At 46.6% G+C, this 144,179-nt stretch overlaps 3 protein-coding genes across 5 annotated transcripts; 1 reads left to right on the top strand and 2 right to left on the bottom strand.

Moving 5' to 3' along the window:
• Positions 1 to 50,123: 50,123 nt before the first annotated feature.
• Positions 50,124 to 58,289, bottom strand: LOC135897971 (uncharacterized). The gene is made up of 3 exons (XM_065426680.1): positions 58,239 to 58,289; positions 56,731 to 56,930; positions 50,124 to 50,258 (listed from the first exon to the last, which is right to left on the bottom strand). The coding sequence occupies exons 2-3, from the start codon at positions 56,902 to 56,904 to the stop codon at positions 50,193 to 50,195; spliced, it is 240 nt and encodes a 79-aa protein (XP_065282752.1). The 5' UTR covers positions 56,905 to 56,930; positions 58,239 to 58,289; the 3' UTR covers positions 50,124 to 50,192.
• Positions 58,290 to 77,164: 18,875 nt separating this feature from the next.
• On the bottom strand, positions 77,165 to 119,817 carry Crz (Corazonin). Of its 3 annotated transcripts, none has more exons than XM_065426682.2 (5): positions 119,723 to 119,817; positions 117,366 to 117,522; positions 84,929 to 85,113; positions 81,209 to 81,287; positions 77,165 to 77,466 (listed from the first exon to the last, which is right to left on the bottom strand). In XM_065426682.2, the coding sequence occupies exons 2-5, from the start codon at positions 117,484 to 117,486 to the stop codon at positions 77,462 to 77,464; spliced, it is 390 nt and encodes a 129-aa protein (XP_065282754.1). In that variant the 5' UTR covers positions 117,487 to 117,522; positions 119,723 to 119,817; the 3' UTR covers positions 77,165 to 77,461. The 3 variants fall into 3 exon arrangements, with proteins under 3 accessions (XP_065282754.1, XP_065282753.1, XP_065282755.1); XM_065426681.2 differs by having other exon boundaries at positions 117,366 to 117,525; positions 119,723 to 119,806; XM_065426683.2 differs by lacking the exons at positions 117,366 to 117,522; positions 119,723 to 119,817 and adding an exon at positions 108,474 to 108,537 and having other exon boundaries at positions 77,243 to 77,466.
• Positions 119,818 to 123,137: 3,320 nt separating this feature from the next.
• On the top strand, positions 123,138 to 131,491 carry LOC135897973 (uncharacterized). Its single transcript, XM_065426684.1, has 5 exons — positions 123,138 to 123,295; positions 124,836 to 124,897; positions 129,217 to 129,312; positions 130,640 to 130,666; positions 131,334 to 131,491. Exons 1-5 carry the CDS (start codon positions 123,220 to 123,222, stop codon positions 131,388 to 131,390), a joined length of 318 nt encoding a protein of 105 aa, XP_065282756.1. The 5' UTR covers positions 123,138 to 123,219; the 3' UTR covers positions 131,391 to 131,491.
• The last annotated feature ends 12,688 nt before the right edge of the window (positions 131,492 to 144,179 follow it).

Raw genomic sequence — 144,179 nt, 5'->3', positions numbered from 1 at the left:
GTTACGATCGTGGCTTACGTTTCATGGCTCCTAAACCGCAGCTTAGAAATAGAGGATAATACTGCAATAAGGTCACATTAGTGATTGGAACATTCAGAAATACACAACTGAGCTCCGAGGCCGATTGTAGGCTCAACTATGCGCGCACACGTCGCGCTGCGTGTTCCGTCCACCTCAACGCCAGCAGAAATTCCGGCCGTGACGCCTTAAACCACTTCCGCACGTCTCACGGAACCGTTTACCACGTAGAAAACGCGCGTCATACAAAACAGGCCGCACGACACCGAAAACAAACGCCAGAACCTACCGCCGAGCGTATACCTGCCATGCAAAACATCGCTTTCACCCAAGCCAGTATGGCGCTGCTCATAGGCGGCGCCACTGCGTTCACAAAATGGCGGCGCCTACGAAAAAACGGTCTATAGTTGGCGCACTAGAAAGGAGGTGGCACTTCCAGTCCACCTAACCATTTCTTCCCCCAATCTCTACCTCGATGCCTCAGCGGCCGTTCGATTCCCGATCGCGGCTGCCGCCTTCCGATAGGGGTGGAGTGCAAGCACGCTCCAGCACTTAGGTTTAGGTGCTTGTCAAAGGATCCCAGGTGGTCAAAAGAAAACCGGAAACGCGCACTATACGGCGTCTTTCAAAGCCCGTGTGTTGTTTGGGAGGTAATATGCCATAATTTTGTTTGTAATATTTCCAGCCGCAAAGTAAAGTGCATCGTGTGTTGATTCGTGCAGTGACACAGTGCGATTCCCACTTAATCAATGTTCAAAAGGTCTTCCCCTTCAGCGAATCTTCTATGATTAAAAGCTAGTTTGCGTTATAATGCGCTCTCCCCTATGTCATATAACCGCAGACAACTGAAACACATGTGTAGAATAACGACGTTAGTACACCGCAAATAAATAAATAAATAAATAAATAAATAAATAAATAAATAAATAAATAAATAAATAAATAAATAAGTTAAAAATCAGCATAGAGAAGACTTGCAGCAGATCTATATGTTCGAATCCTTAGTATAGATATTAATAAAGTCCTCGCGCATAAATGTGCGAAATCTAACCTATACTCATTGTGCAGCATGTACATATTTGAGTAAGATTGCTTCCTTGTCAGTGGACTGGCAGCTGTGTCATTCTCAAATCGATATGTGTTTTGAAATCAAGAGTTCGACGAAAACTCGTCTGGTCGCGATTGCTCGTATAGTCAATGGTAAAATGGACGCCGACCAATCACATTAAAAGAAAAGAAACCAAGACGTTTAGGCTCCCACGGGGGCCTCGTTCACAATGAAAGTAAACGAAAGCGGGGAGATGATCTTGTACGTGTGAATAGATGGCGCAAACAGCATGCATAAATGGAAGGAAGGCTGCCGTCATTGCGGTTCAGCGTGGTATGAGTAGTCTGGATTAGTCCTGGCCACTGAAAGTAATCTAACCTCGCGTTTGCAGCTCGAGTCACTACTCTCGTATTATTATACTATTGCTCGTATAGTCAATGGTAAAATGGACGCCGACCAATCACATTAAAAGAAAAGAAACCAAGACGTTTAGGCTCCCACGGGGGCCTCGTTCACAATGAAAGTAAACGAAAGCGGGGAGATGATCTTGTACGTGTGAATAGATGGCGCAAACAGCATGCATAAATGGAAGGAAGGCTGCCGTCATTGCGGTTCAGCGTGGTATGAGTAGTCTGGATTAGTCCTGGCCACTGAAAGTAATCTAACCTCGCGTTTGCAGCTCGAGTCACTACTAATCCAGAATACATGATACCATGCTGAACCGCAATGACGGCAGCCTCCCTTCCGTTTATGCTAGTGTTCCTGTATATGCTCCCGCAGGGAGCAGAGTTGCGCATAGGTCCGCCGTCGTGATCCAGCTCTGCAGCAAAGCCCCTCCTCGCGCGCGCAGGAGCCAAATGCCGCGCGGTGTTCCGCCTTATTATCTAGTGGTCGCGAGCTACAAGCGCCAATTGTTCGCAGGCGCTTAGCAAAGGGCACCTCTTAATACAGGCTACGCTCGAATGAGTCATTCGTGCAGTCGGAGGGGGTGAGCTTCCAACCAACCGAAACTTTGCATGTACCTATGTAAACACGCATATACAAACACACACATGAACGTACAAATAGGGGGTAGGACCGCCTTCAATTCCCCAAAATAAAATACTCTCATGGCTGGAACAGCTCCAAAGTTCGCTCGTAAACGCGCAGTACGTTGCCACAAAAGGCGGTGCAATGATTTTCAGCATGCATATGAAGTTGTCTTATTGTCAGAAAGCAAGAAATGTTTTAAAGAGTTATTAAAACTTCGCACACATAAGCTGGAGAGTTAGTGCATTTTGGCTGCCGAAACCAGCCGATTAATGACCGTCGCCAAGAGAGCTATCGTGCCTGCAGTTATGTCAGTGACCGTTAATAGAGCGTCATTTATCACTAACCATCGTTCACAACAGCTGCACGTTTTCGATACATGTGGTGCAGACACAGATTTAAGCGCATTTCAAATGTTTACATGTGCACATCTTAAGCAAAGCTTACTTTTATGATCCATTCATACCGCAGACTAATCACCCATATAGTAGCAGCAAATCTGCAAGCAGAAAAAGATTTAAGATGCAAGAGCTTCTAGATCAAATTTATTTCATAGAAGGGAATGCATGAACGGCTGCTGGCAGCAGGCCAAGTGTGCTGGTTCTTGGAACCTTGGGGGCAGAATTCAAAGAAAATGGAAAGGCAACAAGCTATTAAGAGTAACAACAGGTTATTTTTATTGCACTAATCACATCAAGATGGCAAACTTGCAGAGTAATTATTCACATAGTGCAGACTGTAATCTGACAACACATTTTTGGCATCGTACTGGCACAATACAAGTGCCAGTACGATGTGTTTCGTATCACTTCACTAAGGTCCTTGACTTCACATCGTCGAATACCGTACCTGAAAGCCGCAGCTGCTCCTCTCAACGCACGACCGACGGTCCGCTGATTGCAATGGCGATGGCACTGACGGAAACGATGAGTTCGCATGAGTTGGCGATGCGCCCGTAAAGTTGGCTTCGCAGCGGCGCGGATCATTTGACGTCATTTTTCGCGCTCGGCCAATAGCTGTGCGAGCGGCGCCGGAAAAGGTATGCGCAACTCTGCTCCCTGCGGGAGCATATACAGGAACACTAGTTTATGCCCGCTGTTTGCGCCATCTATTCACGCGTACAAAATCATCTCCCCGCTTTCGTTTAATTTCATTGTGAACAAGGCCTCCGCATGGGAGCCGAAACGTCTTGGTTTCTTTTCTTTTAATGTTATTGGTCAGCGTCCACTTTACCCTTGACTACGATATTTGTTTTAAAAGCTGATTAGCTCGCAGTGTTTTGCTAGGGCAATGGAGAAGCATTGAATAAAGATGTGCCACTTGTAACCATGCTGAAGGACGTTTTGCTAACTCTGCTTTAGTGTAGCTTCTGTCTTGTTATCGCGAATAAATAGGCCGAACGCCCTTGCTTTCAATACAATGCATGTAGGCCTAAACATGACGTGACAAAGGTACTACTGTGCGCTTCGAGAGCTATAAAAAGCGCAAGTAAGCGATTTTGTCATTTCTTTCCCGCCTTAACTCCAGAAACTCCAGAATAAAAGATCGAACCACCGTCCATACCTCAAATCATGGTTTTTCTGCAGCGGTACATTTTTTTGCATCTTTTTTTCTTAATGAAAGGCAACGTTCCAAGGAAACTATGGTGGCCAGATACCTCGAAGAATTATTCGGCTTTCAGTGATGCTCGTAAATATATTTTTCCCTCTCTCTTTTTCGGGCACCCACTAACATCCACTCGCAATCTCTCAAGCTATACCCAAACTCACTCGCGCCCACGCATGAGTGAAGCTCACTAGTGAATATGGCGACCAAGGGTAGTTTACATCGGTTACACGCATACACACATTAGCAGATGAACAGCGTAAACGAGTGACGAACGATATTACGTTTTTTTTCTATAATTTCTATAGAAAGCTTCAAAACAATCATGTTCTAAGCCGGGAGGGTGGCAAAAACAAATAAATCATAACTGAACATACTCGCAAGAGTTTCTCCAGGAAATAACCAGATGACATTCCATCAAAAAAAAATTACTGACACAAAAAACTATCACGCTGTCGCTACAAAACGATCGTCAAATAAAGAGGACAGAAACGAAGAACTAAGGACAGTGACGCTTCGTTTGATTCAGGGTCGGAAACTGTGTCCTGGAATCCCTGCCTTTTAGCGCACGCTCCGTCAGCGGTGCTTGCAAGGCGTAAAGAGCTTCAAACGATTGACATGCGTCTTTTACACGTGCTCTGAAGTTTTCTCCAAAGGTTCGTGTTATTCGCGCAGTCGGCAACAACCACCAAACCAGTGGTTTAATGCGCCTCACCGGGCGCGACGCGCTGCCGTCGTGGACAGGGCTGACCATACACAAATGTGGCCTTCATCTGATGTGACATTTCATGATGCTGCTGGCAGTCCTCCTGAAAAACAATGAAGCCTTTTCACGCCAGTGATGTTGATACAGTGAAAGAAGAGTGTCTCCCACCATGCCTCTAGCGCTTCGTCAAGGATGAAATCGGCTGGTCCATTTTTAAGATTGACACCGGGGATCGCAATATTGTCTTGACACATCTTATCCCTTTTTCTGTTGTAAGGACACGTCTGTTGGCAGTGTGATCTTTCCACTGCCGTATGCCGCAGCCACTTGACATCCCCATTATAAATCAGACGATGTAATATATATTCCTGTGGTATTGCTAGTTAGTGCGCCGACTGCAAAAATTAGATGCTGATGCGCCACATTTACGATCAGCGCGCATTCTTTTCGGCAAGAGCAAGAAGTCATACCCCTTTCGCCATTACGCACATACTTTTGTTCCCGCAAGGAGTTGCGTCAAAAATCACAATTTCGCCGCAGAAAGGAAATTAAACGTGATTAAGGGTGTTCGCATATGACAATTTTCGAATCTACTGGGATATAAATATTGGAGAAAAAAGAACCTTCAAGTATTGAAGGCTGGGACCTGGCTGGCTTATATAAATGATTTGGCCTCCTTTGTTGATCAGAACATCAAAATTAACCTTTTTGCCGATGATTGCATGTTGTTTAAAGAATAACGTTCTGTCTGAGATCAAAGCCTGCTGAATGCTGCTTTGAATGATGTTTTGTCTTGGTGTGACAAATGGGGGATGTCAATGAACTTTGAGAAAACAGTATTTATGAGCATCACCGGGAAGAAGACGCCTCTTACGTTTAACTACACCCTCAACACTACATCTGTGACTCAGGTCACGAAATACAAATATTTAGGCGTATAAATTAACAACTAGCTTACTAGGAGTGATCACATTTGCTTTATAACCTCATCGGCTATGAAAAACCTCCGGTTGTTAAAATAGAAGTTAAGGGGAAGCACCTGCCAGTGTGAAGAAATCAGCTTATGAATCCATTGTTAGGCCAAAACTTGAGTATGCCGCCATGGTGTGGGATCCTCACACGAAAAAAGACATCGCACAGATTGAGAAGGTTCAGAGGTGCGCCGTGCGATTCATCTACAACAAATACACAAATTGTAACTCTCCATATCTAATCATGAAAACTAATCAAATAAAGCCTCTCTGTACCAGAAGAAAAATAGCGAGGATAGAATGCACTCCTTGTTATATGGAAAGCTCGGCATCCCGGCCACATTATACTGTAGCGTTCCTATTTAAAGGACACAGTAGACGCAAAGCATTGCTGTGGAACTGGCGTCCATCTTGTCTACATTTTTATTTCCACTTCATTCTTCTCTTCTCCTGTCTCCCGGTTCTCGCGCTTCTTCATCTTCTATTCGAAGGCTCATACCGCTTCACCCTTCCAGCTTTCTTTTGCTAACCCCTCCTGGGGTAATACTTGAAAACGTTTCCAATCGAAGCACATTCAACTGCGCCCCGTTCACCAATGTACCACACAGTCTTCAATATTCCTTTCTGAGTGGCTGTCTTTGTCACAGAGTAAGGACCATAAAATTTGGCACTGGTTTCTCTTACTCCTTTCCTAACTAGAATGAGGTCGGTGACTTGAATGTCTGGGATATCTAAGCAATGTCTCTTGTCAAAATTTTGTTTCATTCGTTTACGGTACCTCTCCTCCTGCGATTTTTGTTTCCTCTCCTCGACGATCTTGAGATTTTCTAACAGCCCCAATTCACGGTCCGCCTGAAGAATAGGGGTCTCTCCTGAAGAAGCGAACTGCGGGCTACATCCCAAGCCACTGGTGTAGGAGCGATTGTGATGTCGTACAGCTGCTTCTAAAGAGCATTTCCAACCACCAGGGAAACTATCGTACATCCTGATGTATTGTTTTACATCTCGTATAGCACGCTCTGCAAGCCCATTCGCTGCGGGATGGTATGGCGCACAGAATTTGATTGATATATTATGGTCTCGAGCCCATCTTGCTAGCTTTTCACTCTTGAACGCTGGACCGTTGTCACATACAATCGTCCTGGTTGTCCTAAACATTTCCCGCTCGAGAAGGGCGATGACACTATTCGCATCTTCTTTTCCTGCCCGTGCCGCGACCATCCTGGTGCATTCATCTATGGCCAGAAGAAAAGCTTGCGTTTTTCGGACTCCTTCTCGTTTCTTATTCAGCTCGGCAAAATCAAGGTGTATAACTTCAAAAGGCACGTTCGAGTGGCAAGGTAATATCATGGCGTCCGTAGGCTGCTTATATTTCACTTTGTTGACTTGACAAAGGTGGCATGAACGAACGTATTGCTTGACGTCTTCTTTCATGTGAGGCCACGTAAATCTCTTGACTAGCTTGTTGTAGGTGCGCCAAAATCCGTCGTGTCCTCCAGATTCTGGGCTATCGTGGTACAAATAAAGAACCTTTGAAATCAGCGTTGGCGGGACTTGATAGCGACCTTCCATAAACATCAATTGTTCAGTGCCTTCCCACAATTTTACTTCATTGATTTCTTCAGATTGTTCGGCCTGTATCATCAGTCTAGACAATGCATCTGCATCAGTCAAAAGGGGTCCAGGTCTGTGGGAGATGGTGAAATCAAATTGCTGCAAATAGTTCACCCATCTGGCGATACGTCCCTTAGGTTGGGTCATATTTAAGAGATGAGTGAGGGCCTGGTGATCGGTGAACAAAGTAAACTTCGCACCTTCTAGGTACGTACGGAAGTACTGAATTGCTTTAAGGACTGCAAGCGCTTCCTTTTCAGTAGTGGTGTAGTTGACTTCAGGTGGCTTGAGGGTGTAGCTGTAGTAGCCTACCACGTGTCGCTTTTCTCGGCCGGATGCTTCTGGACATTTCTGGTACAAGACTGCACCTGTTCCATAATGTGAGGCGTCGGTATTCAGTTCAAAGGGTAAAGTGAAATCTGGTATGCGTAGAATAGGGTCAGCAGAGATTCTGTGCACCAGATCACGGTAGACTCTCTCACATTCCTCATCCCACTCAAATGGAACTGCTTTCTGCGTTAGGCGCGTGAGGCATCTTGTTTTTATGGCAAAGTCTTTTATGAAAGGTCTGAAATGTCCTGCTAATCCCAAAAACACACGCAATGAGTGGACGTCATATGGTTTTACCAGTTGGGATATCCTCTCAACGGACTCTTGTTTCGTGCTTTTGGTAGTCCCATCAAAGACTCTTCCAAGAAACACAACTTTTCTTTGAAAGAACGCACTTTTCATAAAATTAACCTTGAGGTGTGCCAAGCTCAAGGCATTTAATACCTGGGACAGGTGTTCCTGATGATCTGCCTCTGTTTTGGAGAAGACGATAATATCGTCGATGTACACGTTACAAAAGACACCTAGGAAAGGCTTCAGGACTTCGTTCATTATCTTCTGGAACCATGCTGGTGAGTTTTTCCAGTCGAAAGGAAGCCGGTTATACTCGTACAGGTCGAAGGGCGTGATAAAAGCAGTGTACATTTTTGTTTCTTCGGTTAGCGGGATCTGCCAGAAACCTTTGCACAAGTCAATACGTGAAAAACATCGGCAACCACCTGTCTCATCTATAATCGTGTCTATCTTCGGCATGGGAAATGGTATAAGCTCTGTCTGGCGGTTGAGAACCCTGTAATCTGTGCACAGTCTGAAAGTTCCATCTTCTTTCGGCGCAATAGTTATGGGAGAGGCGAAGGGTGACACCGAAGGCCGGATTATATTCGCGTCTAGCATCTCCTGCAATTCCTTCTTCAACCATATCTTGCGCTCTCTTGACATGTTATAAGGCGATTTTCGGATGACAGTCTTGTCGGTTAGTTCGAAAGGCACCTTGTGTGACGTCATCGCTGGTGGGTAGCTTCCTATGCATACCAGTTCAGGATAGGTCGTTGCAATATCCCTCGCGCACTTGACAACTCGCAGGTTATCTTTTCTATCAGGCTGTGTCTCTTGCCTTGATAGTCCTTCCACTAAAACAGCATCGTCCCAGTAAACGTTGATTTTTAGTTTCTTTATATCTGGTCTGGATAGCAGAAAGTCATACATCACCCCCTCAATCACCAGTACTTCACTCTCTATTTGATGACCTTGGAACTCGATGTTTACTGAGGCCCATTGATTATGCATTGTCACTTTTCCGTCGTAGCCTTGCACCCGTAGTACTCTTCCACTATGCAGGTGACTTGCATCTACCAGCTTGGCATTAATTATAGACACAGAGGCACCGCTGTCAACCAAAGCCATCATATGTCTGTTTCCCACTTTGACAGGGATGTGAAGTAGGCTAGAGCAAGTTAAATAAACAGTCTCAGTTGTCGTCATCGGGTCGGACTCATCACCCTTGTTTATCAGTTTTGTTGTCGTCGGAGCCTCTTCAGCGTCCGAAAGGAGGGGAACGGGGTCGCTGTCGACGTTATGCACCCGACCTCTGGGAGCGCGCCAACCCAAGTTCTCTGTGCCGCCTGCAAGGCGGCGCGGTTCTCGCTGATTACGGCTTGACCAATCCGCGCCGGACCGTGTGAAGCGACCGCTTGAGCTAGCGTTTATATTTTCTTCTGAAGTAAATGATATGTCGTGAAGGCACTCCAGGAGCCCGTCCATAGTTTTAGGTGACCGTATTTGCACTTGCTTCAGGACTTGCGCGTGCAGTCCGTGCATTATTAGTGCTACTACGGCAGACGGAGGAAGCAGAGGCTCGGCCAGCTTTAAAAGGCGGCATTTGTCAAAGAAATACTCGACGAGGGAGCCTTGCTTGAATTTGAAATTAAGCGCGGCGTCCCACCTTTGCACTGGGTTGCTTCGGAATGTCGTCAAGAATTTTTCTTTCCACTGATTCCAAGAGTTGCCAGCCTCCTCAATAATGTGCAAATCATACCACTTCCGTGCAACACCGCTTAAGTAACTACGCATGTTAGTAATCTTGTCCTCATTAGAGTGCCAGTTGTTCTTCCCAGCAGCATAGTCATAGAATTCAAGCCAACCTTCTGGACTTGATGACATGCCGTCGAATGCATCGGGTTCTACAAATTTAGTCACTGGCTTCTCAGCGTTTAAAGAGCTTATAAGCGATGTCACCAGCTGGTTTTGTTGCGAAATCTGTTCTTGTTGTATCCGAAGTGCTTTCAAAACGAGGCTCACCTCTTCCGTCGACGACTGTGATCCAGAGTCCTGTCGACGCATCGGTTGAAGAACTAATTCGTCGAAGATCACCAGAGGCAAGTTCACGTTCACAGCACCCTTCCGACGTAGTTCATCAGGGTCCATGGAAGCCTTCTCTAAAACCAGGTTCATGAGTTCTGCCGAGTTGAGTTCGCGAGGTAGTTCCACCGCTGGTTCATCTTCAGCTTGGTATCTCGAAAAGATGATCTTGTCCGCGGAGGTCTCCTCAAGGAAAAATCTCACCCACATGTTGGAGTTCGCTGTCGACTGCGCCAAAATAATGTAGCGTTCCTATTTAAAGGACACAGTAGACGCAAAGCATTGCTGTGGAACTGGCGTCCATCTTGTCTACATTTTTATTTCCACTTCATTCTTCTCTTCTCCTGTCTCCCGGTTCTCGCGCTTCTTCATCTTCTATTCGAAGGCTCATACCGCTTCATATACGTCACGCCCTCTTTAACCCGCGAAACACGGCTCATGTAACTATCCCCATTTTTGTCAGGAATAAACTGATTCTGATTCTAATTCACGTGTGGAAACTTTAAAAATGCCATTAACGTTATTTTTAACCTCTAATAGAGAGTTCTTTGCCACTTGCATTGTGATGTTTTTGGAGGTGCCAGATACGTATATGTCTTCGGAAGTGTTTTATATCTACATGCATATATCTTAAGATATATGTACATTGCTGTTTGTACAGTGCATTGTATTCCTTCTTTGAATTTGCCCTTCCTAATTAGCGAAAGCCAATCATCTCTGGCGGGAATAATTGATTCTCTTCCGTGTATTTATTTAAGCGATTAAGCATGACATGTTCGAGCGTTTTGCCCAAGCATGACGTGAGGGAAATATGTCTAAGATTAGAGATGTCAAAAGGTTTGTTGGGTTTGGGAATAAAGATTTCTGTGAGGGCAGAGATAAATTTGTCGTCCAGATTACGGAGTAATTTATTATTTACATTATCTATACTCGGAGCAGATGTAGTTTTAAGGGAAGCTAAGGCATGTGGGACTTCTTTCTCCGTTATGGGAGCTTCGAGAAGTTCATTAACCTCGCCTGTATAGTCTGAATTCTCGTGAATTGTGGTAGGAGGGAGGTGTAATCCTGCAAGCTCCTGAAAAAGATGGGGAATATTATATATCCGCGTGTTTGTGCAATAATTAAGTGATGTAGTGACTGTGATGCGCGCGCGAGGTTGAGGGATCAAGCAAATGTCTCAGCAGTTGCCAAGTCTTTTTAGAACTGAGATTACCATGCATGCTCTCACATACTTGGCCCAATTGTTGATTAACTAGTTGGGTCGCATATGGTTGGATGCCATGCATCGTCAAGTCTAGCACACGGAAGCGAAGCCTGCGGTTATGGCGGCGTCTTTACCACCGCTTTAATAGTGATTCCTTCGTTTGCCACATGTGTAGTAGTTTGGCATCAGCTGTTTGAAAGGGAGCATCAGGTGGCATAGTTGTAGTATGATTGTCAACGCCCGTTTGGAGTTGACTGATCCATTGCTGTAGATCACGTATGGAATTTGGTTATTATTTGCGCGAGTTTTACGAAATTTGTCCCAATCCGTAAGTTTGGGAGGCAGAGTGTGAAAGGGCTTGTGAGAGAAAGTAACAGAAATCTTAATGACGATGTGATCGCTAACAAAATTGATTTGAAGGTTTTCCCATTTAGTTAAGTTAACCCGAGAGGTGAGGGTGAGATCTCGCGATGTATCTTTGGATTTCCTAAGCGAGTAGGTGTGTCGAAGTCATTGTGGAGGGCGAGTTGATGATCCTGAATGTGGGTCCATAAAGCTCGTCCTTTAGGAGTGGAAGTAGCGTGACCCCATAGCTGATTTAATGAGTTAAAATCACCAACAATGAGGAGCCGGTTTCTCCGAGCTTCCTGTTTAGCACGATCAAAAACGGTAGTAAAACGGTGGTGTTTAGAGCTGGGACTGCTGTAAACGTTAAAGATCTAAATAGGAGCCGACCTGGTCTTTTTAGGAAGTATTTCTACGAAGTCGTGATCAATGTCGATACCCTCGAAATGGGAGCAAGTAACAGCCAAATGCTTTTGTGCTAGGATCGCGGTATTGGGACGTTCGCATCTACTGCATTGGAATGTGTTGTATCCGGTGGATTTAACGTAACCATGCATTCGTTTCTTGTAAAGCAATGACTGCGGGCGGCTGTGTGAGATTGGCTGTGTATTGTTGCAGACTGGCCTTCTTTTTCGAAAAGCCCCTACAGTTCCACTGCCACATAACTAAGTTGGAGCGCTTAGGGGATGCGGCCATGCAGTCGATCGAGTCTTTCGATAATCTGATTGTATCGCTTATCAATTTCGGTAAGTCACGCGTCATGCTGGCTAAATTTAGCATTTATATGGGTACTGAGGTTATGAACGTTAGTAGTGAGGGACTCAAGCTTGGCTTCTACGGCATCCATGCGTTTTTCAATGGCCTCAAAGAGATTCTTAGAATTTCTAATGTGTGCGGCGAGTTTACGACTTAGCCTATCGTGTTCCTCCCAAGTATCTCTCCCATCATCAAAAGATTTGCGCTTTGTGGCGGTTAGGGTAGGAGAAGTGTCCATGGTTAGAGTATGATCGCCATTCTCACTGAGAGAGGAAGGAGTTATAGTGGGTTGTTCATCAGTAGAGGGTTGAGAACGAGTGGTAGTATAGTTGTACATGGAGAAGGGGTTTGGAGGTCGAGAAGTTGTTTACGCAGAAGACGAGTTTATTCCTGAAACTGCCGTAGGAGTGCATAGTTGGAGGCATCAGGATGCTTAGGTTTAGGTATGCTGTGGGAAGCTACCGATGCACAGCTTACCTGAGGAAAGCTTGATTTGTTATTAGAGGGAGCAGCGGATAGAACAAGCCAATCTTCATCTTGTTTTTTCCATAGGAAGACGTCGCTGCTTCTCGGGCGAAGGAGAAGACTTGGTCTTGGATGGAAGAGGAGTCATGTCAGCCTTGTGGAGTGAGATTTTGGGCTTATATCGTAGTGCACACTGAATGGATCCAGTCTCATGACTTCCACTACATAGTACACACTTGGGAATGCACACATGATCAGTCGGAAAATTCACAGTTCCGCATTTATGGGAAGTATCCTCAGTGTACCTAGGGCACGCGTCCGGTCGATGTCCAACTTTCCAACAACGTGTGCAGGCCTCCATTTTTTGTCGAAAAGGCTTGCACCGGAGCATCGCTATTTCATATTTGACCCAAAAAGGAACTTTCGTTCCCAAAAAAGTCACGAGAACAGCGTCGGAAGTTTTTCCCATTCGTCTGGCTTCTAAAATGTGCATTTGTGGGTTGCACTCATGAAGCACGGGTAGAATGTCTTTTTCGCAGAAAACTTCTCCCATGCATACTCTGTCGATGTAGATAATGCCTTTGCACGTCTCGGATTTTGGAATGCTATAGGAGGTGACTTCGTGCGCTTGGCCGTCGGCCGTGAGCGACTTGATGGCGAGATATTTTTTCAAGCGATCGAAGCTTTCCGTGCTCAGGGTAACTGTGTAGGTGGTAGGGTTGATGGTAACGACGTCTTGGCGCCGCTCCACAGTGGCTGGAAAGCCGGCTGCCGTAGAGAGAAGCTTGGTGAGTTAGAAGTGGCTGAAGCAAGAGGCGTCGGAACCTCCACGAATGCGAAAAATAGCCTTGTATGAGCCTTCGGGTAACTTGGGAGGCCTCACTTTGTCCGGAGATCATCTGTTTCCATATAGCAGCCTTGGCCGTAGCAACGATGGTGTCCTTGCGGAGTGAGCCTTGATATGCAGCGTCGTATATGTGCGTTTGCCGCCACTCGAGCACCTCACCCGGGGGAAGATCTTCCCCTTCTACTACCTCAACCTGGTTCATGACGCCTGCACGAGGCGTGTCAGCGCCCACGGCGTCGGAGAGCCACCAAGCTCTCGTAGGCGAGGAACCACAAAAGTCACAATAAAAGGCGTTCTAACGCACAGACATCTTCAGAAATAGTCTCAAAACGTCGCGGAAATCTTCACACATGTCGCGTGAGAGAGCCACTAGGATATAGCAAAAAGAACGGGCGCCACACCCAAAAACTCACGGAGCCGATGGGACACGTCCACACGCGGCGACGCCACCTCGCGTTCCCTTAAGATCAGAGATTCGAGACAAGAACGGTATTTCGACTTCGAGAAGGCATCTGTGTGAAAGAAGACGCACGCCCCAATCAATAAGAATGAAAATACAATAAATGTAATAACACACACACGCACACACGCACACGCACAGGTGCTCGTTATCGTATTCACTCCTCTCTAGCGCCCAGATTACTCCTCCGCAACAACGTCGTGCTCGCGACCACGGGACAAAAAAGCCCATTACCCTGTCGAGCAAGCACAAACGATGCAACCCATGTTCCGGCACTTGCGGCGGCTGCGGCAGCAGCATCTCGTTCCCATAGCAGGGCGGTGGAACGCGCGGGGTCGTTTTATTGGCTCCCGTGTGCAAACCCACGCCTGTGCACGTGCCACGACGAGCCGCGCTTAGGTTGCGTTAGCCTTTTCCTCGCCATGGTATGTCGCATTCAGAGGCGGCGGTGCTTTTTGGTAGTAAGATGCCGCGCAGGATGCGTGCATACTTTGGGACAAAATGATGCTAGCCAGGTATATATGAGCGAGCGCGTTCACGGCTTCGACACCTATACAACTTGTAATAAAGGAATTATTTATGATTCTCTCAGCACATAAACACTTTTTATTTATTGATAATAAATTATTATTTATTATTTACAAAATATTTTGTAAGTGATTTTTAGCTGCTTAGCTAACTAAGACCGTCGGTCATATCTCCCTATCAGTTACAACTTTCATTATTTTTTCTGCTTAGTAAGACGCGTATAAGCGTCCGATTTCAAGCATTTGTTGTTGTTTTCAAGTCGTTTTAGTTACTTTTTGCCCAATATTATAGTCACGTTTACATTACTATCTTTATCATCTGAATTTTTACATAACTTTTGTAATTTCCTTCACACTTGCATGCTTATTATTGATCTTCCTCTTCTAAGTTTTGTAATGTGAGGAAAAATTAGGGATATTAGTGAAAAACCAGGAGTGATATTGCAACAAAGGTGTGTACGCGAACACTATGACCATGATACTTCGGTTGTTTCTTCTTTATTTCTGTTTGAAGAAAAAAAACTGAGAAAATCTTAAAGACGCATATTTTGATAAATTAAACGTTAGTCGATGCCTACACAGAAAAATAAAGCTGAAGGACAGGCTAATGTTTTTAACAGACACTGCGCACATAAGATTTAGTAAGTTCACCATGAAAAAGGGCTTTCCTACTTCAAGAAACGTTGAAGTTTTGCTAATTCAAAAGCGACGTAAGCTACAGCTGTTATGTTGCAAATAAAGCAAATGCTATATACTGACACATGATATCAACTAGCAATGCATAGGCCACGGTGACAAATCGTAGGAATGGATTCCTTAACTTGCGTTTCTTTCTTTCTTTCTTTCTTTCTTTCTTTCTTTCTTTCTTTCTTTCTTTCTTTCTTTCTTTCTTTCTTTCTTTCTTTCTTTCTTTCTTTCTTTCTTTTCTTTCTTTCTTTCTATATTTATTTATTTATTTTAGGGGGCGAGGTATAATACTTATGCATGTTTTCGTTTGAATTTCTTTCTTTTCGTCTTTTTTTTGTCTTAGGGTAGCGGTCCTCACTATAGGGTCGCCACAAGTGTTCTCCGACAGCAGTCAATGCTCACCGCCTCGCACTAACTAAATCTATAGCGCACCCGTACCTCCAATTTTTTCACATATCGTCTCAATGAGTACGTCCTCTTTTTCTTGTTCTACTTTTGAGGAGGGAGTGGCGCCTACCAGCGAATACTTTTTCGTCACTTTTCCATGGTGCGTCTTCAAACGCCAACTTTATCAGATATACAAGGAAGCCCTTTTTTGTTCCCGAACGTTCGCCTCTCCATCAGGGAAGATACCTCGTTAGCTCGCAACTCCGGCCGCAGATGAGGAAACTTACGCGAGGTGCCCGCCAAGATGACGCGTTCCAGGAAAGCAACGAAAACAGAGTCGCCCGGCTATTTCTTTTTCTCCCCGGTAGCCCCTTCGAGAAAAGACGAGTAAGAAAATAGCGAGAGCGGGTGAAGAGAGCCCGTGGAAGGGACGCACGACACAGCCGTGCCAGCATCGCGCACTAAGGCTCGCACAGGGTGCGATATTAGATGTCTCTCAGACGCCCAGGCAATACAGCCGCAGCGGCCTTCTGCCGCCGAATTGGCTCGGCCGAAACATAAGCTTTTGGTTCTAAAATAACACCCTCGTTGGGGAACTACTCCCGAGAGGGGGATTCCGGCCGCCCAGCGACGCGCGCCAGCCAGCCAGCACAGTCATAGCGCAGCGGTATTGCCGGCGCGCGAGCGGACACGCACGCACGAATCTGCAGATGCACTGCGTTCGGGTGGAAGAGGGAACAAAGAAGACGCACACTACACGGACACGTCGGTCCCGATAAGAAACAATGGGAGGGGGAGACGAATAGGAACCACTGTGTCCTCCAGCGCGCGGGTGGAAAGAACATCGTAGTGCGGCTACATCACCCACAGACCGGCCTCTCAACGTAACCGAGAAAAAAACGAACTCCTCATACGCACGCACGCACGGCGTTCAGCCGTCGCCCCACACGAGCGAGAAGAGGCTGATTTTGGCGGCCCAGCGTCGACCATCGCCGTAAGTTATGATCGGGTGGTCCTCGGAGGGCCGACGAGAAACAACGCCGCGCAGCCGTATAAATCCACATCGACAAGTGTGGAGCCGGGATGTGTGGAGAGGCCCTCCCGGCTGGCTCCTCCGCGGCAAGTTATGGCTGCTCTTGGGAGAAACACAGCGACCGCTCCTCCCCGGCCGGAGCTCGCCCTCTGTCGCGGCCGCATGGGTTACGGCGCCGGCGTATGTAAGTACGCGACGCGAGCTTTATATGGCTAGCCTCGCTGGTGATACACAATTCGGTGACAGCGGCCTTCTCTCGGAACTGCCGTGCGCCATTTCCCTACGGCAAATACAACGAAGCACAACCTTTGGTCGAAGGTATATGCGCACGTGCGTTACTGCCGGCGCAAATCACCGAGAGGAGGGCGTATACGCCGTGCGGGTCTAAGGTTCCCTGTATCCTTCTCCGTTGTGTCAGCACTCTGATTTTCAGCGCTTTCGCAACATTCCACGCGTTACGCTTGGGGCATTCGGGATGAATTTAACAGCACAAGTAAAGCTTGCCTAATGTAACATTGCTCTCCTGGGCCCAAATTCACAATACCTTCTTACGCTAAAAGTGTTCGTAGGATAAAACTTTAGCCAAACTCGATGCAGGGCATATTATTAGCGAAGGAGGCCGGCGAATGGTACGGAGCCCTTGCGAAAGAAATGTTTTATGAATTCGGCCCCGTGGATGAGTATGACCGCAACATTTTGGGCCCAGCAGTTACTTGCGCTTCTTTGTTTTGCTACTCACTCTGGGGCTGATTTTTCACCTCGCAAATAGTACATGCTGCAATGATTGTAAGAACATATCATTGTTGTGCGCGGCGGCCGCATACCTATAGGGACGCAATGTAAAAACGTCGGTTAACGCGCATTTCGAGCACGCTAATGCTTCCCGGGTGGTCAAAATTAATCCGAAGTCGCCCACAACGGCGTGCCGCATAATCGTATCGTGGTTTTGGCACGAGAAACTGCAGGCTACTTTAAATATCGCTATTGTGCTTCCACTAAAGGTTAAAAACTATTGTCGAAACTTCCTTGCGGAAACTGAACGCCGATTTTGTCCTCTCTCTTGCATCGTCCAATTCGGATTTGGTAGTTTAAACATTATTTTGAGATTTTCCGATACTGACGTTAGTGCTTAGCGGCTACAGTGCAATGTTTTTCTGGCACGTCTGTCTTCTGCATTGTTCCATTGAAATAACGACATTTTTTTCTCGCGTGAAGCTTGAAGCTTTCGAGAAGACAGGATTGACCCGTTCACTTTTGTCTTTTTCTGCGAACAGCTGTTAATGCCGCAGTATGCGCCAAGCATGGAAGAAGGAAAGCGTAGGAGCTAGAGGCCCCGGCCAGCACGGACTTGTTGGAGAAAATGGGGCGGAAGTCACGTGCTATTTTTCACAAAAAAGCACTGGGACTGGTACCTCAAATATCAACGTTGCTATAGCAGCCGCGATCCTGATGAAACTATTGCTGCTGCTATATGGGCCTCTGAAAAGGGAGATAAGTTTTTTGTCTACCAATGTCTTTCTCGCAGCAGATTCTGAGCTGACTATGGGGTGTAATGTGTAAGCTTGAAAGATGTCTTTAGTGTATATGAGTGTGAGTGTCAGCCAGCAACAGAAACACTTAAGTAATCACGGCGCAGGCCTTCATCGCCTTCTGCAACGTGCCATGGAAGAGCACAGGAGCGCGTCTGTTTCACTAAAACTGTTACAGAAGTTTCGTAGGTTTTGTTCGGACGTGCTTCGGCAGCACACACTTCTGGCGGCTCGTAGCAAGGCAAGTCCATGGCTGCGCTTCTGGCTTCAGAAACGTTTGTTTCTTTCCTCCACGGCGCCAAAGCTATCTAGCCGTGTCCTATCGGCAACAAGAAATTGTGATCTCCTGTCGTCATGACGACCATAAAATGAAATATAAAATCTCGAATTATCGCATCGCAAATAATGTCGAATCTGGAACCTTGCCCTCTGAATACTTTTGATATAATCATTGATTGATTGATTGATTTGGAACACTCCAGCCAACTGCGGCACGACAACGTTTTTATTTGTTTGCTTGTTTGCTTGTTACGGGCAGCACACATGCACAACACTTTCACTAACACTAACATAGGATGAAGTCAATGGCTAGGTAAATTTATACACCAATCGTAAACGAAAAAAAAAAGATATGCAGGTTCAACCCACATGACATGGATGCCTATGAGCCGACATTATATTACAGGTGCGACATTGGGATTTACTGTTTAGTTACATACAACGCAAAGGCGCTCACTGACACTACTTTGTCGATCAACATTCAGTGATATAAGTCGTCTATACGGCGCGAAACTTGCACGAAAACGCCGGGTTGTAGGCAAAGATAGTAGCAGTAGTAAAATTTATTTAAACGAATGCAGAGAGGTCGGTCCGAGCTTGTGCACTCTAACCCGCCATCCGGCACATAGAAGAAGGAGGAGGAGGAGATAACTTTATTGAAAATTATTCGGTTGGTCTTCCGGCTTGAGCCTGGGACGGGCCCTTAACATAGGGCTCCTGCGGCTTTCGCTGCCTCCCGGGCCTCCCACACAGGCTGCTGCTGATCCCACGGGTCCCAGCTGCACAGCACAGGGAAGGGAAATGAAAGAGGGATGGAAGGTGGTGATGACAAGGATAGCGGTGTGGTGACGCCAGTCGTCAACGCAGCGCCGTACTTGAAATCTTGAGTAACTCGTGTAACAAGTTCTAGCATGTCCCGTAAAGTTATAATATATCTCGGGTGAGGCCAGGAACCCCAAATTAACTCCTCCGACAATGGCCTGACGTCGGAAGAGACTAAAGACCATCGCTCCAGTCTGCATGTCAGGAAGACGCCAAATACATGCATTGGCATCTCTGGTACATGGCAGCAGTCGCAATCAGGGCTGTTCTCAAGGCAGATGAGGTGTAGATTCGGTTTAAGGCCGATCACGAGCATCGCTAAGACGCTTATATACAGCGTGTGTCTGAAATATTAGTTCATCGAAAAGATTCTTGGTTGTTCGCTCTGTTCCATCTTTCTATCGATCGTTATTGCTCTACAAAGGCTATGTGTAGTAGAAAAATAGGTAAAAAAAAACATGTCGTACAGCAAGGTTCTGTTTCTGGATGGTACCTGATATTGAATGGGTTAATGCCGAAGTTTCAGTTTTTTTTTTAATTTTAACTGTAGAACATACCGGAAAAAAGTTTTGCCTTCCAGCAATCGTCCAATGAATGATCAACATTCTTTGACATTCTACACATTCTACAATTTGGGTACCAGAAAATTAAAAATTTCTTGGTCCTTTCACCGTTCTTCAGAGGAAGCGCCGATGTATGAAGTTTAAAGAAGAAATTATTTGCTGCTGGAGGGTATACACGTTTTCCGAACATGATTCAGAACACAAGACAATTGACAAATTCAAAGTGTGACGCAGTATACTGCATTGGAAGAACTGCACCGGGAGATTCCTAATCAACGCCTCAGACTTCCGCTAAATAAATTATTTTGCCTAGAACCTGGTTTGGTGAAACGAAACAGGATATCACCTTATTTTCTTTCCTACGTTCTTTCTTTTTTTTTGAGGTCTGTACAAAGTACACATTCAGTATCAGATGACACATCCAGACAAAGCAAACTGAATGAGAGAGCACTGAATACTTCGCCCAGGGATGTGTGCATGACATCGCCATAGAAGAGGCAATGTGGAGCTAATTGCTTTATAGACAAATGCACAAGGCCAACACCGCCCCTGTCAAACGGAAGAAACAACTTATCACTTGGCATTGGCTCCCATTCCAAGCATCAAATAAACCATCGAGGGTAGTGTGGTTGAGTTGGATATTTCTGCGCCCACAGTGGAGCACTTGACGCATAACAACAAATTTGGCAGCTAAAATGATAGCTCAGAGTGCTGCTCTTGCAAAAAGGCACAGCTGTATATCTCAGCTGCTTGCCGAAGTTTTGCACCACAATAAGAGTAATGTGGTCTTCTGGTGTGAAACTCATGAAGATGAATGCCAATGTTGCACACGTTGCGAAGTATCCCCGCAAATACCAGAAAACCATGCATGAGGAAGTTACCACACAGTGACCAAGCCAGAATCCTCGGGACTTATAAAATTTAACAGATGCGCAAATGGCTGAAGAAGAAGTCTGCGTGGAACGCATTACTTATTCGACGCTGTTTTGTCAGAGCATAAAAACACAGCATCATGCGCATAAGCGAATACTTTAGCAGAGGAACTGTTGTATATATAAAGTCTGCTACTATACTGTTAATATACTGAACTACTCAAGGTAAAGGAATAGATTAAACAATAGATGAACGCTTTCCGTGATTCCCTTGAAAGGGATATGCGGAATGAAATCCTCGACCAAAAAAAAAGCAAATTAGCGAAATATTACGCAAAGTTTTCAGTTTATATTCAGTTCAATCGAGGAGCACAAGAAGGAACCGGACGATGCAGTTGCAAGGAGCAGGAATCTTGAAAGTGAGAACGCGGCGCTTCGTGCCAAATGCGCGCCTTGAAAGGGAAAGCTTGAATCTCGAAACACGGCTTGTTCTCGCAGAACAGTACTCGACGAAGGTAAACCTAGAAATACAAATACAAGGAGTACTAAAAGAAGACGATGAATCTGTTATAAACATTGTGCCTAAGATTGACGGTGCCGTAAGTGAGGCAATAATTGAAGGCGACACTGAGGCCTGTCGTCGAGTGCCGAGTAGAGATAGCAGCAAAAGTAACATCATCATCCAGTTTAACTCACAAGCAAAGTGAGACAGCATTCTAAAGAAGACAGAGAGAGCTCGCCTCACAAATCAAGATGTCGGACTGACCACTTGAAATGCTACCTATGTGAACGAGCATCTTTGATCAGGATTAAAGAAACTTTGAGTTCTTGCCGTCAAGAAGAAATATGAATACAAATGGCAATGTCTGGTCAATTAACGGGAAAAATCTATGCGAAGCGAACTGATGATACGCCCGCCTTGCTCGTTCTGAATGAGTATGACATTGATAAGGTATTTTTGAGGCGAACAATCGCAACCGCGCAAGCGCAGGTGACAGAGTGAGCTGAACCTTTCATCATATCCGTCATAATGGATAATGATTGCGTATACTTAAAGTTAGTGTCACCTTCCGCTCTTAAATCTAGTTACCCGTCTTGCAGAACAGTTGTACATGTTAACACGACTCTGAAGTGAATAAAGAAGATGCTATTTCACTTTATTTCGACCAATTCTCATTTAAAATATAGATGTTATTAGGTTATCCGAAGCCTGGTGTACAACGTGTAGTAGCAAGTTGGAGCTACATGGATACGACAATTTCTTTTTAAATCGGTCAGGAAACGTGGAGGAAGTGTTGCGCTTTTTGTGAATAAACAGAATAAATGTGTTTTGGTACATGAGTATACTCCGTACGTGTCAACAGAAGAATATGAACTACTGAGAATGCTAAACAATAATGGAGTATTTGCTGCTGTCTATCGCCCACCAGGTGGAAACTGCAGGCGTTTCATAGAATTTTACGAATGTTTCTTGGACTTTACCTCCAAGAATAACATTCACCTGACATGTGGTGGCGATTTCAGCATCGATATTCTGGAAGACAGCAACGCCTCCAGGGAATTTGATACATTTTTTCGGTGTATGGTTTCAAAAATGTAATTACCACACCTACTCGCGTTACATGTTCCACATTGTCATGCCTTGACCTTCTAGTAAAAAAAAAACGTCGAAACTAATATTTACACCATTGGTACTGCTGTTGCGGACGTGAATGATCACTGTCCTGTTTATGCACTGTATAAAAACAAAAAAAGGCATTAGAAACGATGATATACCAACTTTCACTGTTCAGTATATTATGGAGAGTGGGCTCGTCGCCTTTAAGGATGAAATAATGGAGCACGACTGGTCTTCTCCCTTGGAAATAACAGACGTCAATGAGGCTTACAATGAACTCATTAAAAAAATTTATATACATAAAAAGCATTTTCCTATTGAACAAATAAAACCGCAGAAAAAAGCGAGGAAAACGTGGAGGATGAAAGAACCTTTGAAAATTATCAGACGTAAACATTCTATTTATCATTAATTTTTTACAGTCACGTTCTACATTGGATTTAAAATAATTTAAATTTTTTTGAAACCAATTAAGGGGTAAGGCCTTTGCAAATCCCTTTAATCAAAACGTCATTAACGCTGACATTGTTTCTGCCTACTTTGGGAACAACAACTGCAAGTATCATTACCGATAGCATCTAGTTCCAGCCTACCGACGAAAATGAAGTGTGCACTACATTTAATTCCTTAGAACTCCCCATAGCGGCCCTGCGCAATCGGATGCCGAGCGAAGCTGCTGAAAACCACCACTACAAATGCTGGGAGGGGGCGGGGGGGGGGGGTGGTATGCAATTCTTTATTGCTTTAGAGCGAGGCAGTAATAGCAATTCAGAGTAATGGTATAGTAATGGGAGTGATGGTAATTTTGGCAGCACGCCGCCACTGGTCGTATTGCCGTTTCTTTTTCCCTTTGCCGCTCCTCGTATTCACGCTGCTCCTTGGTAGTCCTAATTATACGTTGCCTACCCATAGCGATGCTGCAACAACAATGAAATTAGTTGCTTGGCTGGTTCTTTTGTATACGAAAGGCTAGTGACGTCACTCCCCACATCGCAAGCTGCCATCACCGCGGCAGATTGCGCAACAGTAATCTTTACCGGGAAACGTATGCGGGGAGCGCTGCGTGTTTCGCGTTGTTATCCGGAGCGCCGGAGCGTCTTATTATCGATTATGTGGTACCGATGCTTGTTTTGTGCTCGTTCTTTATTGAAACGAATTCTGTTCTACGTATATGAGGTATGCGTGATTCGAAAGAATGTAGGCACTTTTCGCTTCACTTTACTGAGTGCTTGAAGCCTGCTTCACCTCCGCGCCGCGGGCCAGCCTGGTATTACACTACCTCTGGGATCCGCCCACATTTTTGTCCAAGGACACAGACACGAAAAATGCTAGCCAACGAGAGGTTAACAACTTCGTTCTAATACAGTCAGGCCTTAGACATCAATAACCAACAATTAAGACGCACTAAACACTGCATAACTTTCAATTGCCGTGCGACTGGCCTTGTACACTTTGCGTGTATTCACTTTGCGTGTATTCACTTTGCGTGTATTCACTTTGCGTGTATACACTTTGCGTGTATTCACTTTGCGTGTATACACTTTGCGTGTATACACTTTTTTGCCAGCCTGCTCCTCGCTTTCCCTTTCCTGTTACCTGTGTATATGTGTATATGTGTGCAAAACAAATAATAATAATACACTTTCTGTGTATAAGCGGGCTTCTTTCACGCTCGGAAAAACGTTTTTATGCAGCACGTATTGAGTAACACAAGGCTATCGGGAGTTTTTCATTTTGCTCTACAATTTTCTCAGTGACACTTTTGATCTAACTATAATATCTGAGAAGCTGATTAATTAATGCAGACTATTTATGTAAGTAGACAGAATGCAAGAAACAGTCTGAGTATCTCCAAGCGATGGCAAACAACATTACATTGGTCCTGTCCAGCAACGTGGCATTTGCATATTTTTAAATCTTGGTGCATGAGAATTGGAACACCCTGTATAAACGAGAGAAGAAAGGAAAATGAGGAGCCCGATTTTGTTAATCCTGACCACATATCAAGCCGACAAACAATGAAGCCAAGGAAAGCATCGGGGGAAATAAGCTGTGGTTGAAATTGTAATGAAGTAATGAAAGAAAAGGGAAATGATAGTCAACAAAATGACAACTTGTCGCCGGTGGGAGCCGAACCCACAACCTCCGTATTACGCGTGCATTGCACTACCAATTGTGCTACGGTGAAGGATATGTATATATTATATATAAAGTGAAGGTCTGCCTAGTTGAACGGGCACTTGTCGGTTGAGGATGCACGTGCGAACAAACGATATTTTATTTCCTATGTTTTGGCCGGGGCCCGGCCTTCGTCTGGGAAGGCTCCTGTTATATATTAGGCAACTGACGTTGGTCTGCTGCGGACAGTTGCTCTTCGCTACTCAAACAGGCAGGACGTGTGCCGAGTGAGCTCCTCAAAAACTCTTTCCAGTGTGGTGAATGCGATTTCAATCATGGATCCTGGACCTCAAAGAACTGCTACGTAATGCCATAGAGCGCATTTCTCTCGCACTTACCGCTAAATCGCCACTGATATTTTTTTAAGAACCATGGCCACGCGTTTCTCATTCCCAAAACTGACCCTCTCGACGCTGGACAGGAGCTCTACGCATATATAGGCGGGAATCAATGCATATCGCTATACAAAATAGAACGCAAAAATTCTAGCTAGTAGACTTCAGGCCGTTATTTGTGCGGGGGCGCTAAACACAGCAATAGCTCACGAGGTACCCGTTGCAGTTCGAGCCAGAGCGCACAAGATAGCAATAAATGAGCAGCCAAATCACGAAAGCGAAGCGAAGGAACAAGTGCAATGTATCCGAAGTTGCCGCCTAAGAACAAGTGCATTGTAGCGTCGGGCTGAGAAGATGTCACTGCAGCATCTCGTAATCGTAGTCTATAGGCATGCGACGTAATTGTCGGCCCAGAACGTTTTGATGTCGGCGTAATTAGCGCGGTGCCGTTACTTCAGTCTGGGACATAACAGCTGTTCGCTGTCTATGATGCGTAACTACTTCAAGTTGCTCATGCAGAGCTCTCCGATTCTTCTTTTGTCCTTTCTCTGGCTTTCCTATTATTTGTTCCCCGAAAAAAAATCGGATTCCATGACAGCGGCTCGTGTTTGTGTTTTAAAGCAGCATCGATAACGACGACCGAAGGAAAGCGCGTGCTTGCGAAACAGAAAGGTGCGCCCAAAAGGAAAGCGCGGTCATTAAGCTCATTAACGCGCCCTTCGCTCTTCATTTTCAGCGAGTCCTGGCGCTTTTTTCTGCACTCTCGTCCACTCGGCTGCAATCATTATTATCCGCTGAGGAAAAAGAGAACAAGGCGTTGCTGTGAAATTAAGACCAGCGCACAAGCAGAGCGCGCCGTCGAGCGCGCATCGGGCCAGACGAGCGAGGGCCGAGTGAGGCGCGGGCCTCTCCCTCACCGGCTCCTCTCTCTGCTTCGCCCCCTCCGGAACCGAGCGGAGTACTGCTTTAAGTTTCAGATAATATATCCGAAAACTCGAGACGTCACATCTAGAGCTCGATGATGAATTCACACGCGCCAGCGTGCGTGCGCGCTAAGCTCGCCGTGCATCGATCCGCGGCTCAAAAATTTCGCGCGACCGAGCACGAGAAGGAGGGTCAAATTAAAGGAAGTGGAACGGCGGTCACGGCGCGAAACCTATACGTTCTCGAGACCGGGCGCAAAGCGGCTCCATAGAGGGTGTATAGCAGATACAGAGAGGAGACCGAGGGGGAGGCCAATGAGAGGGCCCGCAAAGAGCGGGAAGGAGAAAGAAAGGGCGGAGGAGATCAAAAAAGAAGAAGAAAGCAGAGGCGCGATACATCTTCTGCTAATGCAATTTCATCGACAGCCGAGACTCCGGCATGCAGCAGGCGACCCATCAGTCGACTTTCATTCCGCATCGACGGGAGCCCGGCCAAAGTTCTTTTGATGGGTCGCAAATCGAGTTAGGCAAGTTTTATCTCGGAACAAACTGTCTCTTCGGCAGGCATTAAAGTTGTTGTTCTATTCACTAAATCTCCCGAAATCGAGTTTTGACAAGATGGTGATCGAAAGACAGGGGAACGCTTGCCGCCGCCGCTGCCGCCGCCCGCGTGCTGCGCGGCTGAGAGCGCAGCCGCCGAGATGGGCGGTTGACGCAATCTTGGAAATTAAGAACGGTCTCATCGAATGGGGCATCGAGGGTATCTAAAGGGAGCGTTCGTTCACGCCGCCAGAGTCGGGCAACCTTCATTTCATTCATTCTTTCTTTTCGCCGGCACAAGACGAGCTGTTCTCAACGATGGACGTCAATGTCATCGCGGTAATCCTCGTGCGCAAAAGACAGGAGGATGCCGCCTATCTAGGGGTAGTCAGTCGAGGCACCGAAAGAGAGACGCGAAAAAAGCAAAAAAAGGAAACAACGGCAATCGATCCTGCTCTTATGTCGCGGCCAAGCCTACGGAGATTTTGCGTCAACATGTCGTATTAGTGGCGCTGGAGAGACCACCGGTTCTTTACGCAACTCGACAACCCGTGCTATTGAGGTGCGGTTTTCTGTCGAAGCGCACGCGAGTACAGAGCACAATCACCGTAATGCACCGTCGCAAAGGAAGCGAGAAGCTCATGCGCATGCTTCTTTTGAGACATACTCAGCTTTCAAGTATTGTAGAATGTCCAATACTGATTCTGTCACAGCTGACGCAGAACGGCACGGCACTTTCTTGCGCATTACAAGAGGTACGTAGGGTATTTTCGGGCTACTGTGTATATATAGTCAGAGTGTTATTAACAATGTCCCAGCAGCCCGGCATTGCAAAGCGCTTGATGTTGAGAACTGGGTGATTTGAAAGTCAAAAAGTTCAGTTCCCGTTGAACGCATCAGACTGCTTTCGGCCACGCAACCGGTTTGAGCTGCAGTCTGTGGCGCAGAACTCAGAATTGTCATTACGTCGCCTATACTCCGGTGCATGTCAGCTCTTGCCATTCTCCCCTTCTCGCAGCGTAAGGTTAGCCAACCAAGCTCAGTCCTGGTTAACCTCCCTACCTTTCATTTCTCCTTGTCTGTCTCTTTCCGTTATGTCCATTTTCTTTTATCATGTGTTATCTCTCCGCCGAACGTATTGTAAAATATGCTCTGTGAATTTTTTTCATACATGAGCGCCGTTATCATTTCGCAATGTTGAACAAAACATTTTCTTAAACAAAGAAAAAAAAACTGGCAATATTGGTTCCCTAGAACCTGTTTGCAAAGGTTGTTCTGGATAAGTTGTAAAAATATATTTTGGATACGTATTCACTTTACCTTATGTATTTGTTCGTTTGCAATTAAAGGAAAGCGTTCACTAACAGAGAACGCATTTCTAATTTTGTATATGGCTGTTCGGTTCTCGTTAAATAATTTTTGTAACTTTTTCTCATCACCTTCAAGGTACGTAACGACCCTGAAATGTCCCAAAAGTAAATAAGTACAAATCTACAAAAAACAAAACTTTCTTTTTTACCTCAGAGTGCATTTTGCCGTAAACTATGTCCACATGCGTTTGATCATAAGATACTGGAGGTAGTAGGCTCTATGAAAATCTGGAGTGAATATAATTAGGAAGCTTCTTCGTGTGGATTGTCACTTTATGTAAAAAAGTCAAAGCATGAAAAAGTATTTGCGCTGCTTGTCTATTCGGCTGCAAGTTTCTTATAAATGTGGTGTGTGAAAAATAAAGGATAGAGTCCGTTTTACAGCAACGTGCCGCAGAATTTACAGCAGAGAGGTTTGTTGGAGTAATTTATGTTCTGAATGATTTTAAATACGTACACGACGAAAAAAGTGGAGTCAAGCTCCCCGTAATTGGGCCGTAGTTAATTTCACTGCAATACACGTGTATTGCAGTGAATATCTTATGCGGCGTTCTCTTTCTTTCCTCTCGCTTTCTTTCGTTTCTTGCCTCTATTCTTTATATAAATTTTTCTTTTTTGCGTTGCCTATACATTGTTTGCACGTAACATAACAGAGGCACTCGAGTGCATTTTATTACGTACCCACCCGTCGTGGTTGCTTAATGGCTTTGGTGTTGATCTGCCAAGCACGACGTCGCGTTATCAAATCCCGGCCACGGCGGCCGCATTTCGTTGGGGGCGAAATGCGGAAACACCAGTCTACTTGGATTTTGCTTCACGTTAAAGAACCCCAGGTGGTCCAAATTTCCTGAGTCTCCCACTACGGCATGCCTCATAATCAAATCGTGGTTTTGGCACGTAAAACCTCATATTTAATTTTAACTTAAATAACGTTTCCAGCCACCCAACGCAAGCGAAATTGAGCCGGAAATAAGCAGTACATGTTAAGCAAGAGCCTTTCGTTGTTGTAGTACTACAACATCGCAACGGCGACGACGTCAGTGAGAAGACGTTTTTCAATGCTCCTCTTTGAGCTAAATAAACGTCCTTCTGCAAAAACACGTGCAAACATTGGTAGGCCGGAGCCGCGGAGCTAGCGAAACGGAAGCAAAGCAGCTACGTCCAACGTATGTTTAGCTACTCCTCACTACCAATTTCTGCACATGTGTTTGCAAAAGGACGTTTATTTAACTCAAAGGGGGACTGCTTTCCGTGACTTTCGAAAAGGCACGAAGAGCAGCATACGAAAAGACTGGACCGAGTGAAGACACTGTTCCAGGAGAACAGACCTGGCCTCTACTACGGCGCCTACTGCTCACCCAGGTAAATCAGTGATGTTATTTTGACGGTAGAGCGCCGTAAGGCGCAAGAAAGGTACAATCCTGCATGACTGACTCAGCAATAGCGTCGCAAGCGCGAGAAAGTGTTCATTCTTCACGTCCGACGTACCTTTAGACACAGCGTTAAGGCTATCCGATTCGTCGTCAATCTCACAGGTTTAGTGATCGCCTAAGGACTATCATATTGTTACGTAGAAAGACGCAGACGACAAGCTATGTACAAATATATTTACAAGGAAAATACGCTGCGCTTGGCCAAGAGGCAACAGCCCGCGCTAGCTTCTAAATCGTCGTCTTCGTCTTCTTCCTGCTCAGCTCTTCGTCAGTGGGAGCATACCCCGTAGCACTACCCCCGGCGGCAAAAGCGCCGTCCCGGAGCGACTAAAGGCTGGACTCTGAAGCAGTGTAGTAGCTCTTGAGCCTACTGACGTGCACGACATCACTAGACGCCAGAGTAGATGACGAGGTTGAGCTCACAGGAGCAATTTCATAAGTCACAGGCGTCACCTGGCGCAGCACGCGGTAGGGTCCTGTGTATCGCGAAAGGAGCTTTTGTGAAAGTCCGACGTGACGAGAGGGCGACCACAAGAGCACGAGCGCACCAGGCGAAAACTGCACGTCACGGTGGCGGGCGTTGTACTGACGCTGCTGAGTGGTTTGCGAGTCCGTCAGTCGAGCACGGGCAAGCTGGCGTGCATGGTCGGCGAGAGCGATGGCGTCGCGCGCATACTCGCTTGTTGAGATCGAAGCAGGAGGAAGTGCCGTGTCAAGGGGCAAGGTCGGTTCGCGACCGTAGAGCAGATAAAAGGGAGAAAATCCGGCGGTGTCGTGCCGGGAAGAATTATAAGCGAATGTGACGTAAGGAAGCGCAATGTCCCAGTCGCGGTGGTCCTTGGAAACATACTTTGACAGCATATCGGTAAGAGTACGGTTTAACCGCTCTGTCAGGCCATTGGTTTGAGGATGGTATGAGGTAGTCAGCTTGTGTTGAGTGGAGCAGGAACGTACAATGTCGGCGATAACTTTCGAGAGGAAGTTACGACCACGGTCAGTGAGCAGCTGTCGCGGGGCGCCATGAAGTAAGATAATGTCCCGCAAGAGAAAGTCTGCGACGTCAGTGGCGCAACTGGTAGGGAGAGCCCGCGTGATAGCGTATCGGGTGGCGTAGTCAGTTGCGACGGCTACCCATTTGTTCCCAGAGGATGACGTGGGAAAGGGACCGAGGAGGTCTAATCCAACACGAAAGAACGGTTCCACAGGGACAGTGATCGGCTGGAGATGACCGGCAGGTAGCACCTGAGGTGTTTTCCGACGCTGGCAGGTATCACAGGCAGCAACATAGTGTCGGACAGAGCGAGCGAGACCAGGCCAATAGAAGCGGCGGCGGACGCGGTCGTACGTGCGGGTTACGCCAAGATGTCCTACAGTAGGCGCGTCATGCATCTCAAAGAGCACAGTCTGTCGTAGATGTTTTGGCACGACAAGAAGAAGATCAGATCCGTCAGGGAGGAAGTTCCTTCGGTTCAGAATGCCGCCCTGGAGGACATATCGGCGAACGGATGCGTCGGTAGGTGTAGAGCGCAGACGCTCGATGAGTACTCGCAGCGATAGGTCTCGGTACTGCTCATCGGCGATGTTAACGAAGGCAGACACAGAGAAAATGCCGTCGGCAGTACTACTGTCGGCGTCGTCAGGCTCGTCTACCGGGTAGCGAGACAGGCAGTCAGCGTCCTTGTGTAGTCGGCCAGATTTGTAGGTGACAGAGAACGAATATTCTTGGAGGCGTAGGGCCCAGCGACCAAGTCTTCCTGAAGGGTCTTTCAATGAGCATAACCAACAAAGCGCGTGATGGTCTGTGATAACGGAAAAGGGTCGGCCATATAAGTATGGGCGGAACTTCGCAACCGCCCAAACTAGGGCCAGACACTCACGCTCAGTGATGGAATAGTTGCGCTCCGCGGGTGAGAGGAGCCTGCTGGCGTAAGCGATAACACGGTCGTTGCCGCGCTGGCGTTGTGCCAGTACTGCGCCAATTCCGTGACCGCTGGCATCAGTACGAACTTCGGTAGGCGCAGACGGATCGAAATGGGCCAGAACGGGAGGCGTTGTGAGAACGTCGATTAGATGCGAGAATGCAGAGGCCTCGTTAACGCCCCACTGGAAAGGGGCGTCTTTTTTCAAAAGCTCGGTTAGTGGTCGTGCTATGGCCGCTAAATTTTTCACGAAACGGCGGAAGTAGGAACAAAGGCCGATGAAGCTGCGCACATCCTTGACACACTTCGGAACAGGAAAGTGCGTAACAGCATGGATCTTGCCTGGGTCCGGTTGCACTCCGTTCGCGTCAACGAGATGCCCAAGGACGGTAATCTGGCGACGGCCGAATTGGCACTTCGATGCGTTCAGTTGCAGACCGGCGCGACGAAAAACGTCCAGGACTGCCGAGAGGCGCTCGAGGTGCGTAGCGAACGTTGGGGAGAATACTATGATGTCGTCCAAGTAGCACAGGCATGTGGACCATTTGAAACCGTGAAGAAGGGAGTCCATCATGCGTTCAAAAGTGGCAGGAGCGTTACATAGACCAAACGGCATTACTTTGAATTGATAAAGACCGTCCGGAGTTACAAAAGCAGTCTTCTCGCGGTCGAGATCGTCCACAGCAATCTGCCAGTAGCCGGAGCGGAGGTCAATAGAAGAGAAGTAGCGAGCACCATGGAGGCAGTCAAGGGCGTCATCGATCCGAGGTAGAGGATACACGTCCTTTTTGGTAACCCTGTTAAGGTGCCGATAATCCACGCAAAAGCGCCATGAACCATCCTTCTTTTTTACCAGTACAACCGGTGACGCCCATGGACTACATGACGGTTCTATGATGTTATTGGCAAGCATTTTGCGAACTTCAGCGTGAATAACTTGACGCTCAACCGGTGACACTCGATACGGGCGGCGATGAATAGGAGGGGCATCGCCGGTATTAATGCGATGTTTAACAGTTGTAGTTTGGGCCAAAGGACGATCGTTAAAGTCAAAAATATCGTTGTAGGAAAGCAGAACGCGGTAGAGCTCACGAGCGTGCTCGGACGGCATGTCAGGCGCAATCATTTTCTGTAAGTCGGCGATGGTGGAAGTTGTCGACTGAGATGGTAGAGGAGGATCGGCTGAATTGCTGTCTACCTCAATAGATGCTATTGAGTGATCTTCGAATGAGCAAAGTTGGGCCAGAGACATCCCGCGTGGCAGCACTTGTGTCGTCAAGCCAAAATTGACCACTGGCAGGCAGACGCAATTAGCCGTAATAGATAAAACGGTATGAGGTACCGTGATCCCGTGTGTAAGGAGGACGTCTTGTAGAGGAGCCGCGATATAGTGACCGTCGGGCACTGGTGGGGATGACACTAGGTCAACGTAAGTCAGTGCCGTAGGTGGCAAGCGAACAAAGTCGACGGAACTGAGGCGACTGGGGTGTGGTTCAGCGGGATCCAGAACAGGCAGGTCAAGGCGGAGAGTACTGGCGGAACAATCAATGAGAGCAGAATGTGCGGAGAGGAAGTCTAAGCCGAGGATGATGTCGTGGGGACAGTGGGCGATGACTGTGAATAGCACGACTGTTGAGCGATCGGCGAAGGAGACGCGGGCGGCACACATACCAATTACGGGGGCTGTTCCGCCATCGGCGACACGGACAACAAGCGTCGTGGCGGGCGTGATTATTTTTTTCAGGCGGGTACGAAAGTCCGCGCTCATTACCGACAAATGCGCCCCAGTGTCTATAAGAGCAGATACAGGAACACCGTCGACTTGCACGTCAAGAAGGTTCAGATGAGTGGGCAACGTCAGTGGAGGATTTGGCGGCGTAGGGAGCAATGCAGCGTCACCTCGAGGCGCTGCATCATTCAGTTTTCCGGCTGGGAGCGGCGTCCGAAGGGAGTCGGCGAAAAGGAGCGACGGGGCTGGGGAGAGCGAGATTGTCGTCCTTGGGGCGAAGGTGAACGAGAATAGGGGCGGTTCGGCGCAGGAGAGTCAGTGGCGGCATTATCGGAGCGTGCGGCATAAGGACGAGAAGGGCCACCCGAGGGGCGGGAATAGGCAGTATAAGCAGACCGGGTCGGGGAAGTCCAGCGACTTCGACAGTGCCGAGAAATGTGCCCGATGCGACGGCAGTGAAAACAAATGGGCTTGTCGTCAGCAGTGCGCCATTCAGCTGGGTTGCGGAAACGTGGTGGGTAAGACGATGCGGGACGGGGCGGAATCGAAGAAGCCGGATGGGTATCAGGGTGATGGGCCGAGCAGATGGTGTGAAGGCCCATGTTTTCGAACTCCTGGCGGACAACTGCCTGGATTAGGGAAACCGTGACTGCCGGTGCGTTGGTGGGGCTGGAGTCGAAGGCAGCCGGATAGGCGGCCTCAATCTCACGCCGAACGATCTTGGTAATATCGCCGGTGGTGTTGGGACGAGGAGCGTCGGCACAGGAAGAAGTCGCTGGGGTGTTGGGCAGACGGGCAAACTGCTGATCGATACGTCTGCTTTTAGCGAGTTCCAGGCGGCGGCACTCTTTGAGAACAGCATCCACCGTCGCGACGTTGTTGAATACGAGCAAGTTGAAGGCGTCATCGGCAATGCCTTTGAGGATGTGGGATACCTTGTCCGACTCAGGCATGTGTGCATCAACTTTGCGGCACAGAGCCAGGACGTCCTGAATGTACGTGACATAGGGCTCTGTTGACGTCTGCACACGGCCGGAAAGCGCCTTCTGCGCGGCAAGTTTGTGACCGTAGGGGTTGCCGAACAAGTCTCGGAGCTTTTGCTTGAACGAATCCCAACTGGTGAGCTCCTCTTCGTGCGTCCGAAACCAAACTCGAGGTGTGCCACCGAGGTAAAAGACTACGTTGGCGAGCATGATAGTGGGGTCCCACCGGTTATTGCGGCTGACGTGTTCGTAAAGGCTGAGCCAGTCCTCGACGTCTTCCCCATCTTTTGCCGAGAATACGCCAGGATCACGGGGAGCGGAGAGGGTGATGTAGGTCGTCGAAGTGGCAGCAGGTGTCGGAGCCGGTGGAGTCGGGTTGGCGTCGCCGGGAGCCATGAAGGTAGGCTCGACGTACCGGCCACTGCGAAGCTCCGTGACGAGGTACAGGGAACGTCCACCTCCACCAAATATGTTACGTAGAAAGACGCAGACGACAAGCTATGTACAAATATATTTACAAGGAAAATACGCTGCGCTTGGCCAAGAGGCAACAGCCCGCGCTAGCTTCTAAATCGTCGTCTTCGTCTTCTTCCTGCTCAGCTCTTCGTCAGTGGGAGCATACCCCGTAGCAATATGATTTTCTATGTTATGGTCGCGACAAGAGAACTCACACGATATCAAACCGCAATGCTGGCCCGCTTTTCTCGTGGGGCCACGGCATCTGTAGCAGCATGGGCGATCTCATATGTGCTTCCAGGGGAGGGTGGCATGAGGTGGGTAGGACTACGTTCGTCCGCGGCGTCAGCATGGAACACCTATATAAACAGGCGTCAGCTGCTGAGGTCAGTTCACGGTACCAGCGTGTGTGACGCTGCAATCACTGCTCATCTAAGGGGCGATGACGAGGGGCTACGAGTAAGGCTCTATGGGACGCTTCCTTGGGTGTTGCCGTCGGTGACACTGGCGGCCCGATTTCGCCGCGACGGAGGGCCGCGCTCGTCGTTGATGGAACCAAAACTTGCGAAGAAAAGCGTAGTGCCGCGCAAGACGGGCTGTGTGGCGACGATGGCTGCGATATGGCGCCAGTGTTGGGCGCATCATCTGTATGAAAACATAGCGTTGCATGAGCTGCATGGCGGCTCAAGTGAATCGTGCCCACGCGTCACCCTCGCGCTGCCTCTCGCTATCTCCCCATTAGCGAGGCATTAGCTCCACACTGCACTACGTTCACAAAGTGCCGCAGGAGACAGATTGTCCGCGCCAGCTGCGCTACTCACACCGTTCTCTTCCTAATATAAATCGTGTACTTATATAATCATAACACAAAATATTGACACGTGATATGAAAACACGTATAGAGCTGCGATCAATTAGGGAGTATCGTAATAGTCGGTGAATTTGTTTTTCTACAAGCTCACTACCTCTATTTTTTCTTCTGTTAAGTTTTCTGTTGCCCTGTAAAAAGTGAGGTGGGGGAGAGGGGGTTGTAGCCTCTCTTTAGGGAGGGTGAACCTGTACATTGGTTTTCTTGTACACCAACAAGCTCAAGAACGGACCCGCGCATCTCTACCACTCGAAGCCAGTAATTCAGTAACTATCTCTTGGTGCGCCTCTAAACAAGTTTTGTTGTGAGTCACTAGCTTCACTTAAAGAAATCGCCAAAAAGGGACCAAGATAAGGTTTCAGTTGATGTCTTCGCATGGTGGGTTTCCCGGGCAACGAAAGAACAATGCGTTTCTCAGCGTTCGACCACACCGGCGCGCCATGCATTTCGGAAGCCATGCGCAGGCTTCGCAGCGGCAGTTCTAGATAACGCCGAGCGTTCTCAGAGAAGCACGAAAGAGGAATCCCGCTGCAGTACACGCCTCATACATAACTCGTTTCCACGGTGGAAATACATTGTGTCGCTATATTGATTCAATGCGAACTCAATGCCGTTGACAGTCATCGTAAGATTGTGTTCTGCTGCAGTTTCCTTTTCTTTTTTTTTGTAGTTACCGAAAAAATAGTGGTACACATGTGTACCACTATCTCCATGCTTGAATATCAGAAGTGGTACCAATTTGTGTCCCTGACTGATAGAGCCGCCCAAAGAAACGGCGGCAAAACCCATCTCACGATGGCTGTCAAAGGTAAAGCGTTAGCACGAATCAATATAGCGATGGATGGATGGATGGATGGATGGATGGATGGATGGATGGATGGATGGATGGATGGATGGATGGACGGATGGACGGATGGATGGATGGATGGATGGATGGATGGATGGATGGATGGATGGATGGATGGATGGACGGATGGACGGATGGACGGATGGATGGATGGACGGATGGATGGGTGGATGGATGGATGGATGGATGGATGGATGGATGGATGGATGGATGGATGGATGGATGGATGGATGGGTGGGTGGGTGGGTGGGTGGGTGGATGGATGGATGGATGGATGGATGGATGGATGGATGGATGGATGGGTGGGTGGGTGGGTGGGTGGGTGGGTGGGTGGGTGGATGGATGGATGGATGGATGGATGGATGGATGGATGGACGGACGGACGGACGGACGGACGGACGGACGGACGGACGGATGGACGGACGGACGGATGGATGGATGGATGGATGGATGGATGGATGGATGGATGGATGGATGGATGGATGGATGGGTGGGTGGGTGGGTGGGTGGGTGGATGGGTGGATGGATGGATGGATGGATGGATGGATGGATGGATGGATGGATGGATGGATGAGTGGGTGGGTGGGTGGGTGGGTGGGTGGGTGGGTGGGTGGGTGGGTGGGTGGGTGGATGGATGGGTGGATGGGTGGATGGATGGATGGATGGATGGATGTTATGAGCGTCCCCTTTGGAACGGGGCGGTGGCTTGCGCCACAAAGCTCCTGCTATTATACTGCCTAATGTCCTACCTAGATAAAACAATAAAAAAACACTATGAACTACCACACCCAAACTTTCTGATCCCCTATTGCGAACTGTGCTTTTGTACGTCTCCGTCTTCTGTCGTTTCCCTACTTTTCTTCCACCAGTCCTCCAATCGGCTCTTACTAATGCCTATTGCGGATATGTTTGCTTTACAACTGCTCCCGCTGAAACCAAGGGCTTCAAGGAGGCCAGTGGTGCCTAAATCGACCACTGGGTAGACGTCTTCACGTTCTAATAAAACATGCTCCATAGTTTCCCTAGCTTTACCGCAGCAAGCACATGTTTCTTCTTCCTTCTTTTATCTCGCTTTATAGGTGCGTGTTCAAAGCCATACCGATCTCGCTTCGAAAAGTAATGAGCTTCCCTTTAAGTTATCATAAATGCTTTCTTTCCTGATTTCGTTTTTTCCTCTTAAGTAGTTACTCATGGCAGGTTTCTTTTCCATTGCCGCCACCCATGAGATTATTTCAGCCTCTCTGACTTTCCGCTTGGCGCTCTTTGTTGCTGTGTTGCCCACCCTACAGGCCAACGTTACTAGACTAGCTAGTCTAGTAACGTTGCTACAGGCCGCATACTTGCTGGTAAACTTCCTAGTTCTTTTCCTCCACTGTGAATCAATGTTTACTGTACAGATACCTGAACACTCTCCCAGCCCATTTACTTTCTTCCATATTCATCAGCCGTTCTTCATACTGAATTTTATTGCGAGCTTTCCTCACTTCAAAATTAGCCCAGCCCATATCCCCCTGCACAGCTTCATTTGTAGTCTTCCCGTGAGCGCCCAACGCGAGGCGACCCACTGACCTTTGGTTCCCGTCGAGTCCTGATTGTACCCCTGATTTAAAGCAAACAACCGCATTTCCAAAAGTAAGTCCTGAAACCATTACACCTTTCCACATACCTCGGAGGACCTCGTACCTATTGTATCCCCATAGCGCTCTGTGCTTCATTATGGCTGAATTTCTCTTCCCCTTTACTGTTATTGTTTTTTTTTCTGTGTTTCCATATATCTATTGCCTTCGTTTATCCATATACCAAGGTATTTATATTATGTTACCCGAGGTATTTCCTGGCCCTGTATCTCCACTGTCTGTTCACTGTTTTATTGAATACAATAACAACTGATTTTCTAACACTAAATTTCAAACCTAAATTGTTGCCTTCCTGTCCACAGATATTAGCCAGACGTTGCAAAATCACTTTGCTTGTTAGCTAGCAACACAATGTCGTCCGCATAAAATAAACCTGGGAGCTGCTGCTCTACTACTGTACCCGCCTGTTTGTATGAGAGATTAAACCCGGTATTACTTCCTTCTAGCGCCCTCTCCATCCTCACCATGTACATCACAAACAGCAGCCGGGATAAAGAGCACCCCTGCCTCAGTCCCTTGTTGATAGGACCTTTCTCTTCGCTCCTCATCCCTTCCCATTCAACACAAATGGTATTTTCTAGGTAAATCTCTCTCAAAAGCTGTAGACAATCGTCACCTAAGCCTTCCCTTTCCAGAATATCCCACCCATAAAAAGTTGCGGTCTACGTTGTCATAGGCTCCTGTAACGTCTAAAAAGGCCACATACAACGGTCTGCTTTCTGCTTTTGATATTTCAATACACTGAGTAAGAACAAACAAGTTATTATCCAAACGCCTACCTATTCTTAAGCCCTTCTGAAGCTCTCCCAAATGCCATTATTCTCTGCCCATGCTTGAAGTTTTAATTCGATTGCCTGCATTGCTAGCCTGTATGTTACGGATGTGATGGTCAACGGTCTATACTAGTGAATTCTGTCTTTCTCCCCCTTACCTTTATAAATTAATTTCATTCTACTTTGTCGCCAACTGTCTGGCATTCGTCTATGTTTTACAGTTTTTTCCACTGCTTTCACCAGAGCTTCCTTACTTTTTGGTCCTAGTTCATTTATTAGCCTAACGGGAACCTCGTCTAGCCCTGTGGCTGTGCGCTTAGGAATTTTCTCTTCCGCTTTCTTCCAGTTGAAATTTGTTAGCACCAGCTCCTTTTCCACTTGGGTCTCTTTCATATTCTTTTTTTCTTCAAATACAACCTCGTCATTGCCTTGGAAAGATTCGGCTGTTACTTTTCGGATGTAATTTATTGCCGCTTCACCTTGCAGTCTGTTTTCATCTTCGTCTAGGATATGTTGTTGTATTGTTGTTTACTTCCTGCCTAATACTTCCTAAGAACACTCGGCGCCACCTAGCGCCGCCCCCGCGAAGCCTGCGCGTGGTCTCCGAAATGCGTGACGCGGCGGGGCAAGTGAACGCTGAGAAATGCCTCAAGCGACCACTGGCCTCCTCTCCCGCGCTTTTTTTTTTGACGCTCTGCGCCATCTAGTGGCACTGTCGAGAAGTCCGCACGTGGGCTCTGAGACTATTAGCGTGGCGCGCCGGTGCTTGCGAACGCTCAGGATCGTTCCCTCGCTTGCCGCACACTCACTGGCTCCAACTAAGTGATCCATGTTGGCAGGATATTCAATGAAGAGCGGCACTTACCCAGCGCTTACATGACGCAGCTCTCTAAAGCGTTGGCGAAAGATACATTCATTGAAAGCGACACATACAAAGTCCATTTGTGGTGCACCCTGCTGATGCGTCGGGTTGCTGTCCTCGAGGAACCCTTGTGGCGTGGGCTTGTTTCCACTCAGTATCAGAGAAATTTAAGGGATATCGTTCGTTATTGTAGAGCGCTGCATTCGCAGTGGCCCATACCTAGTTACCCAAACTGGCGTCAATGATGTCCATTGAAGAGCGGCACACACGTACCGGCACACACCTACTGGCAGATACCCAGTGACGCAAGTTGGCATCAAAGAGGTTCATTGGCGACAAGCACAGACCAAATAGCACATACACAGTACTCCAAGTCGTCGTCAAAGATTTTATTCGAACAACGGTACCTGCCCAGTCCCGCGTCTACGGTGACTCAAGTCGGCGTGAAAGAGGTTCGTTGAAGAGCGGCACGTATGTAAACGTTGCCACATGCTCAGTGACTAGTTGGCACAATGGTTGATTTCGAACCCTGCTACCTCAGCTTAGTAGTCCGGTACCCAGTGACCCAGGTAGGCGGGAAAATGGTTAGATACAAATATAAATAGATACATACAATCAAACAAACATACATAGATAGCCACCGGAAAGAGCGTGAAGTACCCAAAGAATGCTAACGCATTAAAAAAATCTTTTTTTTAGATGAATTGATGGCTCCTATATTCTGGAACAAATAATAAGTTCACTTGTGCAATATTTAGAGATATCCCACAAGAGCGGGACTTGACATTTACAGTATATAAACATAGTTTTCTCTGATAACCATCTGCATCGCCTCATTTAGCGAAGTGCTGGGAATCGTGGTCGTAACCGTCTGTTGGCCCAATGGAAGTTTTTCCTCCTGCCGTATGTGCAGTCAGTTCCTCTTGATTTTGTTTGTCCTCTGCTTGTAGATCTCACATTCACGGTTCATCAACAAGCAGCTCCCATATGTCTTGAAGTAAATACATGGGACTTCAGTAAAAGAAAAAAAAAAGCAATCGTGTGAATTTGCCGGGCATCTAGGTTTGCTGTTCTGACTCCGAAGATTTAGCTTGAAAATGACCTTGATGCAGCAAAGCATACGCAGCAAGAAAAAAATGTTTGCTGCCAGCGACACCTGCCAGAAAAGCACAAAAACAGCTCAATAGTTTATTGAGAGTGCGGCAGATAGCACTGGCCAATGTGGTGCAGTTTAGTGCCATTATTCCATTAAATGCTCTTGATATAAAGCATAAAACTGAGACAAAAGTTAGCCACTCTCCTATGAAGGGTAACGTAGCGCTCAATAGCCCTCCCCGCAGGACGTCACGAGAGGTGTAAGGGAGGACAGTTGAACAATCCTCGGTTAGCGCAAAGTAGCTGCGCTTGCTCACGTAATCCAAGATTCACTTGAACATTTGTCAGCTGATTCCAATGGTTTTTAGCGAACGGAAGACGGACTTCATGGGCGCAATTGTCACAAGCACCTTTAACATTAATGAAAAACATCACCGCGAGGGGATAGAGGCTTCTTTGCTCGTGCATCGTGAACGTAAGACATAAATTTGATGGTATTGTCGATTCAAGAGTTCGCGTCTCCGCAAGTCCATCGATGAATCACGGTAAACATTATAGAGCTCTGAGCACCACTCTAGACGTGGAGAATCATCTCTTCCATCATCTGGCACAGTTTACCAGTGCGGTTCGGCAATATAATGTCAGATAAAGCGGAGCTTTTCCAGGTTTAAGAAGAGGAACCAACATACTAGAACTCTACACAGTTGAGTTACGATGCCACCAATTGCTTGTAGTAGGCCAGAAGCTTCCTCTGAGCCTTCCGCTCCAGATTTCTTAAAGCTACGTAGGCAGTTTCGTCTGGACTTAGTAATTACGTATGCCTGTAGGTGCAGCCAGTACGACTCATTCGTAGAAAACTAAGCATGTATTTCTGAGATAAGAGAGATGAGAACAACGCTATGGGCAGCACTCCTGGCTAACTGTGTTCTTTGGTAAGGGCCAGAACGGTGAAAGGGTGCTAAGGCGTAGTAAAAATTGCTTTAAGTTGAAGAAAAAAATCTCGCGACGCTCCTGCTGCCCGTTTATCTATCTTGTATTTGACAACTGCTATGGAGGCATGAAAAAATTATCGATGTGGCCCTGCTGCTGTTCAATGAAGCAGCGCAGGAAGGCGCATGTCTCTGTAACGCACTCAAGAATAACTGCTCGAACTTGAGTTCGGCTATCAGCACCAGACAGATCCCACTCGCTAAAGCCTAACTTCATGGAACAACAAGTCTCGCCAAAACAATCCCGCTTGAAAGAAAGTGTGGGCTCTGATTTTTTTACATGGCCCTCGATAAAGCGCACGTGCAAATTTGCAGCCTTACCCCTAATTTAGACCTGATTCTGCATCCGCCTATAAATAGATGCATAAACACGTGCTAGAGCAGATAAAATATAATCACGAATTGTTATTTATATTACACGCGATATTCAACTGCCAAAAACGTAAGAGAAGAGTGGAGCGCGAATCCGGCCATTAAATTCTCCTGTCTTGGCGCTGAAGCCAAATGCACTAGCCCTACTTCATTCTCCAGACTAAAGAAACCCGCCGTGGTTGCTTAGTGCCTTTGGTAATGCGCTGCTAAGCACGAGGTCGTGGGATCGAATTCCGGCCACGGCGGCCGCATTTCGATGGGGGCGAAATGCAAGAGCAACCGCGTACTTATATTTAGGTGCACGTTAGAGAATCCCAGGTGGTCACAATCAATATGGAGTCCCCCTCTACGGCGTGCCGCATAATCAGATCGTGGTTTTGACACGTAAAACCCATAATTTAATTTTTTCACCAGACTAAAAGTGTATTATTTCGTCACCATGATCAATATTAATTCATGCCGCAGACCACAAATCATCTTGTTAAGTGCAAGCTTTTGAACGCCCACTGCATTTTTTCCGCGCATGCTTTTTGAAGTCATTTGATCAACTATATTTCTAAGTATGTGTGATAACTGCGTCAACTGGCTGGATAACTCATACACTGCACATGTCTCTTTTTAAGCTTATCACACATGTGGCGATAAGCGATCCACCGTGCCTACATAAACACACATATTTCGTGAAACAAATGTTGTCTTGCAAGAACTGCTGCTGCGTCCACATCGGTTAATAATATGTTTGTAAGTTTAAGTGCAATAATCAGCTTTAATCACGTGCACACTTGCCAAGTGTCAAATGTTATATCGTAAGTCCCGTTTTAGGTTTCTGCCGCGCACAGCAAAAAAGCCTTCAAATGTGACATAACGCACGCACGCACACAGGCACTCACGCACGCACACGGACATCGAGTGTGTCGATTCATTTAACTCATTTAGTGTGAACAGCTGCTACGAGCCTCTGAGCAGAAATATATGAGAGTTTGAGGAATGATGTCTCAAAGACCAGTAAGGCAGTAAGGGAGTAACGTGACGTCTCTGTGAGGCACGTCGTTGAACATTATTTCGTTCCTGCGACACGCGATATACTCACGTGATCACTGCTATGCCGCCGCCGTCGCCATCACTCTCAAGAACGTCCTTAATTAAACGCCTGCGACTTCTTCAAGTTATTTTCAATGCAAGCATTGCCATATCTGTATAAAATTCCGGCTCAAATAATTTATTCCCCTTTTTACATGGACTAAGACTGTCAACCGTAATACCTGCTAACATAGAGAATTTCAAGATTATATTCACTTTTATGAGACGTTTTAGTAGCCCCCGCAGTACTTTCAATTTTTTGTATATCCACTAATAACGCATGCACTAAATTTTTCCACATAGATGCACTATCCACATTCTATCTATCTATTGGTGTGTACATGTATTAAGCGTCCTTGCAAAGTTTAGTCTCGCTTTGGGTTTTACTTTTTACACCGCTATTGTTTTAATCGGTACATGAACTCTGCAGCGCGCCTAAATTAGGGTGAATTTATTCCCGAATAAAAAAATGAGCATTTGATTATTTTTTGTTTATTACACAATCACACCTCATTCTTGTGAATCTTATCCGATATATTATTCAACGTACTCACTCTATTCCAGAAAACTTAACTCTGGTCTGATAGTCAGCTGTGTTAGAGGAAGCTTCTAAGCGTCCCGATAACTCATCCAGTATATTCTACGAAGTACGCACTATATACCTCCAAAGGCTCGCGCTTGTAGTTCTCTTGCAGAAATTTTTCAAACGTCCCGCTAAGCATGACGCTACTTTAGTTCACAAGGACTAAAAATGAGTTAATTTACCAGCCAGCGAAGCGCAACCGCTTTGGAACGAACGAAGGAACGAACGAAGAACAAACCAACCAACGAACTAGGTCGGTCCATTTCCCAGTTCATAACTTATTTGTGCAGCAAAAGTTTTAAGTGTCTAATAGCTGTTTGCAAAAGCTAACGCAGTGGCAGAGAACGGCTTCACGTGGACTGCAGCTGGCGTTGAGCTAGCACTTCTACTGCGGCGCCTCCCTGCTGTTGCTGCTCGAAGCGTTTGCCGCAAGAGTTCCCACCCACGCCGTTAGATGGCAGCATTTACAAACTAGACTGGTTATATGGAGAGCGCGAGGTTCCAAGTGTCGGCTTACCACAGCGATTATTGTTCGCTTGTAAGTGAGTGAGTGAGTGTGTGAACTGTGCATACACAATAGCCTTTGAAGGTGAATAACGGCTTGCGCTTCGTGGTTTACTCAGTTTACTGAATTATATTCAGTGCCCTCGTTCTCTCCACCTTGTTCAAGAAACGTGCGCAGGACATTCTGCTTTTTATGCTACACTTCATTTACACACGCACAGTTTCGGCGTAGATTTTATTTGCGCACGAAGAAAAGCATCACTGCCTTCGGATAGCGTTGTTAATTGCAATGCGCTGTTGCTACTGTTTCAAAAGAAAACGTTGGAGAAAAAGAAAGCTGAAAGTATCGTTGCCTAGGTGCTGAAAACAATTAAAAAAAGATAGCGAGAAGTAGACTCACAGAAAAAAGAAAAAGAAAATCAATAACGCATCAATTTAGGCTTGTCCGAATGTGTTTGTTGGTTTGAATCTATGGGCTAGCACAACAGAACAATCGAGGACATCCTCAAAAGCGATTTTGAAATCACATGACATTCCTGCCCAACAACAAGACACAGCAACGCGCGTTTTTCGCTTGGTGGCATAGGGTAATGCCCGTGCAGTACCAGGAATTAAGCATCCACATTCAGGGAAAGGCATTCTCCAACTATTTCCTGCAGAGAACTTGTGAACACGGAACATGTAGTACTCGATCTCCACGAATATATTACAAAGGGATCGCAGACTTCTGCCTGTGCCTGTGGCTATGGCGTTCTATGGCTGCGGCGCGCCTCAAGGAAATGTCCCAAACCCCGAAGAGCTAGCTTTGCCGCATAATGACCCATACTGCGGAGAAAGCATCGCTTCGCACAGTCACATCTTTAAAAGTGGCATCCGAAGAAGCTTGAGCCCTCTACCGTTTCCGGCACTTACATCTCGCTAAAATTAGGCTCCAAAGGCACCAACTCTTTCATACCATTTCTAGGTCCTATATTAATTGTTAGGTTTAGCGTGTTAGTGTTGACAACTGAAGTATTAACAGGTTAGTAATTCTTGAATACATTGATTTGCTACCATTGGCATGTTTAGATAATTTGACGCGTAAAGGATCTAACGGCACAGAATTCATTGTCATCATAGCCCAATTAGCAAAGAACCATACACGTTATGCGGAGGTCGTGGGTTCGGCTCCCATCGGCAGTAAAGTTTGTCATGCACTTTCATTTTCCCGTATCGTTATTAAGAATGTTAAGGTCACCGTAAATCTAACCCTCACTTGTGAATAGTTATACAGTCCAGTTTTGAAAATGTCTTATCCCTTGTCTTCACTGTCTGTTCCCTTAATATGGTTGTTATTAAAAATCGAGCACCTAAGTTCTTACTTTATTCTTCTTGCTCATTGCTGTGACGCAAGCATCGCTTTTTAAGGTCACACTGTGAAACTGGTTTCTTGGCACAAACACGTACATTGCGATTAAAGCATCGCCCCAACATATCCTGACCCCTTGCTTTAATACTCCAAGAAGGCATGGTAACCACTGCGTTTTAATGTAGACTGTTCATGTAGAGAAATACCCGCACAGTAAGGCCCAGTTGCATGTTTACGCAACGTTCTTCCTGCCGTTTTGCTCCTGCATTTTTGTCCTCTCCAGTGCAACTTAATGTGATGTCCTTGCTCTGTGAAAAGCAGTATCGAACATTTCCTCGTTATGTAAAATCACATTTATATCACATGACCACATAAAGCCAACAAACAATGAAGCCAAAGAAAGTATCGGGATAACGAACCACGGTTAAAATCTAAATGTAGAAAATAATGAAGGAAAGGGAAATGGAAGTGGACGAAAAGACAACTTGTTGCCGGGGGGAGCCGAAACCCCAACATACACATTACGCGTGCAATGCACTACTACTTGTGTTACGGCGACGGCCATAAATTCGCCCACTAACTTGGGTATTTATCCTTACTATATATATCCCTAGGAGTGCTACCAGCGCCACTCAGAGCCATGGTGGGCGGATGTGGAACATCATTTTTGCCCAACGGCGTCACATAACACGTGATCTTAAGAAAGAAGGCACGGGGCTGATAAACCCTCACATGCTACCTAATGACATAAAGGTTGCCAGATTCGAGACGCTCGCAATAAATAAACGAGAGAAGAAGAACGAGTGGCTCGATTTTTTAAATCATGACCACATAAAGCCAACAGACAATGAAGCTAAGGAATGCTTCGGGGAAATTAAGTGTTGTTGAAATTGGAATGTAGAAAATAATGGAAAAAAAAAGGGACACGTGTTACGTGACGGCATCAGGCCAAAAGGATGTTCCACATCCGCCCACCATGGCTCTGAGTGGCCCTGGCTAACACTTCTAGGGCTAGATCTAGTAAACATAAACACCCAATTTAGTCGACGAATTGATGGCCGTCGCCGTCGCACAATTGGAAGTGCAAGGCACGCGTAAAGAGGAGGTTGTAGGTTCGGCTCCCAGCGGCGACAAATTATGTTTTCGTCCATTTTCCTTTCCATTTTCTTCATAATTTTCTACATCCCAATTTCAACCACAGTTAATTTCCCCGATGCATTCCTTGGTTTTCCGCAGGAGTTTTACACTCACTATTGTAAAAAGAGTTTTCAGAAGTGAAAATCTTCACAGGTTTCTCACTGCCGTAATTTGCCCTTCTTTCGCTATTCCTGGTGTTCACTCTTACCTTCGTTCTTCGTGTTTTTGCTGTTCGGGTAATTCAAGGGCCGAATTCAAAAAGGTAGTCGTTTGTAAGTGCAGCCCGCCATTAGCCGGCCGCCTTCGCAAGTACTATGTCCAACATTTCCACTGGCTGGCATTTCACTTTACGAACGATTCTAGCTTACAACCTTTTTGCGAATGCGGGCCCAAGTTAGCAATGTGGTGGTCGTGCGACGTAGTATCCAATGCACTTTCCGATTCGATTCCAGGGAGAATGTATTGGACGCAACGAGAATCTCTCTCTAGTTTTTTATTTTTATTTTTTAGTGATAGCCGTCTTTAGCCACTTCGCCCATTTTGGATAGGCGTTGGCCGATCTCCCACAGTAAAAACCTGGATGAGAGTCAACTTAGGTCTCTAGGTATGTGCTGGCTGCTGTCAGGCCTTGTAGACAACTTGGGTTACTCGGTATGTGCCCGAACATACGACTTTGGCACTTTGTATGTGATATCGGTATGTGCCCATTCTCGGCCAATCCTCCCAGATTATATGTGCCAAACTAAAACAAGCAAAGCGATCGCTTTCTTTAGCCACTTCGTCCAGTTCGGATGGACGTTGGCCGATCTCCCACAGTAAAATCCGGGAGGAGAGCAAGGAGCGAAGAGCAAGGCAACTGTTTGGCGCTCGTGCGAGTGACGTCACGCACTAGGGGAGGAGGAGGGGAGGAGGGCGAGCGCCAGTTGCAGGAGCCCCACCCGCAACATACACCTCCCCGTTGGTGGTTGATGTATAGACATTGCAACGAAGCGGCCAGGATACTAAGGATAGTCGGGGTGGCTACGGAAATTCAACTGGGGTGCTGTATTACAAGATATACTGTGTCGTGGTATCATTTGGAGTTGTGGCTGGCAGCGAGATTGCCACTTCCGGTACCTGCTGACGTGCCCATAAGGCTTTCTGACTCACAAGTGGCATCTTACACGAGAAAGCTATCGCTGACTGTGACGATAATCTTCCATGGTTCCTGCTAATATTCTGAGTATTTCTCCCCCGCAAACATTTGTGGTTGCGGGTGCGCTACGTGATTCGCTCATAAAAGGGAGGCTCGGTTACCGTGCTTCCTTTTTTTTTTTACAATATCAGATATGCTTATTATTTACTTTCAAAGAAGTTACGACTTTCGACTGTTTACGACGAAAGAAGAAGAGAAAGCAAGCAAGGTTGCCACATTGTGCATGAGAGCAGGCTGCAAAACAAATTCCTCTTGCGTAGTTACGTCAGCCACTGTGCATTCAACACAACAATAAAAATCTTCTCTCGCAGCTTTCGTCCCGAAGAAAAAAATCATTCTATGTTTCAGCTTATATTCGCGCGAGAATAAATGCTCCTTCAGTTGTTCTTGTTGTTTCATAGAAATGAAAATCAAAGAAAGAGACGTAGTCACCCTATAATGGCAACGATTACTCCTTTTCACATAATAATAACAACAATAATAAAGATACATTGTGTGATAAGAACCAACAACGTCATAGCATCGAAAGATATATACACAGAGAAAAAAAGTGAAAACAATTTGCACCCCACTAAGTGTAGGTACACATTTAAATAATGCACGCACAGAGATACTACAGTCGTCGTCGTTGTGGTTGTCATTGTTGTTGTGTTTTTCCATAGTGTCAACCGTTTGCAGGGGTTATAACAGGAGTGGGGTTCTGAAAATAAAACAATAAAAACAATAATTGGCACGAGCTAAAATAAATTCGCCCTAAAGTGACAAAAAAGAGGGGGGGGGGGCACAGAAGGCATGTGCAAGACATAGTGCTAGTGTAGGCGTAGAAGTTCACATAATATAGACATAAACAAGTTACCGAATTAGAGAAATAAAGCAAATATTCAAATAGAATAATTAACAACGCGCCAGAAAAACAGAACACATATGCAAAGATGGGGGAATATGAACATGATGCAATTACAACGTGACCAGGACGTAGGAAATAAACGACAGGTATAACTGCCTTTTGTACCAGCTTTAAAAATTTATCGACTGTGCACTGTTGTATTATAAGCCACTTGAGATCATTCCGTTCTTGTATGCATAATAGAATAATAAAATGTGCTGTTGTTGCACGAATATTCTTTAATTCTGAAATCATGTGTGTGACGTCCTTGTCTCACTTTCTTAGTTTCGATGTATCTTGTGTGATCTATATTAAAGCAATTGCAGCTGTGCAGTAGTATGCCTGGTGCCCCACGTAGCTTGAGCCAAACCTTAAAAATATTCAAAGGCCACGTAGCTGGACAAAACCAAAGTAATGTTGTTTGCCGTCGCTTGCAGATGCTGAGGTTGCTTGTTGTATTCCGCCTAATTATATGATGAGTGTTAATTCATTAATTAACTTCTCAAATATTATAATTAGCTGGAAAGTGTAGATGAGAAAATTGTAGCGCAACATGAAAAATTCCCGATAAAGTTTTCTGTTGCTTAATACGTACTACAAGAAAGTTTTCCCAAGCATGAGAGAAGCCCGCAAATACACGCAAAGTGCCTCGAGCGCCCAGTCGCGCGGAAATCTTTCATGTACTACAAGAAAAATTACGACTAATGATACAACTACAGGGAATGCAAAAAATAATCTGAGCATCTCCAAGCGACGGCAAACAACGTTACTTTGGTTCTGTCTAGCTACGTGGCATCTGCATATTTTAAAAGTTTGGCTCAAGTTACGTGGGACACACTATATAGAAAAGGTCGCAGTTTCGCCCGACAGGCGAAGCCTTGATTGGTATAGCAAGCTTTTGGACAGCTATACGAAATAAGGTTAGTCATTTTATGAGCTGCATAAACTGCTGTGAACATTCGCTGACTAACTGAATTAACAAGCACGTTGTCACGCGCACATAGCCAAACAAGAACACATCTCACTTAATGACCGCGGGCATTCGCTCTCCGAACGCTGACGTCATGAAGACCAGCAGCAGCGGCGAGTGAATGATCCGTCGCGCTGCCCCTCGCTTTAACGCGAAATAAACGCGGCAGAAGCGAAAACACAACGCACACGAAGCCATCGGCTATATCCGGTCGGCTATAGCCTTAGAACCCAGCGCAGACTGCCTTCAAGATAGGACGCGCGGACGCGAACAGCCGCCACAGCTGCAATAGAAGAGCAAATGCGCACTAACCTGCCCTCTCTCCACTCAAACGCGCGCACGCCTCCCTGCTGCCCCCAGCCCCCACCTTGCGCACGCGAGAAGACGGAGCGCTCCCTCCCCACCTTCCTCCCTTTCAAGCTCGAGAAGACACTGCCGCAACAAGCCACCATACTTCTCGGCTTACTTTCGCAAGCCTTCGCTCGCATCTACAGCATACAGCGCACGGCCGCGATGTTATCGCACTTGGACTTTATACGTAACATCACGGTGACGACGACAGTGGAAATTTGCCTGGGGTGTTTATATGTTTGCTACTGCAATAAAACCTTATACAATGAAGTTTAGCTCAAATTTGGAGTGCATAGGTAATCCTGCACACCATAACAATTCTATCTAGGAATCGTGCATAGTGTTTTTTTTTATTATTTATTGATATGTAGAAGCATGGGAATGCAGACAGCGTAATAGCAGGCTATCCCAAAGTCTCAGCTTCGTTGCTCAATAAAAAAAAAGAAAACAAGAAACTATCAAAAAGCCCGTACACACACGCACACAAGTGCACAAAGATTGTATCATCTACAGCCACCAGCGCCGAAAGCAGTCCAGTAACTACAGTGTCGTCGTCGTCGTCGTCGTCGTCGTCGTTGTTGTTGTTGTTGTTCGCCATACTACGTGCAAGGAACTATAAAAATAAGGACAGTCGTACACGCAAGAAATATTGTGGGATGTGATTTCCTGCATTTATTGTTTACACCTCAAATACATGCGTGAGCTCTGAGGATCAGTGATGAACGTGAATAATAAACGTGGTACGAGGGCATTCTGTCAGTCCTCATTGGCACCTTCGCTCCCATAAAAAAGGCGGCATTCTTCGAGTTGTTTGGCCTCCTCCTGAAATGACGAGAGAAATTTCCCGCTGTGATCAGCACAGTACGCATAACGCACGCATCGACGTAACAGTGTGACTTTAGATTCCAATGCAAAACCCCAGCGATGACGACAAAGTGCAACAACTTCAAAGACTCTGTTGCGAATAGTCTTGGACTGCATGCAGATTTTGTGGATTTGTGCGAAAGCAAATATTTCCGGTTCTGGTCGATCGTATAATTTAACAAACACAAGAAATAATGCGATGAACAGTCTGAAAGTTGTTTCTTACAGCAATAGCACGTGTGGAATATAAAAGCCAGTGGGAGCGTTCCATCGAGAAACGCCGGTTGTTAGACGGAGGTACACTACTATGCCCGTTGTTCCGAGCCCGTCGTTGCAGAAAACGACCAATAGGTCGCTTTATGCAGCAGTTGCTCTCTGAACTGCCAACTGATGACCCATTCCTTCTAAGAAATCTAGCTGTGGTTTCAACCTTCCTGGCGGAGGAGTGTCCTGTGGCAGTCAGAACATTTTCGGTAGATGTAAAGAACTTGTAACGTTCCCTGTCAGTTCCTGGCGTGAGTGGCGAGGTCGTAAAGGAAATCGACGCGTTTGGAGGCGTCCGCTTTCAGAATTCACGCGGCATAAGTACTAGCGGCCTCATGGACCTGTTAACCATCTACCGGCACTCCACCTTCATGATGCGCCAGTATCAGTGTAACAGGTCGTGCCAGCACCAAGTGGAACTAAGTTTTGAGACCCAACTCCAACGTTTACTTCCATCGGCATACGCGCGCCGGCTTCTGGCAGGCATCATTGACAAGCTTTTAGTGCAGTTGTGCGCGCATGGTGCCTCAGGACTGAGAACCACAAGCAAGCCGAGTGCCACCACCGTCATCCTGTAAGTACACGCAGTCTGCCGTTGCTTCAAAATAACAGCTAGAAGCGCTGAACTTGGCGTAGTATTTTCCGCGTCGAACAAGCTGGGTGCTTTGTGCGGAAAGGTCAACTGGACCAAGCCGAGAAACAAAGTTTGCGTCAAGAAGCACGCGCAATAGTTTGTGGCTGTGGGGTTGGTGTTGAATCCCGCTGGCCTGCAGCCGGAGCTACGTAAGAGAGACGGGACGATACCTCAACGGGCGCCTTAGGGAACATGCTCGATCTTTAGACAGTACGTGGTAGCCGCCTACCTGTTTATGCAGCCTTCTGCGATTGTACCCGTGATTTCGAGAAGTACCAAATTATGAGGCGATAAAAGGACAAAAGAACGCGCGAAATCATCAAAGCGTTCATAGGAAAGGCCCCAGTTGCGTCAGTGTGCCATCACTTAGTCTGATTGATGAAGAGTTAAGTATCTAGATAGTTTGGTCGTCTGACAGGGTGACTTAACTCTGTGCTCCGGCTTTTACGTTGCTATTTGATGTCCCACTGTACTTATTTTAACTTTCTGCCCATCTTCACCTAGTATATATTATTACGATATTATCGGTAGATACCCGAGAGACGAGCCGCAGTGAGAACGACGACGAAGTGGGTCTGTGCCCTGGGCGCGATTGAATGTCGGCCTGGCGCTCTGGCTCCAGTCTAGTGTAAATAGTCTGTAATTAGCCTCTTTTGTCTGTGTCTTTCTACACGTAACATTGTGGTGGAGGTGCGGGGTGGCGGCACCCCATGCGTGTGGTACCAGACGCATGACGAAGAGATCAGCAGTTGGGACTCTTTCAAAGAACAGCTACGGGAACTGTTCGGCGACCCCATTGGCCGCAAGGTTGCCGCGAGAAAGGCTCTTGCGTCTCGCGTTCAGACACCTACAGAGCCATACGTTTCCTACATCTTCGACGTCTTGGCTCTATGCCGCAAAGCTGGCGATGCTATGTCTGAATCAGATAAAGTGTCACATGTCCTAAAAGGCATCGCCGACGACGCTTTCAATTTGCTTGTTTTCGGCAATGTCCTGACAATCGACGCCATCATTAAAGAATGCCGTCGCCTTGAACAAGCCAAGAGCCTTCGTATTACACACCACATCACGCGGCTACCCAACACCGCTGCTACGTCGACATGTGAGGGTCGATCGCGTCAGGCCACCACATGTGACGACGTCACCCGTATTGTTCGCCGCGAGCTTGAGGCCGCCTGTTCGCCAGCTTTCTCCACGACGCCTCCCGATCCAGCAGCAACCACGATTGCCATGCTTCAGGCCGTAGTCCGACAAGAATTTGAGAACATGGGTCTGAACTCCGTGTGTTCAACATCTCAACCCAGCGTTCCCCAGTTCTCCACCGGCCCTCCTCGTCCCCGACAGTCCTTTTGCGCCACATCTCGCCGCAACCCGTCCGATTGGCGTACCCCTGATGACAGACCAATCTGCTTTCACTGCTGCCGCATCGTCCACGTCGCTCGTCACTGCCGCAACCGATGGCCTCCGCCTCCTCGGACACACGCCGCCACTTACTCCCGCACCTTTGGACCTTCTCTTCCCTATGCCACCCGCCGTGAACCCACTGCTGCTGATGCTCATGCTCCGAAACTTCGCTACATCCGCTCGCCCTCACCTCGACGCCGTCAGTCCCGTTCGCCCCAACCCCGCCGCTTCTCTTCGCCGCCTATCACCTCCCGGGCCCAGCCGGAAAACTAGGCACTGCAGCTTCTGGAGGTGAAGCTGCGTTGTCGACACTGCCCTCAAATCCTCTGCTCGCGTTAAACACGAACCTAAACCTTCTTGACGTTGACGTTGATCGATATCCTGTCATGGCACTCATCGACACAGGGGCACATCTTTCCATTATGAGTGCTGCCTTCCGACGACGACTGAACAAGCTCCTCACCCCAGCGTCGGCACGCGTCGTCCGCGTTGCAGATGGCGGTACTGTGCCTATCATCGGCTTGTGTACGGCACGTGTTAGCATCGCCGGCCGCCACACTCCTGTACTCTTCACCGTGATTGCTCATTGCCCCCACGACCTCATTCTCGGCCTCGATTTTCTCTCCGCGCATTCTGCTCTTATTTACTCTTCTGCCAGTACCCTTCGCCTTGAGTTACCGATTCTCGCAGAACCTTCTGACGCACACCAGTGCCGCCTACGCCCCACTGGCTTTATTTGCCTGCCGCCAAAATCAATAGCCTATATTGAACTCTTGTCTTCCCCACCAGTCCCTTATGGCGAGTACCTCGTCACTCCTTTGCGCGACATTCCACTACAGTATGACGTTACCGTGCCTCAGTATACTTACTATTACTGCGAACCGCACTTTCATGCCTATCTTTAACTTTGGATTGGCGAAGCAAATTTTACCACAAGGTATTTGCCTTGTCAACGTTGATTCTCTCGGCGACCATCACGTGGCAAGTTTATCAACCGATCCTTCTTGCGAGCTTAGCAGGCCTCTCGTGCCAGCCTCGGCCGCCGATCCCAAGATACAGAAAATGGTTGCGACGGACCTGTCTTCTGCGCAGGCTGAAGACCTTTATCGAGTATTAACGGCCTACAGAGATATTTTCGACTTCGACGATCGCCCTTTAGGCCAGGCGCTCGCGGTCAAGCATCGGATTCTTACTGGCGATGCTACTCCTATTCACCGACAACCGTACCGAGTTTCTGCGTCGGAACGCCAAGTTATTCAAAGCGAAGTGAGCAAAATGCCAGAAAAAACATCATTGAACGTTCTTCGAGTCCCCGGGCGTCACCTGTAGTGTTGGTTAAGAAGAAGGATGGCACGTGGCGCTTCTGTGTAGACGACCGTCATCTGAACATTACTAAGAAGGACGTCTACCCGCTCCCACGTATAGACGACGCCCTTGACTGCCTCCACGGTTCCAGCTATTTATCTTCTATTGATCTTCGTTCTGGATACTGGCAGATTGCTGTTGACGATATGGACAGAGAAAAAACCGCATTCATCTCACCTGATGGCCTATACAAATTTAAAGTAATGCCGTTTAGAATATGCAACGCCCCTGCCACCTTTGAGCGTATGATGGACTCCTTGCTCCGAGGTTTCAAATGGTCCACATGTCTCTGCTACCTCGACGACCTCATCGTCTTCTCACCCACGTTCGACACTCACCTTGAGCGTCTCACAGCTATACTTGATGTATTTCGAAAGGCGAAGCTGCAACTTAACTCATCCAAATGTCGTTTCTGCCGCCGCCAAATTACTGTTCTGGGCCATCTCGTTGACGCTTCCGGAGTACAGCCTGATCCTGACAAAACTCGCGCTGTCCGAGACTTTCCGGTTCCGAAGACAGTCGCCAACGTTCAAAGTTTTGTAGGCCTATGCTCGTACTTTCGTCGTTTTATTCAAGATTTTGCGGCAATTGCTAGACCCCTCACTAATCTTTTGAAGAAAGGCGTACAATTCTCGTGGGGTACTCCAGAAGCCGCCGCCTCCTCTGGTCTCGTTACTCTTCTCTCCTCACCACCCATTCTCGCCCACTTCGACCCTGATGCCCCTACAGAATTGCGTACAGATGCCAGCGGTCATAGCGTAGGTGCCGTCTTAGCCCAGCGTCAACGTGGCCAGGATCGCGTTATTGCTTATGCGAGCCGCCTCCTCACACCACCGGAGCGCAACTATTCCATTACGGAACGAGAATGCCTTGCTGTAGTCTGGGCGGTAGCGAAGTTCCGTCCTTACCTTTACGGTCGCCCTTTTTTCCGTAGTCACTGACCATCATGCTCTCTGCTGGCTCTCATCGCTAAGTGATCCTACAGGCCGGCTTGGTCGATGGGCTTTGAGGCTACAAGAATTTTCATATTCTGTGGTGTACAAGTCTGGCCGCCTGCACCAAGACGCTGACAGCTTGTCGTGTTACCCTGTTGACGACCCTGACTCCTCCAATATTACCAGTGCTGCTTGCGTATTCTCTGTGTCGCAGCTGCTTCATTTCGCCGACGAGCAACGTCGTGACGCCTACATCAGAGCACTCATCGACCGTTTTGAACGCTCTCCGGCCGGCGCCACACTACGCCTCTTCGTCCTCCGCGATGGTACTCTGTACCGTCGTAACCTTCATCCGGAAGGCTCTGAGTTCCTACTTGTCATACCTAAACACCCCCGCTCAACCGTTTTAGAAGAGCTTCACGACGCACCAACGGCAGGACACCTCGGCGTATCTCGAACCTATGACAGTGTACGTCGCCGTTTTTTCTGGCCGGGCCTTGTCCGTTCCGTACGACGTTACGTCGCCGCCTGTGAACTTTGCCAACGACGCAAGAAGCCTTCCCAGCTCCCCCTACATCAGGAAACAAGTGGGTTGCAGTCGCGGCGGACTACGCGACCCGCTATGCCGTAACCCGCGCTCTTCCGACCAGTTGCGCAACTGATGTTGCGGACTTCCTCCTGCATGATTTTGATTCATGGTGCTCCGCGTCAATTGCTAACAGACCGTGGCCGTACGTTCTTAGCCAATGTCATTGACGACATCATGCGTGCCTGCTCAATACAGCATAAGTTTACCACCTCCTCCCACCCTCAAATGAACGGCTTCACTGAGCGTTTGAACCGCACCCTTACAGACATGCTATCCAAATACGCTTCAGACGACCACCGTGACTGGGACCAGGCTCTACCTTACGTCACCTTTGCGTATAACTCTTCCCGTCTCGACACTGCTGGCTTTTCTCCTTTTTACCTATTGTATGGCCGTGAACCGACGCTACCACTGGACACTGTGTTTCCGTCCACCACAGCATCAACTAGCGCTTATGCCCGTGATGCTATCGCCCATGCTGACCATGCTCGCCAACTTGCGCGCGCTCGTCTACAAGTGTCTCAAGACAAACAAAAGCAGTGCTACGACCTCCGTCACCGTGATGTCAATTTTGTCCCCGGCTCCCTGGTGTTGCTTTGGCCACCATCGCGTAAAGTTGGCCTTTGTGAAAAACTGCTTTCCTGCTACACGGGCCCATATCGCGTGCTTCGCCAAGTGACAGATGTCACCTACGAAATCGTTCTCGCCACGCCCACTACGTCCTCTGCTGTGACAACCAGTGACATTGTCCACGTCGCCCGAATCAAGCCCTACAACTCTCCACGTGCCTTGGATATTTAACAGCACCGTGACGGCGCTTTTGCCGCCGGGGGGTAGTATTACGATATTATCGGTAGATACCCGAGATACGAGCCGCTGTGAGAACGACGACGAAGTGGGTCTGCGCCCTTGGCGCGAGTGAATGTCGGCCTGGTGCTCTGGCTCCAGTCTAGTGTAAATAGTCTGTAATTAGCCTCTTTTGTCTGTGTCTTTCTACACGTAACAATATGTTCTTTCAAATAAAAGTTAGTCTGCGCTCATGTTGACTACTCTTGTCCAGTATTTTCGCTCGACTTAGAAATTCGGCAAATCTTGTTAAACTAAAACACTGCGAACGCGCACGATAAGTTCCACCACGCGCCAACTCTAGACACCCCGAGTCTACGGAATAAAACTGCACCTGCGCGCTGGCCTTTCCGATCGACAAAACAAGAAATATGTGAAGTGAGGTCCACGTACCAGTAGGAAATGCCGTAGCTTGATGATGGCTTGGGCCTCCTTCTGAGAGCACATCTCGGAGCGCTTGCCTGGTTGCCAGTTTTTTGAGAATGTGATCTGGGAAGAGGCCTCTTGCATCACCAGCAGCGCTGCCAGAAGCAAGACCAGGGAGAGCTTGACGGACACCGATGCCATGCCGACGGCAGACGCCGCTCGATCACCTACCGAGTAAATGAAGTTTCGGCATTGTGCTGTCAGTCTCGACATCAAAACGGTTATCCAGAACACGATTGCAAGGTTACGTGCCTTCGTGTTCATTATACAATGGATGCAGGCAGCTACGCACACACGAGAAAAGACAGGACTCTACGTATTTTTTCAAGTGAAGTTCTATTTGAAGAAAAAACCAGTTTTGTTATTCAGTTGTAATAGCGGCGAACCATAACGACAAAAAGCGAGAAATATGTTTTTGAGACCTTACATGTGACACAGACTTACGAGGTACCCTCTTCCTCGGCTCGTGAGTTAAGGCACACTCGCTTCCAGCAGTTAGTTGTCAAGAAATTGTCAGAAAAATGGCGGATAGGGTAATCCCTCGAATAATGTAAAAAGACAGGTATGAACTCACAAAGAAAATGGCATGTTCCTTAGGTATCGTCTAGATGAAGGATGTCAGAGCTGCAGGTTTCGGCAACAGAGCTTGAGTGTGATTTATTGCATGTGACCCACGAATAAAGTTTTTGCCTACATTCCGCTAATGCAAGTTCATTGCTATCTTATGGAACATGATCAGCACAGGCGTAAAATATGACATGTTTGTTTGTTGAGAGCAAGAAAAAGGATGAAAGTCTTCTCAATCCTGTGCCAATGTTCTGAAAAGTGAAGTTGTCTTCGTCAAGGCCTTGGCGAATCCAGCTTCGCTTGCCAAAGCAGTGGCACCACTCGGCGGCTACTCATCCGTTCACCTCTAGTCCTTACATTGTCTCCATTTCTCAGCGTCATTGTGGCCTGCTGAGCCATTATCAAATTACAATTCAGCTGCAAGGAGTGTCGCCTGGCTTAACCGCCAGTATAGGTGAACGACTAACAATGCGATAACACGTTTTCATGCTCTTCACAAATAACTATGGCTGAAAACTTTCACAAATTATATAAGCGCCACATTCAAACGCATTCTTTCACGGTTTGTCAAAGAAGCACGACAAAACAGGTATTTTTTACGTATATGCATACAAGAAAAACAATAATGAAACAGACAAAACACGACGCCGTTTCAATGTGTTTTGGCATATTTAAGTAATGCGTTTTTGTGATTCATCAGCCTCATTGTAACACTCGACTTGGATTTCATGCTCAAAGCCGTCGCTCACACGTCTAACGTTCACGATAGCCCGAGGACCCGCACTCAGCGTCGCCTGAATAATATCGATTCATGAAGCTGTAATGGTTTTAATGTGGCGCATGAAATATTAACAGAGGGTGAAGCATTCGACCGCCAAACATGCAGCATGCCATTCGTAGATGCTTACCTTAGATCCACGTGTACGGTCAGTGCAGCCTGCAAGAGCACCGGAGAAAAATGGGAAAGATGTAGATTCTCAGCGCTCGATGGCGCTTTAAATACGGTTCTCATGGAGACGTCCAGCATCCTCATTGGACGTTGGTAGGGCTGGCGCTCTTCAAAAGATGACGTCACGAGCCTAGAAAGCGTCGGCTTCGACGGGGGCGGAATGTCCGTATGAAGTATGAGCCGCCAAGGCGACAAAGAAGCGAAACAGTATAGATAAAGATCACAGGAATCCGAGAAATGCCTCCGAGGGAGAACAGACACGGTCAAAGAACTCCCAAACGTCCTCAATACATCCGGGGAAGATTTCATTAAGAAGTTTCTCACTTATTCAGGAGACGAGGCGACTGCCACTTGGGCTTCAGTGCTCTCGATTTGATTTGTACTGGTGCACATCTGAAGAATCTGGGGAAGTGGCGCTACGAAAGTTTGCACCTAGAGCCCAAAAAAAAAGAAAGAACTACAAGCGGTGAAACGCCTTAGACCAAAGCCGAAGCTTTGAACTCTGCTCAGCAAACTCCGTGGTTCCTATTAATGAGCGCTAACATGATGATCGCCTCTCTCTCCGTCCTAGCGGGGGTCATAGCTTTTGAGGGATGGGAAAAGTTACGTTGGCGCCTTATGCATTTGCGTTCCAGCCTTTTTCCGTCTTAATTACCAGACTCTATTCTACAACAAGCGATGATTCTTGCAAATAAAAAAAGAAAGCCAGCGTCTTATTTCTTCACACCGACATCAAGTTTATATACAAACCTCTCACACCCTATAACTTACGCAAAGCAAAAGCATAGACAAATGCAGCAGCCGCCTTTGTGACCCGGCGATGCCAAGATGCCAGTCTTCTTTGAACTTAGCCAGTTAGAATTTTCTCTTCTTTATACATACATCAGCGACGGAAGTTTAGGTTGCGAGAAATATTTCCCCATATGAAAAATATCCCTGAAAGCTGTACCTACCAGCACAGAAAAAGAAGAGAAGAGGAAGGACATAGACCTTAAAATAGAAAGCGGTGACTCCACTTTCTTTGAAGAAGCGCCTGGCCGGACACTTGCATGAAAAGCGCCAACGCAGCCTTTTTTGAAATGTTTGGGACATGGCACAAAGACGCCGACAGAAGTGACGCATTCCGAGAGCGTATTCGCTCACGCACCGATTTCCGGTTTTATATCTGCGTTTCTGTATTTATTTTCCTCTTTTTCAGAGTTTCAGTCTTTGTGAATTACTTCATCGACGCACACGCGCGCTGTCCCTCGCGGGACAGCAGGGTTGCGCGGCGTGGGGGCGCGTGCTTGGCGTGCCCAAAGACGCCGCCGCTACCACGCTGTCGAGTACGGGCACCGCCGTGGGCCCATTGCCGGCAGACTAAGTGGAGATGCCTTTTGACAGCAGATTCGCCACTTACAGAAATTCTCCTCTCAGACGAGCGAAGACAGCTCCTGGCGACACGGCGACCTTGGCTATGGTTGGGCACGGAACAATACTTTTGCTCGCTAAAACCGTGCAGTAGCTGATGAGTCAGTGAACGCACAAAGCTGTTCAGAAGAAATTGCGATTTTCGGTTGACCTGAGCCGGTACTGTTGCTAAGAATTATCGGCAGGTAATATGAAGTCAGCCAACTAAATACCACTCTTAGGGAACTGTGGCTTCGTAAATTCAGCCTTTGATTAGACGCGGGCGAGATGGAGTTCCCGCAACGCTGCACTCATTTATTGAGGCTTAGAGCTCGTATTTATAAAAGGCACCTTACTCTAGGATTGTTTGTAAAAGCAGATGCTTGCCAATAGCGATGGTGGGCATATTACTGAAGAATACAGGCCAGTGGCAACCACAGCATACAAAGAAAAAGCTATGTGAATACAGCCCGGACATTTTGCTGGTGTAGGCACACAATCTTTGATGGGTTGCCGACGAGTGCTCCACACGACGCCATCTGCCGCATATGTATAACTTTTCGCGAGGCACTAACCACCATTGTTTAAGTACATGCCTGCTTGAAATTGTTGTCATAACTCATTGTATCTTGCTCTTCTATTTATGATTGTATTTCTCCCACTCACCTCTGTAATGTTCTTGGCCTTGGGAGTAAATAAATAAATAAATAAATAAATAAATACCATGATCAATCGATGGATCCAGTTCGCATCATCGTAAACAGAGAAAGAATACGCGAAAGCGAGCCGACTTGGAAAGTCTGCTCACCGTTGAGTCCATCAAGCAAGCACTCAAAACTCTCGATGGTGAGCCACCACTCAGTCAGATATTCAGCATCACCCACTAAAATAATTCAACAAGAGCCTTGACATTTCCACCTGAATGAACAGTGGCCTCTGCTAGAACATTACGTTATCTATGTTAGCTTGCGTAGCCGTCTACGTTTTAGAGTGCCAGCTAGACCTATTCACCCTTCAGCAACATCAGGGTGATCTAACAAATAATTATGATAAATAATGCTGTTCGTCAGCTTATGCATAGAACAGAATGCGTACAATGACGAAGCGGACGCTCTATCTTGTAACACCGCACTAAAGTTTTAACCCCGTACAGACTAAAGAGAGAGAGAGAGAAACGAAGTGGCAAAGGTAGGGAGGTTAACCAAAGGCATGCCCGGTTGGCTACCCTAGACTTGGCGAGGGGGAAAGGGAAGAATAGCGAATAAGACTCACCAGTTCGCTGTCCATCCTGCTGAGAGCCCTGGTCATATAAAACTGGCGTGACGGGGACCAATTTAATAAAGAATGGCCCATGATCACTTACTTTAGAAGTAGCCCGACTGTGCGGAGTTTTCACCCTATAGATCCGAACACCAAAGTTTCTAAAGCAATCCCGCGAAGAGATTCGTGGCTCAATTTGAGGACTACGCGTGAGAAAGTGCACTGAACCTTTACAATCAAAGATCGGCTCTGTAACTGCTTGACACTGCGCAATGCAACACACCAGGTGACGTAAGGGGGGGGGGGGGGAATTCTACTGCAATGCTGGCGGTGCTGACTTTCAGTCTGAAAGCAGGACGCCTGGCTCCCTCTAGAAACATTTGAGTTTGCGTTAGGCCGGTTTGATGGGTTTCGTCTTCATTCACATTTAATCAACGCAATCCAATTTGACAACGCAAGCAGTTTAATCGCTGCGCTGTGCTGGCCTCCCCACTTCTTATCTACCATTCTATCGGAGGCATGTACAATGTGTACATCATGACCAAGTAAACGACCGCAGGCAACGGCCCTGCTGCATAGATATATCTCGTCGGATGTTCATGCACGAGATGCTCAAGCGGAATTCAATGCACACTCTCGTGGGTCCATGGTGGCTCCAATCGTTGTTTTCTTTTCGGGTATTAATAAAGATGTAGAAGAATGCGGTGCGTGGTTAAAGCTCCAGACTAGTTCCACCTTTGAAAATAATGTGGTAGAGTTCTACCGGATTAAGTGACTCGTAGTAACTTAGTAACATGATCAGCTTTTGAAGAAGATATCAGGCGGAAAGAGGGCGATTGGCATTTGTCCAAAAACTTGTCGTTTGCAGTTGTTTGCCATATGCCAAGTGCTTTTCATTCGATTAGCATTCTTTGGGAACTTCACTGGCAACTTCTTTGGGAACTTCTTCGGGAACTTCGGTTACGGGGTACGTGCCACTCTTCAATGAACCTCTTTCACCTCAACTTGGGTCACTGCGTATGTGCCACTGAGTATGTGCTGCTTTTCAATAATAAAAAATCATTAATAATTTCTATGGTGCTGGGCCGAATCGAACCAGCGTCATATATACTCAGTTAACCTTGTCGGAATATATATTCACACACATTACACGCGTGGACTTCGCGGCACCGCCGCTACATGTCGCGGCGTGTTCGGTGGAAAACGCGAGAGGGGAATCCGGCTGCATACACGCTTCGTACATAACGCGTCTCTACGGCGGCAATCTGCAGGGTCGCTACAAGGCTTCAATGCTAATCGCATTAATGTGGGCATGCCTCGTGAGATGTGTTCTGTGGAATTTTTTTCGACATTGTAAATCCAGCTGTCATACTGTGACTCATATGGTACAAGTATAGAGGCAACCGGAAAAGCACTCTTCTTACAACCACTGAGTGCAGCTTGATCATGGAAGGTGGATAGCGTCCCCGCTGTAACCGATTCTCCTGATCACATTCAGACGTGATGTGAGTACCGAAACAAAGAAATCCACAGCACATCTTTATTGCATTAATCTGCGGCACATCTCACGAAGTGGTCCGTTATTTATTTGATGTCACCCCTAGTTTGATCAACACACGTTTCTTGCCGCAATTGAACACTCACAAAAGGAAGACACATAAAGACAACACGGGCGGCACTTCCAACTGATTTATTTTGGGCTGTAACCCAAAAATACATATATACATACACGCATGCGCTGGCTGTTCACAGATCTACGTTACCCAGCGGTCAAACAATCTAGTTTACGATTTATAGAGCATGATAGATGTATCACTAATGCAACTTGTTCCTTTCTTTTTTATATAGTAGGCTTCCATCAGCTCACGTGCTGTTTGAAATCTACTTCTGCCAAGAATCCTAATCTCAGAAAACCGTGGTTTGCACATGCAGGCCTTGCAGTGCGCAGGCAAATGTGCCACGCCATCTTTCATTAGATTTAGTTCGTGTTCCCTGGCTCGTTCATTTATGCAGCGTCCAGTCTGTCCTATATAGGACTTGCCGCACTCAAGGGGAATTTGAGGACTTTTTAACATTATTGGAAGCCTATCTTAGTAGTACCTTTATTTCCTTTGACAAACACCTTTTCTTGCAAAAACACGGCATTTGCATTGGTTCGTGTATTGCGCCGCTGCTGTGCAACACATTCTTATCTAGTGTTGACCGCCTGCTCGAAGAGGCTTTTAAACGGGACAGCACTTCAAACATTTTAAAAGTTTTTAGATACATGGACGACATTTTAATCTTTTTTAACAGACAAAGCTCACTGAAGCGTTGCGATGATATTTTAAACATTTTTAGGGACAATGGTAAAGGGCTTTCGTTTACACATGAAGTCCCACAGCCTAACACCCTGCAGTTTTTAGATTTACGATTAACCTTTCATGATGGACAAGCTTGTTGGCAATATTTCCCACGTGCCAAGAAAGGGTCGCTGCCGTATAATTCATGCCATTCCAAAATTGGGAAGCGTGGAATTCCTATGCTCTGCCTGGAGTCTGCCCTCGAAAAATCGTGTACACACACGATGCAGGCCTCGTTCAATAATACGATTAAGCGACAGAAGGAAGCACGGTTCCCTGACTCGTTGGTGACCTCGGTCACCGAACGCCTTTTACAGAAAGTTAAAGGTACCAGAGCCACAAGGGAGTAAGAAAGAGCCAGAACCGTAAGACCTGCAGTGATTCCTTATGTTCATAAGGTTTCCCATAACCTCAAGAAGGTGGCAGGCCGGTATGGTGTACCCATTGCCTTTTCTGCCCCCGTCAAACTGGGTCGACTCTGTTTGAAAACTACACGCGAGGAGACCGGTTCGCAAGGCTGTGGCAAGAAGCATAGCACGTCCTACGGTAGATGCGCTACGGCGTGGTGTACGAAATTCCCCTTGAGTGCGGCAAGTCCTATATAGGACAGACTGGACGCTGCATAAATTAACGAGCCAGGGAACAGGAACTAAATCTAATGAAAGATGGCGTGGCACATTTGCCTGCGCACTGCAAGGCCTGCATGTGCAAACCACGGTTTTCTGAGATTAGGATTCTTGGCAGAAGTATATTTCAAACAGCACGTGAGCTGATGGAAGTCTACTATATCAAAAAGAAAGGAACAAATTGCATTAGTGATACATCTATTGTGCTCTATAAATCGGCAAATAGATTGTTTGACCGCTGGGTAACGTATATAGATCTGTGAACAGACAGTGCATGCATATATATATATATATATATATATATATATATATATATATTAGTTATATAATGAAAAGCCCGCAAACACTGACACCAAGTACAACATAGGGGAAATTGCATGTGCTTAATAAATGAAATAAAGTAATGATAAATTAATGGAAATTAAAGTGGATGAAAAAACAACTTGCCGCAGGTGGGAACCGAACCCACAACCTTCGCATGTCGCGTGCGATGCTCTACCAATTGAGCTACCGCGGCGGCGTTTCCCCATCCACTTTCTTGGGTATTTATGTGTACTAGTAGAACCCTGGGAGTGTTAGCCAGCGCCCCCACTCACAGACCTTGGCGGCGGACGTGGAACGTCTTTTTTGCCGCAGGCGTCACGAGAATGTGATCTTTTCGGGTGAAGGCAACTGGTCAATAAACCCACATATGCTACCTGAAGGCATCAATGTTGCCGGATTCGAGACCCTCGTTATGTAATAAACGAGAACGAGGGTCTCGTTCCGGCAACATTGATGCCTTCAGATAGCATATGTGGGTTTATTAACCAGTTGCCTTCACCCGAAACGATCACATTCTCGTGACGCCTGCGGCAAAAAAGACGTTCCACGTCCGCCGCCAAGGTCTGTGAGTGGGGGCGCTGGCTAACACTCCCAGGGTTCTACTAGTACACATAGAGAGAGAGAGAGACAAAGAGGAGGAAAGACAGGGAGGTTAGCCAGTGTAAGTACCGGCTGGCTACCCTGTGCCGGGGAAAGGGGTAAAGGGAATAAAAGGAGAAAGAAGAAGAAGAGGAGAAAAAAAGGAGAAAATAAAATTAAGGAAATTCACGCGGTACCGCGATACTACGCGATACAACACTCAAAGGCGATCGCACAATTCGCATGTCCTTAAATACTTCAAGTACAAGTACAACATAGGGGAAATTGCATGTGCTTAATAAATGAAATAAAGTAATGATAAATTAATGGAAATTAAAGTGGATGAAAAAACAACTTGCCGCAGGTGGGAACCGAACCCACTAGTAAACTAGTGTACTATTGTACTAGTAAATACCCACGAAAGTGGATGGGGAAACGCCGCCGCGGTAGCTCAATTGGTAGAACATCGCACGCGACATGCCAAGGTTGTGGGTTCGGTTCCCACCTGTGTCAAGTTGTTTTTTCATCCACTTTAATTTCCATTAATTTATCATTACTTTATTTCATTTATTAAGCACATGCAATTTCCCCTATGTTGTACTTGGTGTCAGTGTTTGTTGGCTTTTCATTATATGACTAATAAATATCGGGTCCCTCGGTTAACCCCCTTTCTTCTCGTTTATATATATATATATATATATATATATATTCTTGGGTCACAGCCCGAAATAAATCAGTTGGAAGTGCCGCCCGTGTTGTCTTTATGTGTCTTCCTTTTGTGAGTGTTCAATTGCGGCAAGAAGCAGGTCTTTTAGCAAGCACCAACTAGGCCAACAAGCAGTTCTGTTGAACAACACAATGAGGAACACTGAGGAACGCGTATATGAAGAGCTATCAGACAGTTTTCAAACCTAACCGTGTAGGCTATCGATAAGAGCACTCTGGAGCACGTAGTCGTAGGTGCCAGGAGACACGTCGAGAATGTCCAAGGGAACGGATGTTCGAAGAGTGAGAATGAGTCGGTGAGGGTAGCTAGCAGTCCTTGTGGTCTAATCAGGTTCCACTTCACACAAGTCATTGAACATGAGAGGCAACGTCCAGTGTACTGTCGTACCTTCACAGGAGATCAGCTTACTCTATAGGTATCAGAAAGTATTATTACGATATCATCGAGCGATGCTCAAGGGACGAGCCGCCGCCGCGACGACGAGGACGAAGTGGGTCTGTGCCCTTGGCGCGAGCGAGTGTCGGCCTGGCGGTCTGGCTCCAGTGCAAATAGCCTGTAAATAGCCTCTTTCGTCTGTGTATTTCCACACGTAACATTCTGGTGGAGGTTACCGATCCCCGTCCTCACCATAGAACTCCGGAGTGGTCGGTACATCGAGCTTGTCACCATGCCTCCCGGTGACGAGACCGCCTCTGCAACGGCTTCGGCTAGTCCGACTGCTCCAATCATCACGGTTGCCCAACATCGCGACCCTGGTGTGTTCTCTGGCCTGGAGCGAGAGGACGTTGACGAATGGATCAAGCTCTATAAACACGTCAGTGCTAATAACAGGTGGGACCCAACGATCGTGCTCGCCAATGTCATCTTTTATCTCGGCGGCACCCCACGCGTGTGGCACCAAACGCATGATGACGAGATAACGAGTTGGGACAGTTTCAAAGAAAACCTCAGGGAACTGTTCGGCGACCCCATCGGGCGCAAGGTTGCCGCGAGAAAGGCTCTTGTGTCTCGTGTTCAGACATCTACAGAGCCGTACGTTACACACATCCTCGACGTCTTGGCTCTATGCCTCAAATCTGACGATACTACGTCTGAAGCAGATAAAGTGTCGCATGTGCTAAAAGGCATCGCCAACGATGCTTTCAATTTGCTTGTTTTCGGCAACGTCTCGACTATCGACGCCATCATCAAAGAATGACGTCGCCTTGAACAAGCTAAGAGCCGCCGTATCACACACCACATCACGCGGCTACCCAACACTGCTGCTACGTCGATATGTGAGGGTCGACCGCATCAGACCACCCCCGGTGACGACATAACCCGTATTGTTTGCCGTAAGCTCGAGGCCGTTCGCCAGCTTTCTCCGCGACGCCTCCCGACCCGCCAGCAACCACGATTGCGATGATTCAGGCCGTCGTCAGACAGGAATTTGAGAACATGGGTCTGAACTCCGTGTGTTCAACGTCTCTACCCACGGTTCCCCAGTTCTCTAGCAGCCCTCTTCGTCCCCGGCAGTCCTTTTCTGCCACATCTCGCCGCAACCCGTCCGAATGGCGTACCCCTGATGACAGGCCGATCTCCTTCCACTGCTGTCGCATCGGCCACGTCGCTCGTCACTGCCGCAACCGATGGCCACCACCTCCTCGGATATACACCGCCGTTTATTCCCGCACCTTTGGACCTTCTGTTCCCTATGCCACCCGCCATGAACCCGCTGCCGCTGATGCTCCTGCCCCGAACCTTCGCTACAGCCGCTCGTACAGTCTCGTTCAGTCTCTTTCGCCCCAACCCGGTCGCTTCTCTCCGCCGCCTATCACCTCCCGGATCCATCCGGAAACCTAGACACTTCAGCTTCTGGAGGTGAAGCTGCGTTGTCCACCCTGCCCTCAAATCCTCTGCTCACATTACCTACGAACCAAAACCTTCTTGACGTTTACGTTGACGGCTATCCTGTCACGGCACTCATCGATACAGGAGAACATCTTTCTATTATGAGTGCTGCCTTCCAACGACGACTGAACACGTTCCTCACTCCAGCGTCGGCACGCGTCGTCGGCGTTGCGGATGGCGGTACTGTGCCTATCATCGGCATGTGTACGGCACGTGTTAGCGTCGCCAGCCGCCACACTTTTGTCCCTTTCACCGTGATTGCTCATTGCCCCCACGACCTCATTCTCGGCCTCGATTTTATCTCCGCGCATTCTGCTCATATTGACTGCCTTCGCCTTGAGTTGCCGATTCTCGCAGAACCTTCTGACGAACCCCAGTTCCGCCTACGCCCCACCGGCTTTCTTCGCCTGCCGCCAAAGTCAATAGCCTATATTGAACTCTTGTCTTCCCCACCGGTCCCTGATGGCGAGTACCTCGTCACTCCTCTGCCCGACATTCCACTACAGTATGACGTTACCGTGCCTCACACTATACTTACTATTACTGCGAACTGCACTCGCATACCTATCTTTAACTTTGGATTGGCAAAGCAAATTCTACCGCAAGGTATTTGCCTTGCCAACGTTGATTGTCTCGGCGACCATCACGTGGCAACTTTATCGACCGATGCTTCTTGCGAGCTTAGCAGGCCCATCATGCCAGCCTCGGCCGCCGATTCCAAGATGAAGAAAATGGTTGTGACGGACTTGTCCTCTGCGCAGGCTGAAGACCTTTGCCAAGTATTATCGTCCTACCGAGATGTTTTCGACTTCGACGATCACCCTTGAGGCCAGACGCTCCCGGTCAAGCATCGGATTCTTAACTGGCGATGCTACGCCTATTCACCGACGACCGTATCGAGTTTCTGCGTCAGAACGCCAAGTAATTCAAAGTGAAGTGAACAAAAGGCTAGATAAAAACATCATTGAGCCTTCTTCGAGTCCCTGGGCGTCACCTGTGGTGTTGGTTAAGAAGAAGGATGGCACGTGGCGCTTCTGTGTAAACTACCGTCATCTGAACAACATTACTAAGAAGGACGTATACCCGTTCCCACGTATAGACGACGCCCTTGACTGCCTCCACGGTTTCGGCTATTTCTCTTCTATTGATCTTCGCTCTGGATACTGGCAGATTGCTGTTGACGATATGGACAGAAAAAAAAACCGCGTTCATCACACCTGATGGCCTATACCAATTTAAAATAATGCCGTTTGGATTATGCAACGTCCCTGCCAGCTTTGAGCGTATGGTGGACTCCTTGCTCCGAAGTTTCAAATGGTCCACATGTCTCTGCTACCTCGACGACGTCATCGTCTTCTCGCCCACGTTCGACATTCACCTTGAGCGCCTAACAGCTACACTTGATGTATTTCGAAAGGCGAAGCTGCAACTTAACTTGTCCAAATGTCGTTTCGGCCGCCGCCAAATTACTGTTCTGGGCCACCTCGTTGACGCTTCCGGAGTACAGCCTGATCCCGACAAAACTCACGCTGTCTGAGACTTTCCAGTTCCAAAGACAGCCGCAGACGTTCGAAGTTTTGTAGGGCTATGCTCGTACTTTCGTCGTTTTGTTCAAGATTTTGCGGCAATTGCTAGACCCCTCACTAATCTTTTGGAGAAAGGCGTACAATTCTCGTAGGGCACTTCAGAGGCCGCCGCCTCCTCTCGGCTCGTCAGCCTTCCATCCTCACCAGCCATCCTCACCCACTTCGACCCTGATGCCCTTACAGAATTGCGTACATATGCCAGCGGTCATGGCGTAGGTGCCGTCTTAGCCCAGCGTCAGCGTGGCCAGGATCGCGTTATTGCTTATGCGAGCCGCCTCCTCGCACCATCGGAGCGCAACTATTCCATTACGGAACGAGAATGCCTTGCTGTTGTCTGGGCGGTTGCGAAGTTCCGTCCTTATCTTTACGGTCGCCCTTTTTCCGTAGTCACTGACCATCATGCTCTCTGCTGCTGGCTCTCATCGCTAAAAGATCCTACAGGCCGGCTTGGTCGATGGGCTTTGAGGCTACAAGAATTTTCATATTCCATGGTGTACAAGTCTGGCCGCCTGCACAAAGACGCTGACAGCTTGTCGCGTTACCCTGTTGACAAGTCTGACTCCTCCAATATTGCCAGTGCTGCTTGCGTATCCTCTGTATCACAGCTGCTTCATTTCGCCGACGAGGAACGTCGTGACGCCTACATCAGAGCACTCATCGACCATTTTGAACACTCTCCGGCCGATACTGCTCTACGCCTCTTCGTCCTCCGCGACGGTACTCTGTACCGTCGTAACCTTCTCCCAGACGGCTCTGAGTTCCTACTTCTAATACCTAAACACCTCCGCTCAACCGTTCTAGAAGAGCTTCACGACGCACCAACGGCAGGACACCTCGGCGTATCTCGAACCTATGAGCGTGTATGTCGCCATTTTTTCTGGCCGGGCCTTGCCCGTTCCGTACAACGTTACGTCGCCGCTTGTGAACTTTGCCAACGATGCAAGAAGCCTCCCCAGCTCCCCGCTGGTTACCTGTAGCCGCTCAACATCCCTGCCGAGCCCTTCCATCGTGTCGGCTTAGACCTTCTCGGCCCATTTCCGGAATCTACATCAGGAAACAAGTGGGTTGAAGTCGCGGCGGACTACGCGACCCGCTACGTCGTAACCCGTGCTCTTCCGACAAGTTGCGCAACTGATGTTGCGGACTTCCTTCTTTATGATATCATTTTGATTCATGGTGCTCCGCGTCAATTGGTAACAGACCGTGGCCGTACGTTCTTGGCCAAAGTCATTGACTTCGTCATGCGTGCCTGCTCAATACAGCATAAGTTTACCACCTCCTACAACCCTCAAACGAACGGCCTCACAGAGCGTTTGAACAGCACCCTCACAGACATGCAATCCAAATACGTTTCAGACGACCTCCGTCACTGGGACCTGGCTCTACCTTACATTACCTTTGCGTACAACTCTTCCCGTCTCGAAACTGCTGGCTTTTCGCCGTTTTACCTCTTGTATTGCCGTGAACCGACGCTACCACTGGACATTGTGCTTCCGTCCACCACAGCTTCAACAAGCGCTTATGCCCGTGATGTTATCGCCCATGCTGACCATGCTCGCCAACTTGCGCGCGCTCGTCTACAAGTGTCTGAAGACAAACAGAAGCAACGCTACGACCTCCGTGACCGTGATGTCTATTTTGTGCCCGGCACCCTCATGTTGCTTTGGTCACCATCGCGTAAAGTTGGCCTTTGTGAAAAACCGCTTTCCTGTTACACAGGCCCATATCGCATGCTCCGCCAAGTGACCGATGTCACCTATGAAATCGTTCTAGCCACGCCCACTACGTCCTCAGCTGTGACAACCAGTGACATTGTCCACGTCGCCCGACTCAAACCCTACAACTCTCCACGCGCCTTGGATATTTAACAGCACCGTGACGGCGCTTTTGCCGCCGGGGGGTAGTATTACGATATCATCGAGGGATGCTCAAGGGACAAGCCGCCGCGAGAACGACGACGAAGTGGGTCTGTGCCCTTGGCGCTAGCGAGCGTCGCCCTGGTGGTCTGGCTCCAGTGTAAATAGCCTGTAAATAGCCTCTTTCGTCTGTGTGTTTCCACACGTAACAGTATATTCCGATACATAACTTCGATCTACGACCCAAAACAATAAGGTCACGCACCCCGCATACACGGCGATTGCACAACTTTTCATGCCATTAAATCCTGATAACACTTCAACGGCAGAAAACATTTATGCGAGAGCAATTAGAAACTTCAAATTACGTTTGATCTGTGCGTCCGTCCCTCTTCTCCATTACGTCATCGCCGTCATGCCATCTTCTCACTTAAGCAGCTATTCACTATTACCAGGTGGCAGAAAAAATCGTTTCGTCTACACTAGCCAATGAAGATGGAACTCATGCCATTGTGGCAAAGATCAGCTGAAGCTGCATACGTTAACAACCAATGTAGCGTGCGTGCGTTTGTTTATTACATGGGAGTAAACACCAATCTAAGAAAAGAATAGCGGTGCTAGAAGTGAAGGTAACTCGAAAAATGCATACTCAAAACCCAGGCAAGCAATTATAAGCGTCCGATAAGGTTATTCAGTCCAGTGGATCTTCTTGAGCTGCGTACTGCGAACAAAAGCAGCTGGGCCCGTATTCACAAACAAGATCATAGGCTAAAATTGTTCGTAAGAGCAGATGCCAGCCACTCGCGATGTTGGACATATCATTAATGAAGGCGGCCGGCCAATGACGTAAAGAATTTACGAACAAAAAGATTCGTGCATTCTGCTTCTGGGCTCGCATTCACAAAACGCTCTTACGCTATAATTGTTCCTAAGAACATATTCCATCCAATCCTGATGCTGGATATATTATTATCGAAGGTTACTATCCAACGGCACAGGGCACTTACGAAGGAAGAGCTTTATGAAGTCGACACCTGATTCCCACAAGAGTGACCTAGCGCTTCGCGGGAGTCTTTCCCCCCTCTCTCTATCTGGAGAAGAATTCACAACCATTTTCGTCCGCAAAAGCTATTTGTCATTGGCCGGCTGCCTTGCCCGATAAGGCCAGCAGCTCTTCTTACAAACAGTTGTAGCGTACGAACTTCTTTGGGAATAATGACCATGGCGCGAATTCCGGGTGTTTCATTTTTACTTAGTGATTTATGTTTGTCTACTTGTTTGTTTGCTTGTTTGTTTTTGTTCATTCGTCTTCGCCAGTTCCTAGGATGTTCCAGGAGGAAGTTTTCCTTCTTACAGTTTGGCGCCTGCATCTAAATACCCCAGAAACGAATAAATTGTTTTTCTCGGCAATCACAGTACTGATTTTGATTATGTTCACCTTCCTTTAAAAAAATAAATCTAAAGTGCAGTGACTGACGGTAGCAGGTTTTTGATTTATACCGTCATTTTTTTAATTGTTTAAAATTTCGAAAAAAATAACTCGAGTATAAAATATACATTTCTCTGTCTCAGCAATAAAGAACTATATCACAATTTTATAAATTACACTTAATGATGGAAATAAAGTGGAGAACATTGATGTATCATTAACTGCTCTGAAATATACCAGTAACGCGTGAGTAATACATTTGCAAAACCCTTGTAAACATAGTACCAATTCCACGTAAGCTGTAACTTTATATATCAAGTTTGTTCGATGTAGATTTCCTACCAGATACAGTTTACAGAACTGATATAGATGTTCTTGTTGCAGTTAACTTCGCGTAACTTTGTAAACTTCATGCTCCAATTTTTAGAACGTACCGATTTCCGGGATTTTTTTTACAAAATTCCAGGCTATCGATAAAAATTTTGCTTGCTACAGTGATCACTGTAATTTTTCCCCTGTCAAGTGAAAACAGTTCATTCAAACCAGTCCAGCGGTTGTCTCATAAAAACATTTCTGCGTTTCGCATGTATCTGAATAGGGAAATTGGAGTTGGCCTCGAGCTAAAACTTCCTCTTCTAATACAAAAGAAACAATGGTGGCAGCATAGAGGAGCACAGGAAGGCTGCTGCAGTCGCTGCCAGCTTCAATAATGCAGAAGCAGAAATTTAGACCTAATGTATACGAAAGTTCTACCACGAATCGTCATAAGAAGACGCAGATACTGCCGCAGCCAAAAGTTGGTTCTTTCAGAATGTGACCAAGTTTATGACTACGGTACCGGTAAGAACAGCTACAAGATAACAGAGGAACATATAAACTGATAGTTTGGCTAAACAAACACTGACGAACATGGTTGGAAGTAGAGAACCCGCCAAGCAATAGTGTACGTATAGCTTCAAAAACTTACGCTTTATCTCATCATACACATATGCCTTAGTTATACTAACTATACCTTCGCTTGACTTCGTGGACTTATTTCACAGCAGGCAGAAACATAATTTTCTATGTGTGCACCTATCAACGGGGTCATTAGCGCTAGTAAACTGTAATCGATAGCTTTAAACAGTCACGTGACCTATGAACGCCTCAATTCTCGCAAAAAGTGAGTGACCTTAATCGTTTGTGTTTGGAAGTACAAATGGTGCCATCACAAATACCACTAAAGCACAATACCTTTACGGCCTTAAGGGTACACTAAAGGTAAGTATCAGGTCAACGTGGCCTGTTAAAAAACTTTTCCACAAGCCTCGAAGCGCTTCTTTCGTGCCATGAAAAAAGTTACTTTAAGAGAAAATTGCGTATGAAGGTACCGCATACCTTTAGCGCAGTGCGAATCACCCGCCCTCGAGAGGGAGGTGGTGGGGGTGGTGACGTTGCACATGCCATCACCGTTCTTTACAGCTGTCGGTGAATAAAACGGCGTACTACAGACTGCGCTATAGTTTTCTGCTCAATATGCAAACGCGCGACCATGGAGAAACCGAGCCAAGACAGAGCGATGGATTCGCCGTTGCAGCTGCTTTGAGCCAAGTGGCGTGCACCGTTTAGGCATCCCGTAACATCACATGAACGTGGAATTCTCCGCTACTTGCAGTTTGCGTGAGTTTCGCGAGCAAGAAAAACCAGCGCAGCACTACGCGATAACGCAACTACTGAAACGCGAAAGCGCGGGCGGCGTATAGTCGAGCGAGAACAAAACCTCTCGACCACACACGTCGTTGTCAAGGGTAACGTCAATGAGTTCTTTTTCCTAAACATCGAATAGAACTGGACAAGTAGCATTTTCTTCCGTCTTAGAATGCAATGCAATGACCTTTTTTTTTATTACGAGAGGTTGAGTACTAGTGACATAATTGCGAGTGCATACGTCATCTGGCTAGTACTTGAATGTCCCGGATGAGTCGCAAATCGTGTCCTGCATCTACCTGAATTTTGTCGATTGCTAAAACTTTGTTCGCCATAATATTGACGCCTAAAGCTATGTTCACACTACGGTCGTAATGCGCGTAACAGCTCTTTCGGCGTATCGAACGTAACGGCTGTAAAAAACGTTACGGCAGTTAAGCCGGCACTTTTGTTCACATTTACTGCTGCTTAAATTACGGCTTTTACAACAGGCCAATCAAATTTGGAGCTGCAGAATCGACGTCACCAGCGGTCCGATATGACTCCTGTCAACATGCGAGCGCTGGCCGAGATCGAAGAAATTCACGCTCAAAACAAACTTATAGTCATGTGTTCAATCGCACAAAGACGACGAAGGCGACGCAGAAGGGTTTGGGAGCGGCAAGTATTTCTCGACAGGGCCGTGGACGGCGATTTTCACAACCTTTTCGCCAAGCTCCGAGTTGGTGACGCTGTGATGTTTCATAACTTCATGCGCATGTCACCCCAGCAGTTCCGCTTCCTTGAAAACCTAGTGAGACCACTCATCGAAGTTCGGAGCACGCATCTGCGGCCATCGATTTCCTCGGCGGATAAACCAGATGAACTGAAAACAGTCTCGCAAGGCGCACTGCATAAATTTTCACGAACACAGCCAACCTAATCGTGCGCACGGAACGGCAGCTGTCTGCAGACGGGAGGACGGAAGTGTAAAAAAAATTAAATTATGGGGTTTTACGTGCCAAAACCACTTTCTGATTATGAGGCACGCCGTAGTGGAGGACTCCGGAAATTTCGACCACCTGGGGTTCTTTAACGTGCACCTAAATCTAAGTACACGGGTGTTTTCGCATTTCGCCCCCATCGAAATGCGGCCGCCGTGGCCGGGATTCGATCCCGCGACCTCGTGCTCAGCAGCCCAACACCATAGCCACTGAGCAACCGCGGCGGGTGACGGAAGTGTCGTCACCGGTTGTTGAAAACTGAAAGCTTATCGGTGATTGGCTGTGTCGCAATGGTCGTAATATCACAGTCGTAAATGTTGCCGACCCTTTAACACTCTCACCCACGATATTTGCGTGAATTGCGCACGTTGGTACCTTTACGTTCGCAGTCTGAACTAGACGCAAACGCTTGTTGCGCTTCCGCTTACGCATGTTACGAAAAAAATCGGCGCCTTACGAACGTAGTCTGAACATAGCATTAGACGTTCTCGCCCCCGCATTATTCTATCACTTTAGCTTGACTTAACATTTGCCTTGTGTGTCAGTTTAAGCAGCACGTTGAGACGTTTCGATCAACCGATGTGGTATAACTGATAAAGTGTGTTTAGCATGAATGCTGTGATCGGGATTCATTCTTCCTCGACATGGTATGAAAAAAAAAAAAACGTTATGCCACCTAAATCTTTTGCAATCTGTGCGCAAAGAGCATTGGTGTTCAGACAGCAGAACGTGGAATCGTTTCATACGAACAGTTAATTGAGGGATTATTTTCAGCCTAAATAATTTTTCACTAGGATGCTTTTCTTAAACCTAAGGCCTGTAAAGTTTCAGTGTGCGATGAGTTTTTGGAAGCTTTAAGATCCGCAGCCTCGAAAAGAAAAACACTGTAGCCCAGGCCTCAAGACACTTGTCTAGAACGTGCTCCTGGCAGACAAAACAGCTGCCAAAGCATTAGGCGTCCAGCAGGGATACAGAAGGCAAGGCATCACGTAAAAGTAGCCGTGTATTGCCACATCCAGCCAGTTTCGTGCCATATGTTATATTTACAATGTCGCCAGCGCAGTTTGAAGAACGCGCCTCGCACATTCTAAAGAAGTGTCTTGACTTCCTTACTAAATTGAAAAGTGAAAGATCAACTGCAAAATCCTAGGCAAACTCACTAGCACTGAGCATATCCCACCTGTACGCGCGACGGGCAGTCCTCCATATTATGCACACGTCATTCCGTTACTTAGTTCGACGCAGGCGCTCTAAATCCACCAAAAGCGTTGTTGCTGTGCGGGCGCCTGGTAGTGTGAGACCTTTCTGTGTCGCGTGCCACATTTTTAGGATCTCCATACTGCAGAGCGGGCGAACTGAACAATTCTTATCGCTCAGTTTTATTTCAACCTTGTCATCCACCGTGGTCGCTGGCGATGGCGGTAAAAATTTGGGTGGGGCGCCGAGGAAAAAAAAAAGAATTTTGACGGCTGTTTTATTGCAGCGAATACCTACTTGGCAATATGCTTGTCACTTTACAGCTGAACACTGTACGGCTAATGTGCTGCACGGTATACGCATCTACCTGGGCGAAGCAGATTTAGTAGAGCGCCCTCTCGGGCATGGAAAGGTATCAAAGTACAAAATCAAGTCGGGAGGGCCACGGTACCGTGGCCGTGAATGGAGGTTCGGTGATAGAACCCACACAAATTTTATTCCCTATGAGTACCTGTGAAAAAAAAAAAGCTATAGCAGCGAATGAGCCCCCACGGAAATGAAAATATTTAATGATTCGGAAGTGCACTTCTCTGCACTGCATATTTGTTCAAGTAATGGCAGCACCGATCATCACTCAAATGAAAACGAAGTGCTACTGTAGATTCTAAGACTTGTCTCTTGCGCATGGGTTCATCAAGAAAGACGCGTCTACATTTTTAATGTCATGATGCAAGCAAACTGTTTGTACGCGCTGTTTGCGCAAAAACAACTGCGTCACCAGTAGTTCGACAAACCAGCTCTCAGAAAAGCTAGCTTTACAATGGTGAAAAGTGTCTACACCACTGCAAGGCCACAAACCACATATCTGTCACCGGAACGGGCTGTCGACAGTGACGCATGCTCGTGCTTGCGGCGAGTGAAGGTCTCATAAATTCGTCCGAAGCACAGCCCGTCGCTGAAAATGACGTCCTAAAAACTTCATAACGGTCACATACAGTTGTTCGTTTCAATGGCCATCGCTTACCACTAGAGCTGCCGAAGCAGCAACATTTTAGAGCGACCAGTAAACAGATAGAGATACAGAGAAAGAAGCAACTGGAGAGGCAAATGATGAGAAGGTCGCTACTCCTGATTTTTGGCATTTTTCAAGCAGACTTCTGCGACCATCAGTCGGTATTCGGTCGCGAGCGTTTATTACGCGTGAATAATGCGACAGGCAAGGCAAGTGTAAGCAGCGAATCATCAAAGTACAAAGTTGTAATCCCCGTTTCGCTTATCTCCTCAAGGAACTTGTGCTGCTGGCTCTTCTCAGTCTGGGGAGAAGAAAGAAAGAAACACAGATCAGTGGGCTCAATAAAGAAGTACAAAGGGATATCTGATAAAACTGACATTTATGAGATGCCTAATACAAAGCCAAATTACAAATCCCTTCATTCGTGACAGCTGCTTGTAATAGCCCCCCCCCCCCTCCCACCCAGTTAAAAATATGTTGGCAAAAAATTAGCTTTAAGGCATGTTCTTATAAACCGCTTTAGCGTTTGAATTGCTTTCAGAACACGGACTCAGTCTTCGTATTCATGAAGCAACTCTACGGCTAGAGTGGTTAGCAAGAAGATATGCCAGGCGATCTTGCTGCGGGCGAGTGTGCACAGCCAACCATCACCAGTTTTACGTACAAGGAGGGTGTTGATTTTTTTTCCCAGCCAAGTCAAATTTATTTATTGTAGTTTTATGGTAAAAAAAATATTACTGCAGGAGTCCCAGGGTTTAAGAAAAACTGACCTATGGTTACACAAATACGGTAACTATGCAAAGCGAGCAAGGACTGTGAGCAATATAAATAATAATAACCAGGTAAGTTGACTATACCTAACAAAATAATTAGGTAGATACGATAATGGTAACACTAAGTAATCAAATAGAAGCATGTGAAGAAGCAGATTAACAACAAACAGTAATAAGAGTAATAAACTTGACACAAAAACATAACTCAATTCATTGTCTAAAACATCAATTAGTTATACAAAAAGAACAATAATAAAAAGTAAAAAAGATACGTAATGACAGTTTATTAGAAGATTCGAGTGAATCGGTCAATTTCCCGACAAAATAGTTTTTGGTGTGAGCGAAAAATGAATAAATATTGTGCGATCATTTTATTTCGAAGTGTAATGAATTCTATGTTATTCTTCATATATGGCTGTAAACTTCCATTAATTAGTTCTACGGCAGGCAAAAGAAGATTACTCCGCTGGGAAAACCTGCTATAATTGGTGTTAGTAATGTGTTCAGGATTATTACATTCAATGTAAACACCATGCGTGATGGGCCTATATGCAATTATAGATCGCTTCTGACGAAATGTTTGTCGCAGCGGAAGAACAGTTTTGAAAACAGCGATCTACACGACAAATCAAGTGGGCAGAAAGTCAGTAGTCTGATGGCTTGGCTCTGAAGGCGCTTCAAGTGTTCAGTATGCGTAAAATACGTGCTGGCCCAAGAGGATACCACCACAAAGGACGGCATACCACAAAGGACGGCTATGAATGTAAGCAAAATATCCCCAGATCGTCAAAATTAATCCGGAGTCCTCCTCTACGGCGTGCCTCATAATAAAATCATGCTTTTGGTGCGTAAAACCCCAGAATTCAATTCGAATGTTAGCAAAATACAAAGATGGTACGATGTGAGGTCAGAAATGAGTTATTGTCTTGATAATAATGTGGATGCCAATTAATTGGAATCTTTTTGGTAAGTGAACGAGTATGTGCATGGAATTTTAGTCCAATATCTAATATGATGCCAAGAAACCATGCTTCACTCGAAATAAGCACGACGTAACCAACAATTTTAACAGAAGATAGGACGTCGACTGAAATTCGCGGGGAATGGAACATCGTGATTGTTGTTTTAGTGCGATAGATGAGCAGCTGGTTATTTTTTTCACCACAGAATATTATCAAGTCGGTGTTAAGTTTAGACTGGAACGTGGCAACTGTTTTACTGATGCAAAGATTGTTGTGTCATCAGCATATGCTATACATTTGTTCTTGCTATAAGAACATTAGATAAGCCATTAAAAAGCAGCGAAAGTAAGTGTACCTAAAATTGATGCCTGGGAGACTTTTACGTTAATGTGCTTGGATAATGAGATATTATCTTTAATATGTACCATCTGATACCGGTTACTCATGCTGGTTTCTAATAAAGTTTAATGGAGGACCAGATATGCCATATAATTCAAATTTAACAAGCACTATGTGGTGGTTTATGATATCAAATGCTTTTGTCAGATCGGCAGATACAGTTACCAAAATTATGAATCTGTCAATAGCTTGCTTAATTTCTTCAGTTAGAGTATAAGCGTCAATTATGTAGAATATCCTTGAGAAAATCCGAATTGTAGAGGAGACAAAAGCATCTATTTTATCAAGGCACGCATCAAACGAGTGTAGAATAGCTTTTCAATCACTTTACCACAAAAACGAAGGATGCAAATTGGTCTAGTATTTCAGATCGAAGTATGATCACACTCCTTAAAAACAAGAACTATTTTGACATCTTTAGGACAGCTTGGAAACACCAAGCCAGAGAGCTGTTTGTTAATAAGTAGAGATAAAACCGACAACATTTCTCTAGAAATTAACTTTACTCTAGAATGATCAATATGGTCTATACCAGCGCTTGTAGTCTTCAGTAATGTGGGAAGTTGGGCGAGTTGGAGATTAATCATCCTACCTTGTAGGCGAAGCAGCGGACTGACAAGGACAAGGCGAAAGCACACAAGGATACACAACACTCGCTGCACTCGCAACTACTCTATTTCAGACGAAACATTTCATATTTATATACCTGCGCACCCTCAGACGTAAAGGATAAGCAAGGCAAGGTTAAAAGCATTTTCAAATTCATTTCCCCGCGCATACTCGGGCGTCAAAGATAGGCAACATATCTATCATGGTCTGCAATCCTATCCTATTTGTTGCATCCCTAACAAAATCCTTTATTACACATTTTTTCTAGTGTCTTCCGAAGAGGCAACCTCACGAAGGCTCAGAAAAACCGATGGTTTACTGATACAACCCTCTCCTCTCTTGTAAATGGTGAAAAGCTTCCCGTATTTCCCTGGTCAGCTTATCTTTATGGTGCGATAGAACTGTAGTGTCATTGTGAAGCGGCCAGCACCCATGTGCACCTAACAAACTCGGTAAAATGTGTGCCGGACTGGATCTAGAGTTTCAACAAAAATAAATGTAAATGGTTATAGGTGCACGTTCAAGCAAAGGAAATAATTTGTCAAGTGCAGGTTGTCCGTTGTATACTGTTTGCCCATATATTGTGGAAAAGTATAAATCGGCCAAACGGGTCGGTGTTTAAACAGAAGACTTTTGGAGCACAAAAGGTCACTGGGGGGAAACAGTCATTCCTACATTAAAAGGCATTGCTCACGCATGGGAGCTGGCCACTTTACACTGACACTACAGGAAAGGGTTGTATCAGTCAACCATCTGTTCTTCTGAGCCATCGTGAGGGTGCCTTTTTGGAAGGACACTAGAAGAAATCTGTAATAAAGGATTTTGTTAGGGGTGCAACAAATAGGATAGGATTGTACATCATGATAGATATGTTGCCTGTCTTTGACGCCCGAGTATGCCCGAGGAAATGATTGAAAATGCTTGTAATCTTGTGTTGCTTATCTTTGACGTCTGAGGGTGCGCAGGTATATAAATATGAAGTGTTTGTTCTGAAATAGAGTAGTTGCGAGTGCAGCGAGTGTCGTGTATCCTTGTGTGCCTTCGCCTTGTCCTTGTCAGTGCGCTGCTTCACCAACACGGTATGATGCTTGTAGTGTTCAAAGATGTGATGACTTAAACTTAGTCTGAATTCGTCGGATTTTACCCCCAAAAACAGTGGTGCGCACGACAGCAACATCGAGCCAAAATGAAATCGTGCATTGCAATCTGGGAACTTCATATGAAACACAGAGTGACAACGGCCACCTTATTCAAAATATACAACGACTGGATGCAGTATGTAACACCGTAACACACGTACATTCTTGATCGTCCTCACTGCGGTCCAGGGTTCTAAACAGGTGGCCCAGTCGCTCCAGAACCACTCGATCCTTAGGGGCCTGCGAGCATGAGAAGCAGCAAGCAGATACCATGATGCTATGTACAGATGTTATCGCGCAGTTTTCGCTAACTACTTGTTACCAGCTAAATAACCAGTACACACATTCATAAGGCGCTTCATATGCAAGAGCGATTCGTAAGAACAGGCAGCGGCCAATCGCGTCCTGTGAAGTCAGCAAGCCGGTCGCACGAAGATGTTACGAAATAAAAGGTTTTTTATTGTGGTAGCAATTACACGGACTCTCGAGGCGCATTCGTGCCGTCGCCATTGGCGCCGCCGTACTATCCTGCAACCGACGGCGCATGTGTGGCCCGAGCATGTGGCTTAGAAGGCCCCGGAGACGCGCAGTGCATTCGGCCCCAGCGCCTGTGTTCACAGAACTTGTCTTTCGTAAGTGCCCTCTGCGATTCGCCATCCCCGCGACGATCATCTACAACATGATAGTCTCCCTATCACGATTGACGGACGCAGAAACGCAGACCAATAAGGAAGCGCCGTTACATAAGAGATTATTTAGTGATATACGGGTCAAGGCTCGTATAAAAAATTACTGAAATATTATTTTTACTCAATGAAAATTCATCGAGTGCGCGCTGTAACATTCTCATAAAGAATTAATTGAAGCCTGCGCTTTGACTAAGAGAAAAGTCTTGTGATGAATTTAAAATGTGAACGAAGTGTACATTACATAGGTATACATTAACAAAATCCGTGGTGAGGCATCGTGCGCTCGCTACTTCTCTACGTTTCATAAGCATTGCACAACTCAACTTCTTGGTGTCAGTAAGGATACGCGATGTTTGTTTGGCGTTCTTCAATTTATTCTTGAATAAAAACCCGTGTTCACGAAGCAGTTCGACCACCAGAGCGATTCGTAAGGAAACCCACGAGCCAATTGTGATAACGAACATAAAATTACCGAAGAGTACCTGGCCAATACCACAAGGTTCTTGCGAACTTAAAACCACTGTGAGTTCTGCTGCATGGGGCCCAATTTGCAAAACCTTTCTTTCGTAAGAATTGTTTGCCATTCGTCCGTTCTCATTGGCCGACAGTTCTTTTAGAAACACCAACCTATCATCTAAACTGCTTTGTGAATATGGGCCCAAAAGTTTATCTGTATCTGAAACTCTTGCTATATGTTTTTCATGTGTCTCGATATTTACAAACAGCATTGGCTCTACCCTCAGGTATACTCTATTGTTTGAAAAGTAGTTATATCTGAACGAATCAGGAGCAATAACTAAAGATGAAAGGGCACGCTGCTATAGCTACTCGCTTAGCAGCGTAACATATTTCTTCGTGTTTCGCATCGCTCTAGCACGCACTTGTGTCATGGTTGTGTTCGCGGCCTCAAACATGACACTATCGATTGGGATGGGCCACGTCCGAGCGTCCGAAGTTATATTTTGCAAACAGGCACACACTCCAAGCAAACACACATGCAGACGCACGCGCGCAATAGCACGAAAGGCCACACAAATGCACACAAAGGGTCTATTGAGACTATTGAGTCTACTTTGAGTCTATTGTTCTAGCGTACTTTGCCACGAATCCAGACATGCGTCTGGTTATTTCTGCTCAGCCCTGCCGTTGATTAAAAGTCAGCTTAGTTGTTGCCTCAAACACTTCTACTTTTGTGCCAGCTCAAAACGGGACACCAAACTTGGTTAAGCGCCGCAGGACGGGCAGACGTGACCGCGAACACGCGGTCGGCACACGTTGACTTGCGGTTTCAAGCGCGGTGAGCCCGCGAACAATATTATTTTCTCTCCGACCACTTTCTGGTCACAAAAATTGCCAGAAAGTGGAAAGAAGTTTTGTGGCCAAAAGGCAGACATACCATATGGCATGGGCTTGTCAACACAATAACAGTATTGGCATAATAAATAAGACAACGTGGCTGGGCTGGATCAAAGCTGGTCCAGCTTTGATCTTGAGCAGCAACGAGCCCTCATCAAAGAGGACGGCCAGCAGCTTTTGCCAACAGTCTTCCAGACTAGGGACATGACCAGTCTGCCCATAACCCTAAGCTTTTTTTTTTGGTTTTCAATAAAAGTTTTTATCATCATCATCATCTCCGACCACTGATGGCGCCAAAAACGACAATTTTTCGGAAGTGTTTATGCTTGAATAAAGAGGCCGTTTAACTCATTATTCTCTTTAACTCAATGCTAAAGGTGTTTTCCACTGGTCGATCTGGAGCAGGCTCGCGCTTTAAACTGCTCGCTTTCGAGCAATTCACTCTGCGCCTCTTCCTCCCTCTTCACAATCACTCACTCACGCCGGATCGCCCTCACTTGCTCTGCCACCAAGGCGCGCATCCGTGCGGAAATAGGACGAGAAACATACGTGACTTCCGTCTTCTTGTAAAAATCGGTACGCAACATTGTGCCCGCTGTGATGCGGCGACTTTGGTTGCCATGTAAACGTACAGAGCGGAAGTTAGGCACCATTTTCGTAACCAGTTTGTGTGAGATGTGCGCAACAACTTCTGGCATGATCCCCCGCAGAGCATTTTTGTTCTCCGCTAGCCGATTAGGAGTGACGAAATCCGAGTGCTCGCTCAAGAATTTTGTCGGCCAGTCCAGATCGACCAACATAAAACGCCATAAGAGGGAAGTGCTTGGTATTTATTTTACATAACCAGTATCACTGCCAACTACGATAGCCTACGATATAATTTTTTTTACACTACAGCCAAAATTTTAAGGTCATACGTGAACTTGCAGTGCAGCAAAGCTTGGCGACAAAGACAAGACAAACTCAAACGCATTCTTTTCCTATTACGTTACTGCGAATAAGCTCCACAATTGGAGAAGCAAATGAACCATTCTGACAGCGTAAATACACGCCGCCCGAAATCAAGCACAGGTGCGGCCACTACTAGCGGCAGCATGGGGGCTTGTGGCATCGCTCAGTGTGATGCCCAACCACCGGCGCCTCATGAAGTCTTACGGCGCAGGCACAATCAAAGCGATTGGCGAAAATCCAGGCGAGTCGTCTGTTATTGTGAGTCGTCTGCCAAGACTCCAGGAGGCGCCGGTGGTGGCGCTCTGCGGAGCACTGTCACGGGCTCCCGTGTTCCCGCTAGCAGTGACTGCACATGTACATCTCCAATGAAGCAATTAGGATTTGCTTTTACATCGCAGTGCAAAGCGTTAAGCTTCCTATTTAGCGCGTACCTTGCGCCGTTTGCCCCACAATGCGTTTCAGATTATTTTAAATTGTAATGTTGTCGTTTTTTGTCATCTTTATGAACGCTTTGTAACACCTGGATTCCAGTTTCAGTACTGTCCGATTTTTATATTTGGGACCGCATAGGATAACTATTCTTTTAATTTTTAATTATTTTTGCCCGTCATAATTAGCTCGCACGAAGTCTATAATCATAAATAGAAAAGAAGGGAAGAACCCTCACATACCACGGCCCCTGGCCACCTTGTCAATACAGTCGGTGAGTCAACATGAAGTGATTGTTGAAGCTTCGTCCACCTAACAATCGCCCGCCAAAGCGTGCTGTAACTGCAGTATTGATAACTTCCACGAACCCATGTGTACACCACCCATCTTAGGTTAAAACAAAACATTTCATTGTCGCGGATACTATATGTGCATGTCTGCACGATGTACACTCACAAATTTGGAAAGGAACTCTTCCAGCAAGCGGTGCTCGACCGTGACTCGGCTAGGGCCGGCCACGATGGCTCCATCCCTTCGCTTGCCGTTGGTCCAGCCTCGGCTGTACTGGAACGTCTGGCAGGAGGCGATCATCACCAGGCAGACAAGCAGCACTCCGCAAGTCGCAACGGTGCGGCTCATGACTGCAGTTGCCCAGGCAATCAGTGAAACTCGCCGCGAAAGACACTGCCCGAGTGTTGCATGTGACGTGATATCTCTTCATAAAAACTGGCGCCTTGTTGTCATTAGACAAAAAAAAAAGGCAGGTCCAAAGCTGAACATGAACTTCAAGTGGCGGTTCGAGCATTACGTTCGAGTGTGACAAGAGAGCTTGAAAGCGTTTGCCGCACCCGTTCGGTACCTACACTTTTGAAGTCGAGAGAACCTGAAGAGCCATTCCAAACAAGAATAACTTAAAGAAAGCCTGTGTGTCGGCCACGCTAGTCACGATGTCATAAAGGCCAGGGGTCAAATTCACGAAGGTTTCCATTTGTAAGAGTGCTTTGTCACTGACCTGCCGCTTCGATGAAGTACATTTTTATCAGCAACATCGCCCGACACCTTTTCTAAAGAACTGCTCTAGTGTACGAGCTTCTTTGTGAATACGGAACCAAAACCAGGCAATAAGCAAACGCTCCAAATCAAAAGTTTTGTCATATATGGACACTGGGGCCAAATTCACAAAGCTTTTATTCTGTAAAAATATGGTTTGCCATCAGCCTACCGGGTTTGTTGTTCGCGATCAGAACTGGCCGGCGGCTGTTCTTTTGAACCGCTCTGGAGGACGAACTGCTTTGTGAATCCGGACCCAGATTCCATGAGCTTGCAGAACATTGAGAATGAAATAGAACATCGCAGTCGCGACATTTCTCAGATTCCCGTCATACGTAGTTAGTAGCTTCAAAGGCTGCTGAAGAGAATTACAGTCACCACAGTAGTAGTATTGTAGGAGTCATATGCAACCCACCAGTACTACGACGTCAGTGCGACCTTCCTGTGGGCGTTTCACACGCGTTGTACAACAAAAGCCGCGGTGCTTTGTGCAACGAAATGTCACAAACGCGGTTTTTTTTGAAGCTCCACAACTACTCGTACCTCTTTGCGACAAGCACAAAAGCGAAAGGCGCTCGCTTTTTTCCTTCTTCGTACAGCACACACAAATAAAGAACACGAAAGAATGGCACGCGCACGCAACGTTGACTCAGAAGTAAACTATTCATTGCCACTATGCGTGACAAAATAACATGTGCAGTTAAATATCGGAAGCAAAAGAAACAAAGGAAACAAACGAGAATTGGCATTTTCAATAGTGATCTATAATTATGTCGGTTAGCAGAGACGGCGCTGGACGGTAAAAACAAGGATGGGGAGGCAAAAATGCGGAAGGTTACCAAGGCCTGCCAGCACATTGCGATTGCATTCTACGAAGCAGCACAAAATATACATAAAAATGGCACAACAGGTACAGAAAAAATATTTGATGGCCCAACGCCAGGAAAGATCATAAAAGGATCGTGCAGCGAGAAAATCAGTTCTTTTTTGCAAGAGAGAAATTGAGGGTGTGCTAGTACGTAAGTCTCCAGTGCGCGAAGTTTCTATGGCTAAAAAAAATTTTCTCGCCAACTGGTAATCTTTTTCTTCTAATGACAGAACACTGTACGGACATCGGCTCGCAACCACAATCGTGACAATGTATACCAATATATCAGCTAACAGCATGGGAAACATCACAATCGTGTTTTCTTAGCGATCATTCAAGCATCACCCCAGTCGTCTCGCTAATATTTTCCCGCATGAAAATGGTAAAGAGTACTCAACACCTTCTGCACAGGCGACAAACATTTTGCGATACTTCTCGTCACAACCTGCTTTACCCGCGCAGACCAGACTTACCTGACTATACAAATGCGTGGCAACTTTTGCTGGGCTGGAAAAACTCCCTTTATATTTCCTCGCCTCCCTATCATTATTCCATGAGTAATCCTATGCATGCATGGCCCCATGGCACTCTCTTCATGCTTCCTTTAGCCTTTAGCAATCTCATTTTGGAATGAGTAGCCAGTCCTTAAATCCCTGAGCAGAGATTCCGCCACTGAGACTAGCACGTGGGCCGGAAAACCAGCAGCCACGAGGCGAACAGTTCATTCCTGGAAACATGGAAAGGGTGGCGTTGTGCGGCAGGGCTTGTGCAGTTCATGCTTACAGCAAGACTTCACAATAGCCCTTGTAAGTACATTCGAAGGCGTGGAATCAAAGTGTATTGAAGGCTTCTTCCCACGCGGTTCTTATACATACCTTGCGTTTGTAAGCACTGTATGTTTGCAAGTAAATTGGCTTTAGGGTAACCCAACTTCCATAAAGTTGGTTTAGCCCTTCCGTATTTTAATAACTGTGGTGGCGTGGAGTGAAGATAGCAGACCGGGCCCCTAACCTGAAGGTCGCACGTTCGAATCCTTCTCCAGTCCACTACACCTTGAGGCTTGGGGTGCTGCCTGACACCGGCAAAAAAAAAATTCCTAGAGCCAGTGGGGCTATGCTAGTCCAGGTGCAACCAAATTAGGAAAGCCACGTTCAAAAGACATTCCCTCACAAGATCAGGAATTGGCCATGCCGGTGCAGTATTCGACCACTACCTCCCTCATGACTTCTGCTTTTAACCCATGGTCCTCAGTCCCCAGCGCGTGTGGAGCACCTCACCGAGGCGGCAGTCAGACCTTCGATGCGGCAGAGGGTGCTAATAATCTCTGGATCCAGACAGGCCACCCCTGGAGTCTGAAGCTGACAACGTTCAACGCGCGAACCCTCTCGAATGAGGCTAGCTTAGCAGGGCTATCTGAGGAATTATCAGGCGTTGCCTGGAATTTTATTGGCCTTAGTAAAGTTAGAAGTACTTGTGATCGAGGCTTATACAGTGCTGACTAACAGCCACGTCCTCTGCTACAGAGGTCTTCCAGATAAGATAGAATACGGGGCAGGGACTTTAATCCGGAGTGGCCAGGTAAGTAATGCTTTTCTTCACTACGTATCCCTTGCTTGGACAGCGAGCACTGTCTTGCGTGCCGCCTCGGGACGCCCAGCCACGGATGTGTGGGACTCGCCATACACGCTCGCGTTGCGGAGAAGGGCTGGCGCTGGGTAGTTCCCGCCCTAACAAATGTCAGCTTGCGCTAATTGCATCATCCTCAGTCCTTTGGGACCACTATGTCAGCATCTGAAAACACAATCAGCATTCTATATTTAACCTGCGGGCGAGGGGAAGGTCCTTATAAAGTACTAGTTATAATCAGCTGCGTCCAACGACTGGTGTGCCTTGCGGCATGAAATCATTGGATTATCGAATACCAGAACTAATGAATATCCGCCCAGAGATAGACTACATAGCGTTGCAGTGTCAGTATCTTAAACTCATTGAACATCTAATCAAACCACTTATAAGTATAACTGTCGACTTTCATTGTGTAATGACACCTTATCAAAATCATAATTTATTATTAAATGTTCGGTCATATTACAGCTATTTAATATACAGAAAGCTGTCCCATGGTCAAAAACAGTATCGGGACCTCCTGTATAAGAGCAATTATGATAGCTAACGACTGAAAGCAACAGTCGCACATAACAAGGTAGTACACAAACAAGAAGAATAGAACGTTAACAGAACAATATATAGAATTGATTACACAGAATAACAAGGTTTTAGCATATGTCATGGTAGCAAGAAAAATTGTATGAAAAAAAGAAACAGTTTATTCGCATTGTTACAAGAACACTGAGCAAAAATAACGGATAGAATAAATCTTCTCGTTAGTCTGTCAAAATAAGTGATTTTTCGTTCTCTTTTAAATTCATGTAAAGATCTTGCGCTTTTGATTATGAATGGAAGAGTGTTCCATATATACATGGTAGTGAATTCTACAGCCTGTTTACCATAGTTAGTGCGGATTCTTGGTGAATGAAAATTGTTATTAAACGCATATCCGGTGGTACAATAAATCATCAGGTTAGATGGTGAAAAGGTGGTCGCTGGTAGCTCATTATTCACAAATCTGTAAAAAAAATATTCCTAGGTTGTATTTCGTGAGTCCATAAATGGTAAGTTATTCGCGTATAGTAGGGATTTGGCGTTAGAAAAGCATGAATTTAAGTAATTATACTTATGGCTTGGTTCTGAACTACCTGGAGAGACGCATTATGAGTATCATAAATTAAGCGTTTCCTCAACATATTATACCAGGAGTAATATGAGAGTGGACAAAAGTGTGGTAAAGTGAGAGTAACGTGGTATGTGTAAAGTTAGGGGGTGCTTTAAATAATATGCGTATACCGTAAGATGTTTTCTTTTTTATGTGAGCAATCAAGTAGAATGCAAAGGAGAGATGAGCATGAACTTGGAGGAAGACAGTGGGGACCAAAAGTGAAGGTGGAATGGATGCTAAGTTTCGCTGATGTGAAGAGAATAGAACAAATTTAGTCTTAGTTGCAATAATTGATAACATGTTGGCATTCTACCCCCTTAGGACTAAACATGGTGGTATCATCAGTGCACAGAATGCATCTTGTGGAAGACAGTTCGATAAATTATTAAGATAAGTCAAAAACAGAAGTGGCACCAGCATAGAGCCTTGGGGCACACTGATCTTAGTGATTCGCTGTAGAGAATACACATTTGAAATAGAAACAACTTTAACTCTGTTATATAAGTAGGTGTTTAGTAGTGAAAAGGCAGAACCTCAAAGGCTAATTGCCTGGAACTTAGTGAATAGGACATTATGATCTATGCTATCAACTGCTTGCGTTAGATCAACAAAAACTGAGGCCGCGAGAAATTTACTGACCAAATAAAATTTTTAGTTGGTCAGTAAGATTGATGAGTGCCAGTCCTGTAGAATATCCATGGCGAAAACCAAACTGGCATGAAGAGAGGATATTAAATTCAGAAAGGTATTTCGTTAGCCATATTTCAACTAGTTTCTCAATAAATTTCCCGAAGAACGGTAGAATGCAGATATGTTGGAAGTGATGTAATAATAACCTGTCGCTTTTTTTAGAACTGGGATGACTTTGCCACATTTAGGTTCACATAGAAATATACCAGCCCTGAATAATAAATTAACATTAAATGAAAGTATATCTGAAATTAAGTTCGCAATTTAATGTTAGCAAGGAGGACTTCATCAAGTCCAGCGCTTGTCACTTTTAGGTTTTTTATAACAATAGTTATTTCTTCCGGCCTTACACGAAATAAAAGGAATGCCTTAGGTAGACTGTTCATATTGAAGATCTGTGTAGGAGAAGGTAAACTGTTATGAAAGAAAAACTACTGAAAGACTCAGCTATATCAGGAGTCTGGTCTTGTCGCGTGTTCCTGTTTAAAAAGGAGTTGACAACCTGCCATTTTTTCAGTATTGTTAGCCGCCTGTAGAATTTTCTGCTCGATATACAATCATTTAGCTGATTTTAGTTTACAGTTCAGAGTGTTACAGGATCATTTATATAGGGCACGTAAGTTCATGTTAAATGATTGCTGTTTAGTTTGCCTATACAGAATGTTTCACGTAACTTGAACAAAAGATTTTAAGAAAGTGGTTAGCCGCAGCCGAATGAAACCAAAGGCGTATGGTTTGCAGCCATGTGGCGTTTTGTTGCGTTGTAGAGGGGATTGAGAAACAACCGATCCAATTTAGGGGGGCTGAGTACATGCTGCCTAGATATATTGTCACGAGAGGAAAAGCCAGTCAGTCAGTTCTAAGCGAACGGCCGTTTACAGTTCGTTTTTTGCAGAAGCTGCCACGCACACTTCTTCTTCCTCGACTTCTAGCGTAACTAGCGCGTGCCATTACCCCTCCCTCCAAAAAAAAATAATAATAATAGAACAAAATAAATAAAGTTGGGGAGAGGTTAAATGCCACAAGGAAAAAATAAAAGAAATGAGAAAGACAACGGACGTGACGACGGGGGCCGCATCACAAAGTTTGTGGATGAGAGTCAGCGCGAATGGTAGGGCTTCATTCTGGTAACGTGAACAATATCAGAGGAACGTGGTCGACGGGAGTGGTGCGAACTGTCGGCTGGAATAACTTCGTAGTTCACAGGACTTAGACGACGCAAAACTATGTAGGGTCCAAAGTATCGGCGCAATAATTTTTCTGACCGGCCTCTCTGACGTATAGGGGTCCAAACCCATACAAGATCTCCCGGGTTGTATGTGACGTCTCGGTGGCATATGTTGTATCGACGAGCATCTTGACTTTGTCGGGATAGAATTCGTTGCCGCGCAAGGTGCCGCGCTGCCTCGGCACGCTGAACAAAGACGTCTGTATCTGGTGCGGTAGGTTGCGACGAAGTTGGTAGGAGCATCACGTCGAGCATAGTGGTGACGTCGCGTCCGTAGACCAGACGAAAAGGAGGAAACCCGGTGGTTTCTTGTAGGGCAGTGTTGTACGCGAAGGTCACATACGGGAGCAGTTCATCCCAATTTTTATGGTCCGTGGCAACATACATGGAAAGCATATCCGCAATCGTTTTGTTGAGACGCTCAGTTAAACCGTTAGTCTGCGGGTGATACGCAGTTGACGTACGGTGCGTTGTCCCGCTCAGCTGCAGGATATCTCGGACCAACTGGGCAGTGAAGGCCATACCACGGTCTGTGATGACGACAGCGGGAGCACCATGTCGAAGGACGATATTTTTGATGAAGAAGTTAGCAACATCTGAAGCAGTAGCTCGCTGAACGGCTTGTGTTTCGCAGTATCGAGTGAGGTAATCGGTGGCGACGACGATCCAGCGGTTATCAGCCGAAGACTTGGGAAATGGGCCGAGTAAATCAATCCCGACTTGTTCAAAAGGTGAGCAAGGAGGTCGGATAGGCTGAAGCAGACCGGCTGGTTTCAGTGGTGGAATTTTGCGACGCTGGCAATCTCGACAGCTTCTGACGTACTGCTTCACGGTTTTTGTGAGTTGTCGCCAATAGTACCTCTGCTTGATCCTCGCGAGAGTACGCGTGAAACCAAGATGCCCGGACGTTGGTTCGTCGTGGCATGCACGCATAACGTCGTCGCGAAGAGTAGCGGGAACAACGAGCAGGAAAGCGGTTGCCGTAGGGTGAAAGTTCCGCTTGTATAGGATGTCGCCACGTAGGCAGAAAGATGACAAGTGACGCGCGAACTGCCGTGGGGGTTGTGGGCGGCTTCCTTCAAGGTATTCAATCAAGGGCTGGAGCTCGGAATCTTGGCGTTGCTGTTGAGCAAGGTTTAAAGACGGACGAGTACAAAGAAAACCCGAATCGTCGTCAGTATCTAGTGGTGCGGGTTCGACGGGGGCGCGGGAGAGACAGTCGGCGTCAGTGTGTTTCTGGCCAGACTTATAGACGATGGTCACATCAAATTCCTGCAACCGAAGGCTGCATCTTGCGAGACGGCCTGAAGGATCTTTGAGATTCGCCAGCCAGCAGAGAGAGTGGTGGTCGCTGACGACACGGAAGGGGCGTCCGTACAGGTATGGGCGGAACTTCTGGATAGCCCATATGACTGCCAGACATTCTTTTTCAGTTGCTGAGTAGTTTTTTTCAGCAGCAGACAAGGTTCGGCTGGCATACGCAATAACGCGCTCAACACCAGCTTGAAACTGTACGAGTGTCGCTCCGAGACCAACGTTACTAGCATCAGTATGCACTTCTGTGTCAGCCTCGGTGTCAAAGTGACCAAGGATCGGTGGTGTAGACGTTGCTGAAGGTCGTGGAAGGCGTCGGATTGTGCCGGGCCCCAAACAAATGTGACGTCGTTCTTGATGAGTCGTTGCAATGGTTCGGCAATTTCACAAAAATTGGGTACAAAACGGCGCTAATACGCGCAAAGCCCTAAAAATCGGCGGACATCGTGTTTTGTCTTCGGTATCGGGAACAGAGCGACTGCCATGGCTTTGTCAGGGTCAGGGCGCACACCGGTGCTGCTGACAATATGACCTAGAAATTTGAGCTCCTCGTAGCCAAAGTGACATTTTTCGGGCTTCAGGGAGAGGCCGGCGGTGCGGATAGCTTGAAGAACCGCCGCAAGCCGCTGGATGTGTTGTTTAAACGTGGTGGAAAAAACAACTACATCGTCTAAGTAGACTAAACACGAGTTCCACTTGAGGTCAGATAAAACTGTGTCCATCATGCGTTGGAATGTGGCCGGAGCGGAACACAATCCAAAAGGGAGGACCTTAAATTGATAGAGACCGTCGGGTGTTATAAACGCCGTTTTTTCCTGGTCCCGTTCGTCAACTTCAATTTGCCAGTACCCACTACGCAGATCCATTGAAGAAAAGTAACGGGCATGTCGCAGGCGATCCAAGTAGTCGTCAATTCGAGGAAGTGGGTAAACATCTTTTTTCGTGACCTTGTTCAGTTTGCGGTAATCGACACAGAATCGTAGTGAACCGTCTTTCTTTTTAACTAATACAACAGGTGAAGACCAAGGACTTGTCGATGGTTGAATGACATCATCGTCGAGCATTTGTTTAACTTGATGACGAATAGCATCCTGTTCTCGTTGCGACACGCGATAAGCGTGTTGGCGAACAGGTTGGACGGTCGGTTCAGTGATGATTCTGTGTTTGATTAAAGGAGTCTGTTTGACCTTCGACGTGGTGGCGAAACAGTCGCTAAATGACGATAGCAAAGTGAGGAGCCTCTCCTTCTCGTTTTGGTCTAGATGTGGGTTGACGTTGATGTGACTGGTCAAGTCCACATCGCTGGGTTCCGGAATCGGGATTGTCGTTACCGAAGCACAGGCGTTGGACTCGGCCACCGTTTCAAAGTAGGCCATGGTGGTATGCCTCGCAAAGTGCTTGTATTCGCCACTGAAGTTGGTAACTAGAATCGTGGTTTGCCTATGTTGGAGCTCTACGAGACCTCGTGCGACGCCGACTTCGCGATCCAGCAATATGGCGAGGTTACCTTCGGCGATGCCTATTCCTAGTTGTTCTTGGGGGCATTTAACAAGGACGAAGATGCTACTGCGAGGCGGTAACGTCACGCAGTCATCGACCACGCGTAAAGCCGTGCGGTGATGTTCATCCTCCACACTCGAATCCGAAGATATATCGTTAGAAAAAGTCACGAACAAGTCACGAAGGTTAATGATCGCCCCATATTCCTGGAGAAAATCCATGCCCAGGATAACTAGCCGAGAACACTGGGGCAGCACAAGGAAAGACGCTACGAAAGTCGAAGTAGAAATTGCAAGTCTGGCAGTGCATCGTCCAATGGGTGACACGAGGTGTCCTCCGGCCGTAATCAGATGTGGGCCGTCCCACGCTGTCAGCACCTTGCGTAGCCGAGTGGCCAGTGAAGCACTCATAACCGAGTAGTCAGCTCCCGTATCGACCAGTGCAGTTACCGGATAACCGTCGATTGAAGCAGTAATAGCAGCAGAAGTTCTTTTTGCAGTTTCGAATGAAGGCGTCAGCGGTACGTCGCGAGGGGATGGCGTCGGCGGAGGATATTTGACGGTTCGCATGACAGCGGTCTCACCCCCGGAGGTCGCCGTTTTCAGTTTCCCCGGCGCGGGCTTCCACCGTTGACTCCAGCGGAATCAAAGGCGGGTCGAGCACGGTTTGGTGACGCGTACCGACGAGGTGAAGGCGACCGGGACTGTCTTCGCTGTTGGGCAGGAGGAAGCCGGTTACTTTCTAAGTATTGCTCGATGTCGTGCGGGCGTTCGCCATAGCGCGGGCAACGGGTGTCCGGATGGTATCCCCGCAGACCAATCCGTCGGTACTGGCAGTCGCGATACATGTGACCAGCCTCCCCGCAGTGATAGCACAACGGACTGTTGTCGGGGGCGCGCCATACTGTAGATTTGCGCGGACCAGGATGAAAAGGTGCTTGCGGATTCGTGCGGTGGATCGGACTTGGGGAGCGTCGAGAAATCCCAGCAGGCGGCTGCGAAAAACGGCCCGTGGACGACGCGGAAGCCCGAAGAGCATCCGCGTACGAGAACGTGGGAGGTTCGGGTCGTGTTGGAGGCGAGGGATGAACCACTTTGCCGATTTCTTCCCGAATGACATCCGTAAGAACCGCGGCACTGGGAGGTACCGGAGCTGATGCATAGGACTTCTGCAGTTCTTCTCGAACGATTTGTCGTATTAGCTCGGTAAGGGACTCCCTGTCATCATTTGCAGGTACGAGAGAGCATGCAGCAGTCATGGTGGTCTGGCGTTCATACTGCGAGAGCCGCTGCCGAAGAATACGTTCCATAACTGTTGCCTCACGAACGAACTGAGAGACTGTTGTAGGAGGATTGCGCACGAGGCCCGCGAAAAGCTGTTCCTTTACGCCTCGCATTAACAGACGCACCTTCTTGTCTTCTGGCATTAGTGGATCGGCCCGACGGAACAATCGCGTCATGTCTTCGACGAACATGGCGACGGTTTTGTTTGGCATTTGGAACCTCGAAGACAGTGCCTGTTCGGCTCTTTCTTTTCGTTCGGGAGTGCAGAAGGCTTCGCAAAGCAGTCGGTAAAACTCCTGCCAGCTGGTAAATGAGGCTTCGTGGTTCTCGTACCATACTCTCGCCGCGTCTAAAAGGGAAAAGTAGACGTTCTTCAACTTACGGCGATCGTCCCAGTCGTTAAAGGTGGCGACCCGGTTGAAATGGTCCAACCAGTCTTCAACGTCCTCAAAGGTGTCGCCATGGAACGGGTTAGGCGTGCGAGGCGCGTTGAGAATGCATGGTACGGCAGCATTTGGGATCCCCTCGGTTTGGCTTGCGGTAGTTGTTGACATCTTCCTCACGGAGCTTGCCAGGGGGCTGTATTGCGGTGGAAGACCTTGGAGGCGACGGCTGCTTCGATAGATTTCTGCCGTCCCCGAGGTACTGGCGTCGGTAGCTTCTGGTTGAGGACCGGTAGGCATACGATGGATGCGTACCCAGCACGTCCACCAGTTTGTCACGAGAGGAAAAGCCAGTCAGTCAGTTCTAAGCGAACGGCCGTTTACAGTTCGTTTTTTGTTGTTGTAGTTCGTTTTTTGCAGAAGCTGCCACGCACACTTCTTCTTCCTCGACTTCTAGCGTAACTAGCGCGTGCCAATATTGTCGGCGTCTAAAGAAAGCCCACGAAATATGAAATAAAACCACGTGACTGCGCTCGTGCGATATCGCACTGCAGCGGTCTCAACCGTGCACCGAGAATATCGCTTAACTGGGACGACGGCGCTTCCTTTCTATGGTGCCACCGCCAAAGATTCTGACGAATTATGAAGCCGATGCCTAGAATCGCGGCCGTTCACTTTGCCACTGTCAGCGCGCACGGTTCTTTCGCACGAAGCGCGGTTAAGAATCTGGGGAATCAGCTGAAGCAGCTGAATATGGGGAAAATTAGGGGCATGGTATGGGCAATGTGTAGGCAATGTTACAAATGTATGGGTTAAATGCGCCTTTTCCAGTAGAATATATATGCAAGTGGTCCATAGCGTTATTAGTCTGCATTACGGCTGCGCTGGTATAATTACAACTACAACTGAGATCAAATTTTGTGAACATAGGGGCGGACGCCAAGTCTATGGGTCATGGTATATGAGTGTTGATCAAATACAGCTTTAAAAGATTATAAACAAGTATTCGAAAGTATCATGATGCTGTTATTAGCTAGGTTTCCCGATGTCCCAAGAGAACTCTGCATTTCAGATATTTTATACTTTGAAGGAATAGGCAGCATGTTAAGTGCAACGTGTCGCGTTTTAATGTTTCTGGCGTATTTAGAAGCGTTACAAATAATTATTGAACCTTCGTTTTCTTTCTTTTTACTTTTTCATGGGTGATATATTAGATTCGTCTGGAGAGAGAGAGAGATAAAACATGGATAAGAATGGCAGAGAAGTCAACTAGACGAGCGTACGGTTTGCTAACTTACACTGGGGGAAGAGAAAGGGGGACTAGAAAGAGGAAAGCGGGAGAGAGTGAACACTGTGTGTGCACGCAGCAAAGCGCCTTGAAATCAGTCAAGTCCAAGCAAGTGCCCCACCGATGCATTGGGCCGCCGTCATTCTGCTGTCTGAAGCTAATACTGGTGCTTCCCCATAGCTGGTGATGCGCGTTGAAGCCACCTGGGAAGACCAAGGGACCAGCGGTCGTTATCAGTACGTGGCAGTATATCGTTAAAGTAAACCGCGGCATTTTTTTTTTTACTTCAGTACGAAAAAATTGCTGCGGGTGAGCTATGATGCTTACACTTGCAAGCACTGAATTGAGAGCATCCATCATTTGCACTACACGTCACGCTGACGGAGTATGCAGGTTATTCACAGGTATTCGAAAAGTATTCACCAGAGAGTGGGGCATCATAACCCCTTGCCGGTCTTCGGGAAATTTGTCAGGAACCCGCACTGTGCACTCTACAGCAGTGCGCTGTATCACTTGACGTGGCTCCTGCTCCAGGTGTGGCAACGGCTGTGGCTTCGGTTGCAACTTCCGCTGCGGTAAAGTGGAAAGTTGGGCGAGTTGGTATGCATTCATAATGGTAACAGCGCGAATAAAACAACGACGGAGCAAAAGGACACAGGACCATCGCTTGTCCTGTGTCATTTCATTCCATCGTGATTTTGTTCACGCTGTTACCATTATAAATTCCACTGCGGCTCTGGCTTTGGCTGTAGTGCGGACCAAGTTCTATTGTTCTCCGCCGTGACCTTGTTGTCAGATTTAGATCAGATTCCGTCAGACTTCGTGGGCAAACGAGGAGGTGCTGTCGGATGTGGCGTGCTCTTCACAGAAGCATCGGCGTTCTTTGAAGTGCGACGGCGTCGGGAGCGTCGCTTTCTAGCGGCCACAACAGCTTCCCTATGAGACGAACGGTTTCTCGTCATCTGCTTTAAGACCACCTTTTCCTTCTTCATTTTGGAGCAGTCTTTCGAGGGAGCATAATGGGACCCAAGGCAATTGGCGCATTTGAGAACCGTGGTTGCACAGGTGTCTGCAGAGTGAGCAAACTCTCGTGTTCTCGCACATGGTGCTCACGTGTCCCAGCCTCATACAATTGTGCCATTGGAGTGGCCTTGGGATAACTGGTAGCACAGGGTGCCTAAAGTGGCCCACCTTGATGTGCGAAGGGACAGACTCGCGCATGAAAATTATTTTCGCACAGCGGGATGTGCCGAGGCGAGACACCTGCGTTATGGCGATGCTATCAACGGCTGTCTTCACTAGAATCGGCAAGTCAGCGCTGGAGATGGAGACGCCCACATTGTAGATGAGACCAGTAGTAGAGTTGTGTTCGGCAGAACAGGAGCGAAGTAGTTACTTCAACTACTCTGGACAAGAAGGTGCGGCCGCAATCAGTGAGGAGCTACCGGGCTGCGCCGTCATAGAGGATGACGTCATGTAAAAGGAAATCTGCCACCTCAGTTGCACAGCTTGTGCGCAAAGCTCACTTTATCGCGTACCGGGTCGCGTAATCAGTCGCAACAACGACCCACTTATTGCTAGATTTCAACATTGAAAAGGGGCCGAAAAGACAGAGACCGACGCGAAAGAATGGTTCTAAAGGCACATCGATGAGGTGAAGGTGTCCAGCGGGCAGCACAGCATGTTTTTTTGCGGTGCTGACAGAGCGCACAGGCTGCAGCGTAGCGGTGCACAGAGCGGTACAGACCTGGCCAGCAGAAGTGGCGCCGCACGTCGTCGTAAGTACGCGATACGCTGAAGTGGCCTGCCGTAGGGACGTCATGCAACTGCTCAAAAACTGATGTCCGGAGATGGCGTGGTACAACGAGTAAAAATTCTGGTCCTTCAGGGCATAAGCTTTGACGGTAGAGAACGTCGCCGCAGAGCACGAACATGCGCAGCGTGGGCTCCGAATTTCCAGAATTGAGACAATCGATGAGAAAACGTAAGCAGACATCATGCGTTGTCAGTGTGGATGTCGTATAGATCAGAAATGGCCAGGACACAAGAGTCGGTGTCATGCGCATCATATTCAGGGAGGTCGACAGGTATGGGGAACGGCTAAATTTTTTTCAAGCAGTATGTCAGCGGTGAGACGTAGGATACATAGATGCCGTCAGGAACAGATGGGAACGACAGTAGCGTGACATACGCAGTGGCTTTAGGCGACAGGCAGATGTCTTCGAGAGAGCATAAGCGTGGTTGCGTGACTCGTGGACTATAGCCGGCGTGGGACAGTTCAAGCTGAATGACACTAGACGCGCAATCAAAGAGGGCTGAGTGGGACGATAAAAAGTTTAAGCCTAGTATACCGTCGTAAGGGCATTGTTCCAAAACGGCAAACAAAACAGTCGTTAGGCGCCCTGCGATGCCAATGCGAGCGATGCACATACCAAGCACGGTAGGCGCTCCTCCGTCGGGGATGCGGAGGGTGAGTGATCCAGCGTGCCTGAGAACTTTGTTCAGGCGTCGGCGCAATTGGGCACTCATCACGAATACGTGAGCGCCAGTGTCAATGAGTGCTGTGACACTGACTCCATCGACTAAAACGTCCATCAAGTTCTGTTTGGTAGGTAAAGTGACCAGAAGGTTTCGCAGTCGAGTCATCAATGCAGAGTCACCTCCGGGACCTATCGCTTAGTTTCACGGAGACGTGCGTCGGGGCTACATCGGGGACGGTGGGCGACAAGCCTGCGGCGATGGGGACGGTGGTCGACGACCTGGTGGCGAACGGGACTGGTGACGTCGGAATAACGACGAGGGACTGTTCCAAGGAGCACGAGCCTCATTGTTTGGCTGTTGCGGCGCCAGTGGAGGCTGTTAACGACGCTCGCTCTGTTCGGGGCGGTAGTAACTGGTTGATAGCTGTCGCAGAGGGGAGGATACAAAACGGTTGTTACAATGCCGAGCGACGTGACCGATACGCCGGCAGGCAAAACATATTGGCCAATCGTCTGCGGTTCACCACTCGGCTGCATTTTGGTAGCGTGCACAATAACGCGGACCAGTCGTTGGACCTGAAGCATGAGAAAGCTGTGAAGCGGCAACGGCACATACAGAATGAAGTCCAAGATTAGCGAGTTCTTCGCGGATTATTTCCTGCACAAATATTGCTGTAGGCAAGTTGTTCGGCTCACTGGGGCGGGAAAAAAGGGCTGCAGGAGCCATGGCTTCAAGTTCTCGCCGCACTAACCGCACCAAGTCATCTGATGATGGTCGTTGCACTACCAGCCTCTCGTCACAAGAGGATGTCGCAGCTGTGTTCGGCAGACGTGCGAACGGCGCTGCAATGCGGCGGATATTGGTCTACTCAAAAGCGTTGACACTCTTTTATGATGTCCTGTACTGTTTCACATTTTTTTGCATATGAGCAGGTTGAAAGCATCGTCAGCGATTCCCTTCAGTACATGCCCAACCTTGTCTGACTCAGCCATATCGCTGTCGGCCTTACGGCACAGATCCAGGACGTGCTGGCGTAAGAGAACTAAGAGCGGGGCCCTTCCGCCTGGCGGCACGGCCGAACAAGTCCCTTAGCGTCTGTTTGGATGTATCTCAGTCGTTAAGCTCTTCCTCGTGGTTGTCATACCACACTTTCGCCGCGCCTTGTAGGTAAAAGACCAAGTTAGCCAACTTAATCATTGGATCCCATTTGTTGTGGGCACTTATATGCTCATACGTGGCGATCCAGTCTTCCACGCCGAGGTGGTCGGTGCCGCAAAACGTTCCTGGATCCCCCGGCTGAGCCCGCACAACCGTCGGGGTTATAGGAGTACATGTAGGCCGCGCCAGGTCGGGTCCTGCTTCGTCCGTCATGTTGTCCAGTCCGAGGTGATGACCAGTGCGGAGTTCCGTCGTTGCTTCTCATGGGTACCCCGCACCTCTCTCCAATTTGTTACGCTGTAGAAGTCACATATAACGATATAATTACAATATTTACAAAAGAGACAACGATGCATAAAGAAGATGGTTGCCGAGACCGATTCCACATGATGATGATGATGATGATGATGATGATGGTGGTGGTGGTGGTGGTGGTGGTGGTGGTGGTGGTGGTGGTGGTGGTGGTGGTGGTGGTGGCGACGACCACGACGACGTCGATGACCTCATATTATGGCTCATACCAACACTGAGGGATCGGCCAAAAATTGCGTGCTGAAACGATTACCTATTCTTTTGTAGTGGTACATATTGAATGATCTATCTGACGTATCTTTGTAATTTTTGTATAAAGCGGTAATGTCACTGTCAGCCGCAAAGAAGGCAATGTCATCTGCCTACACGTAAACGTGCACGTCCTGGCAAGTGGGGATGAAACTCATTAATATATTAAATAATATTGGGGATAGGACTGCTCCTTGGGGAACACCGCAAGTCTGTCTGAATTTAGACGAGGAACATCCGTCCTTGAAGCAATAAAATTCTCTTTGTCGCAAAAATTCTGGTAACCACGCGATAATATCATTTGGGAAATTACGACGCTGCAGAATATCCAGTAAAATTGAATGTTCAATGCTGTCATAAGCTTTAGCTATATCTAATTTCACTAAAGCAGAATATTGTCTCCTCTTCCGGGCAAGTTTGATGCGGCTCTCTAAATCAGCATGGGCACACCATATTGAGCAATTAGCTCTGAAGCCTATTTGATTTGGACTTAATACTAAATACACACGTCACATCGTCTTCTTCTGACTGACGCCGCTACAATATTTTTGTGTTCATATTGAGGAAAGTAAAACAATACAATTAACCTGGCAGTCTCGTTGTTTAACTTAAAAATTAAATATGGCAAATCATACATTCCTACTGCTCTCTCCTAGTGCCGACGACCCAAGAGACAGTATCACAGGAAGCGTAATGACCAATCAAATTTGGCGAAGGGGACCTTCTAGATTCCTTTTCTGTGCGCGTCGAACCTACGACACTCTATAAAGAAATTTTCCATAGTTTCAGGTTCGTTGCGATAAAACATTGAGGGGAAGATGCCAAACCAGATCTGTGGGACTAAAGATTAAGTAAGAATTGGTATTCGGCAACGCATTCTCGTGAATGAAACTTCAAATTTTCTTGTTGAACACCATCTGCTGTGCCACGGGAATATCTAAGGTGCTGAATATCAGCGTTATTTAATAAAGATGATTTATCATGTTCTTCTTAAACATAAAATTTTTTAAATCTTGCAGCCGTGATGTATGCCGAAGGTTTTGGGATCCTCAGTACCGGGCCTTTAAGAGATGCTGCCGCTAGTGCTCCTGCTGACTCGGTTAAAGTGAGTCCCATATGTGTTCTGGTACCCATGCAAACGGATGAGGCTAGAGAAATAGCGTCCTGACTCGCAGACCATGTTCCTACCCTAGATTCGTCCGGTGTCCTCACTGAACTAAAGGGGACAGCTTATTTATGTGTAATGACTGCAAGGACAAGGTAATGAGTGATATGTAGGTAAAGTTCAATATATATAGGTAATTGGGGCTTTCCCAATTGCCAAATTGGGGGGGGGGGTGAGGAGGGAGGACACTATGGTAACTGTTATGGTGAAGTAACATGTGCGCTGATGAATTACTGCCTTCTTAAAATTCTCAACAAGAAGTGCTCCAAAGGATTATATGCGGGCAAAGTTTCAAATGGAAGTCATGTAGGGGCAACCTCATAAGGTGTGCGATGTAATTACAGTCAAGTTAAACTTTTATTGCAACTGTTCGAAAGAAGTTGTTTAGCTGGGAATTGGATTGTAATTCTCTAAGGCCGCACACATCTGCTGTTTATTTTGTTTGTGTGTGTGTGTGCGCGCGCGCGCGTGTGTGTGTGTGTGTGTGTGTGTGTGTGTGTGTGTGCGTGCGCGCGCGCGTGTGTGTGTGTGTGTGTGTGTGTGTGTGTGTGTGTGTGTGTGTGTGTGTGTGTGTGTGTGTGTGTGTGTGTGTGTGTGTGTGTGAATATTGCAACTCATTTATGTTGATTGTACTTCATTGTGTATATCCCCAATAATGATATTACCTAAACTAGAGATACGTTTTCGCTGTAGATTTAAACGCCAAGTACAATTCTTTCTTTAATTATTTAAGTTGTTCGTAGCAAATGTGCATTTTTTATGTGCGTTGTACTGCTGCTACTGGGTGGGACCAGGGACCTCTGTCAGGTACTCATTACCTTTTATACCTGTATCATCTTAAGATTTTATATAGTTACTAGAAATGAATGCAAATTCAAACAATTTGTCGGGCCTCCATGGTTCACCATGTGTGACTGATGAATAGGTCTATGTCTGTTAAATATAAAAATAACTGACAGATGCATTTCCAGGCTCTTATCGCGGGGTTTATTTATCAATCCGAAAAAAATAGTATGCAATTAGTACGCCACAGCAAATATCGTAGTTAGATGTCCCTTGGCTATGCCTACAAATGCTTCATTGACACTTTGATAATTACGACAGTACTTCTCGAGTTAGATAAATAATTACAATTACCTAACTAAACCCCAGTAACGAAAAAATAACTGCTAAATACTCCACTGTACTGGAAACAACATGCACTAGGTTTTCTTCGAGTAATGCAATTGCTCTTTTTTAAAATCCTGGTGCACCCGGTATATATAGTCTCGTTTCTGGCTAGTATATCGTGATGATGGTGGTGGTGGTGGTGATAATGATGATTATGATGATAATGATGATGACGATGATGATGGGTCATCATTCCAAACCGTGAATGATGATCTCAGATAAAGGGGGAACAATTCCACAAAAATTTACAATAGGCAGCGAGGCACTGGAAGTCGTAAGGGAATACATCTACTTAGGGCAGGTAGTGACGGCGGATCCGGATCATGAGACGGAAATAATCAGAAGAATAAGAATGGGCTGGGGTGCGTTTGGCAGGCATTCTCAGATCATGAACAGCAGGTTGCCATTATCCCTCAAGAGAAAAGTGTATAATAGCTGTGTCTTACCAGTACTCACCTACGGGGCAGAAACCTGGAGGCCTACGAAAAGGGTTCTACTCAAATTGAGGACGACGCAACGAGCTATGGAAAGAAGAATGATAGGTGTAACGTTAAGGGATAAGAAAATAGCAGATTGGGTGAGGGAACAAACTACGAGGTAATGACATCTTAGTTGAAATCAAGAAAAAGAAGTGGGCATGGGCAGGACATGTAATAAGATAACCGATGGTCATTAAGGGTTAAGGACTGGATTTCAAGGGAAGGGAAACGTAGGAGGGGGTGGCATAAAGTTAGGTGGGCGGATGAGATTAAGAAGTTTGCAGGGACGGCATGGCCACAATTAGTACATGACCGGGGTTGTTGGAGAAGTATGGGAGAGGCCTTTGCCCTGCAGTGGGCATAACCAGGCTGATGATGATGAATTCCACAAAGCCCTGAACAGACAAACCGGATTGGTTTTGAAACACTTCGTATATCGATACATTCTTCAATGCACTGCAACAGTTCTGTATACCAGAGAGAATAATATAATTTTTATTATCAAATAAATATGCCCAAAACACGTTATTTCTTTTGACTTCCAGAAAAGTAGCTACCTGTTCAGAATATTTTATTAGAAAAGGGTCCTTGACTCATAGCAACTTCAACATGCCTTCAAGGTACAAGGCTACAACCTTTTGCCATGCTTTGCTCTCAGAGACAATTACCAGTAGTGGGTAATCGAAAACAAACACAACAGGACGAGTGCTCGTCCTATTGTGTTTGCTTTCAATTACTGTCTCCGTCTTCTTCGTGCTGCTTCAAGATTTACTCAATCTGATGTGTTTTCGCTGAGAGCACCACCTATAGGTTGAGGTTGCTTTTCCTTTAAAAGGACCTACTGAGTAACGTGGGGCGCCAGTGTACCCCACACTGGCGCCCCACGTTGGGCGCCAGTGTGGGGTCTTCAGGTCTCACAGGAGTACCGACCACCGCGGGTTCGAGCTTAGCGAGCCACAGGGCCGCGTCAGCCGTCAGCCTCTAGCGCCGCTGCGCGCGAGCTCAGGCCGCAAGGGGCTACCGAGCGACGCACGCAAAAACACAGTATTGCCCTAAAATGAAGGAAACCGTTTATTGTTTCCAACGGCACCCAACACTGCACAAACGCCCGGTCCCGGGACGGCGGGGAACCAAAGGGGTCCCGCACCAAGGGCGAAAAATACAGCTAGGGGCGCCTGTAGCACGTCGCTGCGAGAGCACAGGCTCAAGCTGGGACGCGCCGCTAGGAAAAGTCCCGGCGGCTATGCTACTTGCTCTGGCGATAACCAATGGGCCAACTCGCGAGAGCTCGGGCAATCTCCTTCGGCTTGGGCCTTCGATGAGTGCGGCTCGGCGTGGTACGACCTCGCGCGAGCACTAGGCACCCGTTCTTAGGCTTAGCGTCGGGATAGGAAACAACACGAGGTACGGGCTCCCCGCACGGGCAAAGGCGCCGTGCGTGAGCTCAGTCCTAGTCACAAAGGTGTCGGCAGACGAGAGAGAGCATCGTACGTACCAGGTGCTGTCCCAAGGAGAAGAGAGCCGCTACCGTCACGGCAGTAGCCACCAGGGCCGCCCCATGACGTCACTAGCTCCGCCCTCACCACGAACCATTGCGCGAGTGGAGCGCCACCGCTAAAACCGGTTCGGAGCAAGGGCGACGTGGCTTGGATTACAGACATGGGTGAAATGCGCCCGCGCAGTGGCGCGTCGAATTCCCCAAATCCCCACAACATGTTATTTATATCGCGCGTAATGCCAATAAATGTATTAGTCGTGAGTCAGCGTGGTGTTCGTGTGCCATTTTTTCCCTTTGTGTCTTGTCTCTGTGGGCGCTGTACCAAGAAAATCATGCATCATCAACTCGCCCAAGCCACCATCGTAGCACACTTTTTTTCCACTCCAACACTCGCCACTTCGCCGGCCAAAGGGCACAAAACAACAATTTGGAGACTCCACTTCTCAGCATTTACGACGTCACCAACAGCTGCGAGGTTCCTCAAATGCCTTCAGCGTACCAAAAAGTCAGAATTTTCCAGAAAACTTGCAGTTATGAGCTGTCATTTGCAACACTATGCTTGGAAAAAATCAAAACTTGGTTGAAACGCATCTTATGTATTTGCGTAGCTCGAGAAACAAGAAATATTTCGAGTGATTTCCAACGCCCACCATTTGATGCTAAGCATCAACTGCCAAAGGAACTTGTTTGGAGAGATTAAAAAAAAAAACTCGCAAGAGAAGAAATATACTTCAAGCGAATTCTGCGTTCTAAAACGAAATAAAGAAAAGAAATATATTAACAACAAAGCGCGTCTGTCTCCACGTTCCAGTGGGACAGACATGCGTGTTAGCCTTGTTCTGGTGCTATACACAAGCCAGTTTCCTCTTTATTTTTGCTTTTACTTGAAATTGCTTTCTAATAATGCTAATTCGCGTCCACAGGTTTCAATGTGCGTTGCGTGCAAGTGCCTATTCGTATTCACAACGTGCCTGAAAAAGCTTTTTGTGACCAAAATATCTCCGGTCTACACATTCTACATTAACTTTTGTAAGATCTAGATTTCTTTAAGATTACAGCGATTATAGTCGAAATCTAGATAGTTATTTCCATTTCACACCTGGTAAGGTGCTAAAGAAACGATTGTACTGTGATCATTGCGATATATTTGCACATGGAAAAGTGCACACAACAAAAGCGTTTCGCCGTTATATCCCATACGCGTACAACACAAGTGTACTAGAAGATGCACACAAACAAATAACAGGTGTTCAATAAGCACGCAAAGCCTAGTCATCGCCTGAAGTTATATAAATGCAGTTTTGTGAATAAAATACACGTCTTTTTTCTCATGAGTGCCTCCCCATAAAGTGGTCTTGGATACCCTGCAGCACCATGAATTATTCTTCCTTTCCTGAGCACCACTCCTTCGCAACATTACGTGTCCCGCAATTAGACAAGTTTTGCACACAAGTTTTGCATACTTAGACCCGTATTCACGAAAAGCTCTTACGCTAAAATTGTTCGTAAGAGCAATTGCCAGCCAATGTGCATGCTGGGCGTCTTACTAGCGAAGGCGTCCGGCCAATGGCAAAGAGCACTTATGAACGTAAATCTTTGTGAACGCGAGCCCTGAACTAGTATTCACAAAGATTTCCGTTCGTAAGTGCTCTCTCCCACTGGCCGGACGCCTTCGCTAGTAATACGCCCAGCATACGTATTGGCTGGCAGTTGCTCTTACGAACAATTCTAGCGTAAGAGCTTCTTTGTGAATACGAGCCCAGAGGTCAAATTCACACAACTTTTTGTTTGCAAGAAGTCTTTGTAATTGGCCATTTGCCTTCGCTAATAATACGCCCAAAGTCACGATTGAGTGGCAGCTGTTGTTAAGAACTGCTCTGGTGTAAGAACATTTCTGTAAATACAGACCCAGGACCCATATTCTCCCCCAAGAAAGCTATTGTGCACTAGAATTGTTCGTTAAGAGAAATGTTCAGCCAATCCTGATGCTGGACATATTATTGGCAAAAACGGCCTGCCAATGACAAATAACACTTACGAACTAAAAGCTTTGTGAATTCAGCCCCAGGTGAGCAGAGAACATTTGCAAACGCGTCGGCGAAAAACAACACGAGCGCCTTGTGGTTGCGTTACACAGCCGACTACGTACTGTCGGCGCTATTCAATGCACTTGCAATGACTTAAGCAGAGGGGAAAAAAAAAGAAAAAGCTAGGTCTGTATTCACAAGACAAGTAGTACGCTTGAGCGGTTCGTAACAGACGCAGGCCTAACGTGACAGCACAGATAATATCAGCCAAGGAAACAAACCTATATTCACAAAAACGTTCTTACGCTAAACCTGTTCGTGTAGAAGCAGCTGCAAGACAATCAAGATGCCAGAGAGATCATTAGCAAAGGCAGTGGGCCAATAGCAGGGAACATTACAAGCGAAATCTTTTGTGAAATAGGTCTCAGAGGCGTCGTTTGGTGTTAAATGTTGCAGGAACACTAATGTCCGATGACTAACAGCACTTGGCGGCTAAAGCTAACCGTGATTGGGACGACAAACGTACTTTCTAAATCAGTCAGTAAGGTAATCTGTTTCAGCAGTACTGTAAGTATGTCGTGCAGTGCGTTGCTCATGCTAGTTAGTGAAGTGCGTTGCGCAAATCGACATCATCGCCTAGGGCCACCACCACGAGGAGATTTGTTGAAACTTTGATAAGTTATCATGCACATATGCGTGTCGAACATATGACACCTCTTTTTTCCAAGCACCAATTTTCACTGTTCTATCTTGTTCACGGCTAAATAGCGGGCCCCGTTTTCACAATAGCAGTTCGTGCGCTAGAACTGTTCGTAAGAGCAGGTGCAAGCTAATTTGATTGCTTGACGTATTGTAGGTGGCCGGTCAACGAATGGCAAACAGAACTCACAAACAAAAAGCTTTGTCAATTTACGCACAGATCTCTGACAAAGTATGTGCATTTATGGTTTAACCATTTAATTTCTGCTGCCAACGCATCGAGACTAATTCTAAGTCGCACATACAAAATAATGTATGTACGTAGACCTGCAACCGTACTTAAATCACACGTAGTAACGTAACAGCTCAAGGTGAGCCCTTACCGCAGGATTGGCGGTGTGCAAGCGATACCCAGCAGGCGACCCTTACGAAAGGCACAGTGCACGCCGTTTGTCTGCTAGTTCTGGTCTCTCGATCGCCGACGTGACTGCCTTTTATACATCTGGGCCTCGGGCCGCTGCTGGGACCTCGGTGGTCCGATGGAGCATGGGTGAGGGAAAAATCGTCCCCCGCGGCTTCGCCAAGACGACTGTGCCATAGGCGACAATCAGGGCGAAAAGCAATCCACCTAGAATCGTGCTGACGCACGCCCTCGCCCACTCGCCCTTTTCCTTACACTGCTGGCACACGAGTTCATTAGAATGCTCGATGGAAAAAGTTGGAGAAGCGTCGTCCCAGAAGCGAGACATCCTATCGCTTCCCGCGCAAAAGGGTATAAGAGGGAGGCACACTGCGTGCCTCCTGTCTAAGACTTTGAAATCCCTGCTTGATTAATTATTCAAGACGACAGCGGCCTGCGCAGGCAAACCGCCGCCGCCGTCACCGCGGCCGGACAGGCGCGAGTAACGCGCTCTGACGGCTCGCCTACTCGGCAGTCGCAGCAGTGCCATTTTCATCGCCTCTGCCTCAGGGCCGGCTCTCCCCGCGACTGCAGCGGCACTGTACGCGTCGCGCGCTCTTTCAAGATTGCCCTTGCGCGCGCTTGAAAAGGCACGTCCGAGTCTTCAAAAGGGGAGCAGAAGCTGCAGATATTCACATCGGCTGGCATTGAGCAAGTCGATCTCTTTGTGGCGTGCGCAGCGACTGTAACACCCGCAGCGCGCAAATATATTCTCTGCACGAGGTTCAAGCGACTCCTTCGCATATTTTCTCATATATGTAGCAGCGAAGAATACGACCCAATTCGCAACTCTTCACCCCTCTCTACTTTGCAAAAGATAAATCACAAACAAAGAGAGAACTATCAAAGTGACTACTAAATATCAGTAGATATCTCTAGAGCAACTCATCAGTCCAAAAAGACGTGTCTCGTCGTTCCCACACATTATGGACAAGCCACCAGCTACGTACTTCAGGTTGATGAATCATGTAAGGATCATCACAATGGCATGGGTCATCTAAATGTTTACCTCGTGTGGCGTTTTCAAATACATTGAATCTGTGACAAAAAAAAAGATGCGTACAAAACCAAACCACTTCTTGAGCGCTGATAAAGCCGAGTGCGAAATAAACCTCTTCTCTGGAAAGCTCGCCCTTTTCAGCACTCCTGAGCAAAATCTTGACGAAGGAAAGCGTGCCCATGCTTTCACTGCTGTCACGTGACCAAAAGTTGGTCTCATATTGCACTCGTCGCTCAGAAGTGACGAGAGGCGCGGCTGCACAATGCGACCCACTTAACCCTGATGAGCGAAAACTCGAGATCGCTGCGTCTAATGGAATTAGAAAAATGCTGGCAGGCAAGACGCATAGATGCGCAGTTGCCTTAGCCCCCTTGCCTCTTAGACCCTGATTCAGTGAAATGGACACGATGCAGGGAAAGTTACTCAGCTGTCGCTTTTGATGAAGACCCACTTAAGTGAGGCTCATCTGCGTTCCCACGCATATCTCCTTGCTACACATGACAGTAACATCGCCCGAGCAACTCCTTTTTACACACACAAAAGTGCACCCTTGTTGGTAGGTTGGTTATCAGAACCCCTTTCTTGTAACCTTACTAGTTCTGAAAATTTGGAAAATGGATGTATTTGTTAGCAGAACGCCCTCGCTGCATCTTTGCACTCTCAGAAAGGTATAAAAGGGTGTTATGTGTGAAACATACACCTTACGGAGTTTAGCGTACTCCGACAGTTAAACTTTTCAATCAAGTAAAAGTTTGTAAGAGCTTTCTGTTTTCAGCGGTTTTGCCAAGTCATTGTTTGAGCATGCCGTATGGTCACAGTATACGGATGTTACCCTGCCATTTACTGTGTATGGCGTCTTCGGTGGTTAAGCGGATAGAGAGGGTTTTGTCTTCATTTCCTAACCTGCCGTTCGCCCTTTACCACTGGCTTCGTTTAAATTATTTCAGCTCGCTTTATAGATCCGCTACCAAGCGTCAGCCAATCATAGCTCTCCAGGCACATGTTCTTTGTGGTGTAGCATCGGTGGAGGCGCAATATTATGCGCAGCAAGCCTTGCACGGCTTCATGCGGTATTGGTTGGAGTAACATTCGCAGGTGCTTGCGGAGCAATCTCCTATATACTAGTAAGAAGAGCACATTCATTGCGAGGTGGCGCTCCGTGGTCGTAAAGTGGGGAGACACGACCATTCTTTACTCCTTTTTCCTATCCTATACCTTTCAGTTCATACCGCCAGCTTCGCTTAAATCATTTTACCTAAATTGGTCCTGATTTATCGATAAGCTGCCGAGCGACGTGTCAACCCATCACAGCCGCCCCCCCACCCCCCTAGCGGCGCAACTTCACTCTCCAAGCGCTTTGTTCTTCTCTGCTCTCTGCCAACAGCTCTCCGCCAGCAGATAAGCCCAATATGAAAGGGCATTACAGCTTTGTGTGATCTATGCATACATAATGCGTGACATAAAATGTCGCTACCAGCATTGTTGCTGCCGTGCACTGTGTCGGGGGATCCGGTAGTGCGAAAACGGTAATACCTTTACGTACAAGATAAAACTCTACAGCGGTATTTGCGCCTTCGTGCAGAGGTTTCTTATTGACGTCCTTGTAATTATATGGCGACTTGCTAGCTGGTCGGTAAACGGATCAGCGACTCTCATCAATTACAAAAGCGACCAGCAAACCGCTGAAAGCGCAGCGTACCAACATCTTTCATGTTAAGCAGCTCAAGCAACCCCAACAAAGCGTTTCAGAATAAAAACATTATACTTTGACCAAGAAAGTCAAAAGTTTTGAGATACTAACAGACAGTTCATTCAAATGAAACAAGGTTGGTCGGGGTTAAGAAATTTCCAAGCAAATATTTTTGTGCATACGCCTTTGCTGCTGCAATATATATATATTTGAGAATGTATCGAAGTATCTTGTGTCTGTGTCTCAATTACTTGTTGCCCGAATACCTTGTATCGTATCATGATACAACTGCCAAGTATCGTTGCCCAATCCTGAACTAGACAAGCAATATTGCCAAGGGTTGTATAGAATGATCCGGTATTTAAAATACTATCGCTGAAATATGCATTAATATGTCGAATAAAACTGCATGTTCTTCTGAATAGCCGCAGGCTGCCCCGTTCCGAAAGGAATAAAAGATGGCTGACGCCGATCGCTCAGGCACTGGCGTCTCGCACCTGCCGGAGAGCACAGGTTTATTTGCATAGAATAAAGCTTTTTGCGTGGCCATGTCACGTTTTCGAGCACTTTCGCCACGTTTACGACATCGTTCTGACAACTCTTCATTGCTGGGGATTTGTTTTAGCGCCATTCTTACCTTCCGTTGCATGCCGTCGTGATTTTCGACCAGCCACCGCAAGCTAAGTAAGGGAAAGCGTACCAATCACAGACAACGGCACCACCGTCTTCATCCGGTTATCCATTTTCAGTGCACTGGCTCGGCCCAATCGGATGCGTCTCCCCATGAGCGTGCTCCTCGCCTCTTGTGAGCCAATTAGATAAGACAAGCCGCTCAGTGTAGGCAATGTTATTCGTTTTTAAAGCAAGGAAAAGTGACCTCCTATAAATGAGGAGAGCGCTTGATTGGTCTGTTCAGACAACCCTGCGGGTCACCGCCCAATGCATGCTTCGGCGATTACACAAATTGGACGTCAGGAGATTGGAATATAAACATATTGGAATAGTTCTACATTATAGGGCCCCAGGGCACATGAGCTATAGCGTTTAATCTATCAAAAAGAGAAAACACGGGGAATGCGGGAGATAGAAATTCAAGACAAGGAGTAAGACGAGAACAAGATAAAAGCAAGAGCCGTCGTTTTGACAAGTCTACTTGACTTTTTCAAGACGGCAGCCCTACGTGTAACGCTACTATAGAGAACTGTTGATGCTACAAAATATTTATTTCTTGTGTTTCTCGAAAATATGCAATATATCATGTCTAAACACGTGGTTACGAACTTCCGCAGGAGCCCCAGAAAGCGGTATCGCTCGCTGTTCGAGAAATGCTCCGATAATCTACACGAATGACTTCTTGCGCAATGTCGTCCTCGCGGCCAAGGGAGAAGAACCGTCGTCGCCTGAAGTGCGAGATTTGGCACAATCCATCGCCCAACATCAGCTAGATGGCGCCGTAACAGTCGACATCGGCTCGAACACACTTCTGCTGCCAGCGCTATACCTGACAGGTGACCTTCTGCATCCAGAGGCTAGCGAACCCTTCCTGGACTACTCGACAGTCGGAGTACGTGTCCTGGTCGAATGGGTGCACATGCTTCTGTCCCGTAGACCCGCGTCTCCTGAAGTAGTGTCGTACAGTGTTCTGGACAGCGCGCACGAATACGTGGCCGACAACGTCTATCATAGCAGTCTTCGAGAAATGCTGTTCATCCCGTGGGCGCTCGACTTGGCACTAGTGGGGGCTCTGTACCGACCCCACCACCGTTCTCTACAGCCGCTGGACAGAAAGAGGCCAGCTCTTCCGAAGGTTCTGTCAGACGATGTGTGGAGACGATGAAGGGGCCAAGGTGTGCGCCTACGCCGCGCTTCAACCGCAAGAGTTCTCCGTGGCCTTCGACTGCCCGCGCACTCTTACTATTTCGTGTAAAGTGACAGAGCGGGTTCTTCCGGTTTCGCTGGGGACATATTCATATAGTGATGCTAGAGTGAATCTTTTAGAGTGCTAAGAGTATTTGCCCGTTGCTGTACGCGCTTGCTGTTAGGTATTTCATGCGAAAAGGTCATATGTCGTTTGAGTGGTAAGATCATCTGTGCCTGCTCTTGTGCGTTGTATATGCGACTAAATTTATTGGGATTTTTCATTCTCTTTGTATAACAATCAAGTCATGTCTTCTTTCCCTAACCCATCAACAACGTCACACCTTGAAGTTTCAGTAACGTTCAACTGTTTCAATACTTTAACCGACCTAATGTTTCAATAATATATCGGATGTAATGTTGAACCTTGACCTATACTTACTTGCTTGCTTACTTACTTGCTTACCTACTTACTTACTTACTTGACCTATACTGACTTAGGAAAACGTTATTTATTATAATACCCATATCAATGACAAGTTACCACCAACCTCTAAGTAGAATCCGCTGACGCAAGTTCTGTGTTTGCGAAGAATGGTGTTCATGTTCAAAGACTATTTGCATGTAGAACACAAGACGAAGTTGGACACATTTTCATTTGGAAACGTTGTGCTTAACGCAAACGTGGAGCACTCGAGCATCACAGACACACAGGGACGACGAAACCAATCCATTGCACACAGTAAGCACACTATGAATACTAACCGCACAGAACTCGTGGTTTACAACTTGTTTCAAAGTACTTAATTTCACCTGTGAACTAGATGGTCTACTACTGCTGCTACCTCATCACTGCGTATCCACAATGCTCGACTTCCCGGTAAATGATTCATCATGGGCTTGCGTCCTAAACGGCGCTTCATTGCGTAGCGAACATGTTATTGCTTCACTCTTGCACTCTACCGCGTTCCACGTGGTGCATGGTACTGGCGAATTCAAATTGGTGATATTGAAAGCACCTGTAACCACCCACTCCTCGACTTCGCTGACGTGGTCTGCTGTAAACGAGAGCTTTCTTCTTTTTTTTTTGAGCTTAACACCGCGATGCAACAAGTCCAAGTGTGGCAGTTCCTTTAATCATGTCGTACCGATCACGGGCACGCTGTTTGTTGCCATAATGAGCATCGCGCCAACCTCGCGTGGCGATTTTCATCTTGACGGCGAAGTCGCCCTCTCTTTCTCCCAATCATCGCCTCAAAGATCGCGCGCAGCCCGATCTGCGAGGCAACTCCCCGAAAAACGCAAAAACAGCAATATTGTCACGTGGTAGCACCGGCGAAGAACACAGTAGCGAAAGTGCGAATGATGAAAATAACTCTCTATTGGGCGAACCTGCGCCAAGAAAAACAGACTACACTCAAACCACAACGATAGCGGCAAATATAGTCGGCGATCGTCGGAAATTTCATGTGCCGGTCAAATCGGAGAGCGAAATCACCTTTCTCTCAAGCGCTCTCTTTGCAACAGAAGCCTGCTCCTCACTCTTTTCGGGACGCTTTATTTCGTAATATAGCAGATTCCCGTACGCGGATGCTGTTGGCCAATAGCTGACAACCACCAAGAAGAGTGTTTGGATCAGTGCGCTTACTGTTATTGTATACATCTATTGACGCAGTTTATTAAACAGAATGAAGTAAGGGAAAATCTGCTTTGGAATTTAGATAATAATTACGTACTTCTGGTAGAAGCCGACTATCGCCTGCTCACTCTCGGACACGCCCGGCAACGTAGGAATTAAACCTTCTCTGCCCTGTTTAATGGGGTCGTATATTGTCACAGAGTGCATGCCCGCGCCCCTCTCAAGATGGCCGCCATTGCCGCAGCAGCAGCAACGCCGCTTGCACGGCGATGGAGAGGAGAGGTTCCCATTGTCCCTGATCTCGCCAGACCGGTTTGGTCACGTGTGTCGGCTGAGCGCGGCGGAGGGACGAGGCGGCTCGGCGAGCGGGAGAGCAGCTTGGAGGACGAAGGAGCGGGGTCGTGCACCGGGAGACAGCTGAAGATGTGGTCGGCAGGCTGAAACCTCCAGGCCGAAGTCTTCGCCGTTCGACCGACAGACGGTGCAAGTCCGTCAGGATCTTCGGCAGCGAGGTACCAGCAGCCCGACGCTCTTCAGATCGGGATCTCGGCAAGCACGCCCCAGATAAGCCTCGTATTCCAGGCCGCTCTCAGAACTTTCCGCCGGACTCTCTTTTCTAATCGCGTTTAATCTTCCATTTGTTTATCCGTCGCGCGCTAATTTTGTATGTTCTGTTAGTGTAATGTTTGACGTGGTTATTGTCGCGTATATTTTGTATTTGTGTCGCGTATTTTGTTTGTTATTTCGCGAGTGTTAATAGCTCCCACGTGGTGGGCTTAGTGTCGCGCGAGTGGCGTCAGGGCGGGTGTTGTGTGACCCGCACGCCTTCCGCGAGCTAGGGCCCACTACTTGTAGCTGTATGTTCTTTTTCTTTCATGATGTCTCGCGCATGATTTTATTTTATTAAATTGAATGTGTGTGTCGTACGTCGCCTCCCGTCTCATGCCTCTGGTTCACGGTCGATCAGGCGTGGACCTTATCGCCGGTCAGCAGTCGAACCCTCAATAAACGCACGCGGGGTGGGTTTGTTGTCGCCCCATCCCCTCCTGTTCGGAGAGTGCGAATTCCCTCACCACCAATCTTTGACATACATACATCGGCTGTCGCTAATTTCGACTAGTTTTGAACACTCAACTAGCCTCGAACCAAGCGAAACTTGAGGCCAGACCACACACCTGCTTGCCAGCGCACGCTCACTCATGGCTGCTCTTGGTTAGATGCATTGATAGACACGGAAAATTTAAAAGTAGATGACACAATCCTTGTTAATTTGGCTACTAATTAAATTCCTTCGACTCGTGCCCTTTCGTGTTGGTTCAGAGTTCGTGTTCTTTCGGATTTGCTTGGGACACAGCCCTTTAATGACGCTAGAGTGAATTTTTATAGAGTTAACTTTTTTCTGCAGTTCTCCAAGTTTTCTATGTATAGTTGAACATTTGATTTAGGACGACATATTGTTTAGTATTCGCAAGAGCAGAGTACCTGCACTTGTAAAACATATGCGGCCGTTCTTTCTTTTTTCATCGTCCTTGTGCAACAAACATGTGATGTTTTATTTTTTCTTGTAGCATCGTTAATGACAGATTTCACAGCTTGTATCAGTAAGCTTTGAATTATTAAAGTTTGAAGAGTTTGAACCAACTGGTTCTTCCAGCAAAAATGTGGGTGTAGCAATAATAGTTATGTGATTTGTAAAACACCTATATCACTTGAAACTAATATTGAAGGCAGAATTGGTTTAGGCGAAGATTTAACGTAAAGACAATGTGCAAGTAGAAGAGAAGACTAAGTTGAACACATGCTCCCGTGGAAACATCTTGCTCAGCGTAAACATGTGCAGCTCCGGAACCATACACGGCCGAATGAAACATGGTCTATCGTACACAATACCCATACTGGGTGCACTAACCCGTTGATGAACAAAAGTTTATTTCAATATGCAGCATGACGGAAACTTTGGCATGCTAAAGGACTGACAAAATATCCGAAAGATGTCAGAATAAAAAAAATATTTATTCATTGCTAAACAATGAGGTGTTGCTCCAGAGCAACATTAGGCACCTATGGTACAATTTTACAAGGAAGGCCTTGAAAGAATTGCGGCTTCGAAGCAGGCCTCGTTTTGAGAGAATTTTCTTTCTTTCTGCGCTGAGCCGCCACGTGAGCACCAGAAGCTCCCGGCAAAGCTACGACCGGATCGCTTCGCATTTCTGCGTCTTTCTCTTCGCATGGCTGTTCATCGCCAAGGATGCTCACAGTTTCAACTGGACAGAAATCAATCAATTTTCGATCATCTCTAGGATTATAGTGAGGGTCACCCTGGTCACTGTGGAAGTCAACATAGCACAATTCGCCATCTGGAACGAAAATTAGCTGCTGAATTTCTTCGTCAGTTAGCCACCTTCTTTCTTTCGCCGTCGCTATCCATTTATAAAAGACAAGAAATAGTACCCTATGAGTAACGTTTATTCTGTTCTGTAGAATGAACACTATGTTATTGGTCTGTGTTACCTTTTGTCCAGCGGGAAAATACTACAAGCAGTCTTCCGTCCTACGAAGAACAGCAGCGTGCCCGTGAGGATCCGCGTCCAGACAGAGGATAGGACCGTCATTTCGACGGTGTACATACCGTGAGCTACGTCCAAGAGTCCAAGAGGGACATCAAGACGTTCCTGAGCCACGTGTTCGGTTACTGGATCAGTCCTATCCACTCTGTGTCCATCACCATTGCAGACGACTTCAACAACCATCTCATCCCACTGGACGGAAAGTGGTTAGTGTCGTTCCTGCTGGATATATTCGGCATTCAATGTTATGCATATTTCAATTTACCAACTACGCGTCATCGGTAATATATACACTTGACGTCGTTCAGCCCGTGACCGGCTACCACAGTGATCATAAAGCGGTGATTACTATGGTAACAAAATAAAATAAAGATGGTAGAGTTAAGAAGCGACATGTATGTGTCTTTATTCACTCAATCTAGCAATCACCGTATACATTACATGAATATAGTCATCACTATACACGCTATACATCACTACCGCCTGGTTAATGCGAGCGCCGCGCTTCCCTAGTCAGTTCGAGCTTGGCCATGGATGAGAGCGAGGCCAAGCTTTTTCGCAAATCGCAAATTCGATTTCGCAATTTGCAAATCGTTCGCAAGAAAGATTTTTCGGAACAGGCGAACCTTACTTTTAATGTGAACGGAATTATTAAAATAATCGATTCCTTAAAAAATTCGTCCTCGTGTGGTACTGATGGCATTAACTCCAAAGCTTTGAAAAGCACTAAGCACATTAGCAGTCTTTTTTTAACGCTAACATTTCAACAGTCTCTCACAACGGGATCAGTCCCCACTGACTGCAAAATAAGTAAAATAATTCCCATTATTAAAAAAAGGTGACCGTACAAATCCTAGCAACTGCCGTCCAATTTCCATAACTTATGTTTGCTCGAAACTGATGCAGCACGTTATACATTCCCACATTGCCACTTTCCTGTCATGTGCCAATTTATTTCATCCTAATCTGCACGGATTTCGCAAAGCTCATTCTTGCAACACACAACTTGTTCTGTTTCTACACGATTTGCATTCTCATCTCGATCGTAACATCCCCACTAACGCTCTCTTTCTGAACTTTGAAAAACCTTCGATAAAGTGTCACATATTCTTCTCCTGCATAAACTCTCGCACCTTAATCTTCACCCAGACATCTTTAATTGGATCCGTGAATTTCTAACCGAGCGCCTTCAGTTTCCTTCCGCTAACTCGCTCAATCCTACCTCCTGTACTATCTTATGTGCCCCAAGGCTAGTCCTTGGACCTCTCCTCTTTCTCATATATATTAATGACCTTCCACTTGACTTATCATCCAACATACGGCTTTTCGCGGTATGATTGCGTTTTATACCGACGAATAACAAATTCTTTAGACTCCTCCGCTCTTCAGGAAGACCTCCATATCCAGGCATAGTGCACCAAATGGTGCATGTCCCTCAATCTCAGTAAGTGTTCTCACGTGTGCTTTCACCGACGTCGTAATTATGTAGTACCTTCCTACTCCCTTAAGAACTGCACTTTAACACAGTGTGAAACATTTCAATACCTAGGAGTGCATATATCTAGTGACTTATCTTGCACCCATCGTATCGATCAGTTAACTAATTCCTGCAACCGATTACTAGGTTATCTACGCCGTAACTTGTCCTCAGCATCTCCCTCAGTCAAACTACTTGCATATAAAACGTTAATCCAAACTAAACTAGAATATGCTCGTGCTATTTATGACAACCATCAGGTTCTCCGCAGCCCTCTTCTGGCTGACCAACTCTGGGCTGCCCAGCAGGCCCACGATGCGGGCGAGAGGCTCCGCCTTCTGGTTCTCACGTGAGAGCGGCCCGCTTCGTGAAGACTCATGATCCGCAGGACTTCATTAAAGTTTTACCCTACCATACAATACCATCAGGTTAATATGATTAACACCATTGAATCGGTTCAGTACCGAGCTGCCAGATACATTTTGTTCTGACTACTCCTATAATACAAGTGTTTCAGCCTTGAAAGCCAGGTTTAGTCTTCCCTCGCTAGCCTCCCGCCTCAAATGTGCTCCTCTCCTTTTATTTTTTAGGTTCTTTCATTTACAGCCCACAGGCAACCAAATCATTCCAGCCCATCGTTTTTCCCGCCACACGCATCCTAATGCTGTGTATCTACCACGCGCCCATTCCACTACGTATCGACATTCTTTTTTTCTACACACAGCCCGTGAATGGAATACCCTTTCTTCTGACATCGCCCTTCATCACTGATATTTCTCGTTTCAAAGCTGCCATCGAAGACCAAGTCACATTACTTAACCCGACACGCCGCTTTTCTTTTTCTATATGTGCCCCCCCCCCCCCCCCCATCATTTAATGACCTTTTCATGGATCTTTGAGGTATAATAAATAAATTATAATAAATAAATAAAAAGCTCGTACTTCTCTGAGCGTTGCGCGGGAGCGGAGGACTTTGAGCCGTCGTCGTCAAGTGGCGTCTGGCCACCCCGCGGATATCACCCGGCGAACTGCTTCACTCGAGAGGGTCTGGAATGGAATACAACAGGCGTCGCACCGTCAGCGACTGCGTTGGCGCCCTCTCCGTTTGTGCTTTGACGCTGCACATGTTCGCGGCGTCTCTTTGCATGTCTAGCAGTTGCGCTTTCCCAGTGGCACAACAGGCGTCGCACCGTCGAACGATGCGTGTCTACCCAAGCGTAATCGCAGTCATGTCTAGCCACCGACCTAACAGCAGTCATACCTGGCTTAACGATGATTGTATACCTAAGTATAATAACTACAGCTAAATCAAAGGTTAACCAAGTTAAACGAAGACTTAACTAGGCTAAACCAAGCTTTCGCTTTGCATATCCAGGGTTATCTGCAGCCAATTTTTATCGTATCAGGGCAAACTTGGCTATTAAAACTTTGATTATGTATAAAGAAAGCATGTTGAGAAATCAGCGTTTTGTTTTAACGCAATTCTGCTACTCAGCATAGCATTCTTTTGCCCGCCATATTTATCGGGTACGTCAATGGGCAGAATGGCAAGCCGTCCTGACTCGATGTTTGTTAGCAGCGAATGAATCTACATACATTGACACGCGTACATTGTTTATCATTTGTTTATACTTCCTTCGGGAGACCGCCCTTCACCCGCTAACAGCAGTGAGGAGCACGGAGCCCACGGGCGGCCCTTAGGCAGAACGCTCCTACGAGGGGCGCGGCTTTGCCCTTGCTGCAGCCTCCCAGTTTAGGTTTCGCGCACTTTGATTGCCGAAATTCGGCGGGTAATCGCCCTTTGCCGGATGAATGAATGAATAAAGCCTTTATTTTAAGGAAGGGGATGGCTCTAGGCCGCTGTTGGCGATTAGGAGGGAAAGGAATGTGGGTTCCCGGATTGTTGGCTGAATCACATCTTCATCTCAGTCTTTCATCTTCCGCTTTATGCAGACTCAGGTGCATGTTCAATTCCGCCGCTCTCGCATGGGCTGGTCGACCCCTTCTACACTACTCGAAACAGGCTACTTTGTCTGCCATATGTCGCAATGATTTTCTGTGTTTCAGGATTAGTTTGTATTCCAATTCCTAGTGTTTTTATGTCTCCATGTAGTAAATGTCGAATGTTGGATTTCCCTTGTGAAAAGGCTGCGCAGCTCCAAATGAGGTGCTGAAAATCTGCTCTGCATGACTCCTGGCAATGTGTGCATCGAGTATAAGTGTTCGCAATCGTAGCTTCTCTGAGTTGGTGCGCCATTTCTCAAGTATGTGTGATGTGTATGCAGCGTTGGCCATAACCTTATTTAAAAAAAAAACCTCTTGAATGCGAGTAAGCCCGCCCTTGTCGAATAAAAAGATTGATATGCTTGTTCGGAGATCTTGCTTCAATTTCCCGATTACGATAAGCCCACTGTATGTAAAAGTTTACAGTGAATTTTGTTAATTAGTGATTAATCACCGCGTATAACCCGTCACGCCATGGTCGGCACCGCTGACGGCATCTCTCCGAAGGAACCGTCTTTTTATTTGAGACCGTGCACCTTTAAATTTTATCTACAGCCTTCGTGGAAACAACCGGCATATACAGGGTGTCCTACATATGCTAAAATTTGAAAATGTGCGAGTGCCACGTAGCTGGACCGAATCAAGGTAATGTTGTTTGCCGTCGCTTGGAGCAAGTCAGATATTTTTTGCAGTTTGCCTAATTACATAATCGGTTATTACTAATTATTGAACTTCTAAATAATATAATCAGACCGAAATTGTCGATCAGAAAATTGTAGGCCATCATGAAAAATTCCCGATCCATCTTTCTGTTGCTCACTAAACGCTACATAAAAGTTTTTTCCAAGCTTGAAAGAAAGCTCGATTGGTAAGATCATCACACGCTAAATGCGAAGACGTGGATTCATATCCTACCAGCGCCCAGGGGTCCTATAACGTAAAACCATTCCAATCTGTTTTTATTCCAATCTCCGGACGTCAAATTTACGTAACCATCGACGCAACCATCGGGCGGTAACCAGCAGGGTTGTTTGTGCGTGCACGGTAAGGCGCACGGTGCACGGTAAGGCGGCAAGGTGCACGGTAAGGCGTGCAACGGAAGGTAAAGAATCCCTCTAAAACGGATGTCAGCAGAGATAGAGTGGACAGATCAATGCCGTATACGCGCTGAAAAGTCTCGGTAACGTTATACGGCCACACAAAATCTTTTAATTACGCAAATAAATCCATACTCCTCGGCAGCTCCGAGTAGCCAGGGCTTCAGAAATCGCCGGACAGCCATCTTCCATTCCTTTCGGAACGGGGCAATGCGCGGCTATTCAGAAAAACTTTCAGTTTTTGTTCGGCATATTGATGCGTCTTAAACACGTTCACGTCACTTTGACGCGCTGAGTTTTCGCGGTTTTGTGACTTCGCGTGACAGACAGGCAAAGTGGGTGCAGCCCGATAAGGTTTGACCAATAGGAATTGGTCAAACAACGCCTTTTTCGCTAATGGAGAGAAAGGCGTCGAATCAGAAATTATTGTTTTTCTTCCTTTCGGTCTAATACTGCATTATCAGCGTGCGCATATCATAGCGTACGCCCACTGCAGAGCAAAGGCCTCTCCCATACTTCTCCAACAACCCCGGTCATGTACTAATTGTAGCCATGCCGTCCCTGCAAACTTCTTAATCTCATCCGCCCACCTAACTTTCTGCCGCCCCCTGCTACGCTTCCCTTCCCTTGGAATCCAGTCCGTAACCCTAAATGACCATCGGTTATCTCGCCTCCTCATTACATGTCCTGCCCATGCCCATTTCTTTTTCTTCTTTCTTCTTTCTTTTTCTATATATATATATATATATATATATCATCACCCCACAACAGACCTATCTTCTAACATTTTTTTTTTAAATTCTTGCTTCAAGGATCGAAACGCACTGTCAGTTCGCTCTTGAGCGCGATGGAAGTACATGAAAGCCGAGACTCGACATACTGTGAACTCGTTCCACGCAGAACACACGGACAGCTCCGGCAAAGATGGTGACATCAGCATCGCTTATTTTTTCGCAAACTTGCGCTGTGCAGGAGCCAAGCCGCTGACGTTGTGGCTGGTTCCGATTTCTCGAAAGACGGTCACTCAACAAGGAGTGCCTGAAGAGCATCCGGTAGACAAGTAAATAAGCCTCTCCACAGGAGTGCACACGCACTCCCGTATAGTTTTCGCTGTCTGCTATTTATTTTTGCGCATGCGAAGGTTCCAACGACGTACGTGGTTATCTGCCTCGGTTGTGGAAAAGCGTTAGTATGCATATTGTGGCTTATCGTATTGTGGCTTGCCACAGCTACAAGATTTAAAGGAGAGGCGCCTTTATAAAGAGCACGCGCTGTTCTCGAGTCACGTCTAGTCTTCCCACACTGGCTTTGCTGCACTCTCATCGGAACTCTGCCAACATGAAGGTTGTTCTTGCCCTCGCTATTGTCGCACTCGTCGGCTTCGTCAGCGCCGACCCACCATTTTCCCTCTGCGGTGAGCGAAGACTTGCATTGTAGTGATTCCGTAAAACTACAGGCTGTTATACTTTGATGGGTAAGAGTGTACTATGACGGATGAAGCAAGCAAATAACAATAGACGGCTCTTATTGTAAAGGTAAAAAAAATTAGGCTCACCCGCAGCGCTAGCCCAGTGGCCTTGACTTTGCGCTCATGAGCTCGTGGTTGCGAGATCGACTGAGGCTGCCGCGGCAGCATTTCGATCAGAGCGAAGCGCAGAACGTTTGCGTACTTAGCTTTATGTCCACGGTTATGGCATCTTGTTCGTCAAAATATTTCCGGAGTCCCCCCAGTGCGGCACGCCTCACTATCAAATCATTCTATCGGCACGTACAGCCCCAAACTTTATTTTAAGCCTTAAGACATGACTGTCTCTTCCAGAAGAGTTGATTGTTGGGCTGGTTGTTTTTTTTCATAACTGAACAAGTAAATTAGCGCAATGAAAACGTCAGACACAAGAAAGATGGACAAAGCCAAGCGCTGGTCTTTCTCCACCTTTCTTGTATATGTGGTTTTTATTGCGCTAACTTACTTGTTCAGCTGCCTTTTCTAATTTGACACAGATAGAACGACAAGAAAACGTTGTAAAGATACCACACTGCGATCTCAATAACAGCTTCTCGCAATGCCTCAGATACGTAAATAAGCTAAGCCACATGTAGAGAATGCTTCCACGGCTAGCCTCTGTGGACGAGGGTGACGTTTCCCATAGGCAGCGAAACCGGCCGCGGTAAAGTGCAACAGATTATCTGCTCAGGACGTGGTTCGGCGCCATTGAATGGCGAACCACCCGTCTTCCAACTGAATCAGGGACAGTATCCGTCCCGCGAATGCGCTTTTAGAGGCTCCCGGAGTATTGCTTTCTTTAGTACGACACGTTTAATGCTTGGTCCCCCATCAGAAATGAAGAACCTCACACCAGCACACGCGCCTTTTATTTTATGAAGGCAAACGTCAACGTAAGCACAAGCTTAATTTGTAGCTAAGTCCTTGCATCCAACTCCTGAGAAACGCTGTAAACTGGGCTTAATGCAACAGTTTCCATTCCTGGTCAGGGCCGAAGCGTTCCCATAGGTCCGAAGCGCCACGACACTCTTGTACCATGTTTTAGGTGCATGTTAAAGAGGTGGTAAAAATTAACTAGAAGCCCTGTTCTACGGCGTGACTCTAACCCATGGTGCAGATTCAGAGACCTTAAACCACAAAATTGTAGCGCCCCATACATGGAAAGACGTAGAATATAATAAGGAAACGCTGATTTGAAGCTGGCCTATGTACACGCACTTCGTACGCAAAAATATATGGCGTGTTAACGCGTACATTTAGCAATTTTGGCGGAATATTAGATAAGTTATTGTTTACACGCCCTGAACTAAACAAAATAAGATGTATAATATCTGCCACATGTGCATGTGCTATGTCGTTCCCTAAGTAATGGGAACGGACTACTAAATGGAAGCTCTATGCAGTGATAACACTGAAGTAGATGCTACATATAAACATGTCTCACTTTCAGGGGCGACAACCGAGCAAAGGCATGAGCTAGTAACCTGCGTGCGTACCAACGTCAACGAAGCGGTAAGTTGCGCTAAAGAGTTTGCTACATGACGCCTACATCCTACATTCTCTTAATCACTATGAGTGCACAATTCCAGCTCATTTTAGACTTGACCAGACAATGCTGGTAAGATAATCTTGTTTGCGTACGGAACCTTTTGTGAACAACGCTGATGAACGTTTTTTGCAAAAGATCGCTTCCGACAGTGAACTGCGGACGGTGAAATATGTTGCGTGTAGCAAACGCGTTTACAGAAGCAATTCAGATTGACTTCGTGTCTTTCGGAAAGTACGGACATCACGTTACGAAGTAAAGAAACATCTCATTCGCTTGCATTTCCTGCGACAAATGCATCGCGTTTAATATTCTTACCTCCGACTGTGTTTTCACCGCCGTGCGCAGTGTTCGAGTGCCTGCAATTTGTCGCACTAGCGCTCCTCGAAGCATGCACAAAGTGGCAAAAGTCGTCGCATCTGCCTTTTCACTGCACCGCAGAGTACTCGCATGAGTGATCCTAACATCCGGCTCGATACTCGGGGCCCTATAACGTAAAACTATTCCAATATGTTTTTATTCCAATGTCCTGACGTCAAATTTGAGTAACCGCCGACGCAAGCATCAGGCGGTCACCCGCAGGGTTGTCTGAACAAACCAATCAAACGCACTCCTCGTTCATAGGAGGTCACTTTTTTTTTGCTTAAAAACGAATAACATTGCCTACACTGAGCGGCTTGGCTTATTTAATTGGCTCACAACAGGCGAGGAGCATGCTCAAGTGAAGAGGAGTTTGATGGGGCCGAGCCACTGCATTGAAAATTGATAACCCGATAAAGAGGGTGGTGCCGGAGTCTGGGGCCCTATAACGTAAAACTATTCCAATATGTTTTTATTCCAATCTTCTGACGTCAAATTTGCGTAGCCGCTGACGCAAGCACAGGGCGGTCACCCACAGGCTTGTCTTAAGAGACCAATCAAACGCTCTCCTTGTTCATAGGAGGTCACTTTTGTTTGCTTGAAAATCGAATAACATTGCCTACACTGAGCGGCTTGTCTTATTTAATTGGCCGAAAAGAGCCGAGGAGCACGCTAAAGTGGAGAGGGATTAGATAGGGCCGGGCCACTGCATGCACTGAATATCGATGACCGGATGAAGAGTGTGGTGCCGGCGTCTGCGATTGGTCCGCTTTCTCTTACTTAGCTTGCAGTGGCTCGTCAACAATCGGGGGGGGGGGGGGGGGGGGGGGCATGCAACGGAAGCTTAAGAATGACGCTAAAACGGATCCTCAGCAAATAATAGTTGGCAGAACGAGGTCGTAAACGCGCCGAAATTTATTGGGTTACTAGGAATAAGCCATAATCAAACTGCAATTTGGACAAAATCTCAGAGGTCCCCATATAGCGCTGGTGAAGCAGCTTACAAACATTGTCCAGCTATAGTACACGTGGACGAAAGTGCAGCTATGGTGAAGTTTGCTTCCGCGTGGGGTACATGGGACTGAAGTCAGCGCGATAGGAAAGCGTTTTTCAACAGCCAAGCTTTTTTGAAGCTATTACCCTGATAGCGGCTCGTGGTAGCTCAGGCTTGGTTTCAACTCTGGACGTTTCAGACGCAGGGCCTAAGTTTTTCGCTCGTATTTGCCCATTCGGGGAACGTGTTATCTAAGGATGCTGTGGTTCACTGAATACTTGATTTCTCTGTCTGCTTGCCTCCATAGCAATGCCGGTGACCTTGTAACTCACCGCGTTTTCGTTCAACAGATTCAGTGCGCCTGAAATCCAAAGACCACTTTCCTTGAAGTACCAGCATTGCTACAGTGAAAATTTGGAGGACAAGAATAACTCGATTACTTTCAAGTAAACATGGATGCTCAGATAGAAAAAAAAAACCTAGGTAACGATGAAACATATTAGGCGGTTGCGAAAAAGGCCTAGTAGGGGACTAAGCGGCACCATGATGCACCGCGAAAGCTGTACAGAATTACTTAAGGGGGCAGTGAACAAGGGGACCACCTTTTCAGACCAGGGTTAGCTGCTTCAGCTCAAAAACGCTGCAATCAAACGTTAGCTGCTTTTTTTTATATATCACAGATTCGCTGCTCCCACATGTCAAGGAAGGAAAACGGTTGGGCATATCTTAATTTAGTGATACGCTAATGGAAAAGACGAACCTACATCTCCACAAGGCTTTGAGAATTAACAACCGCTACGCTCGTATTATAATCTCTAAACTTGAGATTTGTGCGAAGACGATGGAGAATCATTGGCGAATGTTTGTGGAGTAGATATTTGATGCGGCGAAAATAGACATGAATTTTTCTTCCGTCCGTCCGTCCGTCCGTCCGTCCGTCCGTCCGTCCGTCCGTCCGTCCGTCCGTCCGTCCGTCCGTCCGTCCGTCCGTCCGTCCGTCCGTCCGTCCGTCCGTCCGTCCGTCCGTCCGTCCGTCTGTCTGTCTGTCTGTCTGTCTGTCTGTCTGTCTGTCTGTCTGTCTGTCTGTCTGTCTGTCTGTCTGTCTGTCTGTCTGTCTGTCTGTCTGTCTGTCTGTCTGTCTGTCTGTCTGTCTGTCTGTCTGTCTGTCTGTCTGTCTGTCTGTCTGTCTGTCTGTCTGTCTGTCTGTCTGTCTGTCTGTCTGTCTGTCTGTCTGTCTGTCTGTCTGTCTGTCTGTCTGTCTGTCTGTCTGTCTGTCTGTCTGTCTGTCTGTCTGTCTGTCTGTCTGTCTGTCTGTCTGTCTGTCTGTCTGTCTGTCTGTCTGTCTGTCTGTCTGTCTGTCTGTCTGTCTGTCTGTCTGTCTGTCTGTCTGTCTGTCTGTCTGTCTGTCTGTCTGTCTGTCTGTCTGTCTGTCTGTCTGTCTGTCTGTCTGTCTGTCTGTCTGTCTGTCTGTCTGTCTGTCTGTCTGTCTGTCTGTCCGTCCGTCCGTCCGTCCGTCCGTCCGTCCGTCCGTCCGTCCGTCCGTCCGTCCGTCCGTCCGTCCGTCCGTCCGTCCGTCCGTCCGTCCGTCCGTCCGTCCGTCCGTCCGTCCGTCCGTCCGTCCGTCCGTCTGTCTGTCTGTCTGTCACCAAATTAACCTCTTGGCAGCTTTAATTATCCGTGAACCCTTCAAAAGCTTTGCAGAAATTGCAGCGCTTCCCTTTCTACTAACTTGCGAGTCCAGACGGGACATAGATAAAACTTTGGAGAGGAGGGAGGACAAGAGGCAGTTCAAATAAAATGGGGCGGGCAAGATAGGGAATACGTGACGTGAGAAGGCAAGGAAACCCGGCTACTATACGACCGTGGTTGCGGGGAAACTGGATAAGCTTAAGTTCAAGATACGGCACAGCACGTTCCTGCTATTTCTGAAACATAAACAGCCTGCAAGTATGTAAAGCAGACAACTTACGCAGGGCGTGCTGAAGCAGAGCTTTAAAGAAGAGAATTAAAGCGGTCGTACGTCAAATCAACACTTCCGTGCCCGCCACGGCAGCTTTGCGGCTATATCATTGCTCCAGGTCGCGGATTGATTCAGAGCGCGGCAGTCGCATTTCGACGGGGGCGAAATGAAATAAACGCACATGCACTTAGATTTTGGGACACGTTAAAGAACACCACGGTGCCAAAATTAATCTGGAGTCCACCACTATTGCGGGCCCCTTAACCCGATCCTGGTTTTGGCACGTACAGCCCCATAATCCAATGCAAGTTTAATACTTCTGCCACAATGCGATGATCCATGTAGGCAATGACAATGCTCAACCCTATCAGAGGTTATACACAAACACCTCTCCATTTGTTTTCTATGTACTTCGTAGACAAACAGCAGTGGTGCGCGCAAGGTAACATTTAACGTCAACTCACCACTCTGGTGTTGGATTAAACGTTGAACAAATTAAACATTCGCTGTCAACGTCGCCGGCAATTATCGGTGATCAAAGCAACGAGCACAGAAAGCTTCGCTTACATCGATTCCCACAGTGCGTGGGATCTGCGTAATATTTTGAGCTCTGGCACTTCACAGGCTGTTCAAGATGGCTTGAGAAGCACCGGCTTGATACAATTATGTCTGGCCGTGACTAAAGCAACATCACTGTCATTAACCATTGCATGTGCCGATATAGTTATTTCAAAACTTTCTTCCGTCTTGCAGGCGCCGTGCCGACTCCAAAGCCTAACCTGTTCGAAAGTTGCATTCCTAGTTGTGTAGTCATCTTAGCGCGATGTGTCAACACTAGCTGTAAAGCAACCAATGAAAAGTGCTTTTAAGAAAGTTAGTGGGGCCAATATTCGTAACAAAAGCAATACTGTGCGCTCAACGCTATGGTGCTTCTTGCAATAACTGCTGTCCGTACTCTATTTATTCCCTAGACAAATCAGAAGCTTACAGAGGTGAAGGAGCGCCTTCATTGCGAGGACCTGGACTGCGTCTTCACTAAGATTTGTGAACACAGCCATGAGACTCGCGTAAGTATGCCTCGACCACGCTCGCTAACCTGCATCTGCTTGTTCCCGCTAAACGTTTTTCCAATGTTTTGCGAGGAGCACACACGTTGTTGCAAAATTGGAGGTCCGAGTAGCCATGGTGACTCCACGGCTGTAGTGTTGAGCTTCGGTCATGTAAGTAGTTCTACCACGTGACAATATATAGTAGCTTACATGACCGAGATCAGCTCAGAAAAGCCAGCAATAGGATCGTGCTTCTCGCTTAAAAGGAATGCCTACCGTTTTTCCAGGACCTTGTGCTGTGTAGCGCAGTAGAAAACGTACCATTTGAAGTGTCTAAAGACGCATTAGTTTCTCTGTAAAGCGAGTAGAAAATTTTAAAACAGACTTTCCCATTGGCATAGTCTTTTCTTAAAACTCTGTACGGACGCCCATAACCTGATTATATACAAGCCTCGAGATTTATGCTCTGAAACGACGGTCTGGTATGGTTCCTGTGCAATCATCTGTATTAGCTTACCGCTTGTTACGTTTCCGTGACCGGTTGCTGCGAATAAAAACGGTGAGAGAGCACTACGCGCACGGGATCGTCAATACAGGGCGCTTATATTTACGTTGATCGCTGCCGGTGTCTACTTAACACCGAGAACGACTCGCTCACGAGGTACATGACGCAATGTTTGATCACTCCAATACTGCCCGCTGTGGCTTCCAGTATACGGGAACCGGCGCACTAGAACCTGCACACATTGCCCGAGCGCAAACAATGCCAAATAGTTGAGTTCTTGGTGCGTCCGGCTTGCGATCCATATTTCCGAGATTGAATTAATCCAACGTGCAATGGCGATGATGCACAAAGTTTTGCAACAATGTTATCTGTAAGCTCACATTGTATCGATGCTTAACAGTAAACTTTTATAGCTGTATAATATATTGTCCTAAATGTTATAGTGATATCAGCTCTTCCTGCTAATAATTATTTCGTTTTACTCTATCATATCATATTTGTACTATTGTATGCCTTTTTCTTATTCTATATCTCCGTCACTCAACCTCCGTAGCTTGCCTGTGATGTTCAAATAAAAAAATAGCCAATAAATAAGTTAGCAAAGGCTCAAAGATGGACGACAGAACATAGTGAAGCAAGGGTGCGCCGTGCCCGTTGTTTTATCGAAGCTAGTTGATTGCATATAATTAATGTCCCTCTGCGTTGCTTGATAGATACAGTATGGGACAATAGTACAAATTTAATGTTCTGTCCAAGAAGCAATAACTACGATGTGCACAATGTTTTCATACTGCTGTTTTGATGCGGCATACATATAATTCATTTATATTTTATTTCCAGCAAACACAGTCGAACGCCTTCCTCTCGGTAAGTGGGCTCTACTTTTGCAGTTTTTTTTGTTTTTTTTTAGAATAAAAAAATAAGTAAAGTTGTAATGTGTGGCAGACACCTATTTCCAGTCTGAGACGTCAGACGTCAAAACACTGTGTCCGGTATGGCCTGTGACCTTCTTGGTTCTTTGTCGCCATAAAATATAAATGAAACGAACCGAAACTTTGTAATATTATCAGTAAAATTTATACAGAGTTATTTAGATCGATAGCCTAATTGACTAGTGACTGGCACAATACAAAGAATGACTAGCGATATCGCACAAATGGCTGCTAATAATAAGTAATATTTACTAGTGAAAAACAACTGAATTCAGAAGCGCGCCCAATGAATACTTCTGTAATAGCTCTCTCTTTTTTTTTCGTGAAACCTTTGAGATAAAAAAGAATAAAGTTGTGAGATGTGATACTCTGCTAAGCCCATGGAGGCCCGGTTCTCCAAGACTCACTCCAACTTCTCTAAAACTCGCATATCATGTTACCTCATTTCCTCATTCTAATTCTACCACATCTAATTTTTCCGATCCGATCCGAACCACACTTGGAAAATAATCGAACTGAGTGAGTTAAGTGAGAAATGTCAAAAATACACATTCATTTTCCCTGTTATTAATATGCTTCCATTATTTTTTTTTTCCTTCTAGGACGACGTCAAGGCCCAGGTTCGTGCTGCTCTGACGACGTGCCGGCCAAGCCGCTGATACACCTCTGCAATAATTTATCGCTATGGCACATCCCGATGAACATTAGTAGCATGTACCCGTAGGAAATATTAAACAAATGTGTTAGATCCATCTCGAAACATGTTCTTGCTTAATGAATATAGACAAATGTGGAAAGCAGGCTACATTGTAGCTGGCTATCCAAAGATACAGGTAAACAATTGGAGTTCCGACTTTCTCCGTAAAACGCGCGTACGGTGTGGTCCTTTATGAAAGGGAACACGCGATCGCGCGGTCTGTGCTCTGCGAAGGCTGCTTAGAGCGCCAGCAACAGGCAGCAAAGGGATGGATGGATGGATGGCTGGATGGCTGGATGGATGGATGGATGGATGGATGGATGGATGGATGGATGGATGGATGGATGGATGGATGGATGGATGGATGGATGGATGGATGGATGGATGGATGGATGGATGGATGGATGGATGAATGGATGGATGGATGGATGAATGGATGGATGGATGGATGGATGGATGGATGGATGGATGGATGGATGGATGGATGGATGGATGGATGGATGGATGGATGGATGGATGGATGGATGGATGGATGGATGGATGGATGGATGTTATGAGCGTCCCTTTTGGAACGGGGCGGTGGGTTGCGCCAGTAAGCTCTCGCTATTATACTGCTTCATCTCCTACCCAAGTTAAAAAAGAAAAAAAAGAAAAAAAACAATATGAACTCCCACAACCACATTTTCTGACCCCCTATTGTGAACTTTGTTTCTGTACGTCACCATTTTTGTCGTTTCCCTACTTTTCTTCCACCAATCTTCCAATCGCGTCTTACTAATCTCTATTGCGGACATGTTTACTTTTCTCCTGCTCTCGCTGAACCCAAGGGCTTCAAGGAGGCCGGTGGTGCCTAAATTGACCACTGGGCAGATGTCTCACATTCTAATAAAACATGCTCCATCGTTTCCCTAACTTTACTGCCAGCAAGCACATGCTTCTTATTCCTTCTTATATCTCGCTTTGTAGGTGCGTGTTCTAAGCCATCCTGATCTCGCTTCGAAAAGTAACGAGGAAGCACGTCCGCTTGTAGCGCCATCTATTGGCGGCCAGCATAAGCACACACGACTGTTAGGCAAGCGACTGTGGACTGCCTCCCACGCCAGATGGACGCGCAATAGGCGCGCGGCCTGCAACGCAGCGTCTTCTGTTAGTAAACCGCCTTCGGTATGCTAGCACATTGGATACGTGGAAGGTCCAACATATGTCCGCTACTTAATAGGCACTCTCAGCGTATTTTAATGCGTAAGCATTCTTCGGCGAGTACCGCAGCAAGATCTGCCCGCCACGCGAGATGTGTAATGCCCTGTATCTGCACAAAAATGCGCAATGAACGAAGTCACGGCATTGAATCATTCTAATAATGTAAATGTACATGATTGGTAGCTTTATAAGCGATGAGGAGCAAATGAAAAAAAATTGATTTGAGAGAATAACCATACAGGTACATAGGGTCCACAGAAAATGCATGGGGATGCATATAGTAGGGGTGGGCCAATTTGAAATTTGGGTGTAGGCCAACATAAAATTTGGGAGTGGGCCAATTTAAATTTCGGGATGCGCCAACCTAAAATTTGAAGGTGGGTCAACTTAAAATTTTGAGAAATTTGGAAGTGGGCCAACTTAAATTTGGGGGTGGCCCAACTTGATATTTGGGGTTGGGCAACTTGAAATTAGGGTGTAGGCCAACATAAATTTGGGGGTTGGCCAATTTAACTTACAGGGTGGGCCTGCTTATGATTTGGAGGAGCGCCAACTTAAATTTGATGGTGGGCCAGCTTTATATTTGGGGTTGGGCAACTTGAAATTAGGGTGTAGGCCAACATAAATTTGGGGGTTGGCCAATTTAACTTACAGGGTGGGCCTGCTTATAATTTGGAGGAGCGCCAACTTAAATTTGATGGTGGGCCAGCTTTATATTTGGGGTTGGGCAACTTGAAATTTCGGTGTAGGGCAACATAAATTTGGGGGTTGGCCGATTTAAATTTCGAGGTGGGCCTGCTTAAAATTTGGGGGTCGGCCAACTTAAAATTTTGAGGGTGTGCCAAATTGATATTTGGAGAGAAATTTGTAGGTGGGTCAAGTTGAAATTTGAACGTGGACAAACTTAAATTTGGCAGTGGGCCAAGTTGAAATTTGAGGGTGGGCCAACTTAAATTTGGAGGTACGCTTAGGCACACTTTGACAACTCCAGTATAGCTTCTGCGTACTTTTTTGAAGTACGGAGCCCTGGCTACCCACTTCTTCTATAGCATGAATAAACCTCATCAGATTTGGAACGGTTAAGGAGAGAAGTGCACTGAAGTGAAACTTCAGCTTAGGTAAATAAACGTAATTATTTTATTTATTATTCAGGCTTAGTTATTTCTGTAATGACTACGTTTGTCTAATTACGTAATTAATTAACCTTATTTAGTTCTGGCGAAGTCATCAATATCTATAATTTATAATTAGGATTATTTAATTAGGCATAAACAATATCAAGGTACGCCTAATTCTTGATTGGGCTCCGTTGATTCCGCCTTAGTCACTTTTGATTAGTCTAATAATTTACTATAAATTGATTTTAGTTAGCCTCAGTATTCATAATTACCCTCAATTCATCGCCGTTACACTTAACTATTGTTATTGTAACTAATCTTATCAGTCTTCATTAACCTTACTTACATTTATACCTCTCAGTACTTAATATATATAGTTAAAATCCTAAGTCTCATTCATCATACGTAGTCATAAGGCAATCTCATATACACCTCCGCAAGACCTCATGCATACCTATTCATGCAGTGCATCGTGTCACGCGTTACAGACAGAAAAATGAACTGACGGACGCACGGACAAAGTACTGAGGGAAGAATCCCTAGAATTCATCCATTCATCATCATCCTGGTTACGCCCACTGCAGGGCAAAGGCCTCTCCCCTACTTCTCCACCAACCCCGGTCATGTACTAATTGTGGCCATGTCGTCCCTGCAAACTTCTTAATCTCATCCGCCCACCTAACTTTCTGCCGCCCCCTGCTACGCTTCCCTTCCCTTGGAATCCAGTCCGTAACCCTTAATGACCATCGGTTATCTTCCCTCCTCATTACATGTCCTGCCCATGCCTATTTCTTTTTCTTTATTTCAACTAAGATGTCATTAACTCGCGTTTGTTCCCTCACCCAATCTGCTCTTTTCTTATCCCTTAACGTCTCACCTATCATTCTTCTTTCCATAGCTCGTTGCGTCGTCCTCAATTTGAGTAGAACCCTTTTCGTAAGCCTCCAGGTTTCTGCCCCGTAGGCGAGTACTGGTAAGACACAGCTATTATACACTTTTCTCTTGAGGGATAATGGCAACCTGCTGTTCATGATCTGAGAATGCCTGCCAAACACAACCCAGCCCATTCTTATTCTTCTGATTATTTCCGTCTCATGATCCGGATCCGCCGTCACTACCTGCCCTAAGTAGATGTATTCCCTTACCACTTCCAATGCCTCGCTACCTATTGTAAATTGCTGTTCTCTTCCGAGACTGTTAAACATTACTTTAGTTTTCTGCAGATTAATTTTTAGACCCACTTTTCTGCTTTGCCTCTCCAGGTCATTGAGTATGCATTTCAATCGGTCCCCTGAGTTACTGAGCAAGGCAATATCATCAGCGAATCGCAAGTTACTAAGGTATTCTCCATTAACTCTTATCCCTAATTCTTCCCAATCCAGATCTCTGAATACCTCCTGTAAACACGCTGTGAATAGCATTGGAGAGATCGTATCTCCCTGCCTGACGCCTTTCTTTATTGGGATTTTGTTGCTTTCTTTATGGAGGACTACGGTGGCTGTGGAGCCGCTATAGATATCTTTCAGTATGTTTACATAAGGCTCGTCTACACCCTGATTCCGTAATGCCTCCATGACTGCTGAGGTTTCGACTGAATCAGACGCTTTCTCGTAATCAATGAAAGCTATATATAAGGGTTGGTTATATTCCGCACATATCTCTATCACTTTATTGATAGTGTGAATATGGTCTATTGTTGAGTAGCCTTTACGGATTCCTGCCTGGTCCTTTGACTGACAGAAGTCTAAGGTGTCCCTGATTCTATTTGCGATTACTTTAATACATACTTTGTAGGCAACGGACAGTAAGCTGATTGATCTATATTTCATGTCATTGGCATCCCCTTTCTTATGGATTATGCGTATGTTAGCGTTCTTCCAAGATTCCGGCACGTTCGAGGTCATGAGGCATTGCGTATACAGGGTAGCCAGTTTTTCTAGAACAGTCTGCCCACCATCCTTCAACAAATCTGCTGTTACCTGATCCTCTCCAGCTGCCTTCCCCCTTTGCATAGCTAGAGAGGGCAGCGGTGGCGTAGAGGTAGAGTATCCGCCTCGCGTTCAAGAGGTCCATGGTTCGAATCCCGGTGCCACGCAATTTTCCACCGGATTAAAAAAAAAGAAAAAAATCCCCGTGTTGATAAATTGCATAAACAGGTCTGGAGTGCGGCCTGATCCCGGTGACCAGAACCGGTAACGCACTCCCTCACCAGAGCAGGATTGGCCACCCTGGTGTAGCACTTGGCCACATTGTCATATATGAATCCACCAATCCCTAGAATGCTTACGCATTAATATAGGTACGCAAGGAGTACCTAATAACTACCGGGCGTATGTTGGCGCTTCCACGTTTCCCGTGCGCTTGCGTATCCAGCGCGGTTTGCTAACAGCAGACGTTGCGCTGCAGGCACCACGCTCTTTGCGCAACAGTCACGCGATGATGGGAGGTTCCAAATAACAGGCGCTTGCCTATCGGCCATGCCTGGTTGTTCTGGCCGCTAACAGATGACGCTACAAGCAGACGTGCCTGCCCTTGCTGCCACTTGCTGGCGGCTCTAAGCAGCCTACGCATAAAATCCCTTCATAATTTGAAAGTACCGCCACTCTTCGAACTCGACAGCGCGAGCTCCTCGCCCCTTGCGCGTCCCCCCCCTCCCCCCCCCCCGTGGCAGCCAGGCTTGCCCCCGTTTTTCTGCACGACGATTGGTCAGACACTCTAAAGCTGGTTAAGAGTCTGGTGATCAGCCGGGTTACCTACAGTCTCCCGTACTACAACCCAATCAAAAGCGAGGTTCAGCAGATGGACGCGATCATACGCAAATCATACAAAACCGGGCTCCACCTACCACAATGCACATCTACGGAGAAGCTCTTGGCACTAGTAATTCGTAACACATTCGAAGAACTCAGAGAGGCAGAACATGTTGCTCAGCTGCGCAGACTTCAACAGACTCCGTCTGGCAGGAAACTTCTGCAGAAGTTGGGATGCAGCGAACAGATACAAGAAACCCAAAGAACCGCGACTATCCCGGACAATATACGAAAAACAATCAAGGTGGCTCCCATTCCCAATAACATGGACCCCAACCTACACGAAGAACGCAGGAAGGCGAGAGCCGAATACATCCAAAAGTCCCTAGCTTCCCAGGCAACAACGGTATACGTGGACGCAGCCACATACACCAGAAGGGCGAGACAGACCAACCCCAACGCAGTAGCGGTGGTGATAAACTCGGATATGCGAGAAATCGTCAGCGCATCTCTATGGGACTGCACGGTAGTCGAGGCTGAAGAAGCGGCCGTCGCTCTAGCGGCAGCGGAGGGCTATCGGACTAGGCGGTCCTTAACAATAGTAACCGACTCCCAAACAGCATGCCGAAACTATATGTTCGGCAGAATAGGTCACAGAGCGCTCCGCATACTCCGCTCAGAAGATCCCCACACAAAAAACCCAGAAAAAGAACAACCAATTAGAAACACAATAATGTGGACGCCGGGTCACACGGACGTGGAAGGCAACCGTGAGGTCGACAGGGTAGCTCGAGGATACACTGCATACCGAGCACCCCCCGCCAACGACCTCGAGGAAACCGAGCCAGACCCCAGAGAATACTCGGCTATCCTAAACTACTATAAGGGCAGCAGGAAGCGGTACCCCTCGCCGCATAGCTCTCTCACTAGAGAGGACTCCGTAGCTTGGAGGCTGCTACAGACGGGTGCATATCCGAACTTAAACACCCTCAGCAAAATAACACCCACACAGTACACTGACAAATGGCCATGGTGCCAGGACACACCCACGCTCTACCATATAACGTGGGCCTGCCAGAAAACAAATGCGGCACCAATAATACCAAACCCGAGTGCGGAGCAATGGGAAGGAATGCTCTCCAGCGACCGTCAGGACGTCCAACTAGGGCTGATCCGACGGGCCCAGCTGGCAGCGGCATCCAGCGGAGCCCTGGACTAGGGTAAGACGGCCATTGCCAAGAAGATGGAAGACACCATCTGACTCCGCGAAATTCATAGAATTTTCTAGAGCTAAATAAACGTTTTTCCTCCTCCTCCTCCTCCCTGCCGTTGCTCTTGGAAATGCGCGGATCTTGTGTGTTTTTTTTTTCGTTCGCGCCATTTTTCTCCTCAGCTCGGCTGGTTCGGCCCTTTAAGTCGGCGTAGCGAACGTTGTACGCTGTGTTTACTGCTCTATGTGCTAGCGCTAAACCGTGCTGTTGCGCATATAACCGCAGTAAGAAGCCTGAAGGTGCACCTTATGCTTTTTTTATGATATCACAAGGAAAGCGTGACGGCTTGCGCAGGAAGCAGTGGCTGCATAACATTGGCCGGAAGAACTTTGTTCCAACAAAGAACAGCGTTGTTTGCGAGGTGAGGCGTCTTTCTTATTGCTCGTAGTAAAGCATCCCGTAATGCTGCATATTTTTCATTCTTCCGGCCTGCTCACCAGCGTTTTTGTTGCAGCAATTTGTACGTTGCATAGAAATGCGGTTGTCTTCAGTATGGTTAATATTCTGCGGCGGTTCTATCACCTGGCACGTCGCCAACTGTTGTTATTCAGTCGGAAACGCAGCACTATAGATTCTGCTTTCCGCTGTGAAAAATTACGTGCGAAGGTATAGCCTCTCGATCGCACATTTCGCGATTGTTAGGATCCGCTGCCTGTTTTACTGAAAATTGAAATAGCGGCTTGTAGAGGAGCTATTATTTCTACCTTACGTCGATCTGTGCGTCAGATACAATGAATTCAAGCCCTGGAAAAGTTAGTGGCAAGTATGCCCGTGGTATTGCAGGTGATAAGCGCTAGCTAGTCCACCTTGCGTTTAAGTTTTAAGGCGAAAGCCTTTAGATCTCTGTTTCATGGTGGTGTTGTGAACAGAAAATATCACGTTACCCAAGGAAGGCCAGAGGCGACCCAAAGCATGTCCACCCCTGTATAAGAGCATGATTAGCCAGGTTAGCTAATGATTCATTAGCGATTGAATTAAGGTGAATTAGGGAGAATTAAGGTGGATTAGAGTACATTAAGGATGATTAAGGTGGATTAAGGTGCATCATTAAGTATTAAGGTGTATGAAATAGGATTAAGGTGAATTAGGGTTGAAGAAGATGAAGAACGACTGAAGAACATAGAAGAAAGTAAATGGGCTGGGAGAATGTTCGAGTGTTTATACAGGAAAAACATTGATTCATAGTGGAGGAAGAGAACTAGGAAGCTTACGAGCAAGCACGTGTTCGATATATTAAGTATCATGGCCACAAAGAACGTCAAGCGCAAAGCCAGAGAGGTTGAGACAATCTCATGTCTGGCGGCAATGGAAAATAAACCTGCTATGAGTAGCTATTTAAGAGGGGGAAAATCGTGGGCCATTCCACTTTGTCATCATCATCATCATTTATAGATCATTAAAGGCCCCTGTCGGGGTATTACATAAGGGGGGAGCACACGTAAGAAAAAAGAAACGTAGAAGCAGTCATGACTGAAGTAAGAAACAGTAACAATACCATTCAGATGGGCAAAGAAGGTGTAATCAAAAGACTGTCAAATACAAAAAGTAATAATCAATGCATTAAAAAAAGTGTGATGTGGTAAAAATAAGTCAAATACGTTAAGCATCAATGTTCAGTAAGTTTGTTAGTATGTTTCGAAACTTGGTAGGGTTACATTTTATTACTACGCGGTCCGTTAAACTATTCCATTCTACAATAGCTTCCGGCAAGAAGGAGCTGTTGAATGATTTAGTAAAGCCGTGAAGACGTTGAAGACTGAGGTAAATTGTAATAGAGCTCTTGAAAAAGGCATCAGCGTGAGATTTTTCGGCGATGTGCTAATGATTGGATGTGGAGGAATGATTTCATGTTTCTAACACTTAGCCGATAGTCGTACTTGGACGTAATAAACCGGGCTGCGTGGTTTTGGACGGCTTCCAGTAGTTCAACAAGGTACGCCTGATGGGGATTCCATATTGCCGACGCGAATTCCAGTTTAGTACGGATAAATGTTTATATGCTAGTTGACGGATCACACGGGGTGATGATGATAGTTACCATCTTATGAATCCCAGGGATCGGTTAATGGAAGTAACCAGATTTTAGATATGTTCTGATTATGTAAGCTTGCCAGTGAAGATGATACCAAGGTACCTGTATGACTGAACCAGCTCAATAGGAAGGGAATGCAAAGAGTAAGACTATGACATGAGAAAGTGTTTCCGCGATACGCGCATGAACTTACATTTTTTGACGTTTAGCTGCATGAGCCACTCTGTGCACCATTTTTCAATTGTAGTGAGATGACGCTGTAAAAGCAACTGATCATTGTAAGAGTTTATACGGCGGTACAGCACGCAGTCATCGACAAAGAGCCGGATGGATCACGAAGTACCAGAAGTGAGGTCAATAATGAAAATTAAAAACAAAACCGGTCCAAGGACTGAACCTTGCGGTACTCCAGATACTACTTCGGTGACTGTAGAGTGACGGTGTCCAATCACTGTCAACTGTGATCGGCCAATTAGAAAGCGCCGGATCCAGAACGAGATCAGAGGCTGTAGACGCAAGCTGTTCACTTTGATCATTAGTCGTTCGTGAGGTACACGGTCAAAGGCTTTCGAAAAGTCTAGATAAATTACGTCTGTTTGGAAGAGAGAATCAAGGTTTAAATGGAGGTCAGTAGTGAATTCAAAGAGTTGAGTTTCAAATTAGTGTCCTGGTCGGAAGCCATGCTGGTTACAGAAAAGGAAAGAGTTAGCTTCAAGATGAGAGGCAACATGAGAATAGATTATGTGTTCAAGAAGTTTGCAGGCAATACAGGTGAGTGATATCCGGCGATAATTCGATGGATCAGTTCTGTCGCCGCTTTTGAAAACCGGGACAATTTTACTTAACTTCTAGTCGTTAGGAATACTACTGGTAGTTATGGACTGCGTAAATATTATTTGTAGAATTTTACTTGTAAGCACCTTAGTGCTTTTGACGACTTTAGCGGCAATGTTATCCGGGCCGGGAGCACTGGAGACATTGATATTATCGATCAGGGCTAAAATGCCCTCAGATGTGACGTCAATTGAAGACATGCAGGAAAAGTTGCAGCCAGGAAGGGTACTTCTATTTAAGGCGGGTTCTTGAGTGAAAACGGAAGAGAAATAAGAATTCATGACATCGAATCGATGATCAGTAGAGACAGGTGATCCATCAGGATATGACAAAGTTATATTGTGAGAAGCACTGCGGTTCGTAGGTAGAAGTTTCCAAAATTTCTGTGGGTTTTCACGAAGGATACTAAGAAGGTCGATATGAAACAATTTATTTTTTGATTGTCTTAACAAATTATTGTATTGGCGGAGGCGTGCGAAATACTTTTCACATTTGGAATCGCAACCCGAAAGTTCAGCTGCCCGAAAAAGGCGCTTCTTTTTGTTTACGAGCTTCCTGAGGGAGCTGATAAACCATGGTTTATCGACATCGCCCCGAATGCGGACAAGTGGCACATATTTCTCGACAAGAGACAATATCTTCTGTTTATAAAGTAGCCAATTGCTCTCTACACTTCGCGAGGAAGCGGACTGCTCAGAAGACAAAAAAAAAAGCATCCAATTCCTGATTTATTTTCGAGAAGTCTGCTTTGTTGTAATTACGGATATATTTTGTTGAAGGCTACTGGTTGGTATCTGAAAGGTCAGGTCAAATAACTCCATATTGTGATCACTTAGGCCATCAATACACAATAATGATTGAACAGCATCGGGGTTGGAAACCAAAACTAAATAAAGAATATTGGTACCGCGAGTCGGCGTAGACACCATTTGTGTGAAGTTAAATGTTAGAACAAGATCAACAAATTCTTTGGATAGCTGAGAAGATGCTGCCATTTTATCCCAGTTAATGTCAGGAAGGTTAAAATCACCGCAGAGGATGAAGTTACTTTTGGGAAATGTAGCAAATAAATGCAAAAGGAAGTTATGCAAGTCTTTCGTAAAAGATTTATCGCAGTCGGACGCACGGTAGCACGCGATAATAATATTTGTGTAAAAATGTAAAGACACTTTAACGCAAATAATTTCTTGTTCGTTGTTGATTGGTATAGCGGAGGAGGACAGATCAGATTTAATCAGTAAGAGATCACCCTTACCCCCCCCCCCGGCGGCCAACCCTGTCAATTCTGAATGCGTTGAACACGTCACTGGACAAAAGTTCTTAGGTGTCTATATCACTAGTAAGCCATGACTTTGTAAATATTGCAATATCGGCAGAGCTGTCATCAATAACGGCTTCTATTAAGTCTTTTTTCGGAAGATAGCATCGTACGTTTCCCAGAGGGAATGAAATGCTGTCGTGTACTGGGACTTTAGGCTGGTGTGAATGTGGCCATGTAGTGTGGCAAGATAACGGCCAGCGAGTTTTCGGTGAACGCTACGACTTTAGTTCCCTGACGATATCAGTCACGGAGTCGTAAATTAATAATTTGTTGTTCATGGCTAGCTTGTCAAAACGAATTTTAAAGGAAGTGGACCGAGCCCCTTGCACACGGACAAAAAGTTTTTGGCGGGCTATTCTGACACGTGCCGAGTAATCTTCGCGAACTGCAAAGGGTGTATCCTTCAGCTTTGACGTTGCAGAAAGAATTGAACGTTTATCCTTAAATCTCGAAAACTTTGCAATTATCGAACGGTTCTTTCCAACCTGGTAACGTCCAAGTCTATGCGCCCTTTCAATATCACTGTTGTTAATCGTAATGGCTAGCTTATCAGCACAAAATGAGACAATAGATAGTTTTAGAATAGGAGCCCCAATAGTTTGGGGCCCCAAAGAGTTTTGCGGGTGTTAGCGTTGGGGTACGCAGGAGTCAAGAGGTTTAGAATAAGGCTTTGCGTTTGCGGATAGCATCTTGCGCTGACAGCGCCACTACGGCGTCAAAGAAAAGCTATTAGAAATACATAATTAAATGAGATATACCCTTTTATATACCAATACAGAACAAGAAGCACACCCTGAGACTGTCGCTTCTCCTCGGTACATAAACGAGCGCGCGAATGTACGTACCAGCGTTATCTCGAAGACGGCCAACTACTTGCTCTACTAGCAATGAATCGAAGATTTTGCTAAGACACCTGGCCACACAGCGCGTCAACCTTCCGGAGAGATGTCTGGCCGAGATAACGGCTCCCGCGAAGCTTCCGTTGAATATGTTTTTCTTGAGGGGCTCCTTTTTTTTTTTAAATTTCTGCAGCACGGTGGCCTCGGGCTTGCGGATATGTCAGGCTTTTGCTTCATGGGTTTCCTATAGAACCGGCGTGATCCATTGTTTAAGAAGAAGCTTTTGCTCGGGCCTATCTCCGATGCCGGCTACTCAAGTCCATGTAAAACGCAGGAATGCTTTTATGAGAAAACCGCCGAACCGATTTCAATCAAATTTGTTGCATTTAAGAGAGAAAGTTAAACTGCAGTGACTGCAGCAAATAAAATTGTGATTTAGACAATGAAATTTTTCATAAGAATTGCAGGAAATCGGTAAACTTGAAAAAATAATAGAAACATGAAGTCTACAAACCCGCAACTCAGCAATGCAAAAATACGCATTTCTAAAACTGCATCCGTTGGGGCATCAAAGTGAACAAATCTGGTGCACGAATTTACACTTATGTGAATTTATTACAATGTTTGGAAGGGTGTTGCTAATGCAACATTCACAAATTAATTAATGATATATTTCAGGGTGGCGAACGATATATCATTGCCGTCCGCTTTAGATGTATTATCAAGCGCAGTTTGCAGAATTGCGATATCGTTTTTAGCTGCTGAGGTAGAGTTCCACATGTCAAGTATTTTCTTGAAGTTTTACGACTCTTTTAAAACGTTACGAAAAGAAAGTAGACAAATAAAATATCGCTTCTTGAAATCACTACATTTTAACGTTTTCTTTCAAATTCGACATAATTCATAAGATTTGGCGTAGTGGTTGCTCTGAAAAGCGACTGCCGATTTCGCATGTATTTAGATAGGAGCCCCCGAACTAAAACGGAGGTAGTGGACTCCAAGCGACAATTGTTATTAAAGAAAAGAATAATAAAAACTGTTGCTGTAGAACTCATCTCACGATGACTGTCGATAGTGTCACGTGATGGTGACGTTGAAGAACACAGTAGCAATACTGTGAAAGACAAAACTAACTTTTATTGGGCGAACCTGTACCCACAAAAACGGGCTACACTTATAGCACAACGATAGCGGCGAACACTGTCGGCGATTGTCGAACATCTGATCAACGGGTCAAGCGCGTCGGCTTTTATACATCAATCGTCGAATGTTCCAGACTAATCGCTGGGACCCGCGTGTCTTCCAGAGAGTTCTACACTATTCGCGTCGCGCATACATGCAATAAGATTACACAAGGTTCAGTGACAGACAGCGGATGGAACCATC

Source organism: Dermacentor albipictus, chromosome 1 (assembly GCF_038994185.2).
Source record: "Dermacentor albipictus isolate Rhodes 1998 colony chromosome 1, USDA_Dalb.pri_finalv2, whole genome shotgun sequence".
Classification (NCBI taxonomy): domain Eukaryota; kingdom Metazoa; phylum Arthropoda; class Arachnida; order Ixodida; family Ixodidae; genus Dermacentor; species Dermacentor albipictus.
The sequence above is the reverse complement of the archived record's forward strand: the minus strand, read 5'-3'. Positions and strand labels throughout refer to the sequence as shown.

What these genes read in the sequence shown, in the direction of transcription:
- LOC135897971 (XM_065426680.1), bottom strand. Translation starts at nt 56,904, where the DNA reads ATGGCATCGGTGTCCGTCAAGCTCTCCCTGGTCTTGCTTCTGGCAGCG. An exon ending in AGCTACGGCATTTCCTACTG is followed by an intron (nt 50,259 to 56,730) that starts GTACGTGGACCT and finishes TCGTCATTTCAG; the next exon opens with GAGGAGGCCAAACAACTCGA.
- Crz (XM_065426682.2), bottom strand. Translation starts at nt 117,486, where the DNA reads ATGGTTGTTGAAGTCGTCTGCAATGGTGATGGACACAGAGTGGATAGG. An exon ending in ACTCTTGGACGTAGCTCACG is followed by an intron (nt 85,114 to 117,365) that starts GTATGTACACCG and finishes GGGCAACTGCAG; the next exon opens with TCATGAGCCGCACCGTTGCG. An exon ending in AAGAGTTCCTTTCCAAATTT is followed by an intron (nt 81,288 to 84,928) that starts GTGAGTGTACAT and finishes TCATGCTCGCAG; the next exon opens with GCCCCTAAGGATCGAGTGGT.
- LOC135897973 (XM_065426684.1), top strand. Translation starts at nt 123,220, where the DNA reads ATGAAGGTTGTTCTTGCCCTCGCTATTGTCGCACTCGTCGGCTTCGTC. An exon ending in CCCACCATTTTCCCTCTGCG is followed by an intron (nt 123,296 to 124,835) that starts GTGAGCGAAGAC and finishes TCTCACTTTCAG; the next exon opens with GGGCGACAACCGAGCAAAGG. An exon ending in GTACCAACGTCAACGAAGCG is followed by an intron (nt 124,898 to 129,216) that starts GTAAGTTGCGCT and finishes TTTATTCCCTAG; the next exon opens with ACAAATCAGAAGCTTACAGA.